This window comes from Pleurodeles waltl, chromosome 11, assembly GCF_031143425.1.
Source record: "Pleurodeles waltl isolate 20211129_DDA chromosome 11, aPleWal1.hap1.20221129, whole genome shotgun sequence".
NCBI lineage: Eukaryota > Metazoa > Chordata > Amphibia > Caudata > Salamandridae > Pleurodeles > Pleurodeles waltl.
The window spans coordinates 810243294-810387472 of NC_090450.1; positions in this window are offsets into that span (position 1 = coordinate 810243294).

A 144179-nucleotide genomic window follows, 5' to 3' on the forward strand; every position below is an offset into this window, starting at 1 on the left:
TAGATCCCATAGGAAATAATGGGATTTGTATTTCACCGTATGTGATGTACGTTACCATTGTGATGGAGTAACACATCTGCCGAAATCTAAATCAGGCTAAAAGTCTTCTTTACAAGACTACTGTAGTCTTCCCAACATGTGGTTGCAAACTGAGCCAACAATCTGTTTTACAAGTTTTTTCTATTCTCTATCTCTGTTTTGTACATGGGAAAGGGGTGCAGGGGCTTGAGGGTCAGCCATATAGGTAGTGATCAAGTTATGTGAGACAGCGATAAAATTAATTGGAATGGAAGTGTAAACTGATGAAAGTGACTCTTTATTGGGTCGGGAATAGATTTTGTGAATTATCCAGATTCGATGGGTGTAGGCTCAGAATATTATGTGAATAGCTAAATTAGTCAATTTGACTGTTCTGGATCTATGGTATAAATGAAATGGGGGGAAATTATGCTTCAGTGTCTTAATGTAAGTTAATTGGGATGTTTGAAAAAATCTTGAAAAAGTCCCCTTATGGATCTGTTCAGCTGCAACAAGACCCAACACAGGCTGAGTGGTGAGTGGATTTAGATCACATTAAGTGTGAGACCATACCTGGGTGGATAAGTTACATTTCCATGTTTTGGAATTGAATCTCATCCAGCAATGGCTCTCTCATTACAGCATCTGTGGAAAGATAAACCTAGTGGGGCACACTGAGTGGAAACTCTTGAATGGATGATCTTTCAAACCTGCAGTAGTTTGAAGTAGGCAAAGAATGAGATGGTGCCTGATTAGTTACATCTTCATTAAATCATTGTTGTGGCTTTGCCCTAGTCTGTTGCATGTTTTAAAAAATAAAGTATTCAGTATGCAGCGTTTCTTCAATGTAGACAGGTCTTTTGTGAACTTCAAACCCCAATTGTGGGGACTTAAAAACCTTCACATTCACATGGTGAGATCATAGCATCACTCTGGCATTTAGTCAACTAGTATTGTAGCTCTATGCTCACTTTGTAGCCACCAAATAGTGCCCCAAAGCTGGGTTCTGGCTACTGAGCAACACTTCTACCCAGCCGTCTTTCCAGGATCATGCAATAGCATCCTTTCCTGATGACTCAGAAGGAGGTGGTTGCCTCGGTTCGAGCTGAAGGGCTTCCAGGGTACAGCACATGGTTCACAGAGACAGAGATCATCAAACTCCTGCGGGGTTTACACGTATTCTTCCACAGTCCTGGCAGAGGTGGCACCAATACTCTTTTATAGCTAAGCAAAAGAGTGTCACTATCCTACAATTAGAAGTGACACAAATGCAGCTGTAAATAGTTAATTTTGGCAAACTGACTGTTTGGGATTTCAAGCCTAAATGTGACCAATGGTGTGCTCTACTCCCTTTCACAACAGCGTGACAACGTCCACATCTCAGGTCATTTTCTTTCTATCCTGAATGGCATCTGTGAACTTTGCTGAGGATAACCTCTCAGTCTGTCAGCAAGACCGAAGGGTCTTTGTAAGAGGAAGGCTATCCTACACCTTCTCATCTTACTCTTGTATGGCCAATGAGCGACCAGTAGTTTATGTAATCACAAGAGCATTTCTTTGCGGCTTAGTAACCCTACTTCTCACCCACACAAAAGCGAGAGATGTACCCTTATGAAGAAATCAGTTTCATATCACAAAAAACTCCCCTCCCCCTGAAAATTGAGGTGCCCCTTACCGTCAGGCAGTCATACAGTAATACAGGTTTCACGCTGATTGGGATCTCCTATAGAAGGGCTCACTTATGCTGGAGGAGCTGTGTTATTTGGTTTTTAAAAATTATTTTATAAGGGGAAGCATTAGAGGTTTGCTGGACCTTTTGACTGTGCTTAGAGTGATTCCCACCATAAATCTCAAATACAACGCAGTTACATCGGAAACATCAATAAACAACCTCAAATACCTTTAGAGTCAGAAATCTTCACACACCATGACCCATTTGGTCACCAATAACCACACCTTCGTGTACAAGTTAGAATGTTTATTTCCCTATATTAACAATGCTAATATCATGTAAATTAGACTAAACAACCAACTGGTAAGCATACAAGAACAACACTGGTTGATCGAATCTTCTAAAGAATCTCAATTTAACTAGTGCATTGACTACAAAGCATTCAAGAGTCACAGTACAAATCAGTAGCAAGAATAACTGCGCAATAAAAATAGCATACATCTAGGTTCAACAAGTGAGCAACATCAATTTTCTGTTAGTAGCAACCTGTTAACATTTCAGGGTCTTCTAACTAACCTTCTGATTAGAATAGCATGTTTGGGCTTCACGCAAAACAATTTAGTTAAAGCTAATTTGGAAAACATCTAGCTATGGCTCTATCAAAATAGCGGTTGGTACCTAGGGCTCAAGAACATATCTTACAACAAGAACACTAGCATTTTGTTATACCTCTCCTTTTATGGATCAGCAAGCTGCAATTATCTTTGTCAGTTGGACATCAGTTCGGTCAGCATCAGCATCAGTAACGGGCCATGAAAGGAAATGGTTCAGAAAATGGGGACTGTAAGCTATCCTGAACCATTTAAGAAGCAATATCTAAGATATCAGCACTCAGCATTAAAGTTTAAGCAATAAAGTTAAAGAAATAAATCATCAGGAACTGTTCAGCTCCCCAAACAGAATAAAATAATCCTCTACGGAGGAAATCAAAGTAGGAAAAGGCACGCCCCTCTCTGTGCAGTCGGGCTAAGTTAGATTCACCTAAATAACTTCCCACATTGCCATTGGTCAAAGAATCACACGTTCAGCATTAGTTCAATAAGGATTTAACCTCAAATCTAAGATATAACTAAACTCTCTTTCACATGTATATGATTGGCTGCTCTTCTCCTGTTCCCACCGTCTGGCTCGTCGGGTAAAATTTTTGTATCCATCCGTACTCCAGTCAGTGCATCCATTGTTAGCTCCTGGGAACATCGCTGTCTCATGCATCAAACACTTTTCAGTGTTTACTAATTCAAGATATTCTAGCAGGCAGTTCTCATGAGAAAGTTAAAGACATCTGCTAACGTTTGGTCAACGCGGTGAGAATAATACATGAATTAATTTCCCTAGACATACATTCCCACAATTACAGCTACATCACTTTTAGATCCATTATGTGAGTCACGATAAAGTTGGGGGTTGGGGTCTTGGGGGAGCACCACAGGTTAGACATGTTGACCATTAGATCATCCATGGGTCAAAACCCCATGATTATACACATTATATTTTTGACGCGTCTATAGACATAAGAACACCATACACAGTTTATAAAATGTGGATCCACTGCTAGCATGTATAGTCAAAGTACTAAAGTGCTTAATTGTCTTCAATTTAGCTCGCATGCAGGAGGGAACATGCATAAGTCAATGTAAGTGCAACTGTATGGAAGCTATAGTCACAGGGTTGTATGGCGAGTTGGTCTAATTCGCAGGAGGTTCCTTTTTGCAGAATGTGTTTCCCATTTTGATACAACCATACAGAGAATACAGTTTTGCAGGTCTATAAGGGGTTGTATGCTCAGTATACTTTTAATGGAAGCAGAGAGACTATCACTCATGAATGTGGGTATAAATAGTACATTTTGTTCATGGATGTAGGACGTTGGCCCTGTATATACAATCTCAAAGTGGGAGATAGTGTGCACAGAGTCCAAGGGTTCCCCTTAGAGGTTGATAGTGGCAAAATTAGATAATACAAATGCTCTATTTTGTGGTAGTGTGGTTGAGCAGTAGGCTTATCAGAGGGTAGTGTTAAGCATTTGTTGTACACACACAGGCAATAAATGAGAACACACACTCAAAGACTTAACTCCAGGCCAATAGGGTTTTATATAGAAAAATATTATTTTCTTAATTTATTTTAGAACCACAAGATTCAGAGTTTAGGTAAGTACATCAATTGCAAGGTACTTCACACAGGTGAGTATGAAACTTTAAATTTAAACAGTAATGTACAGTTTTGGTAAAATAGTAATAAGCTATTTTAAAAGTGGACACAGTGCAAAAATCAGCAGTTCCTGGGAGAGGTAAGTATTGGTTAGTTTCTCAAGTAAGTAAAGCAGTTACAAGTTCAGTCTCCTGGGCGTAGGCAGCCCACCGTTGGGGGTTCAAGTCAACCCTAAACACCCAGTACCAGCAACAGGGCCGGTCAGGTGCAGAGGTCAAATAGGGCCCAAATAGCATAGATGCCTATGGAGAACAGGGGTGCTCCGGTTCCAATCTGCTAACAGGTAAGTACTTGCGTCCTTGGTGAGCAGACCAGAGGGGTTTTGTAGAGCACTGGGGGGGGTCCCAAACAGGCACACAAAATACACCCTCAGCAGCAAAGTGTCGGCCGGGTGAAGTGTTCAAAGTAGGAGTCGGGTTGTAGATAGGAATCAATGGAGAGACCCGGGGGTCACTCTGGCGATGCAGGCAGGGCACAGGGGGGCTTCTCGGGCCAGCCACCGACTGGGCTAGGATGAGGGCTGCCTGCTGGTCACTCTTGCACCGGTATTTGGTTCCTCTCGGACCTGGGGGCTGCGGGTGCAGTGCTTCTTCCAGGCATCGGGTTCCTTTGTTACCGGGCAGTCGCGGTCAGGGGGAGCCTCTGGATCCTCTCTGCAGGCGTCACTGCGGGGGTACAGGGAGGTCGACTCAGGGTGTCCATGTTGTTGGATTCACCTGGGGGTCCTCTCTGCGGTGTTGGTTATCCTGGACACGAGCCGGAGGCGTCAGGTGCAGAGTGTGAAGACTCATACTTGCGAAATGAGGGGGAGTCTCTTTAAAGATGGTTTCTTTGTTGCAGTTTTGGACAAAGCTGCTGTCCACAGGAGTTTCTTGGTCCTTTAGGTGCAGGTCAGTCCTCTGAGTCCTCAGAGGTCACTGGTACTGCTGGATGCGTCGCTGTGCAGGTGCTCTGAGTCTGGAGACAGGCCGGTTGGGCTGGGGACAAGTCAGTTGTTGTCTCTTTCGTCTCTGCAGGGCTTTCAGGTCAGCAGTCCTTCTTCTTGTTTCAGGTTGCAGGAATCTGTCTTCCTTGGTTCACGGTCGCCCCTAAGTACTCAATTTAAGAGTGTATTTAGGTCTGGGGGGAAGTAGCCAATGGGTACTGTCCTGGAGGGTGGCTACACCCTCTTTGTACCTCCTCCTGTGGGGAAGGGGGCACATCCCTAATCCTATTGGGGAATCCTCCAAAACAAGATGGAGGATTTCTTAAGGCAGGGGTCACTTCAGCTCACATCACCTTAGGGGCTGTCCTCACTGGTGGATGACTCCTTGTTTTTTTCATTATCTCCTCCGGACTTGCTGCCAAAAGTGGGGGCTGTGGCAGGAGGGGCAGGCATCTCCACTAGCTGGAGTGCCCTGGGGTGCTGTAACACCAGGCTTGAGACTTTGAGGCTCACCACCAGGTGTTACAGTTCCTGCAGGGGGAGGTGAGAAGCACCTCCACCCATTACAGGCTTTGCTCTGGCCACAGAGTGACAAAGGCACTCACTCCATGTGGCCAGAAACCCGTCTGGATGTGGCAGGCTGGCAGAAACTGGTATGCAGGGGGCATCTCTAAGATGCCCTCTGTGTGCATTTTTCAATAAATCCCACACTAGCATCAGTGTGGATTTATTGTGCTGAGAAGTTTGATACCGAACTTCCCAGTATTCAGTGTAGCCATTATGGAACTGTGGAGTTCGTGTTTGACAGACTCCCAGACCATATACTATTTATGGCTACCCTGCACTTACAATGTCTAAGATTTGGCTTAGACACTCTAGGGGCATAGTGCTCATGCAACTATGCCCTCGCCTGTGGTATAGTGCACCCTGCCTTAGGGCTGTAAGGCCTGCTAGAGGGGTGACTTACCTATGCCACAGGCAGTGGGTTGTGGCCATGGCACTCTGACGGGAGTGCAAAGTCGACTTAGTCATTTTCTCCCCACCTGCACACACAAGCTGTGGGGCACTGTGCATGTGCTGAGTGAGGGGTCTCCAGGGTGGCATAATAAATGCTGCAGCCCTTAGAGACCTTCCCTGGCCACAGGACCCTTGGTAGCGGGGGTATCCTTTACAAGGGACTTATCTGTGTGCCAGGGCTGAGCCAATTGTGGAGACACAGGTACAGTTTAGGGAAAGAATACTGGTGCTGGGACCTGGTTAGCAGGTTCCCAGCACACTTTCAATCATAACTAGCATCAACAAAAGGCAAAAAGTTAGGGGGTAACCATGCCATGAGAGGCATTTTCCTACAATGGGGGTCGTGCGCCATTATTGGCTTCTAGTTTACTAAGGAATGTGTTCCATATTTCGCTACACCCTATTGGTAATCTCTTACATAACAGTGTTTTTAGTACTTCTGCCTCATGCTAGCTGTAGCAAAGAATGCAACCATCTGGCGATGTCTAGGGACGGTGGCACCTTCCAGCACATGGCAATGAGGCGTTTAAAGGTAGTAGATGCTATCTCTATAAATCTGTGGAGGTATTTATCGCTGCGCTTCCTGTTTCGTAGCCCCAGTAAACAGGATTGAGGTGTGGTTGTCAACGCGTGCTCTGCTATGTCAGCTGTAGCCTATGACACCTGACACCAGGACGACTGTAGCTGTGGGCATTCCCATACCATGTGGAAGAAGTTAGCCACGTTCAGGCCACATGTCGGGCAGTTAGGAGTAGAAATCGGGCACATATGTTTATTGCGAGCAGGGGACAGGTAAGCTTAGTGTAAGTAATTGAATTAGGTGAATCGAAGCCTGGTATTGCGTGATAGTCCTTTAATCCCAGCCATGACAGCCTCCCATGAGCCCTGGGGCAGAGGTTGGGGAAGTACCTCGTCCCATCAGGCGCAAGCGTTGTCCATCCCCGTACAATGTGTGATGTTGAGGGCAGTGTACAATATAGAGATTGCTTTACTGATCCCTGGGTCAGATAGTATCATTGTGAGTGCTTGCGATGCTAATGGTTCCAAGTCACCAATCCTCCATGTGTTTTGTATAAGTCTCCTGATCGCACTATATGATAAAAATAATCCTGTGTGGAGCTCATTAAATCCTCTAAGTTCATTGAATGTCTGTAGTGTACAAAAAAGTCACCTACTTTTATAAGCTTACCAGTTGTCCATGGGGCCATGTCCCGATGTCTCAACAGATCCCGAGCTGCAGGTAGTTGCGCTATAGGTATTAATGGGGAATATGTTATATTTATTGAGGGGGTGTGTAAATGTCTTTGCCAGCAGGTTCTGGCTGTATTCAATAATAAAGTTCCACGCATGGGAGGGCATGTCTTGTCCGTCAACTTAGTATACACTGGGGGTCACACCTAGAAAATCAATTACATATGTTTTATCTGGTTTCTGGGACTAAGTCAGCCACTGCAACAGCCATTGCAGCTGTGCTGCAGCTTAGTAAAGCTCAAGATTAGGGATTCCAAAGCCTCCTTTGTCTATGGGACGTTGTGCCGTCATCAGGGCCACCTATCGTCTACCTTTCCCCCAAATTAGTTCTGTTAGTAAATTATTTAATGTCCGAAAGAGGGACTTCGGGAGAACAATTGGTATTGCAGCAAAATAGTACAACAGTCTAGGGAGAACAAGCATATTGGCTATTGCCACTCTTCCCATCGGTGAAAGCGGAAGCGAGAACCAAAAGGAAAGCGAGCCAAGAATACTTCCCACTGCCCGATCCAAACTGCCCTCTCTCAAGTCTTGCGTGGAGTGATATATCTGCACTCCAAGATATTTAAATGTGGTGTGACACCAACTTAAACGATAGTGGGTGAGAGCCAGCTGGGCATCTGGGGGAATATGAAGGGAAAATGCAGGATGTTGACCAATTGACTTTCTGTCCTGATATTGTTCCAAAGGTGTCTAAAAGGGACATTACTTCGGGACAGACGTTACATGGTCTTGTAGGTAGATTAAGGCGTCATCTGCATAAAGTGATACGATGTGATAACTTTGGGACTCCCGAATCCCCCAATGTTCCGCTTTCTGTCTCAGATGAGCTGCTAACGGTTCCATCGACAAAGCAAGCAACAATGGTGAAAGCGGGCAGCCTTGTTGTGTACCCCTATGGATAGGGAAGCTGTCTGATTTAATGTTGCTTGTTTTGACACGAGCTGTCGGGTCAGAGTACAGGACCCTTACCCATCTCAAGAATGCAGTCCCAAATCCCATGCAACCTAGGGTTGTAAATAAGTGATCCCAACTGAGTGTATCAAACGCTTTTTCAATATAAAGCGAGATAGCCAGCCTCCCGCCGTCATTGTGGGTCCTATTGTGAAGAAGTCAAAGCAGCCTTCTAATATTTGAGAATGTATTATGCCCAGGAATAAAGCCTGATTGATCCTCGTGTATCAAATCCGGCATTAATGGGAGGAGTCTGTTGGCCAGGAGTTTCCCTAGGATTTTACAATCCTAATTTAGTAGGGAAAGAGGTCTGAAGGATCTCACGTCGAGGAGGTCTCGGCTGGATTTTGTTAAGACTACAATGAGGGCCTCACGTAGGGTCTGTGGTAGTTTACCCGCTGTATACACCCTTGTGAACATCTCGAACATAGCAGATGGGGTACGTATGCCGAATAATACTCAACGGCATGCCGTTGGTTCCAGGGGCCTTATTATGGGCTATTTGGGTTATGGCAGTATGAATTTCCTCCATCCTGATTGGTGCATCTAGTTTCTCTTTATGGGATGTGTTTATTTAGGGTAGGGAGATAGGATAAAAAAAAGTGGATACCTGTGCTGATGGCAGTGGCTCAGCCACTGCATATACTGATAAATAGTCATTCTTGAATGCTTGTGTAGTAAGCACGTCCCCACTTTCTAGCCAAATTGGCCCAGTGGGAATATGCTGAGGTGTCTCCTTTACTAGCCACGTCAGTAATCGGCCCGATCTATCACCTTTGGCGTATTGTCGCGTCAGATAGTGTTGATAGTCACATTTGCACAGTCTCGCATCGGCCACCTTATTCTGTTCGCGTAAGCCCGGGAGGAGGTCCAGGTTGGCCATCTGATTAGCCACAGCTATCTCAGCTGTACAGAGTTTAAACTTTAATGCGGCTATGTCTCGATGTAGTTCCCAGGGGACCCCTGTGGATGCAGCAAGGCATTGCCCACATACCACCACCTTGTGTGCATCCCATTCGGTAGCCCGAAGAGATGTGGACTTATGGTTTGGTGTGAAATATGTGGAAAATTCTTTGTGAAATTGAGGATCCGTCAATATCTGTACCTGCAATTGTCAAGTCGGGACCTGTGCAAGCGGTCTGTCCCATTGTAGATTCATTCTCAACGGGCAATGATCAGATAAGGTGTGAGCTAAATATTCGGATCACGATGTCCTCTGAAGTAACGCCATAGGCCCTAAGAATAAATCTATTTTGGTATGAAGGTCATGGATGGAGGAGTAGAAAGAGTACTCACTGCTCAGTGGGTGGCCTACTTGTCACACGTCATGGAGTCCCCTTTCTGCACGCCAATTTTTGAATACTTGGAAGGTCCTTCTGCATATTACCTCCTGCAGTGGAGGGAGCAACCTGTCCACGTTTATGTCAGGGACACAATTAAAATCCCCTCCCCAAAGGTCAATCCCCGATGGATCTCGGAACATGCCAGGTGTGATCCTACCCAGAAATTTCCCATGGTTGGAACTGGGAATGTATACACCCACCAGGGTCAGCGGCGTGCCGTCTAGTAGGCCATCAGTGATCACGTACCTACCATCGGAGCCTTTTTCAATGCGTTCTGGCACATACGGAACGCCTGGTGCCACCCATATTAGCACCCCCCTGGCAAATACAGATACAGTGGTGCCATATGCCTGCCCTCTCCAGTAGCTATTAAGCTTAGAGAGTCCGGTCTCTGTTAGGTGTGTTTTAAACCTCGCTAACTTAAGCACTATAATTAATAAAGCAAATACATAGTGCAAATCATTAATACAACACACTACTACATTTTCTTAATGTTAGGACTTCAATCAATATTAATAAGCATTTAATAATGACACTTCGTGATTAATGACGGCCACTCAAGTGGGCACATTTTCAAAATCGTACATTATTTTCAATATTAGTCAAATTCTATGCAAGTTCATAATCCAAAAATCATAAAAATTAATTAGTAGTAAATTCAACGTTCACAGCTGCAGATACCTATTTACTTACCATCAAGGAATAACAAAATGAAAGTTGTACATTGTCCCAGAGTTGTCAGCAGTCAATTACAGGCATTTTGTATAAGCCACAGAGCAATACACACTAAACCTGCGTAAAAATCCTACTTTAAAAAAAAAAAACATAAAACAGTTTTTAGAGATTTTTAAACGTGCAGATATGTGTTTATCTATGTGGGAAAAAGTATGGTATAATAGACAAATGGCTCGAACAGCAAGTCCTAATGTTGTTAAAAATGTATTAAATAAACAAAAAGGAGGTAGCCACAGAATTCCCCTCAACAATTAGATTTAGTTCTTCATTCTTAAGGTATAAGGTGACAGCTGCAGTAACTAAAACGTAAAAGGTGTGCTTAATACCAGTCTGTCTGTGCTGCGTCACAGTGAGTGGGTAGCCAAGCTGCCATTGAGAGTTAGAAATCATCATCATTGGAAAGAGATATATCGATAAGTTCCAGATCCATCTTTCTCCCCACCATAACAAGGGCACAATAGTAAATGCAAGACCTGATTTTAAAAATGTGGTTTTATTTGAGAGATTGTACGAGCAAAAAGACTTGTATTTGGCCTTCTAACCTCTCTCACTTGTTTTCACTGACTGAGTGCTCCCATCCAATGAAATTCACCTTCAGGATCAGAAAAACCAAATATACAGAGGAGTGGCTGTTACTTTTAAAAATGGATTGACAACAGCAGGTGTTGGAAGCTATGGACATTTTGAAAACTAACCTTCATTTTATTCTCACATTTCACAATGCCAGTTTGTCATTTCCCATTGTCTATCTTCACAGGAAGTGATAACACTGGATTTCCCAACATCCATCTGCACTGCACAGGAAGTGACATCACTGAATTTACTATCCTCCATCTGCAAAGAAAGTGCCATTAATTGTTTCTCAATAAAACCATCTTTAAAAGAGGCAGCCAAGCAAAAGGACTTAATTTCCAATCATCTTCACAGGAAGTGCTATATCTGCATTTCCGACCATCCATCTGCACAGGAAGTGACATCACAGGATTTCCCATCATCCATCCATACAGGAAGTGACATAAATGGTTTACCTCTAAAACTATAGTGAAAAGAAGAAGACAAGCAAGAGGAGTTACTTTCCCACCACTGACCTTCACAAGTAGTGACACCACTAGATTTCCCATCATCCATCTGCACAGGAAGTGGCATCATTGCATTTCCTATCATCTGTCTCCAAAGGAAGTGGCATCACTGGTTTCCTAACAAAACTGCCTTTAAAAGAAGAAGCCAAATAGGAGGACTTAGGCCCATATTTATACTTTTTTAGCACCGCATTTGCGCCGCTTTTTTACGCAAAAGCGGCGCAAACTTACAAAATACAATTGGATTTTGTAAGTTTGCGCCGCTTTTGTGTCAAAAAACAGCGCAAATGCAGTGCTAAAAAAGTATAAATAAGGGCCTCAATTTCCCATTGCCCATCTTAATAGGAAATGACACCACTGCATTTCCCATCATTCATCTGCACAGGAAGTGACATTACTGGATTCCCCATCATCCATCTTCCCAGGAAATGACATCACTTGTTTCTCACCAAAACTATCTTTAAAAGTAGAAGCCAAGCAAGAGGATTCATTTCTCATCATCTGTCTTCACAGGAAGTGAAACCACTCCATTCCCCGTCACCCACAGAACGTGACATCAGTTTCTGTCTTCTCCCTACTTCAGTTAACTCTTTATGGCATCCAATGCACCAGGCATTCCCAACAAAGTGTGGGCATCACAGACATGGGTGTTAGGGTCTGTTTAGGCCAGATAAGGCCTTTGGCCACAAAACATGTTCCAGTGAAATGTACGGGGTAAGATAAAACCATGTACATCATCCAGAATCTCATTCTGCCAGTCCCCATAATCACACCCAGATGAAGACAACCAAGACACTCAAATTACAGTCACACATAGACTCAACCTAGTAGACCGCCTTAACTACCACACACCCTCAAACCACAGAACACACGCTACACGATCATTAACGCTCACTCTGCAGTACTCCATGCCCCAGACATTGCTGATCTGGTTATATATCACAAGTCTGATACCCTGTTCATCACAGAAACATGGTTCACACCCCCATCTTTACACATCCTAGACTACCTTCTTCCCATAGGCTACAAACTCTATCATGTGAACTGTTTACACAAAAAGGGAGGAGGCCTTGCTTTGATTCATCCGTAGTTGACTGATCAAGCACATTAGGTATAAATTACAGGTGGTTTTTATTACAATCACAGAATGCTGTTACAACAGTGATAGCACCAAATGTCATTACAGTCTTCACAATCAATCAGTTCAATTTTATTTATTATTTATGTTTTGGAACTCAGCTGAGATCCACATAAAGAATCCTGAAATACATCCTTAAAACAGTCATCATTAGAACGTGATAAAAATATTTCCAGAAAGAGCAAATTTACAGAAAATAGATATGATTACAGTAATGAAATATACTATTTCGTCCACTCAGTATTAAGTTACAAGAATGCAAATACATGTCCCTCAAGTACTTAATTAATTGAATAACAAGTATAGTGTAATACACTCCATAATAAAATACTGAACCTTACTATTTGCAAATATGCAAAAACAGTACAAAATACAGTGCATTATATAGTAAAGTGCTGAAAGCCTAAAAAGTGCAAATAGGCAAAGCAAACTAATCGAGGCAGATCAAATGCTACAAACACATGGGACTGCAGAAAAGGGATATAATTCAGTCTACTCAAATAATGAAGTACACTAGTACACATATATGTACCAAACACCCAACACAGATCACAGCATATATGGTGCTAATTGAATATACAACTGCATAATCAAGTTTGTGATTCCCTGCAAATCACATAAAAGTGCAACGTGTCACTGTACATATACATAGAAAATGTAAAAACATTTTAAAAATGTTTAAAAAGTTGAGCCATTTCGGTGGGGTGGGGGCAAATAAACATTGGCGAACCTCAACTGCTGAAGTTATATTATGTTTCATAAAGATCGGTCTAAAAAAGTGCCGACGTGCAGCATGGAGATATGGACATACAAAAATCACATGATTTAAGGCTTGGACATGATTGAAGTAAAGATCACAGAACATCTCATCCTTTGGAATACTTTCACATGTTCCTGTGATTACTCATAGAGGAAGCAAGCTTGACCTTAATGACAAGATTATTCTCTGTACATCACGTGAGAGATTCCAAAGAAGAAAGGGTTGGGGATTTTTACAAATACTACTTTATATTATGATCTCATCCCTCGCATGCTGTGAACTAAGTAAAATATCCCTTTTCCTGCTCACTATGTACAATGAGTTTTTAACACAATTTTTTAGAAAAGCTTTTGGAAAGGTAAATCACCAATCTGAAGAGTCTCAAACATTTTCAGTGCTTTTGAGTAAGAGGAGTAAAGTGGACTTCTTTCTTTCATACTATGGAAAATGTCATGCTTTAATGCGGCTCGGATAGAACCCATTTCGCTTTCCATTGAACTGTTCCTCCACCTCAAAACATCTGCCTTAACGAGTAGAACTGTAGCGGGTAACCCAAATTCAAGTAGAAGAGCAGATGGGGAAGCCAAAGAATTCAAATGATAAATTTGATGCCAGAGACTCCCACTACTATCTCAAAGAAGGACCAATGCTTCATGTCCATCATTTCACAGGTCTAACTCAGTGTGGGTGGAATATTTGCCTTATAAACCGATAGGACATGCACAAAGAGCATTTTCCCACAACACTTACACAGTGTATGGAAAGCGGAGGTCTCAGACAATGCCTTACTTTTACAGTCGTTTATATGATCATTATTTAAACAATTACTTGAAAAAATCCTGCCTAGGTAAGAATAAAATTGCACTACTTCCATCTTAGCACTCCCCAAAAACCAGTTAAAGTTTTCTGACTGTAACCCCCTTCTTTCTGAAGATCATAACTTTACTCTTGGCAGTTGTTGGATTTGGATTCTGGCATTAGAATCGTAACGGGTTCTGAGAATGTTATATTTAGAGAGGGAATGGAATTAGACCGGCAGTTGGAGCTGTTTCTCTGCCTGGTTGGTCATGTTTGATGAACTTACTTGTCCTAAAAAGAAATAAACGACTTGACAATGTACCTGGTGTTCGTCGTACACTTCTTCACAGTGGCGATGAGTGGGAGCCCTGCGTTCATGACCAACTGAGGCATGTTAGAAATGGAGTCTTTGGTTGACAGTCAGGTTACCCCTGTTCAAGCAAGGATCCTCACTCTACTCAGGGTAAAAGAGAATCACCCTCAGCTAACCCCTGCTTACCACCTTGGTAGCTTGGCAGAGCAGTAGGCTTAATTTCAGAGTGCTAGGTGTAAAGTATTTGTACCAACACACACAGTAACTTAATGAAAACACTACAAAATTACACAACACCAGTTTAGAAAAATAGGAAATATTTATCTAAACAAATCAAGACAAAAACGTCAAAAATCCGACATACACAAATCAAGTTATGAATTTTTAAAGATTAAACTCAAAAATAGCGCTTAGAAACACTAAATGCTTCGATGAGGTGTTAACACGTCGTCGTGACGGAGTCGTTCCCAACAAGCCTGCAGCTGGTCCCCGCCAGTCTTTTCATGAAACCACTGATGGAGAAGGGGGTTGTAACCCCCATGACAGTGCTGCAAGCGGAGCTGCCCTGGCAGATTAGGACCGCCACAACCGCCAGGATCTCTGATCCTCCTGGCAGTGCTGGTGGTCCGACCACAGCCCAACCGTCGTGGTCATAATCTGGCGCTCGGACCGCCACATTGGCGGCGGTCAATCTGCCACCACTAGTCAGCTGGTCAAGTGACCGCCAGTCTCGTAATGACCCCCTATGTGTAGTGTTTGCAGAGATCAGCAGTTTTCAGCAGTCCAGGATATTGTCCTGCCTGGAGCACGGAAGAGTCTGTACAGCAGGGATAGCCTCATCATCGTTGCAGGCACCGCTGTGACCTGATCCAGGGGTATTGACTTAGTCGGAGTCAAGCCTGATTTTGGGAGCGTAGGCTCCAGCACACAAGGGTGTGTGCGTCCACATCATGTGACCTGCACATGACATGTCTCCAGCGCATTGGAGTTTCCCTGACGACCATGATGCTTACGCAACTCTCGGCACCGCAGCGGATCGCTATGATCCGCACACCATTTAACCATAATTTTCTAATTTACTACTTTTGCAGCTTTCTTCATTATAGACACATTTGTATACCCATCTGCGAATCATGGTGATTTGCACACATCGTGGCTGGTGAAGCTGTGTGGTATTATTTATAAATATGCATTCCTAACTCATAAGGATTATTACAACATAAACATTTATTAGTGGACAAATACACACATATATGTATAGTCATTTTTACTTCACTGGAGTATTAATTTGCTGTAAGGTGGTATTTCACGCAATATGCAGCAGAACATTGTTCCTCCTCCTGCCTTTTTGTCGTCAACCCCAGAGGCTCCCCAAATTGAATGGGAATAGTGGAAAGAGTGTTGTGAGACCTATTTGGAGGCCAAACAAGGTGATATTTTTGTGCAAAAGAGGAAGTATGCCATTTTAAGGTATTCCTTGGGCTCTGAAGGCAGGAACGTGTTAAAACGTCTTCCTAGTGTCAGTGTAATGGGGGAAAAGGTGAAGTTTTGGATGAACATGCAACAACCACCAAGACCTCAGATGCCTGGTTTAAGAAGCATATTATAGTAGAAAGGTATACATTTATGCCAGACAACAGCTGTCTGATGAATCCATCAAATCTTATATTGGACGTTGGCTGCTATCCGCAGCTATGAAGTGTTTGAGGAAGAGATGATCAGGGAGCAAATTGTGAAAAAAACAACAACAAAAATATTCAGGAAAAGTTGTTGATCACAGATGCCCTAACCCTGGACAAAGCTATTGAGATCGTTAGTAGCATAAAAACAGCTACGATTTACATGGAACAAATGTCGTTGAGCTCTCATGTACATGCTATTCAGGACTATATGAAACATAAGGAAATGAAAATGGAAACAAAAAAAGGGGCATGGAATGTTTCAGGTGCGAAAATATAAATCATTTAGGCAACTCTGCTGTTTGTCTGGAGATCAGGAAGGAACTAAAAAATCTGTGGGATCATGGTATCATCAAGGTCATTGAGAGTTCTGAGTGCTTATCCCGAATTGTACTAGCAAGGAAGGCTAATGGGTCCTCAACAAAAGAATTTGGGTGGACAGGCATTCCTGCCAAATAGAACCAGATGTAGGGCTCCCTAAAGGGTGCCAATGTATTCACAACTCTTAGACATCACAGCCGCCTACCACCAAATTTCATTTAACCATGAGTTGAGGCAATTAACTTTGTTTATCACAGGGGAAGATGCATTCCAATTTAAACACATACCATTCGGTTTCGGCGTCGGCCTCCGCTGTTTTTCAGAGAGTGTTGGAGGGACTGTATAAGGTCATACCTAACGTTTGGTGTTTTTCATCAAGGTATATCCTCCCACGGCACTTCTTTAAAGATGGTATCATCAGTTTCGAGAGAGAAAGGTATGATGGTGAGAGTAGACAGGCACAAATTCCCAGACGAATGTGCAGACTATTTGGGCCACAACATTTTTGAAAAAGGGATTGACCCAAAGGAAAGTCTAATGAGGGCAATATCTGAATTTCTGACTTCAAATCAACAAGAATCAGGTTCAGTCATTTTTCGGTATGTGGGAATTCTATTCTCGTTTTATTCACAAATGTGCTGAGAGAACCTGCAATCTAATGAAATTGCTCAAGAAGAATGAGACGTTTCTGTGGTGTAATGAGGCAGAAAGTGAATTTGCGGTAATGAAAAAGGAAGTGGCGAGTGCTATTGCTTTACAGCCATTTGACACACAGGATTCTACGCTCATAGTCACTGAAAGCACGCCATATGGGTTAGGGGGTGTATTGTTGCAAAGGTGTGCTGGGAAGGATGAAGTGGTTGCTTTTGCATCTCGCGCCTGTAAGGGGGCTGAATTTACATACTCTGTTACTGATTGTGAGACCCTGGCCTGTAGGTGGGTGGGAGGGGGGTTAACCATTTTATGAACTACCTATGGGGAATGAACCTCATAATCAGAGTGGACCAGAAGACATTAATTAATCTTTTTACCACCACAGGCATTCTAATGCCATGCCACACATTGCAAAATGGCAGTTAAGGCTTTCAGAGTTTCAGTACTGGTGGAGTGCATTCTGGGTGTGAAGAACATTTCTGCAGACTGTCTGCCCCGTTTACCCTTAAGTAATGATAACGAAGCTGTCAATACTGATGCTGATGATTTTGGTATGGGAGGTGCAATATCTAGTATTACTGACTGGTGCATTACAAAAATGGAACGGAGGTCTGCTTAGAGGTTGACAAAGATTTGCTGGATATCAGAAGTCTCATTGGCAAAAACTGGCCCAAGGACAAGTCTTTTGTATGTGTTAACGCTCAAAAGCATATATTTTCTGAGTTAAATGTTGTGGATGGGGATGTGTAATAAGGGCATTATTTGATTGTACCCAGTGGATTTTGTGGCAAAAGTTTAGAACTAGCGCATGAGGGCCATGTAGGAATGACAGCCATGAAAAGGAGAATACAGGACAGGTTTTGGTGGCCAGGTTTAGACAAGGAAATTGAGTATTTTGTGAGAGAATGTGTGGTATGCGTGATTAGTGACAAATCTCATGTCACTGTTCGTAGTCAGGTGGAGGCAGTGCCTTTTCCTGATAGACCAAGGTCTAATTTTGGTATTGACATAATTGGACCCCTCACTGTGGTGAAGGAAAGCTGCAGGCATGGTATTGTACTGATTGATTACTTTTCAAAGTGGTCTGAGGTGGAATTTATAAGTTCAGCTGATTCTTTTGAGATATTTGGATTTCTGCATGCAATATTCATGAGAGAAGGTGCACTCGATGAGGTTGTGATGGATAATGGTTTTCAATTTATGTCTCATGCGTTTGAACAATTTTAGCCCCATTGGGGTGTGAAATACACTAAAACGTATTTGTACCATCCCTGCAGTGCTGGCCTGGTTGAGGTGTGTAATAGGGTCATTAAGGACAGCATTCAGTTGTCTATCACCAATGGATTGGATTGGGGCAAGGAAATAAATAAATAAAGGATTTACTGTGGGCAAGTGGTACCACTCTGAATGCTGCAACTGGGGTTTCTCCTTTCACCCTTCTCAAGGGCTGTAAACCTGCAACTAAGTTGGATGGTCCATGGATGGGGGTTTTATGAAGGAGAGAGACCTAGCATCTGTAAAACTGAGACATAAGATATGACAAAAGAAGTATGCTAGTGTGGTAAGACTGGAAGGGGCTCATACCTTGCCCATTAAACTGGGAGATTTGGTCAGGGTTCGGCTTACTGGTATTGGGGTAAAAGGTCAACCCAGATTTTCTCAGCCTAAGAAAGTCATGAAAGTTAAATACCATATGGTCATGTTGGGGGATAACCAGTGGTGGAACAAACTGAGGCTTTCACCTCAGTGTGGTGACAATTTGCAGGCGAAGTGCGATGAGGGTGATGTTGTGTGTGCTGTGAATAGGCCTCCTACAAGATTCCAGGACTATGCGAAACCTGCATTTAATGAACTAATGATGGTGTGTCATTGTCAATTTATTGATTCATTCATTTTTGTTTTTTCTTTTCTTTCTTTTTCTTGTTTATCATTCATTGTATAATAGTTTGTAAGGAGAAAGTTGTGTTGGGTTTGGATTCTGGGATCAGGATCCTAACGGGTCCTGAGAATGTTATGTTTGGAGTGGGACTGGAATTAGACTGGCAGTTGGAGCTGCTTCTCTGCCGGGTCGGACATGTTTCTTGAACCTGTCTACCATGAAAAGAAATAAACAACTTGATAACGTACCTGGAATTCATCATATACTACTCAACAGAAGTGTTTATTTTTAAATAGTGTTCCACAGCATAAATTCCAGACCACAAAGACACCTTTGGAGGTCTATTTGAGTTAAGTCCAGCAGAATAAGATCTTCAGCGTAAAGAAGACAACCAACGTTCATTAGACAAAATTTGGAACGATAACCCTTTACAAGACGAACTCTGTGAGGCAAATCATGAGTGTAGAGCGAGAAGAGAAGCAGTGCCAGCAAGAACACCTGCTTTAAACCATTCTGTGTCACCACTCTTCTCAACAGACCCTGATTCCCTCCCATAAAAACCTGAATCCAGGTGGAAGAGCAAAGAGAAATTATTGACCTCAGAAGGTGAGCAGGAATTCCTAGTCCTGACAATTTCCTCCACATCGTTCCCCGGTCAACTCTGTATAACGCTGTGGACTAATCAATGAAGTACAAGTTACTTACCTTCGGTAATGAAATATCTGGTAGAGACACATTCTAGTTGCAAATTCCTTACCTTAGAATTTTCCCCCAGGAGTCAGACTGGATCCAGAGATTTTTTATGCTTGCGCGTCAGTAGGTGGCGTTGGTCGACTCCGCGGGTGTCGGCATCGTAGTCGCTGTGATGACGTCGGGAATAGTACATAGATGCCGCCTCAGTGCAGTGACGTCAGTTTCTTTTAATGACTTTCCACGCCAAAGTGCAGAGCACCTAAGACCACTAAGATTGGTGCGACAGAGCTAAGGACCTGAAGGGGGGGAATCACTTTCACTAGAAATCAGTTTGCAAGCAGGGAGGATGGGTGGGTCGGTAAGGAATCTGCAATTAGAATATGTCTTTACAGATATTTCATTATTGAAGGTAAGTAATTTCTACATCTGATAGAGACTTCTAGTGGCGGATTCCATACCTTAAAATAGATACCCAAGCAATGCCATCCTCGGAGGTGGGCTGCGAACCAAGATCATACTAGAAAGTCCTGCAGGACCAAACGACTACAGTAGCCGTCCCGATGGATCTGCCTGTCCAGGAGTAGTATTTAGCAAACGTGTGCAGGGATGCCCATGTAGCTGCCTGGCAGATATCCAGGACAGGAACTCTGCATGCTAAAGCAGTGGAAGCAGCTGTCTCACTGGTGGAATGAGGGCACAACCCCTCAGGAGGTTGCTTCCTGGCCAAAGCATAGCACATCTTGATTCAAAGACGTACCTGTCGAGAAATGGTATGTTTTTGCACTGCCTTCCCTTTCTTCACTCCCACATACCCTACAAAGAGTTGATTGTTCACCCAGAAATCTTTAGTACACTTAAGATAGAACGCCAACCCTCTTTTTGGGTCCAAACAGTAGAGTCTCTCATCCTTATGGGAAGGATGTGGGAGTGCGTACAACATAGGCAAGGTGATGGACTGGCCTTTCAAGAAAAGGCGTAACAAACTTGGGAAGGAAGGAAGCCTTAGTGCTCAACACCACTTTGTCAGGGTTCACAGACAAGAATTGAGGATTGGAAGAAAGGGCTTGAAGCTCACTCACTCTGAAAGTGAGGAGACGTAAAGGGCAATTGTGCATCGGCTCAGAGGGAGTACACAATAATTAAGTAAGGAAAAGGTTGGGGTCCCACTGAGGCATGATAAATGGAGTGGGAGGAAATAAATGGTGGGACTTTTAAGGAATCTATTCACAATAGGCGATTTAAAGACTAAGGACTGATCAGGTAGCCTAAGAAAGGCTGAAATGGCAGATAAATACACTTTAAGGGTGCCCAAAGCCGAGCCCTGCTGGGCCACAGAAAAAATGAACAAAAGAACCTCAGATATATACGGGCAGAGAGGGGATCATTAGATTTGTTGGTACACCATCCCACAAATTTATGCCAACGACAGGCGTATACCGTTTTGGTGGAAGGATGCCTGGCTGCCAAGATAACATCACAGACTTCAGAAGATCAAAAGTCGTCAACTGTCGACGCTCAATCTCCATGCATGAAGGCAGAGATTGGACAGGTTTGGGTGGAGAACCATCCCCTGTTGCTGCGACAGAAGACCCGCCCGAAGAGGCAGTCTGAGAGGAGGATCGGTGGCCATGCTCAATAGCTCTGGATACCATACTCTCCGTGCCCAGTCCAGAGCCACCAAGATGACTTGGGCCCAGTCGTTCCTGATCTTCTTGAGAACTCTGAGCAGAAGTGGTATAGGCGTAAAGGCATAAAGGAGGCCGGAGTTCCACTCGAGACGAAAAGCGTCTCTGAGTGAGTGCCGCCTTGCAAACTCCAACGCACAAAACAGCTGATATTGTGCGTTTTCTGCGGAGGCGAGCAGATCTAACCAAGGCTCTCCCCACTGCTGAAAGAGACCTTGCGCCACCTCCAGATGGAGACAGCTGAGTTCGTCCATTCTGGTGTTGAGAGAACCTGGCAGATGTTAAACCACCAGGGTAATGCCCTGATGTTCCAGCCATGTTCAGAGGCGTAGTGCCTCCTCACAAAGGATCCAGGACCCTACTCCGCCCTGGTTTGTTGCAGTACCACATGGCAGAAGTATTGTCTGTGAACACCTGCACTACTTTCCCTTTGAGAGAGGGAAGAAATGCTTTCAACGCAAGCTTGATTGCCCGGGGTTCCAGAAGATTGATATGGAGCCCAGACTCCACTGGAGACCAGAGGCCTCTGATCTCCACCTCTCCCATGTGGCCGCCCCAACCCAGAAGCGACGCATCTGTCAGTATGGATAGATCAGGCTGGGGAAGGAAGAGGGATCTGCCGTGGACCTAATGCAGATTCCAAAGCCATCACTGCAGGTCTTTCGCAGTCCCCTCTGAGATCTGGACCATGTCAGAGAGATTGCCCTGATGCTGCGCCCACTGAAACTTCAAGTCCCACTGCAGAGCTCGCATATGCCATCTGGTATGTCTCCCTAGCCATATGCAGGACGCTATGAGGCCCAGCAGCCTCAAAGGCAGTCTCACCGAAACTCAAGACAGAGGCTGAAAGATCGGAATCATAGCCTGAATATCTTGGACTTGCTTTTCGGGAGGATAAGCCTGAAACTGCACTGTGTCCAGAACAGCTCTGATGAAAGGGAGCATCTGAGAGGGAGTCAGGTGTGACTTTGGCACGTTGATAGTGAACCCCAGCATATGCAGGAGACTCACCTTAGTCTGAAGGTGGGAGACAACTTTCTGGGGTGAGTCCACCTTCAACAGCCAGTCGTCAAGGTAGGGAAAGACTGAGACCCCCAACCTGTGCAGATGAGCTGCAACCACGGCCATCACTTTCATGAACACCTGAGAGGCGCTGGTAAGGCCGAAGGGGAGCACGGTAAACTGATAGTGCTCGTGACCTACCACAAATTGCAGGTAATGTCTGTGGGCAGGCAGGATGGGAATGTGGAAATAAGCATCCAGCAGGTCAAATGCTACCATCCAGTCTTCTGGGTCTAAGGCAAACAGAACCTGAGCCAGGGTGAGCATTTTGAATTTCTCCTTCTTGAGGAGGTAGTTGAGGTCCCGAAGGCCTAGGATAAGATGTAAGCCCTTGTCCTTTTTGCGGCACCAGAAAGTAGCGGGAATAACGACCTACTTCTGGCACAGGGACCTTCTCTATGGCTCCTTTGACCAAGAGAGAGCCGTGACTTCCTCGCGGAGAAATGCCAAATGATCCTCTGGGAGTTGGCTGATTGATGGAGGCATGGCTGGAGGGGCAGATTTGAAAGGGAGGGAATAGCCCTTTCTAACTATCTGCAAAACCCACCTGTTCATATTGATGGATTCCGAGTGGGGCAGGTGATGGCGAATCCTGCCGCTGACTAGATCGGAGTGAGGGGACAGACTAGGAGGGTTTGGAGGCTGCAGCGGGGGCAGGGGTGGACTGGGGCGACCTCTGGTTCCCTCTCCCACATGGGATTCCGCATCATCAGCCACAAAGTGGCTGAACAGTATGGGTGGCACGGTGGCTGGGTGAGGGATGCGACAGCGAGCCCCTTCTGTGGCCACGAAAGGGGTGAAAGGTGGACTGTTGGGGGCGAGGGGCAGCGCAAAGGCCAAGGGACCGAGCCATAGCCCGGGAGTCCTTGAATCTTTCAGAGGCTGAGTCCGCCTTGTCTCCAAAGAGACGGAAGCTATCGAAGGGTGTAGAGAGAACCAGGCCTGACGTCTCAAGGCCACCGTCGTAGCAACCAATCTGCCCATAGAGTTGGTCGTGTCCAGCCCACATCGGATCGTGAACTTTGCTGCATCTCTCCCATCGTTGGCAGCTTGGGAGACGATAGCACAGGCCTCCTCTGGTATCGGCGACAGAACTTGCCCAACCGTATCCCACAGAGAGTGTGTATAGCGACCCAAAAGGCGCGAGACTGGAGGAAGAAAACATCTTCTTCCCAAATTGTTCCAGCCTTTTTGATTCCCTATCCGGGGGTGCGGAAGGGAATGCGCCTGAGGAAGAGGAAGCCTGGATGACAAGATTCTCAGGCGTGGGGCGTTGGGACAGGAATTTAGGGTCGTTCGGTGCGGGCTGATGGCGGCGTGCAATAGTCCTGTTCACAGGAGCCCCTGTGTTGGGTTTGGACCAAGTACCCAAAAGGACTTCGGTAAGGGTTTCATTGAATGGCAAAAGGGGCTCTGAAATGTGGAAACCCCTGGCTGAAGCACCTCCGTCAGGAGATCGGACCTGACCTCTACAGTAGGTAGCTCTAGGCCAAGGACCTCAGCCGCTCTATTGACCTACGTCATAGAGAAAATTTTATGGACCCTAAATCAGTGAAGGATGATAATAAAAGATTAGCTTGTGTCACTACTTTTAGTCCAGCTAGCACAGATATCAAGAAAATCATCAGACGCCATTGGGGGGGGGTAGTAAAAGATCACCTCTCCGTACAAGATCTTCCACTTTTTTCATTTAAGAGAGGAAGAAATGTAAAAGATACATTAGTGAGGGCTGCTTTACCTCAAAAACCCAAAGGGGGATGTAATACACTTTGGGGTCTCCCCATGGTACAGGGGCATTACAAATGTGGATGTTGCACAGCATGCAAACACAGTCTTAATACAATGAAGTTTTGTTATGGTGACATTGTTTACAATTTGACTTCTTATAAATTGTTATTTTGTAGCAGGAATATTCTATTTAAAGACATATTTCAAGTAAAATACAAAACCTTTTCCCTTTTTATTAGAATGAGGCAATATGCTCGTGTTTAAATGTACAAATAAAATGATTAATTAATTTGTGGAAACAATAGAGGAAGTTGAAAGTTAAATATGGAGTCTTATTCAGTTTTGTTGCAGAGTACTTCAAAAAAGGATACTAGGGCACCTATGATTCTGCGCCATGACAAGTGGACATTTACATGACTAGATTTTTTATTCAACATGGTGAAAATCATGTGAGTAAGAGATATTATAGATAATTTAATATATTAAGTTATTAGTCATTAGATGACAAAAAAGACTAATTAAATAATTTGGGTTAAAAAAAAGATTTAAATTGCATATTAGTTGAAAGTAGGATGAGATATAATTTTATTATATTATTATATTTTTAGAAATATTTCATTGCCTTGAAGAAATCATTGGAATTAAAGAGAAAAACCTTATAAATATAGGTGAGTGATGTCTTTGACTAGTAAAAAGTAAAAAGAACAGTTTATATCAAAGGAGAAAATGTTGAAAACAATTCTATCTATGTTTTTTACCTAGGTGCTATTGCTAAAAAACCTTTAGTCCTGAAGATGACCCTTTAATTAATTCTTGAGAGGGTCGAAACGTTGACTATTAAATGTGGTTTAGCATATAACGTGACTTCAAGACACCTGGAATGAAGAGGTCCTTTTGAAGCTCACTGTTTTGTTTTTGTTTTTAACCACATTATTGTAAATATTGTATCAATCACTTTTTTACTTAAATTATCACTACTATCACTGCACTGCGTCATTACGATTTGTGAGCACCTTAGCTTTATGATATAGATATGAAATATTTTTTTACAATTGAAAAATGTTTTTGTCAAGGATGATAAAAATAAAAAGTAAGGTATATTGATTTAACGATGGTATGTTTGGTTATAAATAATTTCCTAACAGAAAGTTAAAAGGTGCTGTGGAAGTGTAGGCTTATACTTCTCCCTGAGGACCGAAGAATTTTGATATTTGATCTACTGACCACGACAGCATAAGTCGCTCCCTCCGCCGTAGCCACAGTAGTAGGAGACAGCATGCCAGCATCTGCTAAAGTGTCCAGTCCACTGATCTCACCCAATTCCTGTGCCCAGTCCAAAGATAGGTCATCCTGGTATTCATAAGGATCCATGGACCCCTCCAATCCTTCCCCGAATTCATACCTATAAGGAAAAGGGTCCAAATCAGACCTGGGGTGAGTAGGCCTCATCGAAGATAGACGCGGCATTGGGCGCTCTGACTCAGAGTCGTCAGGGGTAAGAATAGGGTTGACGTCAATGGTAGGCACTACTGACGTCGGGAGTGTCGACAATCGAACTGGTGCCTGGGAAGGTCTCAATGGTACCACCGCCATCGGCGAGCAGATCTGGAGGGGCCCTCAGTGGCCGAAGCCGCCAGGCGGAACCCAAAGGCCCTAAGTCCCAACCCCTTGGGCCTGAAGATACTATATTAGGGTCGGTATGCCCAAAAATGAGGCGAATGGCCTCATAAAACTCCTTTAATTGGGCAGGGAATGCTCTGGCTCCCAGAAATTTGGGGAATCACGGAGCAGACCCAGAAGCAGGCTCCGAAGACGGTTCTTACCTGTGGCCAAAGACATGGAGGAAGAAGAATGGTGGTGGATCCGCAAATGGTCTCGAGACCTTCCTCTCGAGCAAGACTTGGACCTATGTGGAGTCGAGCGTCGGGCCGCCATGAGCTTGAGGGACCGCTCCCTCAAGGCCTCTGGGTGCATGGCCCGGCACTCGGAGCACAACTTCAGGTTGTGGTCACACACCAAGCACCACAAGAAGACCCAATGTGGATCTGTCACTGACATCATGCGGTGACAGTCCTCGCATGGCTTGAAACTGGTCTTCGGTGACATCTCAACGCAACGAAAACTCACCAAAAAACTCGTCAAAACGGTCAAAGTCGGTCAAAAAGAGACCACGGTAGCTCTTTCCTGATCATCGCGCAGAACAGAAAGAAAGGAACTGATGTCACTGCACTGAGGCGGCGTCTATGTACTACTCCTGACGTCATCACGATGATTACGACGCCAATGACGCCTGCAGAGTCGACCGACGCCACCTACTAACGCGCAAGGGTATTGCTCAAAGAAAAAATCTTCGGATGCAGTCTGACGCCTGGGGGAAAATTTTAAGGTAAGGAATCTGTAACTAGAAGTCTCTGTCAGATAGTGGAATACATGGGCATGCCCCTGGACCGAGGGTACTTCTCTATAAGGATTTGTAGGGTTGCAATCTGAACAAGAGTATCCCTGTTCTGACAAAAACGCTAATTTGTGGAGATTAAATAAAAAGCTTTTGGCAAATAATTTGCCAGTCCCATTCAGAAGGGTAATTTGTCTGTAGCTGGCAGGAGAAGTCTTTGGTCCTTTTTTCTATAGAGGAACAATAATACTTCCCTTCCAGGAGGATGGGATATCACCAGACACGTAGCAGTGCTGAAACAGAGAAAATAAAATGATAGCCCATAAAAACCTATGAATTATTGGAGGTAGCGGCTTCCTTCAAATAATCCAATTCCTATCTTCCACCTTTCTATGTTCTGCCACTTTCAGTCTTGTTCTCCTACGCTTAAGACAACTGATTTCCCCGCCATGAGATCGTAAAAATTGCTTCCTGAAGAGGGAATTAATTTAATTGGTTACTGTTTTTACAACCCTAGAGGTCTTATTGGGAGATGTAGATCTTTTACCTCTATCTTTACATCCAAAACCACAGAAGGAGGTCAACTGCCTTTTATACCAGGAGATGGGATGGGCCTAATCATGCTATTTTAAGACATTGGCCCAAAGCCTTTATAGAGTTACATGATTGGGAAAGTGCACCCATTAATTTATTATAAACAACATTATCCTTCTTGGAATTCCAGAAGTCAAGAGCCTTAAGCTCTATGTCAACAGACACAGAAAGAATACTATGATCACTTAAATCAGTCCCCAAGATCTCCAACTGTAAGCAAGCACTAAACTTTTGATGGGACACAACCAAATAATCAAAGATCGACCACGAGGGGGATGAAAAGTATAAGAAGCAGGAGAATCTTTGGGGAATCTGCCATTCAGAAAAACTAATTTGTCCATTGTCAAACTTTCCAGGAAACATATGCCCCGCCTATCTGATCTAACTTTTTCCGGTAGAACCACAATAGGAATACACCATACCTCATCTATTTTGGCATTATAAAAAGTCATACATGCTGAATTTGATACTTTAGTATGAAAGTCCCCTACGATTATAACCAACTGACATTCCTCCAGTCTTCACAAAATGTGCTTGGCAATGTAAAAAGAATGCATTAGTACAAATTGAAGATTTCCTTTACAGAGACACAGAAAGTACAATAAGGGGAAGCTTAAACAAATTGAAGGCTTCTTAGAGAGAGACACACAGCCAAGATATTTGCCCAAGTGGAAGGTGTCCTCTAGAGCCCCATAATTGATTCAGTAAGAAGGTGTTTGCACAAGCTGAAGACTTCTTACATAGAGAGACATCCAAACTTGCTTTGTCAAAAGTGGCTTTTTCAAGGCTGGATTATTTTGAGCTGAGGGCAGACGGGGGTAGTTGGAGTATAAAAATAAATATTGTGTGGTAAAGGTTCACATGTAAGGAAAAAAACGTATTTCCGTGCAGTAAGGTTTCTTTTGCAAGTAAAAAGAGAGCTGAGGCAGACTTGTAGTCACAAGATCACATCCTTGCTTTTTCCCAGCCAGAAGAGAGAGTGCCTCGCTCACAACCGTGGGAACAAGATTTTTTCATTACGTGTGAATCTTTACTACACAATATTTATTTGTATACTCCAACTCATTTATACTTATTGTAGTTGGTCACTCAACTTGGGTGGTGTGCTCGTGTCCATTTTTAATACTGTATTGGGTGTGATATTTGACAACTTCCTGTTGTGTATTCCCTGGGTAGCAAGGATATGGTCCAATGCAGCACCCACCTATTGATACTTTTGCATTACAAAACAATGTATTTTTTGCTCTACTGTTTTACTAGTCATTGGATGTGTGGTTAATATACTCCACTGCTACTAAACGTAAAGTTGTTCATCCATACATCCTTCCTATCCTGCACATAGGCTAGCAAGGAAGACTCAACTCAATGGAGCTGCTGACATGCCATTTCCCACTGTCTGAACCTCAGACCTCCAATTTTCATTTCGTCTACAGGCTTCCAGGGCAGGACAAGGACGTCCTCCTAGAGAACACATGTTGAAAAAAGAACAAAAGACAGCCTCTTCAGTGTTATGGATACACTCAATCTGGTACAGCATGTCACACAACCCACACACTCCACAGGCCACATCCTCAAACTTATCTTCTCAACATCACTAACAATTCAATGCAAACTCAAATACGACTTGACCAACCCCTTTGCCATCCTTATCTCCCTGCTCAGCATCCTTCCAATAAAGCAAGGGCAATGCAAAAGAGAAAAACACATTTTTAGATCCTTCAAAAACTTCTTTATAGACAACCTAAAGTTTGAATTAATCTCTCACCCTATCAACTCCGAAACCAATGCCAACACACTACTAAACAACTTCAACAATTTTCTTAACAGCTATATGAACATTCACACTCCAGTTAAACACAGGAGCAAAAGCCAAAAGACCTCCCTGACAACAACTGATCAATCTGCAGACAGGAAAGAAAATGGACCTCTTGATACTGACGTTTCATTATGTGTTTAAGTCCTTTATTCTGTTTCAAGCTCAAAAGGTTCAAGTGTACTTATTCACCTTTTAGATATATGTTTCTGAATAAGGTCTAAGTCCTGCTGTGATAGCGGATACCATGACTTAAGGTGTCCCACTCCTATATTTCCTTCTCCATCCTGCATAAATATCCTGTTTACTCTATGTTAATTTTGGACATGACCATCCTGATTTTATCGAAAACATTTAAATTCTATTCTACTTTATTGTTTGAACTTTTTAGTTGTATCCTGCTCAAGTGATGCATCCAAAAGTATTCCCTGCATACTGGTATCTTTTCCATGTCTCATCCTTTGGCAGGCTTTTTCCCTGTTTCTAGAGTCTGGAACCTTATTTGATTAGGATTGTGTTTCTTTGATCCAATGTGCCGTGGGCCATCACTTGTGCTTAAACGTTAACCTTCGTATGTTAACTATGTTTTGACTTTCCTAGATGTTTCACCAATGAATGTTATCAGATGTATCACACTAATTGAATCACGTGTGGCATCATGTTTTAAACTTATCTTTTTTCCTGAGGTGGGGTGTTTGTGCAATGTGTACAATTTAAACATAGATACATTTCCTTTAGCTGATTACTTGGTAAAGCGTTTTATTTTTGCTGAGGATTTGTGTCCATGCTTGTGATGATGAACTTGATATTTTCATTTCATCTACTTGCCATCATTGTCTTTTATCTGGAAACAGTAAACTGAGTTCTAGGACCATTTCAATCAGATTCCAGTGTTTCCTTGTGATTATAGCAATTGATGGAATTTGTTTATAGTATTGTGTGCCAACTGTGTCTTTCTTCTTCGGTCATTTTTTGGTTTTGAGAAGGGTAGAAAAGCTATGTTTCATAGCCCTGTCACTTGCAGCTGTTAGTGGTGTGTCTGTGTAAACATTCTGACAAAATTTGTTTAGGAGTTCTTCCTCATGGCTGAAGTATGATTTTTATTATTCTCAGCAACTGTGAATATAATAGATGCTCTTTAAAACACTAGACATAGAAACTAGTGGCATGTAAAAGATTGTTTCTATCAGAGTTATTCCACATCAAGTGTTGTAGACCTTTTTTATCTTTTTCTGTAAATTTTACATTCATAAACTGTACAGATTGTATAGGTGTAAGTAACTAGGTAAATCTCAAACCTACTTTCAAGGCTTGCTGTCTCTGTGGTTATTGAATATGTGTGATTTCTTATGAACATTTTTTCATACAAAGGTGTTGCCAGTGAACCCATGGCTGTTCTTGTTGTGTGGAGCTACCACATGCCCAGAGTTCTGCAGTAGTTGCAATGCAGTATATAATGTGCTGATTCCACTAAAGAACCTCATTGGCTTCTGAATTCTCTGCTTCTTAATAGATATAATTCCATGGTGTCTAGACCCCTTTCTGTATTATTGAGGTATAAAAAGATGGAACTTCCATTGTACGAAACCATGTACTTTCCATGCCCATACCCTTCACCTCTTAAAGCATGTTTAAGAATTATTTTGTATACTGCATTAAGCCTTAGCTTGGTCAGTTGTCTTTTGTAAGAAGGTGCCCACATATTTATTAAGTGGCTCTAACAAAGATCCTATGGCAGAAATAATATGTCTGCCTCATGGACTTCTTAGATCGTTGTGTTGCTTCAGTAACTGTTAGGAAGTGGTTTGTGTTTTCTGTAAGGCAAGGTCTTTTCTAAGATTTTAAGGTGCCCAATGGTCAATTTGTTTGTTGGACCTTGTTCAAGGGAAATGTAAAAACGAATGTTATACAAATGAACGTACATTTACATTTCATAGTAATTTGCATACAACAGTATTACTAATACACTTTCCCCAGCTATTTTGATAGTAACATCATTCAGCTTGGCTAGGTTGTGTAGATATGTCAATTCTTTCTCTGTTAGGTTGCTATGCCTTTTTTGATCTTTGAATGATGACTCCTTTAAGCCCTTCCTTACTAAACAGTATTGTGATGTAGATTTAGGTTTGAACTCCTTATACAGAAATTTAGTTTTCTTTTTGTGTATTGCTTGTAGTTGGACAAACAAAACCTTTAGTCTCCATTTTCACATAAATCTGTAAAGATCAATTTCTGTAACTTGTTATGTCATGTCATATACATTAGAGGTACAAAGGACATTACATTATATAAAGCTTGTTCCTCTAGTTTACTCAATGTATTTTGATCAGCTCACCACAAACTTCTCATTTTTGGATGTCAGCTGACTTTCCCTTTTCTCGCTTGATGGGTATCATTAACTTATTGTTCAATATAAAAAATCTGCTGGCACTCCTGCATTTCTTGTGTTTGGTTGTTTTGTGCATTCATCTATAAAATCCTTTCTTTGTTGGCTTTTTTCACCATGTTCTGTTTCAGTGGGTGTTATTTTTCAGTTCATTGTGATGTATGTGGTTAAGTGTTGAGTCGTGTACTTTAAACAGGAAGTCCCATAGGATACAGAGAAGCCAGGACAGGATATTCATTTTCATTCTTTCCATGTGTCTGAGCCACAAAATTTCTACCTTCTCCCATCTTTAGAGATCTTTGAATAATATTTGCAAAACCAGGGGGATATTAGCCCTATATTGACTGACTGATTTCTATGGCAGAGATATTGCGAGGCATTTGAGAGGGTGTTAGAACCATGTGTAGCCATTTAGGTCTAACACTGTGTGGATCTCCTGGTGTTGTCCGGCTACACTCATTCCCACAGGTTTTATGTTTATCTTAAAGCCCGATATGGCCAAGAAAGCTTCCAGTTCTTCTTTGGGGGTGAGTAAGGAGGTCCCGGGGGTCTGTCAAGAAACAGAAGATATCATCCACATAGAGGGTTAATTTAAGCATATGACTACCAACTGTTAAGCTTTTTATTGCTTAGTTGCTGTGTATCCTATGTGTGAGAGGTTCCATTGAGAGGGCAAACATGGATGGAGATAGTGGACATACCTGTGGCCTGCCTCTAGTCAACTGAAGTGGCAGAAACAGTGCCCCAAGTATCTTTATCTTGGTCTTGGGGGATTTATAATTGGTCATAATCCATTTGGTCATATTTGGGCCTAGTAGTGTTCTCTGAAGAAACTTGGACATGAATGACTAATGGCTTTCTCCGCCTCAAGACTTGAGGTTTGCAAGTCTAGTGTTATCTCTTGCATGTCAAGACTATAGGAACCTGCTCTGTTGTTGTGAGATACATTTGGGCCAGATCTCAGGAAGTCTAGACACTATGACTGTCATAAAGATAATCACACGGCTCCCCCCAGGTTTGACAATCCTGGGAGGCGATTTCAATGCTGTATTTGACCCAGAGGCTGAGGCCACGGGAGCACCTACTGCGTGCAGGATGACCCGAGCCAAGCAACTACACAACTGGACAGAGGGGTTGAGTCTTTGTGACGTATGGCAGATCTGGCACCCCAGGGTGCGACAATACACGCATACGTCAGCAGCACACCACATGCACGCGCAAATAGACTTACTCTTCATGCCAGCTTTCGATGTCCTCCAGGTCGACACCGTGGAGATCCTACCCAGGGAAATCTCAGATCATGCGCCAGTCCTTATGCAGATGAGGGACCCTGGCATGACCCAGAGCCCTATGTGTCAGCTCAATGCCTGGCACCTTCAAGACGAGGCTTATGTCCGGCCCATACAGTCAGAAATCACGCAATAGTTCAAGCACAATGCTGGCTCTGTGCAGTCAGTAGGGGTACTCTGGGCCGCTGGCAAGGCCACCCGTCAGGGGCATGCTAGGCGGCTTCTCCAAGAACGAGAGAGGGCGAGGAACCAGAGGGTGGCGGACCTTGAGGTATGGGCGCTGCACTTGGAAAGGCAGCTCTTGTCTCCTAACCCTGCAGTCACCACTAGGCACTTGCGACTGATACAAGAAGAAATCTGTCATCTTACCCTTGAATCCGCTAAACATATATGGCATGCCTCAGTGGCACGCATAAGAATGGTAAGCTGCTGCACTGGCTGGCATCTGGGCCTCTGCCGGGTAGAATTATGCCCGAGATTATTAACAACTCTGGAGACCACTGCCGGACTCACTGCGATATAGCACAGGGATTTCATAATATTACGCAGAACTTTATGCAGATAGACCACAGCCCCAGACTGAACGGGAATACCTCTTGTTGAGGGACATATCCCTTCCTAGCCTCACAACTGCGTGGAGAGAGGAACTAGATGAGCCTATAACGCTTGAGGACATTGGTAAGGCGATATCGGCCCTGGCCCCAGGCAAAACCCCAGGCCCGGATGGATTCCCGGCAGAATTTTAATGCAAGTGTGGAGACCTCCTTGCCCCCCACTTGTTGAGCCTATATGCTGAGGCTGGATCTGGACCTGGATCAGGCCACAATCGTGGTGATCCCAAAATCCCACCCACCCTCTACCTCCAGTGCGGCCTACCACCCTATTTCACTCCTCAACACCGAAGTCAAAATTCGATCTACACTATTGGCTAGTAGGCTTAAAAGACTAATGTCCTCCCTGGTCCATTCAGGCCAATGTGGTTTCATGCCAGACAGAAGCACGCGCCACTGCTTTAGATGGCTCCATGCAGCACTTGCACACCGCCACTCTTTACCCCCTCCCCTGGCGCTACTTCTCATAGACTTTGAGAAAGCGTTTGACACGGTGGACTGGTCGTACCTTGCTCAAGTGCTCACAAAGGCAGGGATGGGACCCCGGTTTAGAGGACTGGTGTGACTTTTCTACTCTGGCCCAACACCTCGAGTGCAGGTCAATGAGGTGGTCTCAACCCCCTTTCCCATCCACCGGGGAGCCCGCCAGGGATGTCCGCTTTCCCCGCTTCTCTTCGCCCTTGCAATCAAGCCCTTAGCGAAGGTCATAAGGGAGGACCCATTACTCAATGGGTGGGCCTGGTCCCAGGGACGGGAAGATCGCACTGCTTTGTATGCAGACAATATCCTTCCCTCCCTATCTGCCCCATCCAACAGCGGACCCCGGTGCCTGCAGCTGTTGGAGCTCTTCTCCAAGGCCTCGGGCCGGACCGTTAATCCAGGCAAATCTGTGCTGGTTCTGCTGCACTCCACCAGAGAATGCTATGACTGGCAAGACACTATCCCGATTAGGCGTAATAGCTTCCGATACCTGGGAATTAATGTAGCCCTCCTGCCCGAATTGGCATGGGCGCTCAACATCACACCACTCACACAAAAGACCAGAGAGGATCTTAAAAAATGGCAGACGCTGCCCCTTAATGTCCTGGGCAGAATCGCACTGGATAAAATGATGATTCTGCCCCACTTTCTTTACCTTCTACAGAACTACCCCTACATTCTCCCCAGGGGGTGGTTTAGAGAAATGGATGCAATAGCGCGACAATTTTTATGGCATAACTCCCGCTCCATACTCGCCCTACGCTCTTGCCAGAGGGATGTGCAGGAGGGAGGGCTTGGACTGTCCAATCTATAGCTCTATTACTTGGCCATGCAACTACTGGTAATTAATGACTGGATGACAGGCGGGTAGTCCGACCCAGCATACCAGCTCAAACTACTGACCATGGGCTTCCCCCAACTGGTAGGTGTACTATATGGTGCCCCCATCCCGCGTGAAGTCCATGAACTGACGAAAGTGGTATTTGTAGGCTGGAGGGCGGCACAGAAGGAGACGGGGTTGTGTGATGAAGTTCAATCAGCAAACCCCACCGTGGTGGGGTGTATGGTTGCAGGAGGTCTCTGGGCTGGAAGGGTTATGCAGGTGGGACACCATAGGCATTTCTATGTTGGGGGACGTCTGGAGGGGATCCCAGATGATGTCCTTCCAGGAACTGCAGGAACAGTACTCACTGTCTAAGACTCAATTTCATAAATACTTGCAGCTGTGGCACGCCTTGGGGACCCATGTCCGGGCCGGTCCTCTCTGAGTTTAGCCCGGCAGAGGCAAAAGTCATGATGGGTGATTTGGGCAGGGGTGGAGTGTCACAGATTTATCGCTCTCTGGTCACCAACACAGCAGTGCCACTGGCAAGCCTCAGGGAGCGCTGGGAGGGCTGGCTTGGTCCACTGGAAGAGGAAGAGGAAGACTGGTGCGATGCTTTGATGGCTCCCAGGATGTTGACAATGAGAACCCACCTCCGACTTGTGCAGATATACTGCCTACACACTGCATACCTTACCCCTCACAGGATGCACCAAGTGAGACTCCGACCGCATACTGACTGCCCGCAGTGCCCATGTCCTAACGCAGACTTCTATCATATGGTGTGAGCCTCTCCGCGCATAGCGGCATACTGCCACGCGGTGATCAGAGAGCTCTCTGGGGTATTGGCAATAGAGGAAGAGATGACCCCGCTGCAGATCCTTTTGGGAGTCCTTGAGGGAGTAGGTAACAGCAGGGCAGACTGAGTTTTTCGTGGGGATAGCATGCCTGGTGGCCAAGCGAGACATAGCAGTGGCATGGAACACCGAAGCAGTACCAACGCTCACCCGATGGAGGCCGGGGGTCGATTGGTGTGCCCAACAGGAGAAACTAGTATATGAAGCGAAAGTTTGCCCGTGTATATATCACAAAGTATGGGAGAAATGGACAGGAACAATGTAATATGTCTTATGGAACCATTTGTCTTATGATTATACCAAGCGAGCGTAGCTGTAGACGACCCAAAGTACTAGCGAAATGCCTGTTAGAGGACCATGGGGTTGAATGTAACTGTCGCTGTATAACGTAGGGACTCTGGGGTGCAGACGTGACCTGCTGTTATCATGTTGTTGTGAAAATAAAAATAAATAAAATGGTTTATCCAAAAAAAAAAATACCCCAGCCAACTGTGTCACAAGTGATCCAGACAATGTTTTGTTGAAGGATGCCGGGAAGCCTTCCGGACCCAGAGCTTTCTGGCAAGGGAATCATTTTACTGCATTTAGGACCTCTTCCTCTGAAATGTACTCCTCCAGTTCAAGACAATTGTGTCTCAACAGCGGTACTCTAAGGCTCTCCAGGTAAGTATCCTGGATATCTGGGCTGAGGCCCGGTTCTGGTAGTATTCCAGAAAAACCGGGAGGATATCACAGTCATAGACCCTGACAGTCTTGAGATTGTGCTTCTAATTCAAATGCTAGCCTTCTGTGAAAAAGAATGGTCACCTCTCTTGACTTTGTTTTATAAGCAGAGTTAAATTAGGTTGGGATCCATTAGGATTCTAAGTCAATGTGGGTCATTTTGCAGAAAGTGTGTTTCCTGTAGCATCACTACATCTATGTATTTGGCCTTTAGCCTCTGAAACAGAGCCCTTCTTTTAAGGGGAGTTGAGACACTGATTATTTAGTGTGAGCACCGTCAAAGAAGGGATTGATTTGAGATAAGGGACAATGTGATGAGATTCCTTGGTCTAGTATGAAGTGGATTTATAAATGTGGAGGGTCCTAATAAAGATGGGGGATAATCAAGGGCCGTATGCCTTCCAATCATGAGGTTGTATAAACTGCGAGAATGGATTCCTAGACTTGTACAGAAGTATAACTGTCAGGATCAAACAAAACTGTGACCATAACTTTTTTACGGTCATCTCGTGGGACATAACAACTTTCAAAACAGAAATACGAATAACAAAGGGAAAAAGGAAAGAGGCTTGAATAAAGATACCAAAGTGCATCAGAGTTGGCTGCTGTGAGGGCTAGCTATGCTAAGGATACCTGAGCCCCAACAATTTTGGTGATTTTCTCTGTCTGTCTTCCCCATAAGAGGCACCCTGGGACCTATCCTGGGCTTGAAATGTTTTTCAACTGCATTGTGTTCCCCATATCGGGGGTCAGATGAACATCATCGGGGCAGCTAGCCAAGCAAGCCTCACCCTAGGCCCAAGGGGCCCATCGTTCTCCCGGAGAGGCATGCCTTCTCCCAGTCTCAGTCCTCAAAAAGGTGAGGGGAAACGCTAATCTCTTATCCCTTTGGCATTCAGACTACACCATTCTGAAAGGGATCTGTTGGTTCCTGGGGTAAGCCTTGCCCCCTCAGTGCGGACTGTAGCTTGGGAGCTGGTAGGGGAGCGTTAATTTGAACCGACTGAAAGGCCCAATAAGTCTTTCATTCCTGGTATTCTCTCACCCTGTGCAAGGTTCTTTTGCATGTTAAGCTGGGGTGGAGGGGATGTCGTCGGCGGCATGGGATTTCCTATTTTTTCAAATGGTCTGTAACGTCTTTAATTTGCCTCCCTCGCGCCAACGTCTATGCGGAGAGATCTTGAAAAAGTGAGAGGGCGCTGAGTACCACTAGTTTCTGCCGATGGGCTGTCGCCATTATGGACTGCTTACATGTACCCTGTTTTCAAACAGAATTTTCATGTAGTTCAACATGTATTTTGCAACCTTTCTGCGATTCTTCATAAGTATGTATGTGGTTACCTGTAAATAAATAAAGTTTGTTATTTATTAATTTAGGCAGCTGATTCTGTTATTTAGAGGCAGGGTGTATACCTCCGCTTGAGGGCAGTTCAGCCAACAGTACCCTTTATAAACCTCCAGTAATAATATATAGGACCTAGAAAGCATCTCACATACTTCCGTGGCACGGGAGAGTTTAAAACACTGTACATTGGCCTTGAGATGCTAGATCTTCCCAATGCCAACTTGGTGACTGTGGCAGATCACATATCACTGACCAAAATGTCACTAACCTACCTTGATATTGAGGCGAACCTTATGCAGTGACTAAAACACCTTCTTGTTGCGAGTAATGTACTCCATGCATTTGTCACTAACAACAGCTGTGTCATATAGCTAAGTATTACTGAAGAAATATGCTTTATTTTAGTACTTGCATGTCCCCTCATCTTGCCTAAATCTTGAGGGAAACTTCATGATGTTGAAATGTGGTCTCAGCACCCACTTGTTCTATTCTCCTTGACAACCACTCAGTTTTTCCTATATATAATGCTTAACTGTTAAGGCAGGTATTGGTATTTTCTTCCAAATGTAGCTTGAGGGATACCAGTGATCCTTCAATGTCAAGGGTTTTCCCGCATTCCTAACTCCTGTACAAAACTAAAGATCAGCCCGGCCAATCAAATCTCAATGAAGTCACAGTAGAAAATTTGCACTACTGGACTGTCACTTGCACTCCTCCACATCATGTGGCCTTCTCAGTCATTCAAAAGCAGCGTCCAAAGCTCTTAAAACACCATAATTACAAGTACATGAATTGCTCCTGGACCAAATGTGTCAATAGAGTTCACAGAAAAGAAACTATTTTTATGTTATTCGAGAGAAACTGTATATCACCCTGCATTAAATGTGAATGTTTCATACAACAAGTTCATTAAGCAATTTGTTAGTTTGTCTTTCCAGAACTTAATTTCTGAAATAATGGCAGTGAATTTGGCTGTCAATGAGCGCCACACTGAACGCCCAGGGATTGTGGAGGGCACTGAGAATGGTGATGAGTGGAATTGTTGTGATGACTGTAATGCCCTCACATCATGGTGCGAACCGCACTTCACCAAGAATAGCCGAGGGAAATTCTGATCCTTTCTTTAAGTTGAGTGCCAGAAATGTTCCCAGCAACGACAATATGTGATTGGCTCAGTGCATCCGGAGAGCCTCTGATCAAATACCAGTAAGCTCAGAGAGGGGGGGGGAGCACAAGAAGACAGTAATTTAAGCAGGCCATGCAGAAGCACATTGAACACAACAGATGGTACTGACCCATTGGGGCGAGCGTCATGCATCAGTGGGCCAACACCTGCAAATGTTTCGGGATATTTCGCTACTCTTGTTGACCTGTGACTATTTACATATTTGGGTGTGCATTTACTTACACTGTACCTTTGCCGTGTCTCTAGAATGTTCAAACATGGTGTACTTTCTATTAGGTAATATTCATTTGTGTAAGATGCATTTTGACTGCCATTTGTACTAAATACGTGCATGTATAAAAAAAAATGTGTTGAAAGACATGTAGAAGGGGCGTAAAACATAATACGTCTCTATAGGCTGGCGGAAAGAAAAGCAGCAAAGACTAGCATGGTAAGTCTAAAGGTAACAGGCCCGGAAGAGCCAGATACCGCAGGTCTGAGGCAAAGTGTAGAGAAGCCAGCGTTGTGCTCTCATGTAGCCGAAAGGATGACGGGACCATGAGTGGACCAGCCAAAAAGTATGTGTAAGAGCGAGAGAACTCTTGATGGAGATTATAGTGCAAAGCACAGACAAGGCACCAGATGCGGGCACAAACAGCAGGTGAAGTCAGGGCTGACACCCCCACCATGAGAAATGAAAGCAGCTGCCATGTTGCAGCAGGGTGGCAGATGAATGAGAGGACAGAATGGGCCCAAGCGCATCTGCCAAAAGAAGCAGTGCAGCACAAAGACATAAGGGGGTGGGGCAACAAGTAAATGGGAGTTCCCTGTGGAAAGGCTGGAAGGGAATTCACAAATGTGGTGATTGCATTGGTCTAGGCATATGAAGAGGAAATGGTGACAATGGCATGGGACAAGGAGGCAGTGAAAAGTGGGGTGGGTGTACAAAAGGTTTCTGGCTCTGCGGCAGATTTTAGGGATAATGTTGATTTTCCTAGTTTATGACGGAAAGTCTTAATTTTATTAAAGACACGGAGGCGAGTATTATGCGTTTCTTTTCTCGCTTTATTAACACAGCTGCAGTCAAGAAGAAACTACAAATCCCATAAGGCTAACACAGACAGCCACTGGGATTAAAACAGTGGAATAAGAATATCTCAACCAATAGGAATGTCCCTATGCCATTGTGATGTCACTTGACTGCAAGCAGCCCTCTTTTCTTGCGAATAAAGTCAATCATTGAAGAATAACGGGAATAGAGAACAAAGGATAAACAATGAAATAAGAAAAGCAAAAACGTCAGAACAAAAGTCCAGTATCCTGCAAAGGAAGGAATGTTCCAATAAATCCGAGGGATACGATTCTGAACTTGAAGTAAGTGAAGAATCCACATGATGCCAGGAGGTCCAATTAGGACGCTGGTTGCGTGGCCGAAACTGGCGCTGGAAGAAAGGGAGGGAGACAAAAAACAAAGTTTAAACCAGAGGTGGGATAATACTCGCCTCCGTGTCTTTAATAAAATTAAGACTTTCCGTCATAAACTAGGAAAATCTACATTTTATGACAAGACCGGAGGCTCCTATTATGCGAGTTTAAAGCATATTGATTACATTCAACAAAACATTATCAACAGGTTTGCAATAAAAAACTCTAAATGTATTATCATTGGACCAGTCTGCAGATTTGAGAATATCCTCCAATCGAGAACCTGCCCAGAAGGCCTTGGAAGCCATAGCCCCTCTGGCAGAGTGAGCTCCAAATCTGGAAATATCTATGGCCGCTAAAGACATGATCCATCTAACGCAACGCGCTAAAGTAGCAGTTGAAACCGGGTTATGCGGTTTCCTGAAAGAGATAAGAAGTTGGGAAGAGGATGTTCTCAAATCTGCAGTTTTTTGCTCATAAACTTTGAGACATTGGCCTACACATAATTTTGGATGTTGTGGGAAATAAGGATAGAAAACTGACGATACGTTGGTCTTGGTACGTCGAACAACCTAGAACAATACCCCGAAGGAGTGAATTGGCGGTTGGCGACGTCCAATGCTTTAACATCCGATAGACGTTTAATAGAAATTAAACATAATAACATTGTTAATTTGGCAGATAACATTTTTAGTGATAAAATTGGGTTGTCTGGCAAAGAGTTCAAATATTTTAGAACAACGTTAACATCCCACAATTTATTGTACTTCGGTAGAGGAGGTTTGGAAAATTTTACTCCCTTTAGTAATCGGCAAACCAGCGGATGTTCGCCTACCGGTTTTCCATTGACATGTGTATGATTAGAAGAAATAGCTGACCTGTAAAGGTTGATAGTACGGAATGCTTTACCTTGGCTGGCTTCTGCGGCCAAGAAATTGACTATAAAAATTACATTTGCTGAAAAGGGATCAATGTGCCTTCCCAAACACCAGCCGTCCCATAAAGACCAGGCTGCCTTGTAGGCTTTCGTGGTGCCAGGGGCCCAGGAATTTGCGATGTATTGGGAAGCTTCTAACAAAATGAGAGGGAAAGATTGGGAATTTCCAGGCGGATAGAGTGAGGATATTGTCCATAATGAGGGGGTGAGGACGATGAAGAGGGTCTAGAAGTAAGTCTGGGAAGGACAGAATTAGCAGGGGAAAATCCACAGAGAGGCCTGTTGACGTCTGGCTTGTGCTGACTCTGTTGATCATGATAAAAGGGGAAAAGGCGTAATTGGGAGAATGAGACCAATCTTTTAAGAAAGCATCTGATGCTAAGGCTAAGGGATCTGGACTCCAACTGTAAAATCGAGGAAGTTGTGTGTTCAGTCGGTATGCAAATAGGTCTATGGAGAGCGGACCCCATAATGATTGTATCCTGTGGAAAATTGAAGGATGAAGTTTCCAATCGCTGGAATCTCGAAGATGACGAGAATGCCAGTCTGCCACTGAATTGAGGACTCTGGGAAGGTATTCTGCATGAACCGAAAGATGGTTTGAAAGGCAAAATTCCCAAAAGCTCTTGGCTAGATCTGCCAGAGGTTTGGACTTTGTACCTCCAAGATGATTTATGTATCTGACTGCGGAGATATTGTCCATTCTGAGAAGAATTGCACAATCTACCTTGTGTTTTGCCAGGCTTCTGATTGCAAAGGAGCCGGCAAGCATCTCGAAACAATTGATGTGCAATTTGGACTCCTTGATAGACCATGTACTTCCAGTCGAGATGGGACCACACCGGACCCCCCAGCCTAGATGACTTGCATCGGATTCTAACACAAGATCTGGGGCTGACGGAAATATACTTTTTCCATTCCAAGCGTCTAAATGGTCTATCCACCACTGAAGCTCTGTGCGAGATTCGACATCTAAGGGAACGAGGTCGGATAGGATAGTCCTTTCCTCAAATGTTGGATCTTTAATCTTTGAAGTGAGCGGTAATGAAGGGGACCTGGAAAGTTTGCTTGGATGGAAGAGGAAAGCAGACCTACTATTCGAGCTAATGTTCTGAGAGAGATGAGAGAGGTGTGAAGAATCTGTAAAATTTCCGACTTTATGGATTTTATTTTCGTCGTAGGAAGAAGAAGAGTAGCCGAAATGGAATTGATCAGGAATCCCAAGAATTCTAGGATTTGAGAGGGAGTTAGGAGAGATTTTTCTCTGTTTATTATGAAACCTAGGTCTTCTAAGAGAGAACAAGCCGTCTGCAAGTGGAGTAGCAGAGTTTGAGGAGACTGATTCAAAATGAGGATGTCGTCTAAGTAAATTGAGAGTCTTATACCCTGAGCCCTTAGATAAGCAACTACGGGCTTGAGAAGCTTGGTGATACACCAAGGGGCAGATGACAGACCGTAGGGTAGAGAGGTAAAGTGATACGTTTGGTCTAACCATAGGAACTGAAGGAATTTTCTGGACTTCGGATGTACAGGAACCACTAAATAAGCGTCCTGAAGATCCAGTCTGACCATCCAGTCGTTTTGGAGAAGTATATCTCTGAGATGAAGAATTGTCTCCATTTTGAAATGTTGGTATATCACAAACCGATTGAAATGTTTTAGGTTGATGACCGGACGCCTCTTTTTGTTTTTCTTTTGAACTAGGAAAATTGGGCTGGTAAAAGCCAAGGGATGCGGACGAGTGATTGAAATCACTTGTTTTTGTAAGAGAGAGTTTACCTCTACAGATAATAGATGGTTCATTTCTGCAGAAAAATGGGGAAGGGGAGTGAAAAATGTTTGCACCGGAGTAGAGTAAAGCTCTATTTTGTAACCCTGTACAGTGTTTAGAACCCACACATCTGTGGTAATTGTTAACCAATTTGAAAGAAAATGGAAGATACGACCCCCTTTCGGAAAGAAACCAACTTGAGGGCTTACCTGAAGGGTTGGAGGCTCTAGGATGTCTGAAGGACCTGGCACGGTAACCTCTGCCACGCTGGGGGTAGAATTGAGGTCTGAAGTCTTGTTGATAGGAATTGTAGTAAGCTCTGGAGCCTTGATTGGAAGAACCACGGCCGGTAAAGCGACCCCTGCCTCTACCGGCCCTGGCAAAAACCCGTTGGTTGAACATCTTCCTCATGGATTGTTGTGCTTTATCCAAGGAGGTAAATGTGGCTACATATTTGCTGAGGTCCTTTATGAAAGACTCCCCAAACAGTTGTCCCTCAGTATGGATCCGAGGTTGTACAGTCGCCAGATTAATTAGTGTAGGGTCCAATTTGAGAAGGAGGCCTTTACGTCTCTCGTGAATAAAAGAGGAATTAGCATTCCCTAAAAGGCAAAAACAGCGTTGGACCCACAAGGAAAGTTCCCCCGGGTCTAAAAAGGTACCATCCAGCCTGGCCGTCTCCACCATATCAAAGATTCTTGTAAGAGGGCCAATTACGTCGAGTAACTTGTCCTGGCAAGACGACCACGCTTTATCAACCCCTTTGCAAGGGTCCTTGCCCTGTTTGGTAAAAAAGGTTAACATCTGCTGGTCAACGGCTGGAGTAGTAGTTGCCTTATGTGGAAACACTGGACGTGGACATTCTGACTTCAGCTTGGCTCTGGTTTGTTTATCAAGGGGGAAGAATAACTTTTGAGCCACATAACGGCCAACATGTTCAGCTGGGAACCATTCTGTAGAATTGGAATGTAGTATGTGGGAGGGATCGAACATAGGAAATCCTTCTGCATCAAAAAGGGGGGGGGGAACAGAGGGAACCTTAGGTTTCTTTGGAGGGGGAGCCTTAAAAGAATCATCATAATCTTTATCAGAAACGTAGTAGTCTGAATCAGCGTCTGGCATGTCCTCATCAGTATCTGGAGCAGAGGCCGTGGGAATAGAAGGGGATATATTATGTTGTTTAGATTTTCTTTTTAGAGAGGGTCTAGGAGCCATATTGTTATACTCCTTGGCAGGAGCTTATGAGGAACCACGTCCTCTGGCATATGTGAGTTAAACTCACTCTCCTTTTGAGTCAAGTCCATGGGATTGACTGGCAGGCGTTGACTGCATTCCCCCGCAGTCTGGGCCGGAGATTTAGATAATAGGTTAGAAAAATGTGTTTCCAAATTTTTTGATAATTTTTGAATTGATGACACCATTGCCTGCTGAACAGAACTTTTAATAAAATTCCGAAGTTCATTTCTTATATCCTCTACACTGGGAACACTCTGTTCCATTGGAGAGGTATTAGGTTCCATATTAAAGAAAATATTTTTAATTCAAGGGAAAAATTCCCAAGCAATAAGCAGGAAAAAATTGCTAAATAAACAATAGGGTTAAAAACCCAGGCAACTGAGGGTTAACTGTGAGGAAATAAACAAACTTGAAGAAAAACTCCTCCTCCCCCTGGGCGGGGCTGAGGAACGAGTTATCGGGACTGAGGCAGAAGCCAAGCAGCAAGCGTCGATAGCAGAAGCAGAGCGAAGGTAGGAGGAGTGCAATGCTGAAAAGCGTGTTCCTCACGTCAGGAAAAACCGAATGACGGTTATTTCCGAAACGCGAGGGAAACGTGGTAAGAATGCTGCGCGTGAGGCACGCACAAGGCTGTTCGAATTCTCGGCCCAGGAGCAACCGGCGTTGTTACATGGGACCCGAGAGAAGAACGCGAGCGTGAGTAAAGCGCACAATTAAGTCAATTCGGCAACTTGCCGACAACAGAGTATGAAATAAGAACACAATTAAGTAAAATAATTTGTGAACAAACAGTTGAAATAAAAAGCGACATGAGAGGAATTTGTTTTAAACTTATCTTGACTGCAGCAGCAAGAAAAGAGGGCTGCTTGCAGTCAAGTGACATCTCAATGGCATGGGGACATTCCTACTGGTTGAGATATTCTTATTCCACTGTTTTAATCCCATTGGCTGTCTGTGTTAGCTTTATGGGATTTGTAGTTTCTTCTTGACTGCTGCTGTGTTAATAAAGCGAGAAAAGAAGCGCATAATAGGAGCCTCCGGTCTTGTCATAAAATAAGGAAGAGGAGGACGGGAACTCCACGACCATATGGAGTTTGCAAGACAGTTAAATGAAGACAATGAAAGATAAAGCAGTGTCCCACAGAGGAGAGAAACCGGGTCTAACTAGGATAAAACCCTCGAAAATGTGGCCCATTAGTCGATCAGAGAGAATGAGGATGGAGGTGACATGGTATTTAATTACTGAGAGGAACAGGCAATGGGCAGTGAGCACAAGCCCCTGGTTCGAGGGCTCAGCCATGAAGAGATAAAAGGTAACTGTCAATGGGTCATGAGGATACCAAGCATTTATTGAGACAAACTTGCCAAGTGTGTCAAGAGGTCACAGAAGAGGTTAGAGGCTACAAAAAACGAGTCTAAAATGGCTTACTGGAAGGTGTGGGACAGAGATGAGGAGACATACAGGAAAATGAGCCCAGATAACAAAGGGTACTGTGGAAACAACAACTATTTTCGGAGCCTTCAAAAAGGCTTCGATACCTAACAGGGCTGAAGGAGACTCAGAAAAGGAAGGGGCTACTTACAGTGCAGGACTTACAAAAACACTGACAGCGATTGTCAGAGCCACAGACTAGCCTAGGGATGATAGTGGGGAAAACAAGGGGGGTGGTTAGAACAAATACTAGTATTTGGGGAGAATTGAGGGAAGGGGCAGTGGTCGAGAGCAAGTAAGCAGAGAAGATCACAATAATGAGCATACGAAATAACCATGTAAAGTCAATATTATGCCACCTAGAGCCCATTTAATACATCGCACCAACAAGAAGATGTGGGCAGGGGAATATAAGGATAGTTCAAATGCCTACACAAGGAGACATGCTGTAAAGAAGAGTCAAAGAAAGAAGAGAGGGAGCTACGCAGAAGGCCAAGGGTGCCAATTATCCAACAATATACCATGATGCTACTATATATTTTTAGATATTTGTTCTTAACTTTGTAAAGCAAGTATGTGTCTTTATTTATATATGTGGTAGAAAATCTCTGGAATACTTCACTGTGCAGCAAGAGTGTCATTATTTGAAATTTAAAAAAATCCTACATTTGCAATCAGAGAATGGATCAATAACCACATGTTCAAAGAATTAGCAGCACATTGTTAAACAGAGTTGCCTGTACTTGAGCGCACAGTAAGTGCTCCAAGACTAACAAACAATGGGCTTTTTTATTGTTAATTCTCCAACTGAACTCCATCAAGGATATCCAGGGGTACTACAGCACCCCAGCACCCCTACTTCCAGTGCCACTAGGTACATATCAATCAATAAATAAATTCAGCTATGAGGCAAAGTAAGAGAGAGGTTTATGGACTTTCTGAATGCTCTTAATGAGTTAAATAATGATTGGTCATTATTTATTACTGCAGAGCTGACGGCAAACAAACAGCTTGACACCCTTAGTGTCAGATGGGTGCCCTATAATTTGATAACAAGAGATCTCTATGCATCATTTGATACCATTAAGCACAATAGTCTTCTCATCAGACTCAAAGCGGTTGGTCTAAATAATTGAACCGTGGATTGATTTGACTCTTTTCTGTCAGGTCGTTAGTCGCGTGGTTGTGGCATCTGTCCTTGCTCGTCTTCATATTTTGCTAAAGTGCGTTTCATGCTGCTAGGCTCTCCTGTCGAGACTCGTAAGGGCCATTTGGACTTTTGTAGCTAACGAGTCTACACATTTCAGACTAGTACTAAGTACTGTGGTGTTTCTTCATCATTCTCTGCTTTCTGGGCATACGCATATGTTTGACCTGATTAAGAGCAATACATTTCACATTGCAGTATAATATTTACATATATTGCTGATGCCATTATGTGGGGATCCATATGAATGGTTTGATCATGTATACACTGTGTTTTGTGAATGTTATGTTTTGTCATTCGTCAGATTCAGTCCAGAACATAAGATGGTCATATGTTCCGCATGACTAATTTCCACATACACAAGTGTATATTGGTCTGCATGTTGCAGATTTATAATCAACCAAATTTTGTGTGCATGTAACACTTCTGAAAAAAATATATATATGATTTAATGTTATTTCTTCAAGCACAGTAGTTTAAATTTCTTACATATGATTTATTGCAGATATGATTTGAATGATGCCTTGTAAATTGCATCTTGGCAGAAAGTGTTGTGGTTTGTTGTTTTTCTCTTACAGGTCTCCTTCCCTGTAAACTTCGCACTTGTATAGCACACTACTCACTAGTTAGGGTCTCAAGGCGCTGTATGCCTACTGCTGCAGAACCCCTCATGGCTTTTCCCTGTGAGGCACCCACTCCTGGGCAGCCCCAGAGTGAAGCCAGGTATCCAAGTGCTGGGAGGGCTATTGTGGAGATTAAGCAAGCTATTGCCCAGAATTACAGAGTGGGACCCATTAATTAGATTAGGTACTGAGGTGAGAATTATCAGGTCAAAGGGAACTGAGCCCATGACCCACTGAGGTGGGAATTGAACCGTGGTCCCGGGCCAGAGCTCTACATCAGGGTCTGCCACTCTAACCATTGTGCCACACTTTTCCACATACTCCACTTCCCTGGTGTACCCACCCAAATTCCCTTCCCCCCATTAGTCCACTATGCTCATATCATTGTCAGAGACCGAGCTGCCGAAAGGTGGGCTTCTTTGGGGAGAGGGGTTTGGGTGTGGGAGACGATCCTTCCCGCTGACAGTTCTGCAGGCAGTACCTAATATGAGCCAGATGGGTCCACCAGCACTCATGTTTGGAGATCAGCACTTATTTTTCTGCATCAGATATTTCCCAAAGCAAGAAGAAGAAAAATATACAAACAGAATCACAGAGTAGAAGAAAAACAGAAAAACCTTCACAAAGGGAGACAGCAGCAGCCTGCAGGAATGAGATAAGGGGGTAGGGAGTGTCTGGTAGTAAATTAAAGAGGCATGAGCTGAATTTAAGACTACCCAGCCTTGGTATTCAGTGCACTAACATTTATTTGCACCGGCTGTTGGCTTCTGAACAAAGCGTTGGACACCGGCATTCATTCTTTTACAAAAATAGCACTGCCTGCGGTGTTCAATATTGTCTCCTTTGTTATTTAGCTTGTACATGGCTCTTTAGTGTCTACCCTACACAAGAGAGTTGTTTATTGTTATATGCATGTTGATGACACCCAAATCTTGTCCAAACTCTTAACATGCACTCAGGAAATACAGGGATTAATAACAATTTTCAGGATGCTTTGATTTTTGTCAGCTTTTTGATGGCACATAACTTAATGAAATTAAACCCCTTAAAGTCTGAGGCTTTTGTCACTCGGTCTGCCTCTGAGAAATGGAGCTCTGTGTACTGGCCTATTTCAGTGGGCTCCTCACCTTAACTGGTTAACCAAGTAAAACATGGGGTGCGGGTCATACTTGGTATCAATTTGGTTTTGGATCCCCAGATCTCAAAATTTGTCTCAAAGTGCTTCTGGTTTCTGAAGATTTTTAACAAGTTTTTTTCTTTCATCCCCAATGAGTCTCACAAGCAAGTTGTCACTTCCTTGGACCTATCTCGTTTGCACTATGGCAATGCTAACTACCTGACCATACCAAAGAGGCTTTTAAAGCCCCTGCAATTAGCACTAAATGTGTCGGCACGTCTCATAACCAACTATTCCAGAAAGGCCGATATTACTCCCATTTTATCTGATTTGTACTGGCAGCACTGGCTGCCAATGGCCTAAATATAGTTAAAGCCTCATGATAATTCATTAGGCTATCCATAACTCCGCCCCTCTTTTCTTGGCTCAGACGTTTTCTATGTATTTACCCACTCGTAAGATTCGTTTTTTGATAAGTTCTAACTTGTAACATCTATGATCTATATGTCATCGTATAGAGGCAGAGCCTTCTCCTGTGCTGGCAATGGAACTTGATTTCTTTTGTTTTACATTCCCAGACTTCCCTTCTGGAATGCGAAAAAGATTGTAAAACTTTTTTTTAATGAAAACAGCATTTGAGCTTTAGCAGATCTAGTGTTCTTGTTAATTGTAACTTCTAGCGCTGTTAATCCTTAGTGAACGTGTGAGTAAGGAAAATAAAACACATAACATACCATAACAGAACATTACATAATGTGGCTGAAAAGGGTTTCATGTATAGGAAAAATAACCTGCACAGTCTTACTATTCAATAAAATCTTATATACTTGGATGTGTGGGGGGAATAGTGCAGAGTCATGATAAGGCACTGCAAGAACACCCAGTAAACTATCACCCTATATCTTTGATATATGTCTAGGCTAAAGTGCCAGGGAAACTGCAATTGGCATGCTTGGAAAATTGGACAGAGGACAGTGGTTTTTATTTCACACCTGTAAGCAGGTTTCCTGAAGTGTATAATGACAATATACAAAGAATGTTGGGTACAACTAATCATAAAGAGTTTTTTTTAAAAACATTTAATTAATTGTGTTGTTGTTTTAAAGACATTCTAATGTGATGCACCTAAACAAGAAGGAGAGCCAGTGCCTGTATTATTATTCAGATATTTTATTGTTTAGGATGCCAACTGGTTTCAAGGGGATTGTGGATAAATGTACTGTCCTCAACTGTTCACTGTCGTAAAACCTGAGAAAATTACATTGATGCTATTAAATACTGAGAAATCAGTCACTCACCATGTACAATGTAATGGTATGAACTTAAAGAAAGTTGCCACATATGATCTGGGCCTCAAGTATAACAGTACAAGGTAATTTGAAAGGCTAGTTGTGGAAATCAGAAACTACACAGGGACATAAATGAGGGATATTATTGTAATTTAGTAGGAATGCAGGAAATAAAGCAATGAACCCTTGTAGAATTGTTTTCTAAATGTGTTTGGGTGAAAAATTATTTTTGAATACTAATGATTTTTATAATGAATATAGTCGTAATTGATGAATTATTAATGCTGCACTTAAAACAATTTTTATTAGGTATTTAGAACTATGTTTAATAATATAGTTTAGCTCTGCCACATTTTTGCAAAGCCACCATTTTATTAATACAGATGCTGTTTTGGTTTTCTGTTCATGTTGCTCCTGCTCATTACCCCTCACAATCAATGACGTCCTACGTGTCTTCTCTCCCCACAGTCTTCGCAGAACACGGTACGTGGTGACGTAGCTGGTTATTTTTCTTAGAGAGCATGTAATGCAAATGAAACTTTCTTCATCTACTGAATGTTTCAATCCCAAGGATACTTCCTCAAGAAGTTCTGATGTGGGCTTGCTAGCATACACTAGTCTCTGGGTCCCTGTTTGAAAAATGTTTCATGTTGCATTGTGCATCTCCGAACAGCAACAGCCTCGAAGCTGGTAGGATTTTTTTTTCCTTAAAAGTGGGTTAGCATTATGTGTCTATTTGTGACAATCTAAATCTGGTTTGCTCAATATGTGTTATCACCAGTCATGTCACGCTGAATTTGCAGCTTTTGCTTATTACCCATTCATAAAATGTGTATACAAATCCCTTGTTTTTGGGAGTGAGCCAGAGCCTTTCCTTTTTTCCACAGAGATGCTGTTGGTGTTCCTTGTAAATCTGACGGTTAGAATTTAGAGACTTCCCCTGTTCCTCTAGGGATGTTGTACATGTCTCTTATGATTTTTGCTGCTTATTTGGACTTAGAATAAATCTGATCTCTGCTTATGTGCTCTGTATCTGAGCTTTAATGGCATATGTTATGCATGTCTCTGTATTGCTTAATTTGAGATTTTTGTAAAAAAAAATCTGTAACTTTTCCATGATCTAGAACTCAGTTCTTGAGCGGTCCCAGTCACTATTTTATTACTCTGCTAAACTACTGCTGGGTTTGATGTTGAGAAAGGTGTTCTTTCATGATATATCAGTGCCATGCGGAGAAATATCTCTGAGACTTTGGAGTTCTTCTCCCATAAATAAAAAGGTAGTAGTGGATGGATCAGAAAGAACACCTCCTCTGTTGTAGGTTGTCCCTCAAACGACTTTCTCTATATTTCCCAGTCCTTAATATCTAGTCCCAGGAGGTCTTGAAACTCTGCCAAAAGTTTCAATGCTGGAGACTCACAAGAAGTGATTTGCTGTGCGTTTCAGAATGACTTTGGGTGTAATAGGGTGAACTCATGTGTGTATAGTGTATGTAGTTGTGATGTATGTTGAGTATGTAGTTGAGAGATGGATTTCTGTTTCAGGTGCAAGTTATTTGGATATGCAATGATGATTGTGGGCTCAACTGGCGCATTGATTATTGTTGTATTAGTGTGTTTATCAAAATCCAAGATCTTGAAATATATTGTTTTACTTGTCTGTATAAAGTGGTGTGTAGAGCGAGCTGCCACATACATATTGATAGGGATTCTAAACTAACATGTTTTTTTTCTATGTTGTGTGTTTAATTTGTGTTGGTGATTGTTGGAAATGACCCTTTCTGAAGGGTTATCCCGAAACTTTTTGGCTTTCTCCTCATACTTTTCGGACCCTCTTTATGTTGGCCTTAGGACTCGGGACAATTTACCACTGCTAATCAGTGCTAAAGTGCATGTGCTCTACAACTTGGTATGTTTGGCTATTTAATTTACCTGTAAGTCCCTTGTAAAGGGGGGTAACATATACACAGGGCCTGTAAATTATATGCTACTAGTAGGCCAGCAGTGCAGATTGCGCCACCCACAGAAGTAACCTTTCAAACCTGTCTTAGGTCTGCCACTGCAGGGCCTGCGTGTGCAGTTTTCTGCCACACTGACTTGGCAAATCAAAATACTTGCCAAGGACTAAACACCCCTTTTACTACACCTAAATCACCCCTAAGGTAGGACCTAGCTAGCCCTATGGGCAGGGTGTTGTGTATATAAAAGGTAGGACATATGTTTTTATTTACTACATGTCCTATTAGTGACAAACATCCTATTTAGTTCTCCCTACTGTGAGTGCTGCTCCTCTCATAGGAGTGCATTGAAATGCCCTGACATATGTCTAAATGGTATCTTCTGATCTATGAGGAATAGAGTGGGCATGTTTAGTATGTTTGGAATGGTAGTGAGAAAGCCTGCTTATTGGTGTAGGTGGATTTTCTATTACCATGATAGAAATGACACTTTTAGAAAGTGGGCATTTCTCTGTGCTTATAATTTTAGTGCTTTTGCAGCCTGACTCCAATCCACGTCTGGGGCAGAGTGACAGCTCCACTCAATGCATACTTTCCAGACAGCCCTAATACAGGAAGGGCTAGGTGTGACAGAAGAGGCATCTGCATATTGATAGTCTTCCTGGGCTGAGGAGAGGGAGGGTCATTCACACCTTACAAGTGAATAGGCTGTGTCTTGTCCTCACACAATGGCCTGATTACCCCCTACTGATGTCTGGAGACAGGGCTCGGTTGAAAGGGTATTGTGCTTGACTTGAAAGGACTTCTTTGAATCTGTCCCCCCGAACCAGGGCATTTTTTAGCATAAGTAGAAGGGGCTTGCACTCTGATTTTCAGAGCACTGGGACCAGGGACTGAACCTCTGTCAGAAAGACTGTTGTACTGCACCAACTGCTATTCTGCTGTTGCCCTGCTACCTGCTGCTGCTGTGTGGCATACAGGACTCACGGGATGGCTTTTCTGCTTATTGCCCAGCTGCCTGCTGCTCCTTAACTGCGAGGTCACTAGGCCCTATTGGACTGTCAGGAGGAACCATCAATTGAACCCCTTGCTTGATGTGCGCTGACCTGCCTTCCTATTAGGCTGCTGGAGTGACTGCCATCCTGCAAGAAGGACTCTTGTGCTGGCCTGACTGCCTCACGTGTTCCCCTCCCCCAAGTGTTCTCTACAGAGCCCAGCACGTGGTGAGTGCTGTCTAGGTCTCCTGACCACTTTGAAACTAGCACGTGGAGTGCACTTCACCTTTGCCCTTTGCCTGGGACACTGGTGCATGAGGCTCACTTCTCTTTGCTTATAGCATGTGAAAGCTCTCCACTTTGGCCTGTCTGTGAGCGTGTGGAAAGCATTCTACATTGTGCCCAGCGCCCTTTTATTGCCCAGCGCCCCTTTATTCTCCTCAAGTTGGGTTGTTTTGGCTGCTACGAGCAGCCTCTGGCCCAAGGCTGCCATCTGAACAGCGGGGCAGGAGATTCCAAGAACCAAAAATCAGTAATTCAAAGCAATCCTTAACAGCCAGAGTCTTAGGCACAGGTCGTAGTTGGCTTAACCACCTATATGGAGTCCAGAGAGCACTTAATAATCTGCCTAGAAGGTCCCTGGGGGGTCGTACTTAATATGAGTGCCTGTTCGGAACTCAAATGTATGTTCCGGATCTTGATGGTCGTGGCGTGGGGGCAGCAGAAACACCTTTTGACATAAATGAACGTGTCACTGTCTTACAGGAATTACAACAGTTCTGTGATGATAATTCTTCCATCAGTGCTGCCTCCACATGAATCAAGGATGTGCCAGTAACATCTACCAGCTGGATTCCCAAAATTGGGGATCTTGTATGTGAAAAAGTCACTGTAAAAAAGGAATTTGGCCCTTCATATCGAGCACCAGTCCCATTACTAGGGATACATGGTACCAGAACAATTATTCTACCACCGTTGGCAGGTGCCCAAAAAATTTTTTTGTCTCCATCGACAATGTCAAATTACACTATGTGGCCAATCCTGCACAGCAGACCAAGAGGAACACCCAGTAGCTCCAGAATCCCTCTCACTACTGGAGAAGAAGTTTCTCTACAAGTCGTTTATACTAACACCGACACCTCTCCGAGCTTGGGGGGGGGTGGAAGATGATCTAGCATTGGTTCCACTAACATCAAACAGTTTAGAAACGTTTGACCGAGATGACTCAACTCCAACACAGCCGGATGGTGCAATTTACAGTGTGCCACCAAGGGAAACACCAACTCCACCACTGACCATGGCTCCACCATTTGCAAAAACTGCTTCTAGATATTTTGCCAACTTCAATGACGACTTCTCAAATTCATTCGCCTCTTCAACACCTGACGTGTCACGAGCACGTAAGCTAAAAAACTGGCTTAAAGAAACATATTTCTTTTTTCCATGAACTATCTATGGCTCTCCTTGACTGTCCTAGATTTCCTACTATGGATTGGTTTTGTCATTACTTTTTTTTTATTAATACATGGTCATTTTTTACCTGAAAAATCAACAGTTGAATTGGTGGAAGAGGTCTTAAAACCACATTTTTCATCACATAAGTTCCGAAGAGACTTATCATTTGTGAACATTTCCGCAGTACCAATTCCTGATGGGATTGTTTAGTAATATTTGATATATATGGTCCCAAGGAAGTAATTCAACTACCATATGTGTTCAAATTATCAATGAACTATATTGTAATCCCAGGCATTGTTTCTGATGATTGGGATGTGAAAACAGTTGATTCTATGATGACTGAATTACAGTATTATACTGTCTTTAAAATACGAAGATGTTTATCAATCTAAAGAGAATTCTGGTGATATGTTTTGCTACAATTATTATGGGCGCCATTTCATACACAGAGCGAGCAGCCCCCAAACTGTTTTTAATTATACACAATGGGAACATTGTCCGACTCCACCACAGGGGAGTTCTAAAACATATTCTGAAAAGTTTACATATTTTTCTGGGCACAATGTAAAAAATGACAAATGATCTTTCAACAAACCAGTTGTTTAGGCTTAGCAAAATCGAAGGAAATAAACACGCCCAGTATACCTGCCCCTGCAAAATTTTATAACGGCAAAAATATACAAATGAAACTGAAGATCAGCTCGACAAATGGGTCCTGAATGGTACAGTTAATGTTTAACTGACACGTCCTGGCGGGTGTTTCTTGTGGGCAGTAGATACCAATGGGTGTCACCAGCATTTTATCAACTCCTCGTTTTTTTTTTTAACTAATAGGTCGGACCCTCGCTATATATCATCTGAACATGCGGGTATAGTCACGACAGATAGTGTAGGGAAACTATGTCAGCAATGGCTAAGAACTTCCTCACTAGATGCGGTTAGAGAACACCTCAGTCTCCTCTCCAATAACACTGACTTGCAGGACTTCCTGTTAGGCCCCAGAAAACACCGTTGGAAGCGTTTCTTATATGAAGTATATAATGAAATTTGGAAGCTTTTCCAACAAGAAGCAGCTGCCCGATTAAGGCAAATAGACCAGGAAAATTTAAAAAAGGCATTAGCTGTTGTGGCCAATGGGATTAATACCTTGTCCGACAGGATATATATTTTAAATAATATTGTCTCTTCTGCTATAGACATTATACAAACAGATATGTCTTCTTTACACCATGGACAGAGTCAGCTAAGGCCCATTATGCTGCTGGGTTGGACACATCAAACATTGAAGGCAGCTTGCGTTCCCTGGCAGCATGTCAGTGCGAGGGAGATATTTTCTTCCTTTAATTTGACGCAACAACAACAACTGATGGCTAAGAAGGAAGCGACGTATGTCATGCTTAACATCGAGAAATTAGAAAAGTTGCCTTTTACTGTACCTGAAATACCACCTTCTGAGTGGCTAATACACGGGATCATTAATCTGGCTATTTCTACACTCCAATTCACCTCCTTTTTAAAACACATTCCGGTAGGCAGATATGAAAGGCTGGGAGATAGTTACATTCATGAGGTGTGGGAGCTTCCCTTCTCGTACAAATGTTTCACTGGCATAAAAGAAGTCTTTCTTAGCGGTAGTAAATGCGAGACTTCAGTCAGCCACTCCATGGTTTGTAAACAGCTGTCCTTGCATGGTGTAACGCCTCTGCTGCGAACTTGGCTTGTTTTCTGAAGGGAGCTCCAGTCCCCTTGATTAGACCTAAGTTCCGGGTGCTTTCAAACAGCAGCTACGTCCTCCTTAATGGTGAAGACTCCTGTGGCATGCGAGCCGGAATAGTTTACGTTGTTTCGGTCTCTAAGGTCGTTACATGCTGCGTGAACGTACTCTTTCCCCCAACTAAAATTAAAGAGGTAGCTGACATTAGGCCTCAGTTTGTCACTTCAAATGTGAATTTTGACAAGTTGAGCAGACTCAAGGCTTTACTGTTTCTAAAGCATGTGGCCCTTACATCTGCGCGCGAGACCTACGCACTTCAGATGGCAAGGTCGTCGGCAGAGATACAGTCCCTATTAAATACAAACTTTCCGAGACACTTTAGTGAGCTCGTGGGACGAATATTTACTACGTCCAGTACAACTGGAATCGCAATTTTTTTCAAAGCTGTTGGTTCTGGTTTCATTCACACCTTCTCCTCCGTATTCAGTTTGATACCATCAGCAATCCACTCAGTTTTCTCTAGTATTTTCGGGGGATTTGTGATAGCTTTGGCTTTATTAGCTGGCATCTTGCTGTTGCTATTTTTTATGCGCCATGGCTTTCCCGCCACAACGAGGAGGAATGACGGTGCTCCCATCAGCACAGCTGTGTCGTGAACGCATAATGCAGTATTTTGGAGCAACACTTCTGGAGCAATTGGAGTGTGGCTGGTCTTTGTCATTCAGACCGGTCTTACATTGTGTGTAGTCAGTGTTTCGGTGCCTCTGGTGCTCTTTTGAACATGCACTGGAAGTTTGTCTTTCGATGCAGCGCTTGCCTCCATTGGACACTGATCTGTTGATGTTCTCGCTGAGGGTTCATTACCGGACATGCGCATTGAGGTTGCGTTTGCTACGAGAAGCTACTTATGAGTTACCCTTCTTGGAGAATGTAGCTCACGACTCATCACTGGGCACACCACGGAATGCCACCTTAGCTGAGGCTGAGGCTACGGAACACATCTGCTCCTTGATCCTTCTTGGCGATGACTTTGTGACCTTAACATTATCCGAAGTGGAAGATCTCCTATTATCCATGACTCAGGAATCAATTGGAACCTTTCAAAATTGACTTGCCCTTTTGAATTAGGTCTTATGCCACATGCTCAGGTTTTAAATTGTCACGTTGGATGCTCATGTGTCCCTTCGACTTGTCATCATTGACATTGCTTTTATATATATCTTAGGTTGGGCTTTTTAGCAATAAATTTATATATCTTTGGCTTTGAACCACTTTCAACCGACAAGGGGAGGATGTTGTGTAGCCATTTTAGTTATAGCTCCATGCACGTTATTTTAACACAATAGGCCACTGTGCACTTTAACCTAGCTATATTTTATTCAGCTTCGTGTTATTATTGTTACAATAACCACTTTTACGGTCTTATTTTATTTCCGTCTATCTAACTGTTTTTACCTAGGCCAGCACTCTGTTCTCAATCAAGACATTCTTGATCACTCTGGCCCGAGGTACCGCTGTGCTGAAGACCGCCAGTGCAGGCGGTTTTCCGCACAGCGTATCATGACTGCTGGCAGACCTCCGCCCTTTTCCGGATGGAGAGCCGCCAGCAGCCATACTGGCGGTCAGCGGTGAAGTGGAGGCTGCTCCACCTCCACCGCCACGTCATCAGAACACCGTCCACGGAATCACACCCCAGGATTCGGTGTGGCGGTGTTATGGTGACGGCGAGCTGGCGGCGGAGCCGCCCCCATGGATCCCGCTCCCTCCCGGAGGATCACCGGACCAGGTAAGGTGATCGTCCGTTAGGAGAGGGGGCTGGGGGGTGTTGTGTGTTGGGTGCGTGCATGGGGGTGTGCGTGTGAGTGTGTAGAGGGGGGTGTGAGTGTGTGTATGCATGCAGGGGGTGTTGTGTGTATGGGAAATGTGTGCGCTTATGTCTGTGTGTATGTCTGTGTGTATGTGTGCGTGTATGTGACCGTGTATGTGTAGTAGTTGTGTGAGTGTGCGTGTAGGGGGTGGGGGTGTGTGTGTCAATGTGGTGGGGGTTGGGGAGTGGGATCCTGCCACCTTTAGAGGGTGTTAGGGGGGTTGTGGGTTTGGGGGGAGGATTCTGGGGAGGGATAGAGGGGCGGGGAGACCCCTATCAGTGCCAGGGAACAAATTCCCTGGCACTGATAGTGCCTACCGCCATGGATTGCATGGCGGTACAGAACCCCACAAAATCCATGGCGGTATGGGGGGTCTAGTAACGGCCGCCGGGCTGGAGACTGAAGTCTCCAGCCCAGCGGTCATTACCACCCTGGCGGTCGGAGTGTAGAAGTGGCAGTTTGGCAGGGCGATAACCGCCATGCTTGTAATGTCATTTTTTTTACCGCCGCCCTGTTTGCGGTATTACTGCCACTTCTACGCCGACCGCCAGGGTTGTAATGAGGGCCTCTGTGCTTTTTCCAAGGCTACAGCATGGTACATTGCCAGTGAACGTGGTAGGAGTTTAGTCTCCAACATTCGTAGAAAATACACATCTTCACGTAGGGACACTTTCTCAGAATATCAGCTGTGTTATTATAAAAAAACTTCCTTGTCCCTTACACGTTAGAGGGAGATTCCAGCCAGGGAACCACGACTGTATGCTGATTGACGAATGCTTCGCTACAGATGCTAACGCAGTCCGCAGGCCTCTGCTCAGGTATGGGGGTTGATGTCTTCCCAGGGGAACCTGAAGGGCAGACTTAGAGCTTAAAATGCGCTGCAAATCTCCCTGCCTGCTAGTAGCCGGAGCAACGATACAGAGGGGAGTCCAGCTTCATCGCCGCAGCGGGCCTTGGACACTGTATGGACGAGAGGAGCACCAAGACCACTGGGGGAGTCCCTCTGCAGTGCCTCCTGGACCCTGCGTGGCCCTGAGAGGAGCACTGAGACCACCAGGGAAAGGAACACTGCCCTGGAGGTCGGGCGGTAACTCTACTCTGCGACCATCCCTGACCAGGATCGAGCCAGCGGAGGAGGAAGATTCAGATTGGCTGCAACTGCTCTGTGCGCTCGCTGGCCACTGCACCAGTCCAGGGTGTGTAGGAGACAGACCGAGGTCTCCCTGCATGGCCTCTAATTACAACTTGATCTGCAGGCGGGGAGGTCTTGTGAGGCCTCAGTGGGTGCCTCCCACCCCACTCCACTCCATGTGGAATATACCTCTGGGGCACCTATTACTTGTTTGGTATTATGGGGGAAGTCCTCCCCCGAGGCCCCCCGCCCCACCCAGGACTGGCCACATATGGGAAATTACCATTGTATGTGTGGGAGGCATGCAGGTGTCTCTGGGCCTATGCTCCTGACTGATTACTGTTACCCATTGTATAGGAGGATAGAGGTGATATGCCCCATAATTTTGGTGTGAATTATGTACTTATAACGGTCAGTAGTAGTTGTGCTTTGCTCATTGTCATTTGCATTCCATTCCCTAAAGGTTATTGGATTCAGTTTCTGTCAGAGTAATAGGGATTAATCAGCCATGGCCTAACGTGCACAGATATCAGGCTGCATGTGTGTATTTCGCAGCAGAAGGAGAAGGCCTGATCTGATATTCACTAATAATGTGTGGAACGTACTTATGACTATGCTATTACTCAGAATAACAGATATCCTCTTTTAGTTATTGTCATATTTGCACAGTACTTATGACCCATGCTGTTTCTGGTATGATATATCTATTCATGAATTAAGAAGCATATTTTTATATAATCCTGTGTGGGGTCTCTTTTGTGGTGTATTTATTGTGTTACTGGTGTGTGTGTGTTCTGCAAAAACTTGACACTTAACCTCTGAGAATAAGCCTGACTGCTCTGTGCCAAGCTACCGGGTGTGAGCACAGGTTATCTTTGTTATGTAGCTTACTTACCCTGACTAGAGTGGTGGGTTCTGCCTGGCTGAGGTGCCTACCCTAGCCAACCAGAAACCCATTTCTAACAGTGATTCTTGCTCTTAAGTGCATGAGAGCAAGCACACTGACTAGGGTGGATTACTGCTGGATGGGAGTCTGCCTAGTATGAAGTATAGCTATGGGGAAAGGCCCTGTAAATCACTACTGAATTCCTGGTCATGATTTTGCATTTTGTACATCTTTCTGAAGTTCTATGGTATACAATCAAATTGTCCTACTTGAGTTACTGATTTTTCTTACTATCTAGGTTTTGTTTAGTTAATTGGTTTAAAAGAGATTTTACAATTGCTTTCATTGATAAATAGTGCTGTGATTTGTTAAGCAGCCAAGGAGCTGGGCTGGGATTTGTGAGACATCATCACAAAGTTGTGATCTGATTGGTTGGTTACTGACAAAGCTGCCATGTGGTTAGTTGTTGTTCACTAGTTTATTTGTTGTGATTTTGAGGGGGGGTTAGTTTGTTTTGAGTAGAAATAATGGGAAATGTGCTGCAAAAGTCTAAAGTTTCAGTTGTGCCTGCTACAGAGAATCAGAACGTACCAGTAGAGGGTACACCTGCACTGGAAATGATGAGGGACATTGGCCCTCATTACAACTTTGGCGGTAACTGCCGCCTACTGCCAGGGTGACGGCCGCCAACATACTGTCGCCATGGCTACCAGCCGGCCACCCGCATTATGACCGTCGACGGAATTCCGCCAGAAGGCTGGCGGAATACTGCTGACGGTCATGGCGGCGGACAGCGATAAGGTGGCGCTGATGTCAGCAGCAGCACCACGCCAGCAAAACACCGCCTGGCGGTGTTTTGCTGACGGACGATGCTGCTGACAGCAGCGCCGCATCCCGTCTCCTGCCAGAGGTAAGTCAGGTTCTCTGACAGGAGAGGGGGTGGGGGGTGTTGTGTATGTGTGTGTGTCTGTTTTTGGATGCGTGCATGCGGGTGTGTGTCGCGTTGAATGCGTGCGTGAATGATTGAATGTACGTGTATGTTGTGTGTTGTGAATTTGTACATGCTACAAAGCATGTTGGTGTGTGTTTCGGTGTGTGAGTATGTATGTGTGCATGCGTGGGTGGATGTGGGTATGCGTGTGTGTATGAGTGTGTATGTGCGTGCATGTGGGTGTGTAAATGAGGAGGGGGAGGACACTGGGATGGGGAGGGGGCGGGTGAGACCCCTATCAGTGCCAGGGAAGTAATTCCCTGGCACTGATAATGCCTACAGCCATGGTTTTCGTGGCGGTATGCTTGCCATGAAAAACCATGGTGGTAGGCGGGGTTATAATCCCGAGGGTGGGACTGTGTCGACCGTCTGGCTGGAGACTGAAGTCTCCAGCCCAGCGGCTGTTACTGCCCTGGCGGAAGGAGTGGTACATTGGCGGTTTGGCTTCAGCCAAACCGCCAATGTCATAATTGGGAAAAGGTACCGCCAGCCTGTTAGCAGTACCTTTCCCCAAATTACCACCGACAGCCAGGGTTGTAATGAGGGCCATTGTGTTTTAAACATATATTTCAATCTTGGTTGAATATGCATCTTCTGATAAAGACAGTTTCCTTTACAAGGTACTTTTAACACTAGAAAGTTAGATTTTCTTTGATGGACTTTGTACGATAAAAAGCGGATAACCAGACCTACACAATTTGAGGCTGTAAATTAGTGGGGTAAAATGGTGAGAGAAAGAAGGGCTCATTTAGACAGTGGCTTGAGAACAAGCAGAACAAACAAGAAAAATGTTGGAGGGAGGATATGATTGAATGTGTAAAAGTGTTTCCTCCTATAGATAAGGAAACAAATGATACAGACAAGACAAACCAAAAAGAAAAGTAGAATGATGATTCTGACGAGGTGGATAATTTCTGATGAGGCGGATCATTTAAAAAAAATGAGCTTTTGAATTCTGTACCTCCACCATACACAGCAAGACCAGCAGGGGCAATTGAGACTAGCTGAGGACCTGATGCGGGTGCTGGGGGGGGTGGTACTGTTGTGCAGACTCCTACTACTACTGTAGTGGTACCAAATGCACCAATAGAGTCAGTGATGGCTGCCCTGCCTCGCACAAGTGGAGAAGTATAGTTGGGATTACAGAATCATGCTGCTGCGCCTGTAAAGACAGTGGTAGTTGAAGAGGTTCTTAAATAAATTAATATTGGCATTTTAAAAATTGAATTTTGTGAAATGCTACAGAGAAATATTGAGTCAAATAGGATGTTGACTTACATTTCTGATGTGATCAGATATTTGATTAAAGAAGCAGCCAGATGTACAAGTGAAGCACACAACACATTGGAAGAACTAGCTGATGAATTAGAGGTTGACATTAGCAAGATAAACAATGTGAAACACAATATAAATTGGACTTGACACATGATGATATTAAAGAGATGGGTTTATTCATGATTGAGCACATATTAAAGATTCCATTGAGGAAACAAGAGATTGGAGTAATTTGTAGAAATATTGGGAAAGATGAAAGAAAGAGACAGCAAAAAAAAAGAGAATGAAAGGGACTGAAGGTAAGTTGAGAGGTGTCACAAAGTGATTCAGAAACTGGGACAGGAGCAGTTTTAGAGTTTCCTTTGAAAGAAGTTCATGGAGGGAATTTTGTGTATGTGCTATGGAGGCGAGCAGATTTGTGTGCATTTACTAATACTTTTTCAAAGTTGAGAGGGGATCCAGGAAAATGGTATGAAGGGATACAGATATTGACTGATAGTTCACAGATGTTGTGGGCTAATTGAATATGTTGTTTGAGATTGTGGTTCCTAGTGATTTACAGTTTGAGTGTAAGGCTGTTGTGGAATGGCTTACACAAGAACCGGCTAGGATTAACCTAGTGGTTCACCTTTTAAAGAGGTAGCTACCAAACACATAATCTGATTGAGCATTAGGGCAAATGAGATCCTGAGAAGGATAAACATTTGAAGACAATTTTGAAAACTTCACAAGAGGTGTATGCAAATTTTCTAGAGACATAGTGGAGTCGAAGACCCCTAAAGAGATGGTACCAGTGGATTTGTGTCTACTACTGTAATGGTTTTGAAGCCAGATATTAGTAATCACATTCAGCAGAATGAAATGGGTTTGGATGAGTACAGATGAGACGGCCAAGCATAGTAGTGGATATCTTTAAATGAAGCAGAAAAATAATCAAGGAGAGGTTGATGATTGCCCAATCAAAGCATTTGGAAAAAGGATTTCAGGATCAAATGGGTTCAAATATGAATTTTATTCAGCATGGTATGAATGGCAGGTATCAAATGCAGATGCAAGGTGGTGGAAGGGGTGATGGTATGAATATGAATGTTTAAATGATCAAAAAGAATGCAGGGTGTCACCTCTGTGGGAAGATTGGGCACTGGAAGAGGGAGTATCATCAGAATCCTAGTAGGATTCAGGTGATTGTGGAATAACTTTCATAGATGCAGAAAAATATTGTGATAGTCCCGAATATGCAGAATTGTGAACAGAATGTGCAGAGTCCAAAATAATTTCAAACGTCATTCTGTTTAGTCCCAGTAATGCAGCAAAACATGAGGAACAAGGTGCCCTATAGTGCAGGGGACAGTAGAATCCATTGATTCTGATTGAAGAGTTGGCTGGGAACATTTCACAATGACAGTAGCTGAGGGAGGAGGAGGACTGCTTACTTGGAACGGTCCTACAGGCAGACCAAAGTGGCTTATATATTGACAGAGAAGTCAATGGCAATCCTGTTTCATTTTTGTTTTATACGGGGCTCTACAGTTAATTCTGTGGAAGTTCCAAACCTAAACCTCTCAGGAACATAGGTTAAAGTTGTACGGATTAGTAATAAACAAATTGTTAATCAGATTACTACAGATGTTCCAGGTAAAATCAGTCAGATGGAGAAGAAGCCCCAATTTATTTTGTGTGATTCAAGTCCTGAGAACGTATTGGGAAGGGACTTGCCCTGTAAAATGAATTACTGCATATAGGATCGTGTTGCGACAGAAATACAAGATGAAGATTCAGTGTTTAAAATAAAATCATGTGATTAGAGAGTTGGAGAATTAAGTTATTCCCAGTTTTAATCCAAGAAGACCTTACTCTGAATTTAAGACAGACTGTCAACGATGAGATATGGGATTTTACTGGAAAAGAAATTGGATTTATTAAATGTGCAAAGCCAGTAATAATAAAAGTGAAACCACACACAATATTACCTAGAACTAGGCAATACAGACTTACAGAAGAGGCAGAAGAGGGAATAAAACGACTGATTGAAAAGATGACTGAACAAGGAAATCTTCAGGAGGTACTAAGTAGCCCTTGTAAGCTCTCCTGTGATGCAGAATAAAAAGGTAAATGGCTAGTGGAGAGCCATACAAGATCTCTGCAAGATTATTAAAATTGTTGGTCCAGGTTGTTCAGTGGTACACAAATCCAGCAGTCATTTTGTTGCAGATTCCATCAGAAGCAGAATGGTTTACAGTCATCCATTTATGCCAAGCATTCTTCTCAATTCCTTTGCATTAGGAATCACAATTCCTTTTTCTGTTTAAAATTTTGAATAAAGTTCTTGTGTAGTGTAGAATCCCTCAAGGGTATGCAGAAAGTTCTTAGATTTTTAGTCAAATCATGATGTAAGATCTAGAGAGTTTGAAGTTGTCATGCAAGTCAGACTTAGTGCAGTATATTGATGACTTACTGGTCGCTTCTAAGATAAAAGAAGACTTTACACTTGATTTGATTGCTTTATGAAATCATCTAGCTCAATATAGACATAATATATCCCCATGTACAATGCAGTATTGTAGGAGAGAAGTAATTTATCTTGTCTTGGACACCATATTGAAAATGGTATCAGAAAAGTATAAAAATAAAGTATTTCTGCAATTCTGAAAATGAGTCAGCAGACCACTCAGAGGGACTTTCGGATGTTTCTTGGAATTGTTGGGTACTGTCGTCACTAGATTCCAAACAGGTTCAGGATACCTGATTACTATTTTAATTTTTTTCTGATCTGTCATGAGAGAAATGTATGTGTAGTTTTGATTCTTACAGAGAAACATGGAGGTTTAATGCACCTGGTGGCTTATCTTTCTCCTGTGTTTTGGTTACAGTACCTGCAAGTCTTCCAGGTTGTTTAAAATCAGTTGCAGCTGTTTGCATTGCCATTGAGCAAAGTGAAGGGATTGTTATGGGCCATATTGTAATTGTGTATGTCCCAAATTCAGTTAAAATTATTTTGATCATAACAAGAACACAATACATAACCAACAGCAGACTGATTCATTTTGAGCAGATCACACTTGCAGCAAAGAACATATTAGGAGGTGCAATGTTTTAAATACTGTGACACTGCTTCCTATTTCAGACAAGAGTTGTGAAGACATGAAAAATTATGAGACTGATGGTGAACCAGATCATAAATGTACAGAAGCAACTGGGTTATGTACAAAACCAAGTCCAGACATTAAAGAGATACCTTTGGAAAAAGCTGATCTAACATCGTTTGTTGATCATTGTTAGATATGGGGTCTCTGTTTGGCAGTCAGTTTGCACTCTGTCCAAGCAGGGACCCTTACTCTAGTCAGGGCAATGGAGATACACACTTGGATAACCCCTGCTCACCCTCTTGGTAGCTTGGCACAAGCAGTCAGGCTTATCTCAAAGGCAATGTGTAAATTATTTGTACCAACACACAGTAACACAGTGAAAACACCACGAAATGGACACCACACCGGTTTAGAAAAATAGGTAATATTTATCTAAATCAAACAAGACCAAAACAACAAAAATCTAACATACACAAGTCAAGATATGAATTTTCAAAGTAAAAAGAGTCTTACTCCACAGAAAACAATGGAAATGTTGATTTTACACAAAACCCTGGTCTGCCTCAAAAATAAAACCGCACGGGCAAGTGTGCATTGGAAAACTCAGTGATGTGTTGATTCCTTACTTGCAAGTGAGGCCATGTGTTGTTTCTTCTCTGGTCGGGTAAGCAATGTGTCATTTTCCTCCCCCCAAAAGAGACCGATGCGTCAATTTCTGGACAGGGCACCTCGGATCCGCGCAGGGTCACGATGACTTTGACTCCCAGCGATGATGCATGAGAAATCACATGCTGCATGGGGTTTGCACCATTATCAACAGCTGCAAGCTGGTATTGCGTTGTTTCTCCAGCCTTGATGCGTCGATTTCAGCCACGAAGCAGGTGGTGCTTCGTTCTTCAGCTGCATTGCACGTGGTGCGTCAAACTTTTTCCCACACGGCTTCCTGTGCCTGGATTACCATCCTTTTTATACCAGCTTCCCTTTTCAAGGGCCCAGGGACTGGATGGGGCACCACTTGGTAGGGCAGGAGTCTCTGAAGAGAGTCCATGTGCTGGCAGAGGAAGTCTTTGATAGCCCTGAGACTTCAAAATAGGAGGCAAGCTCAGTCCAAGCCCTTGGAGAGTCTTCTCAAGCAGGTATACACCACAAAGTCCAGTCTTTGTCCCCTTTCACAGGCAGAAGCAACTACAGCATATCCCAACAAACCACAGTCACAGGCAGGGGCGGCACTTTTCCTCAGCTCTTCAGCTCTTCTCTTTGGCAGAGGTTCCTCTTGGTTCCAAAAGCAAATCTTAAAGTCTGGGGCTTTGGGTCCACTACTTATACCCTTTTCTGCCTTTGAATTAGACAAACCTCAGTGAAAGTCTTTGTTGTTTACAAGATCCTGCCTTGCCCAGGCCTGGCCCCAGACACACACCAGGGGGTTGGAGAATGCATTGTGTGAGGGCAGGCACAGCCCATTCAGGTGTAGGTGACCACTCCTCCCTCCACTCTAGCCCAGATGGCTCATCAGGCTATGCAGGCTACACCCCAGCTCCCTTTGTGTCACTGTCTAGAGGGGATTCAGAAACAGCCCAACCGTCAGTCTGACCCAGACAGGGAATACACAAGCAGGCAGAGTCATAGAATGGTTTAAGCAAAAAAATGCCCATTGTCTAAAAGTCGCATTTTCAAACAGACAATTTAGGAACCAACTTTACCAAAAGGTGTATTTTTAAATTGTGAGTTCAGAGACCCCAAACTCCTTATCTTTATCTGCTCTCAAGGGGAAACTTCACTTAAAAGTTATTTAAAAGCATCCCCCATGTTAACCTATGAGAGAATAGGCCTTGCAACACGGAAAACTGAAAACTAAATTTGGCAGCATTTCACAGTTAGGACATGTAAAACACATCAGTACATGTCCCACCTTTAACATACAATGCACCATGCCCATGGGGCTACCTAGGGCCTAACTTAGGTGAGTACACTTGCCAGGTTGAATTGGCAGTTTAAAACTGCACAAACAGATACTGCAGTGGCAGGTCTGAACCATGTTTACAGGGCTACTCATGTGGGTGGCACAACCAGTGCTGCAGGCCCACTAGTAGTATTTGATTTACAGGCCTTGGGCACCTCTAGTGCAGTTTACTAGGGACTTACTAGTAGATCAAATATGCCAATAATGGATAAACCAATCACCAATACAATTTACACAGAGAGCATATGCACCGTAACATTGGTTAGCAGTGGTAAAGTGCCCAGAGTCCTAATGCCAATGAAAACCGGTCAGATAAAAAATAGGAAGAAGGGGGCAAAAAGTTTGGGGATGACCCTGCAAAAAGGGCCATGTCCAACAATGGTTCTTGCTTAAGGGACCAATATGGAGTCCTGAGAGCTGCCTATATATTGTGTGTTCCATTTCTGAGACTTTAGAAGCATCTTCTCTGGCAAGTGTAACTTCAGCACAAGTGGCAGAATTGGCTGGAATGACTAGAGCTTGCTGCTTATCAGAGAATTTAGAAGTGACAATTTATACAGACAGTCAGTATGGTTTGGAGTTCACCATGTCTATGGTCAACTATGGTCACAAAGGTTTTTTATGAGATCTTCAGGAGCTCCTATTAAAATAGTGTTTACATAATGGATTTGTTCAAAACCCTACAAAAGCCTGATGAAATTGCAGTTGTACAATGTATTGCCCATAAAGCTGGGAAAGGCATGCTTAGAATTAAAATGTGGACCAAGTTGGAAAAGGGAGTGAAAGTGGAGAATTGAGAACTAATTCACTACAAAATGCAGAAAATGTAAATTGTGTATTTGTGGATTTAATGCATACATCTTTGAATTGATAGACGGATTTAGAGGAGGAGGTCCCAGAAGATAAGAAAAGAAAATGGGAGAGACTAGTCTTAAAGAAAAATTATCATGATTTGTATGTGAATTTTTCACATAAATCTGTGTTGCCTGACTCAATGTTATAGCCAATGTGTAACTATTTGCATAACAGGTCCATGAAGATAGGGATAGTCTATTTAGATAATTCAAAAGTACTGGGAAAATACATGGTTTTTGAAATGTAGCTGAAGATGTTTGCAGTCGATGTGTGACATGTCATTTGAATAGTCAAGGTAAAAGAACAGTTACAGTAATGAATCATATTGGCAAATTAGAATGCCCATTTACAAGATTTTTTTGAGATGCCAAATTTTAATGGTGTAAAGTACGTCTTGGTAATTATCTGCTTGTTTTCTAAATGGGTAAAGGCATATCCCACCAGAAGACCATATAGCCTTACTGTTGCCTAATTGCTGTTAAGAGAGTTAATTCTGAGATTTGGACTTCCTGCCTCCATTGAGACTGATCATGGAACTCATTTTATATATAAGATTTTGCAAATAATCTGCACATTGTTTGGGATAAATCAAATGTTCTGTTGCTCAAATGTGAATTTTACTTAAAAAAACAGAAGACAAGAGGCATTTGGCAAAACAGGAATGGTTCATTTAATTAAACATTACGGCAGTAAGAGCAGTTACAGTACCGGGGTCTGAGGGCTGTCTCTCAGTGTTCAACTGATTTGAGTGGTGCTTTATATATTTCTTTGGATACAATAAAACATTTACAACATTCCATTCGGGGTAAAGAATGTGACCAGTTAGCTTGGAGTTATAAACAAAGTTGAGATAATATATGCAGGTGGACGTCGACCTTCGCATGCACACATTGAGGGCCAGTAAGTAATGTGTCCAGATATCCAGCCTGAGGGGCACGCAATCACTACGTGTTGCTGTGCGTGCTGTGTTCTGACAGGCTAAGTTTTCCTAATTGCATGTGGCATCTAACCTTATGAAGTTTTGAGAATGCACACACCCCTCTGCCATGTGTGTTTTATTGAGGCCAATCTCTGGGTACCATTGTGGTGTCACTGCCTATCTGTGGGATTGGTATAAGTTTCTTGTTTGCATGTTTGTTTCTTGGCTGCGTGCTGCCCCACCTGTGACCTGTCAGTCAGTAACCCCAGGTCTAGGACTCAAAGCCTTCTTGATCACGTACTGTAGGATTGGTGTTGGTAGGGGGTTTATGACGGGGGTGATCAACAATAGTGATGTAATGTTTTTACTATGTCCAAACGTATCATGGTGTACAATGACATTGATTCTTTCAATATTAACGGTTTAATTGTAGTTAGAAACCACAATCTTCAGTAATTGGTGAGACAGCAGATGGCACCCTCAAGAACAAACTGGTAAAAGTCTTTGCTTCAAATGTCCTGCATCTTGTTTTGATGCGCATGAGAAGTACTCCTGACAGGAAAAACTGGTTTATCGCCCTATGAGATTATCATGGGTAGAGCAATGAGGCTTGCATATGTTCCATCAGCTGCACTCGTTTTGAAAAGTGATGACATTGTGCTAGATTATTGCAAAGGTTTTGCTGATATGGTGAAATATGTCTCTCATCAGGTGAATGTGGCAACAGAACAGAATCTAAATATATTGCCTGCCATAACCTTAACCCTGGTGATTGGATTGCAATCCAAAAGCATGTTAGGAAGTGCTGCTTGGAGGAGCACTGGAAAGGACATATTGACAAGGAACACTGCTGTAAAGTGCACTGGGTGTGCCACAGTGGATCCACGCTGCTCACACAAAGAGAGTGGGAGAAGCTGAAGCAATGGATTGATCAGGTGGTCCACAGTCAAACACACAGAGTCAAGTGCAAAGTCAACCCAAAGCCAAGCTCAGGTTTGCAGTCTGAATCCAGATAGGGTGAACATTTTGAAACATTTGAAAATGGTGAAGATAACAAACACAAGCAAACTGAAGAGGTGAGGTTTCAGGTTTGTGAAAGCTCTGACAAAGAACCTGAAATTCCTAAAGTCCAGTTTCAAGACAGAGACCAGAATGAAGAGCTGTTACAGTGCAAAACACAAGGGCTTGAGTGGCAGCAAGAAGTAGTCATCTCTGATCCAAGTGTTGAAAAGTTGCAGCTGAAGATCAAAGTTACAAAGCCCTCCAAAGGAAAGAAGACGTTCACAGTGAATAGAGCAGACAAAGACAGAGCTGATCAAAGTTCAAGTTTGAGTCAAAGTTTCTTGGAGAGTAAAGAAACTATGACAAAGACTGTTGCTGAGAGAAAAAAAGTTGAGGAAGACAGTCCGAGGAACAGAACTTGCAAAAGAAAACACTGTGAACCAGAAGAAAACCCTGAGAGACGAACAGATTTTGAAACTTGTAGAAGTGAATCACCAGTGACTAAGAGATAAATGAGAAAGGGAGTTCCAAATCAAAAATACACCTCGTCTGAATGGCTGTATCTAGCTACAGTTTCAGAAAAAGAAGATGATACTGTGTTAGATGATTATACATTTGTGAATCAATGCTAATACAGGGTTGAGAGTGAATCAAAAACTGAGTTTTAAACAGATGAAGAACCATCTGTATTTGAATAAAGAGATTTTTTGAGATAACATTTTTTAGACTACTGTTGAACAAAACGACTTAAAAATTAAATTGAAATGGACTTTTAAAAAGAAACTGAGAAGAGTATTTAGAATTTTTGCTTTGGTTATTATTTTAATAAAATATGAAGAATCATACTTTTGTATTAAAGAAAATGTTGTTGATTTTTGGATTTTTACCACAATGGCCCTCATTATGACATTGGCGGTAATTTCGAATACCGCCGCGGTGACTGCCGCCAACATACCACCGCGGAGGCGAACATCCCTCTGCCAGAATATGACGCACACACACAAAAGCAACAGAATACGTCCACAACCACAAATCTGCCAGACCCACTGAACGTGATAAACTAACGGAACTACCACCCATACCCTTACGCCACCAATATTACACCCTCCAAATAATGGCCCACGAATCACCACAGCAGACATTCAATGATGCTAAACAAGACAACATTGGCCAGAACAAAAAACCCACACCTGACACAAATACACACACCCCACATACCCACAAACAGCACTATAAAACACCCACCCGCACTCACCACAGTTCTTTGCAAAAACAACACCGCTAAACTTCGCCACGCCAATCCCAGAGACAACTTCACACACACACACACCACAACTACCCATTCATCCGTCACGCACCACACACCCCACCACATTACTCAACACCCTCTGCACAACGCACACACCACACAACACCCATGTCCCCACAAACGCACCCCCATTTCACTGATGAGGAGTTGCAGGTCATGGTTGAGGAAATAGTCAGGGTAGAGCCACAGCTTGTTGGAACACAGATCCAGCAGATATCCATTGCCAGGAAGATGGAGCTATGGTGGAGGATCGTGGACAGGGTTAACGCTGTGGGAAAACATCCACGAACAAGGGACAACATCAGGAAGAGGTGGAACGACCTACGGGGGAAGGTGCGTTCCGTACCAGTAAGGCACCAGCACGCTATCCAGAGGACTGGCGGTGGACCCCTACCTCCTCCCTCACAGCTGACAGCATGGGAGGAGCAAGTCTTGGCAATCCTGCATTCTGAGGGACTCACTGGAGTTGCCAGAGAACTGGACACTGGTGAGTCAACATTTACCACCTATCACCCCCCGTACCTGCATGCCACCACCACCACCACCCCTCACCCGTGACACCCCTCACCCCACTCCATCCCACACAGTGCACCACCACAATTAACAAACTAAATGCCAAGCCTTGCATGGCATACCCACTGCTTACGCATCCCTTCCAGCCCTGCATGTACAACCACCACTAATGCATGCACAGCATGGAGAATTAACAATCCCACAATCCATCACCATACACAAACAAAGGTGGCAGGGCAACAGCAATAATATAGGGGAAACTAGGGATGCAGAATATGTCACAGACATGTAATACACTACTTACATCCCCCCAGGTGCCCCAGCCAATCTCAGCGGGGAGGAGGTACCACTGCTACCCAGTCCCCCACCAGAAGATGCCCCCAGTGATGACAGCAACTCTAGAGTTCTGGATGAACTCCCTAGCCCAATAGGGACCACTGGTCAGCCGGCTACCCCAGCCCACACCCAGTCCACCACACAGCCTCCCCCCTCAGTATCCAACACCACAGCAGCCACCCAACGTCCCCAGACCTCTGTCCCCAAGACACGTCAATCTGCAGTGTGCCCACCTGTACAGGGACCTCACAGGCAAGACAGTGAGCGTCCTGGGGTCAGTGGCAGTGGGCACACCATTCAGGGAACACAGGCACTGGAGGCCCAGGACGTTCGGAGGACAGCTGTGCGCCAGGGGGAGGACAGGCCCAGGGAACTGGCTGCCTGGGGGCTTATCAACAATCCCAGGACAAGATGGGTCAGGTGATAAACATCATGCAGGAGAACCAGCAGCTGCAGGAGGAACACCACCAGGAGATCAAGAAAGAATTGCAGGCCCTGAACACCTTCATGGTCTCCATTGTAGGGGTGCTGGATGATATGGCTGACATCATGAGGGATTGCACATCACACCAGCGGGCCCCTTCCAGTTAGCCAGTCTACTGACCAGCCCTCCACATCTGCTGCAGCTAGTGGACAGGAGGTCCTGCCACAGGACCCACAGGCCACCAGCACCCCTCCCCCTGCAGAAGGTGAACCACCCCGCAAACGGTCCCTGCGACCCAGACAGGCACCAGAGACACTTGCCAAGACAATGACCACTGCCAGGAAATAAGGCCCTACTGAATGTCCTCCTTGTGTTCCACTGTGTCACCTTGTCCACTTTGAACTGCCATTGTTCCCCTTCCTATGGCCCCTTGGACACTGAACCTGTACTACAGACAGACTGGCCAACTACACTGGACTATTCCCACCCATCACCCCACTCCATTCCACTTCCCATTGCATACCATTTTTCAATAAACACCCTTGGACACAGCTTGAGTAATAGTGCTTTATCTACAGGTAATGCACAACGTATTGAACTGTAATGAACTGCATGATCCTGTGTAAATGTCCAGTAACATGTTGATCTATCCAACAAATGTGTCTCAGCAGTCTGTAAACATCACAGCAGTACATTGTTGGAAACAACACCAACATCTGCAATAAGGGAAGGCATAGGTGAGAGTCAGGTGGGATGCAAAGGTTATGACTTGCATTATGCTGTAGTCATGCAGAACAACACTAAATGCGGAAATGTTTAGTTCAACTGTCTTACCTGTCATTGGAAGTACTGCAGGATCAAATGTGACCTGTTGTCCACATCCTTCTCCCCTTCCTCCTCATCACTGTCCTCAGTGTCCACTGCTGCCACAGCTGCATTGTCACCCCTCTCCTCCTGCAGATAGGTACATGCCGTCTGAGTGCCAAATTGTGCAACATGCAGCACACAACAACGATTCTGCAGACCTTCTCATGGGACTACCATAGGGATCCACCTGTCAGATGGAGGCTCCTGAACCTAGCCTTAAGGAGCGCGAAGGTCCTTTCTACAACCCTCCTGGTACGCCCATGAGCATCATAGTACCTATTTGCAACCCCTGTTCTTGGATTTCTAACAGGGGTCATGAGTCAGGACAGGTTTGGGTAGCCGGAATCACCTGCAAGAAGTAAGGGACACACATTAGCCCTGCACACTGGCATGGGCTATGACTCATGAAGGCATCAGGTGGGGACTCAGGCTCACCTATTAGCCACACTCTGTGCCTCTGCAGTTGTGCCATCAGCTATGGGACACTGCTATTCCTCAGGACAAAGGCATCATGCACCGACCCTGGATACTTGGCAGTGACGTGGGAGATGTACTGGTCAGCAAGGCACACCATCTGGACACTGAATGAGTGGAAACTCTTCCGATTCCTGTACACTTGTTCATTGGCCCTGGGGAGGACTAAGGCAATATGGGTCCTGTTGATGGCCCCAATAACATGTGGCATATGTCCCATTGTATGGAATCCAGCTTTCACAGTGAGTAAGTCATCTACCTGGGGGAATGTGATGTAGCTGCACATGTTTGAGCAAGGCTGCCAAAACCCTTTTAAGCACAATAGAGAACATTGGCTGTGACATCCCTGCAGCCAAGCCCACCGTCACCTGGAAAGAGCCAGCTGCCAGGAAATGGAGCACTAAGAGTACCTGCACAAGAGGAGGGATTGCTGTGGTGGTACGGATAGAAGGTACCAGATCAGGTTCCAATTGTTCACACAGCTCTGTGATTGGGGCCCAGTTCAGACAATAAGTGAGTATGATGTGCCGTTCCTCCAGTGTAGCCAAGTCCACAAGGGGTCTGTACACGGGTATTTGCTTCCTCCTATTCCTCCGCAGTGGTTGGTACGTAAGGGACCCAAATGTAAGAAAGGAGTGACAACAGGAACCATGAACACACTACAGCACTGTACACAGAGCATGGTTGTCTGTTGGACACTGGAGTTGTGTAGGTGAGTACATTTGACTACAATGATGCACTTATTAATCTGTATATGTGTACTAGCATTAGAAAATGGCAACCGCCTGTCCTGTATGCAGAGACAGGTGGAAGTGACCTCACTCCGCTGGTGTTTGCGTCATGGCGGAAGGCGGTCTGCACTGCGGTGCAATTCCTCATTGGCTAACATGGCCCTCTATGGAGAATGGGAACCAATGATGATCAACGCCGGCGGTGACGGTGTTCACCGTCGCGGACGTGACAGACATTTCCTTTCTACCACTACACTTGATTCCTGACTTTCCACAAGACAAAATCTCTGCTGCATGCTCTGCTTTGACCAGTGTCTGGAACCTGCCATGCTCGTGCAACAGGGGAAAGGGCCCCATCCTTTATGTCGGAGGAGTTGGAGAGCCTCGTGGATGGGGTACTACCCCAGTGTGGGCAGTTGTATGGGCCTCCAGACCAACAGGTGAGTACAGCATAGGTACGTTGCATGCGACATGGCTACATGGAGATTTGTGTGTGTGTGCTGGCAGTATGTCAAATGGAAGGGTATGGTTGGTGGCAGTGCTAATGCAGGGGTATGGGTCATGTGTATGCCTGATGAGGGCATAATGCTTTTTGTGAGCCATATGTATGACAGGCTGGATTGTCTTGTCATGGTGTCCCACTTTCTGTGTTTCCTCTGCAGGTCAGTGCCCATCAGAAGAAGGGGTTGTGGCGTGCCATCGCCAAGGACGTGCAAACCCTGGGGGTCTATAGCAGGCGGACCACCCACTGCAGGAAACGGTGGGAGGACCTGAGACGCTGGGCCCGGAAGACCGCGGAGGACCATCTGGGGAGGGCCTCCCAACCGGGGGAGGGATGCCCGCTGGAACCTGACCTCCCCCCGATGGCCCGCATACATGCAGTGGCCTACCCAGAGCTGGATGGGCACTTGAGGACATCACAGCAGCCACAAGGGGGACAGTACAGTGTGTTTGAAAGCCATCTCTGTTGCCTGGCATGGGATCTGGGTGCAGGATACTAGTCAGTGGATGCCCCAATATGCCGGTTTAGACATTGCTGCGTGGTCCAGCTTAGGGTACTAGGGTGAAATGCATGTTTTTGATAGCTAGGTAGCTGGCTTTCCATGTCAGACAGGGCTTAGCTGGTCCCAGTTGATGTGTAGGTGGCAGTGTTTGGCTCCTACCTGCTGTGGTACTTAGCCAATGGTATGCCAGTGTGGTCCATACTGCCCATTCTCAGTCTCAGTGTGTGACAGTGATGTGTATGCTATTTGTGCTCTTGGTGCAGTGATTGACCCTGTGCTCCCTTTTTTTCTCCCCCCACCTCTCCTTTTGTCATCCTGTCCATGTGTGCATTAGCATCATCTGGCGAAGGGGCAAGGGCACCGGCGAGTGAGAGAACTGCAGCCCACGGGACCCAGGAGTCCACCAATGCCGAGGGAACCAGTGGGACGGAGGTCCCTGGTACGGGGTGGCAGTAGAACCTGTAGCTGGGGTGGTCCCAGAGGGGTCCTCCACCACCAGGGAGCACCATGGCGGGGACAGGAGGTGATACCACTGACTCTGATTCCTCCTCCGATCTGAGCTCCTTGGTGGTGGAGGACCCCTCTGGGACCACCCCAGCTACAGGTTCTACTGCCACCCCGTACCAGCACCACCCTCCCAGTAGCCCACCACTGAGTTGCCCGTGCCGGCTCATACAGGAGGGTGGGTATCTCCTTCACTCCAGGCACCTCAGGTCTTGCCCCAGTCAGCCCTGCTGCCCTCAGTGAGGAGGCCATTGACCTCCCGAGATCCATCTCTGTAGGGCAGTCAACCATAGTGAATGCCATCCAGGGGATGGTATCCCAGATGCAGAAATGCAATGCATTCACAGTGGATTGGCAGCCCTACAGAGATCGTTTCAGGCTCTGGCCTCTTCACTGACGGCAGCAGGTGTCACCTATTTCATTCGTCCCTCCTCCAACTACCACTTCCCAGTCCCAGTCTCCTCACCCCCAACCCATCCCATGCACACATTTTGACAAGCATGCACCCAAAACAACAGACAAGACTCTCACAGACAAACACAGGCAGCACACTTCAGTCCACAAGCACTCAAACAGCCAACACGCAGATGCACACACAACATCATCCACTGCCTCCACTGTCTCCCCTCCTCCTCCTCTCTCATAGTCATTTCCTCACTCACAACTGTATGCACTGCATCAACAGTCCCAGAACCTGCCATCTGCACAGCCTTGACCACAGTCACCACCACAGCAGACCCGCAGACATGCACCCCACACACCACATGCGCAGTCACCACCACCATCACCAGATCATGCAGCACACCCACCTTACTTGCAGACACCACCACAACATCCATCCACACGTCCTGTTTGTTCTCCCCCACTCTGGCTGCTCCCCCTCCAGAGACAAACACACGCTCGCACTCAGACCCCCAGCAGCCATCCACCTCACACATGCACACTGTTCCTGCACCCAAGTTCAGCACACCTCCTCCTCCTCCTCCTCCTACAACCACTCTCTCTACCGCCACTCTCATCCCTCCTCCCACATCCCGCCCCATTGGCCTTAAGAAGCTCTTCCTTGCCCGCTTTGACCTCTTCCCCTGTCCGGCCGGTAAGCCGAGTACCTCAAGCACCCATTCCAGTACCTCAAGCACCCAGTCTGACACAGCTCCACCACCAAAGTCTCCAGCTGCCACTAAGGGACACATGAGTGCAACGCCAGCCTCCCCCACCAAAGACACTCCTCCCCCCTCAAAACAGAGGGCTAAAGTGCTGCCCCCTCCCAAACAGACTGGCAAAACCATGGGGCCCCACCCAAATCCCAGAGCAAGGAGGCCCCAACCAAATCCACACCCCTTACCGCCAGCCTTACCTTACCGCACAGGGCGGTGCGAGCAGCGCGGCCACACAGTGTGCTGACCTTGATTGGGGGGCACTGACATCAGGTGGACGTTGTGTTTAGCAATAACGTACGAAACGTGCAATTTGAAAGCCCCTGCTGCACTTTATTACAGTAGCACTGTTATTTTGTTGCTTCAAAGATAGATGGTGTGTATTATTGTGCTAGGGCTGATGGAATACATATGGTGTACAGATGGTGAAATGTACAAGAGAAGGGTCTGATTTAGAATGTGGAATTTAGAACAAGAGGGCTTGGAAGATGTAATAGATTGTGTTCAGGCTTTGCTGCAACAGGTTGTTTGCATTGCTCCAATATACTTTTATCTTGTAATAAATAAGGTGGTGAAACCACCTACTCCGGTTTGACTGTGTTTTCCATCCGTTCCTCAGTAAATACCTCCTGTTCTGAGTTCTTGAATGTATAGCGCTCCAGGGCAGTATGACTTTGTTCCCCTATCTGATCAACAACTATGTAACAGTGTAACCAAACACATTTAAGTTAGCAGCATTCTCTAGGACATAACTTTAACAGTCTAAATCGTTCCCCCCTAGGCAGTTCCTAAAGAACTATATGGGGTCATCTGGTTGCGGAGGGCCAACATGTAGCTGACCACATCCTGAGGGGGTGCCTTTGGAGCTTTCTCCAACCCCTCCTTGACAATGCTTAAGGGTCACCTGACAGGGTACCCATAGAGAAGCTCAAAGGGACTGAACCCTACCCCCTTCTGGGGTACCTCTCTGTAAGCAAAGAGAAGGCATGGTAAGAGGATGTCCCACTTACGCCTCAGGGCCTCAGGGAGGCCACCAATCATGCCTTTCAAGATCTTGATGAATCTCTCCACAAGACCATTAGATTGGGGGTGGTGAACTTGTAGGTTACACCACACGCATCCCACATAGACTTCATGTATGCAGACATGAAGTTAGTGCCTCTGTCAGACACTATCTCCTTTGGGAATCCCACACGGGTAAATATCCCCATCAGAGTTCTGGTCACCAGCGGTGCAGTTACGGTCCTCAGAGGGATTGCCTCTGGGTAACGGGTGGCATGGTCCACCAAAACCAGGATGAATCTGTTGCCTAGGGCAGTTTTGGGGTCCAATGGACCAACAATGTCGATGCCCACCCTTTCAAAGGGGGTGCCAATGACAGGAAGTAGAATCAGGGGGGCCTTAACCCTTTTTCCTGTTTTACAACTGGCCTGGCAGGTAGGACAAGATCTACAGAACGTATCTGAGTTTGTCCTTATTCTGGGCCAATAAAAGTGGGTGACAAGCCTGTCAAAGGTCTTGTCTTGCCCCAAATGTCCTGCCAGGGGAATGTCGTGAGCCAGACCCAGTAGAAAGGTTCGATAACACTGGGGGACCACCAGCGCATGCGCCGCCCCAATGGCCGGAACCGTAGGCTCACTGTAGAGGAGATCATTCTTCCAATATATGTGGTGATCGCCAGAGGCTTCACCTGCTGCCTGGGCTGAGGCTTGCTTCCTCATACCCTCTAGAGTGGGACATTCTTTCTGCGCCTTGCAGAATTCCTCCCTGGTGGGTCCACCCTCAACTTGCCAGCCAGCAAGCTCAGGTAGATCGCCTAGGGTGGCAATGTCTTCCCCAGTTGGCTTGGGGGCCTCCTCCTCAGGAACCCCGTCAACCACTGCGGGAACTTCTGGGACCGGTTTCCCATGCCCCTTGCCCCTCTTTCTTGGCAGTTGTCTGGGCCCTTTTTCCAGGCTCCAGACGCCCTTGACTTCCCTCTCGGTCAGCCATGGACCGTGTGGTCATGCAGACCTACTCAGGCAATCCTAACATTTCCAAGTGTGACCTTAGCTCTACCTCTTTCCAGGTAGTGTGCTCAAGGTCATTGCCTAGCAGACAATCTACAGGCATGGAAGGACTCACAGCTACTTTCAGAGTACCAGAGACCCCCCCCCACTCAAAGGGAACCAGAGCTACCGGTAGGTGGCTCTCACGATTGTCAGCGACTATGACCTGGTGAAATGTATTGGGGATGACCTGCTCTTCTGACACCAGCTGACCTTTCACAGTAGTCATGCTGGCTCCTGTGTCACGCAGAGCCTCCACCCTTTGCCCATTGATGGTGACCCACTGTATATACTTGGAAGTATTGGCAGGCATGTGGGCTTTTGGCACCATCTCTGCATCCCCCAGGGACACAAGGGTTACCTCTGTCTGCACCCCAAAACTGTCTAGGACCATCTCCTCCCCGAGCGCTACACTAGCCAACCCAGGTGTCTGCCCTCCTTGGGGGGAGCTGTGCCCACTTGGGACACTTGGAGTCGCCCGCAGAGTGCCCATACTTATTGCACTCTGAACAGTGGTGTACATACCTCCCTGTCTTATTGTCAGTGAAACCTTTCTTTTGAGAATCAGACCAGGACTGGTTACCATTACTCCCTTGGGAACTATTTTGGGGGCCTTTTGAGAACTCCTTGTTTTTAAGTTTTTCTCCCCCCTAGGTGTCCCCCCAGATACCTTTTTGGACACTCTGGTACTAGTCCAGAGCTCCGCCTCCTCAGCAAGCTTCCTGGGATCAGTCAGCTTACTGTCAACTAGGTGCTGGCGCAACTCTGTAAAACAAATATTGAGCGTATGTTCTCTCAGAATCAGATTATACAATCCTGTGTAATCATCTACTTTGCAGCCCTGCATCCATCCATTCAGTGCCTTACTGGAAAAGTCAAAGAAATCTACCCATGTTTGTGTGGATAGTTTGGTGCTGTCCCTAAACCTCTGACGGTATTTCTCAGGGGTCAGCCCAAACTTGGCAAGTAAAATGGCTTTCTGAAGTGGGTATGTGTTTTGATCCGGTTTGTCCAATGTGAGAAGTGTGTCCCTCCCCAAAGGTGGCACATAACTCCACATAGCTGTACCCCATTGCCCTTCAGGAACCTCGTGAGCCCACAGTGCAACTTCATAAGCAGCTAACCATTTATCTATGTCATCTCCCACCACAAAACTGGGCACCACATTTTTGGGTATACAAACCTTCTTTTCTCCAGCAGGTCCTGCCTGTATGCTGCCACCATTACTGCTGGATTCAGACTGCTTTGCCTTGAGATCCAGCTCCTTGAGACTCAGTTCATGAGCCAACAAAAGTTTCTTTTCAGCCATGGCTTTCTCAGCTTGCTTGGCTTCTCTCTCTGCCCTTCTTTCCTCCTGTTGAGCCTCAATTTTCAGTTTTGCCATTTGCAATTGAAACTCCCTTTCTTCTCTCCTTTCCTCTGCGGTCAGGCTTTGCACAGAGACACTGCTCCCTGGTCTGGCAGGGGGCACAATTGCAGTGGTATCCTCATCCACTGATAGCAAGAAATCCTCTGAGGGGCCATTTTCTGGCTCCTCTTCCTCATCATCCTACTCTAAATGGGCTTCTGCCCAGGCCCTCAGCGCCACTTGAAAGTCCTCCTTTTTGGAGGCCCCTTGGGTGGGTACTCTCATCACCCTCTTAGCTGTTTGACAGTATATGTATCCAACAGGGCTAGGTCAAAGTCTTCTACTTGAGACCCAGCCAGAGACATGTTGAGTGAGGATTTAGTTTTTGAAAATTGTCAGGAAAAACGAATTTGCAAAAAAGAGATAAAATCAACTGTGACCTTCAACTGTGGGTAGGTAGTGAAATACTTAGCTACTGTATGTCAATGCACAAATACAAGTCCTATCCTCACCGCTGATCACCAATGTCAGAAATGTGGTTTTTGGTTGGCAGTCAGGTTACCCTCTGTCCCAGCAAGAACCCTCAATCTAGTCAGGGCAAGTCACACACAATCCAAATTATCCTGTGCCCACCCTCTGGTAGCTTGGACGAGCAGTCAGGCTTAACTTAGAAGGCAATGTGTACAGTATTTGTGCAATAAATCATACAATAACACAATATAGCACCACAAAAATACACCACAGTGTTTAGAAAAATATATAATATTTATCTGGGTATTTGCAGGTCAAAACGATAAAAGATGCAATATGAAATTGTAGAGATATCACTGAAAGTGATATAAAGTGTCTTAAGTCTTTAAAAAGTAAACAAAGGGGGTCATTCTGAGTCTGGCGGGCGGCAGAGGCCGCCCGCCAGACTTCCCCCCTCCAAAATACCGCTCCGCGGTCGAAAGACCGTTGAGGGTATTTTGGCTTTTGCACTGGGCTGGCGGGCAACCGCCAAAAGGCCGCCCGCCAGCCCAGTGCAAAAGACCCTTCCCACGAGGACGCCGGCTCAGAATTGAGCCGGCGGAGTGGGAAGGTGCGACGGGTGCAGTGGCACCTGTCGCGTATTTCAGTGTCTGCAATGCAGACACTGAAATACAAAGTGGGGCCCTCTTACGGGGGCCCCTGCAGTGCCCATGCCATTGGCATGGGCACTGCAGGGGCCCCCAGGGGCCCCACGACAACCCATACCGCCATCCTGTTCCTGGCGGGAGAACCGCCAGGAACAGGATGGCGGTATGGGCTGTCAGAATCCCCATGGCGGCGCAGCGAGCTGCGCCGCCATGGAGGATTCTTAAGGGCAGCGGAAAACCGGCGGGAGACCGCCGGTTTTCCGCATCTGACCGCGGCCAAACCGCCGCGGTCAGAATGCCCTGCGGGGCACCGCCAGCCTGTTGGCGGTGCTCCCGCCGACCCTGGCCCCGGCGGCCCATGCAGTGAATTTCTCACCGCGGAGCAAGCTTTGCGTCAAATTTTTCGTTGCACAAGGCGTCCAGTTGAAAAAGAGAAGTCTTTTTGGTCCTGAGACTTCAGGGAACAGGAGGCAAGCTCTATCCGAGCCCTTGGAGAGCACTTCAGCAGCAAGGCAAGAGTTCAGCAAGGCAGAAGGGCAACAGCAAGGCAGCAGTCCTTTGTAGAAAGCAGTCAGGTGAGTCCTTTAGGCAGGATGCAGGTTCTGGTTCAGGTTTCTTCTCCAGCAAGTGTCTGATGAGGTAGGGCAGAGGCCCTGTTTTATACCCAAATGTGCCTTTGAAGTGGTGAAGACTTCAAAGAGTGGCTAAGAAGTGCACCAGGTCCCCTTTCAGTTCAATCCTGTCTGCCAGGGTCCCAGTAGGGGGTGTGGCAGTCCTTTGTGTGAGAGCAGGCCCTCCACCCTCCCAGCCCAGGAAGACCCATTGAAACTGCAGATGTATGCAAGTGAGGCTGAGTACCCTGTGTTTGGGGTGTGTCTGAGTGAATGCACAAGGAGCTGTCAACTAAGCCCAGCCAGACGTGGATTGTAAGGCACAGAAAGATTTAAGTGCAAAGAAATGCTCACTTTCTAAAAGTGGCATTTCTAGAATAGTAATATTAAATCCAACTTCACCAGTCAGCAGGATTTGGTATTACCATTCTGGCCATACTAAAAATGACCTTCCTACTCCTTTCAGATCAACAGCTACCACTTCAATACTGTATGAGGGCAGCCCCAATGTTAGCCTATGAAGGTATCAGGCCTCATAGTAGTGCAAAAACGAATTTAGGAGTTTTACACTACCAGGACATGTAAACTACACAGGTACATGTCCTGCCTTTCACCCACACAGCACCTTGCTCTAGGGGTTACCTAGGGCACACATTAGAGGTGACTTATATGTGGAGAAAGGGGAGGTTTAGGCTTGGCAAGTACTTTTAAATGCCAAGTCGAGGTGACAGTGAAACTGCACACACAGGCCTTGCAATGGCAGGCCTGAAACAAGGTAAAGTGGCTACTTAAGTGGGTGGCACAACCAGTGCTGCAGGCCCACTAGTAGCATTTAATCTCCTATAGTGCACATTACTAGGGACTTATAAGTAAATTAAATAGTCCAATCAGGTATGATCCAAGGTTACCATGTTTAAAGGGAGAGAGCATATGCACTTTAGCACTGGTTAGCAGTGATAAAGTGCGCAGAGTCTAAAAGCCAGCAAAAACAGTGTCCAAAAAGTGGAGGGAGGCAGGCAAAAAGTTAGGGGTGACCACCCTAAGGCTGTCAGGTCTAACAACGCACACACCAGCCTAGCGGTGAATCTTATAGATATGAACATTATAATGTTGTTTGACAGCCTCCTGCCCTGAACCCAGCCAGTCACATGGAGAGGCTTCACATCCCACCTTAGCCACTTTTCAGGAGATTTCGTTATCACAGTCACGACAAGCCATTCTTTTGTGCAAATCTGGCTTTCCCTGAGGTCCCTGCCCTTCAGCCATTTTACATAAGGCCATTGACACTGTGAATCCAGTTATCAACCAGTTGTTAAATACTTCTCTTTCTGTGGCCGAAGTCCCTAAATCTTGGAAAGTGATGGTGGTTAAACCACTGCTAAAAAGACACTTGGCGGACCCTTCAATTCAGGCTAATTTCAGGTCTATCTCACTGCTTCAAGCGTTGGGGAGATCTTGGAGAAAATAGTGAACAGCCAACTGACTTTCTATGTTGAAATCTGACTTCAGACCTAGACATTCACCAGAGTCTGCCTTGTTCAAAGTCTTTGGAACCATTAAGATGACGCAGGATTCTTGTGATTATGCTGTCCTATCAAATTCTTCAGCAGCGTTTGATACCATTTCTCATTCGATTCTCCTTCAGCGTCTTCTTGAGATTGGCGTATCACACCAGACCTTGGCCTGGTTCAGATCTTTCTTGAAAGATAGAAAACAACTGGTAGCTATTAGACAATACTCCTCGACTGAGAGATCAGTGGTGTTTGGTGTCCCGCAAGACTCATCACTTAGCCCGGCATTATTTATTATCTATTTGACCCTTTTGCTTTCCTTGATAACCTTCTATGGAACTGTAACCACTTCATATGCAGACAACACAAATTGATCCTATCTCTTGCTAAGGATTCTTTTGGGTCTGAATTTAATTTTGAGAACTGTTTTGATTACATCATCCGTTGAATGGAAAAAAAAAACAATTAAAATGCAACACTAATAAAACCAACATCCTCCTGCTTGGAAAGGCAAATGTTACCCCCAACAATATGGTGGCTAAACTCTGTACCCCCTTGTCCTGCCACAACAGGAGTGGAAAAAAAATCTGGGAGTTAAATTTGATAACACTACCCTCACGTTCTACCAGTGGCTGGTATGTATTTTTCGATGATTAAATCGTTACAATAAATTGACGTCCTCCCCTTAGCTGCAGCGAAAACAGTTCCTTTTGCCTTAATAACATCAAGGATTGATTATTGTTGTCGAAGGACTCTCGTCATGGGGACAAGACTGCTGGATTGTGGCAGCAGCACCACCGTTTGTGGATGCCTGAGTCAATTCCACACCGTTTGGTAGCTGTCGGCCTAACTCTTTCAGCTAGCTAGTAGCATCTCACCCAAACCAAGAAAGTAATGGTGATTTTTTGGCAGCCTGACACAACACACCCTGTGACTTCTCAGGAAAGTCATGGTCAGCAGATCTTACCCCTTTCTCTTGTTAGCATAAGTCTCACACACATGTAAGCAGACAAAAGAGATGCAGGACAGTTTTCAATGCTTTTATTGAAAAGACTGCAATCTACAATAAAATATATGGGCTGCAATTATTAGGAAGATGAGACATAACACAATCAGGATTGTTAGTCAGTGAACAGAAAATAAACAACCCCAGCATATCGGAATAAACATGTGCATAGGAATCCTACTTAAACGCCTAGCTTCTAAGCGAGAGCATAGCGGAGATAGCCCAAATCTGCCTGTACTTATTCCAGGGAAGGAGCACCCACTCCCTTTACCTAAAAATAGGGGTGTGCTCGCTGTCACCTTGGTTGATTGCAAAGACAGGGCTGAGGTTAGCAAAGTGGCAGTGAAATGGAATACAGCATGGATGGATCTCCTGGCTGGAATGACCTCTCTAACCTTCTCCAGCCTGTATGATGTTTTTATAATAAAATCTGTTTGTGTTCTGTGAAACAGGCCTGACGTGATCATGTCTGTAAGTGTTCGGCTCTATGCGCACTCTTGTGGCGTGAATACCAGATAGATGATCATATACTGTGCTGGGCAGCCTTGGGCAGAGATATGTGGTGAAATGTTGTGCACAGAAAATAATAGCAACGCTTTCGCAGAATAACAGCTGGTTAGGGAAAATAAAACAACCCCCCTGAAAACAGGGTGTACTAAAATAAATAAAAATGAATACACAAAAATAGAGCATGTATCCTGGTAAAAGGGCACAGGCCACAGACCTCTGCTAAAATACATGTGCCCAAGCAAAGCTCTGAAATAAACCCACAACACCCTCCCAATTGCCGGGGCAGGAGTGCAAAGTTCAAAATCTAGATACTAAAGGCATATTAAAAATGTACATGTAAGACATAATGGCCCTCATTACAACCCTGACGGTCCAAGACCGCCAGGGCTGTTCTGGAGGAAGCACCGCCAACAGGCTGGCGGTGCTTCCCAGGGCATTACGACCGCGGCGGAAGCGCTGCGGTCGCACAGGTTGTAATTCACCAGGGCAGCGCTGCTTGCAGCGCTGCCCAGGGGTTTACGAGTCCCCCTACCGCCAGACTTTTGCTGGCGGTTTGAACTGCCAGGAAAAGGCGTGTGGTGTGGGGAGTCGCGGGCCCCTGGGGGCCCCTGCACTGCCCATTCCACTGGCATGGGCAGTGCAGGGGCCCCCTGACAGGGCCCTGTGCAGCTTTTCACTGTCTTCTATGCAGACAGTGAAAAGCGCGACGGGCGCAACTGCACCCGTCGCACGGCCACAACACCGCCGGCTCCATTTGGAGCCAGCTCACGTGTTGCGGCCGAGATCTCCGCTGGGCCGGCGGGCATCTCCAAATGGCCGCGGTGGGGGTGCGGCCGCATTGGCGGCCGCCAGCCGCCCGCCAAGGTCGTAATGAGGGCCAAAATGTTGAAGTTGACAAGAAATGCAGGCCAATATACAGACCAAATTAAAAGCACAATTTAGAATCTGAAATCAAAAATGCCAAAGGTCAAATTCAGCAATAATCATGGTCCGGTATTGCAGGAAATCTCCGTAGTCGTCAATGGAGAAAGAAGCCAGGAAGGACTCCACTGTGGCAGGTGATAAGTTGACCAGTGCATTAGTAGAAAGATCCATGGACCACATGTGTGCAGATACTTCAGCCATAGGACCGGCCAGTAGGGCAGCATTCTTCACAGTGCCAGATGCAGAGGAAGCCAGAATATCCACAAGGGGCGGCTCAAAAGATGCCTCACGTAACAACTGCAGTTTCAATGGGCATGTCTATGAATGAACCCTCATCGAGAACATCAACAGATCCTTGTCCAAAGACAGCACAGGCTGCACAGCAGTGCCCACTCGAAGAAGCACCACAAGCAATGGAAAATCGTCTGCACACAAGTGAGGATCGGTCAGAATGACAGTGACCAATTCAGCTTTAGTTCCTCCAGCAGTGAAGCTCTGAAATACTGCACCATGCGGTTGCAACACAGGTGGGTGGGTGGCAGCTCCACCACGCGCTTTGCTGAGATGGGACAGCTATTGCGTACAGAGAATAGCAACAGCAGGATACCACCAATTAATGCCAAAGTCATTGGGAATCCACCAAAGACTCTTGAAAAAAGTGAATGGGTGGCTGAAGGTAGAACTCCAAATACAGGCTGGAATGTGCTAACGAATCCAGAACCAGCAGCCTTAAAAAAGAGTACAATTCCTTCAGTATTGGATGCATTAAAAATCCTTCTCACCAATTTGCCAATGTGGTTGGGAAAGTTGGTTTTTAATACAGACTGTATCTCTGCAGATAACCTTGCTACTTGAAGGTCCTAGCTCTCTCTGGCTGCTGTCAGAGCCACATGTTTTTGAAACAATAGTGTCTTTAGTTTACTCAGCATGTCAAAATGTACATTTGAAGCAGCAATGTGCAGCCACATTCCTGTTACTTTTATCTCCTGTGTGGGGGGAAATAACACATGGCCACAGTAAGTAACAGTTTGGAAAACGGAAATCACGTAGGAACTTCCAGGCTCCATTCCGCAACAGCCTTTATCACTCAGCATCACATACCTTCTATTCAAATGTATCTAAAATACTGGGCGAATCAAAGAAACAGGAGTAGCCTTCAGACAGCAAGCCAAGTTTGCCATGATCGCAATGAAAGTGCCAGGCAAGGACACCAAGTTACAAATCATAGAATGACTAGTAGAAGTCTCGCGTTCGCTTCGGCTAGGAAAGACCCCCGTCTCACTGTTCAAACATTTGTGATCGAAAGGCAACTCCCACACTTTGTGGATGTAACTGTCCCCTAAACGCTCAAATCTGCCTACAGCAAAATGTATTAAACACTTGGTGAACTGAAATGTTGAAATGGACAGATGAATCACCCCATGGATTAACCATTCCACCGATGGAATTCTGCTACAGTTAAAGCAACTTTTCCAACTTTTCGATGTTAAGCATGATGTAACAGACTTCTTTTTTTAGGCATTATCTGTTGCTGTTTTGCCAAATTAAATGCAGTATATAACTCTGTGAAGTTAACATGCTGCCAGTGCATGTGGCCACCTTTGAGAACCTGCAACGTCAAACCCAACTGCATAATGGACCTAAGCTGACTCTGTCCATGGTGTAAAAGTGACATGTCAGTTTGAATGATATCTATTGTAGGTGACACAATGTTATTTAGTGTGTAAATGCAGTTGGACAATGTGTCCATACCATTATCAACAATGGTTAGAGCCTTTCCATCTTTTCTTTATCAACTGCCTTAAATGTACACCAGCTTCCATTTGTGAAAGCTTCCATGTCTCATTATATATGGCATATAAAAACATTTTAAGCGTGACTTTCTAGGACTTAACAAGAAATCTTGTAAGTCAACATTTTCTGAAAGTAGACTAAGGTGTTCTTTTACAGCTGCTAAGATGGAAGAACATAATCACTGTTGGCCAGTTTACCCACACTATGGGGGTCATTACAACCGCCAAGCTGTAAACACCGTGCGGCCGCCAATGCGGCCGCACCCCCGCGGTGCCCATTTGGACATCCCCGCTGGACCGGCGGGCGGAAACCAAGTTTCCGCCCACCGGCCCAGCGGGGATGTGGGCCGCAACATGGGAGCCGGCTCCAAATGGAGCCGGGGTTGTTGCGGCCGTGCGACGGGTGCAGTTGCACCGTCGCGCTTTTCAGTGAAAAGCCGCATGGGGCCCTGTCAGGGGGCCCCTCAGTGCAGGGGCCCCCAGGGGCCCCACGACTCCCCGTACCGCCAGCCTTTTCCTGGCGGTTCAGACCGCCAGAAAAAGGCTGGCGGTCGGGGACTTGTAATCCCCTGGGCAGCGCTGCTATCAGCGCTGCCCTGGCGGATTACAACCGCCGGGGCCATTGTGGTGGAAAACCGCCGGCCCCGGCGGTGCGACCGCGTCGTAATATGCCAGTAAGCACCGCCAGTCTGTTGGCGGTGCTTCCGTCGAAACAGCCCTGGCGGTCTTGGACTGCCAGGGTTGTAATGACCCCCTATATGTTGTAATGATACCTTAGTGTTGAGCTGTGATGTAACGAGGGACCAGTTGGCTCATTCTAAAACCCTGTGTGGAATTTCCAAAACTTGCATGACAACCATTTGTGTCCACTGGCCACAATAACCACTTGTCAGGACTTGAAAGTGATGAATTAAAAGTACCATTCTGAACCCAACTATTGAGCTGTTCTTTGGTGATATTTAAAAATTAGCTGGTGCGCGGGATACTGGCCGCATTCAGCTTTTTTATTTTTGCTAACCCAAGGCAAGTTGTTTGCTTACTGATGTCATTTAAAAATATCATTTGAAAGGGAATAAGTCATGCTCTAAATAAAGCTTCCCTATCCTGTATTTGCCAATCTCGTGTTCCCTCATATCCTCAATGGCCAGCTGGGAAACAAAGGAATCTGAGTAAATCAATTTGGTATCAGTTAGCAATATTTTTCTCGTTTTAGAGGCAGGTAATTTGAAATAGCATAACTCTGCATTCTATGCATCATGCCCAGTACAATCTGCAAACTTGTCTAGATAAGTTTTGCAACTTTCCATTGGGGGAGTTGGCCATGTTCCCACTGAGTGTGATTATACATTAATCTCGGGGTACTACCTTGGTGCAGAAAGTAATGTCCATAATGATGTTAACAAAACATTTCCCCATAATTTGCTGTGTTCATATATACATCTTCACTCTCAAATACAGTATAATTTTCAGGCTCAGAAAGCACGTAATCAACTATTTTCATATTTTAATAGCCCAGTCATCAGATTCAACCCCAGGTGTAATGATATAATTCACAGAAACTTAGAAGACATATGGAATTTGAATGACCTCATTTGGTCCATATGCTACTTTATCCCAAACAAACCCATCAGGAGTCGGAACAGCTGAAATGGTCAAAAGGGACATGTCTCTTCAAACCTTATGAGAAGACAGGTAAGATGTTAAAACTTCATCCACCAGTTCAACATCTGAGCATTCAGGAAGATAGTGACCATTTATCAGTAAAAAGAAAACAATGAAAAAACCAGTCCAAAGCAGGAAGGCAAGCAGTGTCAGTATTATCCACAGATAGTACCATGGACAAACCATGGACAAACCAAATAATTGTTTTTAAGCCGAGTGTAAATGTAGGAAAGTACCATCTTGCCTGGCATGTTACCCCCATTTTTCACTGTATATATGTTGTTTTAGTTGTATTTGTCACTGGGACCCTGGTAACCCAGGGCCCCAGTGCTCATAAGTGTGCCTGAATGTGTTACCTTTGTAGTGACTAACTGTCTCGCTGAGGCTCTGCTAATCAGAACCTCAGTGGTTATGCTCTCTCATTTCTTTCCAAATTGTCACTAACAGGCTAGTGACCATTTTTACCAATTTACATTGGCTTACTGGAACACCCTTATAATTCCCTAGTATATGGTACTGAGGTACCCAGGGTATTGGGGTTCCAGGAGATCCCTATGGGCTGCAGCATTTCTTTTGCCACCCATAGGGAGCTCTGACAATTCTTACACAGGCCTGCCACTGCAGCCTGAGTGAAATAACGTCCACGTTATTTCACAGCCATTTTACACTGCACTTAAGTAACTTATAAGTCACCTATATGTCTAACCTTTACCTGGTAAAGGTTAGGTGCAAAGTTACTTAGTGTGAGGGCACCCTGGCACTAGCCAATGTGCCCCCACATTGTTCAGAGCCAATTCCCTGAACTTTGTGAGTGCGGGGACACCATTACACGCGTGCACTACATATAGGTCACTACCTATATGTAGCTTCACAATGGTAACTCCGAATATGGCCATGTAACATGTCTATGATCATGGAATTGCCCCCTCTATGCCATCCTGGCATAGTTGGCACAATCCCATGATCCCAGTGGTCTGTAGCACAGACCCTGGTACTGCCAAACTGCCCTTCCTGGGGTTTCACTGCAGCTGCTGCTGCTGCTGCTGCCAACCCCTCAGACAGGCATCTGCCCTCCTGGGGTCCAGCCAGGCCTGGCCCAGGATGGCAGAACAAAGAACTTCCTCTGAGAGAGGGTGTGACACCCTCTCCCTTTGGAAAATGGTGTGAAGGCAGGGGAGGAGTAGCCTCCCCCAGCCTCTGGAAATGCTTTCTTGGGCACAGATGTGCCCAATTCTGCATAAGCCAGTCTACACCGGTTCAGGGGACCCCTTAGCCCTGCTCTGGCGCGAAACTGGACAAAGGAAAGGGGAGTGACCACTCCCCTGACCTGCACCTCCCCTGGGAGGTGTCCAGAGCTCCTCCAGTGTGCTCCAGACCTCTGCCATCTTGGAAACAGAGGTGCTGCTGGCACACTGGACTGCTCTGAGTGGCCAGTGCCACCAGGTGACGTCAGAGACTCCTGCTGATAGGCTCCTTCAGGTGTTAGTAGCCTATCCTCTCTCCTAGGTAGCCAAACCCTCTTTTCTGGCTATTTAGGGTCTCTGTCTCTGGGGAAACTTTAGATAACGAATGCAAGAGCTCATCCGAGTTCCTCTGCATCTCTCTCTTCACCTTCTGCCAAGGAATCGACTGCTGACCGCGCTGGAAGCCTGCAAACCTGCAACATAGTAGCAAAGACGACTACTGCAACTCTGTAACGCTGATCCTGCCGCCTTCTCGACTGTTTTCCTGCTTGTGCATGCTGTGGGGGTAGTCTGCCTCCTCTCTGCACCAGAAGCTCCGAAGAAATCTCCCGTGGGTCGACGGAATCTTCCCCCTGCAACCGCAGGCACAAAAAAGCTGCATTACCGGTCCCTTGGGTCTCCTCTGAGCATGACGAGCGAGGTCCCTCGAATCCAGCGACTCTGTCCAAGTGACCCCCACAGTCCAGTGACTCTTCAGTCCAAGTTTGGTGGAGGTAAGTCCTTGCCTCACCTCGCTGGGCTGCATTGCTGGGAACCGCGACTTTTGCAGCTACTCCGGCCCCTGTGCACTTCCGGTGGAAATCCTTTGTGCACAGCCAAGCCTGGGTCCACGGCACTCTAACCTGCATTGCACGACGTTCTAAGTTGGTCTCCGGCGACTCCTTTGTGCGACTTCGGGTGAGCACCGTTTCACGCATCCTCGTAGTGCCTGTTTCTGGCACTTCTCCGGGTGCTACCTGCTGCTGAGAGGGCTCCTTGTCTTGCTTGACGTCCCCTCTCTCTCCTGGTCCAATTTGCGACCTCCTGGTCCCTCCAGGGCCACAGCAGCGTCCAAAAACGCTAACCGCACAATTTGCAGCTAGCAAGGCTTGTTGGCGTTCTTTTGGCAGGAAAACACTTCTGCATGACTCTCCATGGCGAGAGGGATCCGTCCACCAAAGGGGAAGTCTCTAGCCCTTTTCGTTCCTGCAGAAACCTCAGCTTCTTCTGTCCAGTAGAAGCTTCTTTGCACCCGCAGCTGGCATTTCCTGGGCATCTGCCCATCTCCGACTTGCTTGTGACTTTTGGACTTGGTCCCCTTGTTCCACAGGTACCCTAGATTGGAAATCCACAGTTGTTGCATTGTTGGTTTGTGTCTTTCCTGCATTATTCCTCTAACACGACTTCTTTGTCCTTAGGGGAACTTTAGTGCACTTTGCACTCACTTTTCAGGGTCTTGGGGAGGGTTATTTTTCTAACTCTCACTATTTTCTAATAGTCCCAGCGACCCTCTACAAGGTCACATAGGTTTGGGGTCCATTCGTGGTTCGCATTCCACTTTTGGAGTATATGGTTTGTGTTGCCCCTATCCCTATGTTTCCCCATTGCATCCTATTGTAACTATACATTGTTTGCACTGTTTTCTAAGACTATACTGCATATTTTTGCTATTGTGTATACAGTATATATCTTGTGTATATTTCCTATCCTCTCACTGAGGGTACACTCTAAGATACTTTGGCATATTGTCATAAAAATAAAGTACCTTTATTTTTAGTATAACTGTGTATTGTGTTTTCTTATGATATTGTGCATATGACACTAAGTGGTACTGTAGTAGCTTCACACGTCTCCTAGTTCAGCCTAAGCTGCTCTGCTAAGCTACCATTATCTATCAGCCTAAGCTGCTAGACACCCTATACACTAATAAGGGATAACTGGGCCTGGTGCAAGGTGCAAGTACCCCTTGGTACTCACTACAAGCCAGTCCAGCCTCCTACATTGGTTGTGCAGCGGTGGGATAAGTGCTTTGAGACTACTTACCACTCTTGTCATTGTACTTTTCATAAGAGAAAAATATACAAAACAAGATCAGTGTATATACACATAGCCAAAAAGTTTTGCATTTCCTCTTTTCACTCTTTTCTGAGTGCTGAAAAGTACTTCTAAACTTTCAAAAAGTTCTTAAAAGTTTAAAAAGTTTTTTTTTCTGTCTTTCTAAAAAGTTCTGAAAACTTTTTTCTCTTTTTCTATCACTTTTAACTCTCTCTAAAAATGTCTGGCACAGGCCAAAATGTTGATCTGTCCAAACTTGCATATGATCATCTTAGCTGGAAAGGAGCAAGGAGTCTCTGTGTAGAGAGAGGTTTGAGTGTAGGGAAGAATCCTTCCTTGGAATTGTTACTTAACATGCTTAGAGAACAAGATAAGGCAAGAAGTGCCCCATCTGTTGAAAAGGTAGCTAATGGTTCCCAATCTGATCCAGGGACTCCCCCAGGAAAAGATTCAGGAAAGAAACTTCCTAGCCTGCCCATTACTAGACAGTCTAGCATAGTTGGTAATGATGATGAGCCACACCATAAAAATAGTGTTGTCTCACATCATAGCAAAAGCATTTATTCTCACCATACTGGTAGTAATGTTTCTGTTAGCCAAGCTGTTAGGGTGGCTTCTGTAAGGGACAGGTCTCCTTCTGTTCATTCCCATCATACCTCTGTATCTAGGAATGTCCCTCCCACCAACCCTGATGACAGAATGTTAGAGAGGGAACTCAATAAGTTGAGGGTGGAACAAACCAGACTGAAGCTTAAAAAGCAACAGCTGGATTTGGATAGACAGTCTTTTGAACTAGAGAAGGAAAGACAGAAGTTGGGTTTAGAACCCCATGGTGGCAGCAGCAGTATTCCCCATAGTCATCCTGCAAAAGAGCATGATTCAAGGAATCTGCACAAGATAGTTCCCCCTTATAAGGAGGGGGATGACATTAACAAGTGGTTTGCTGCACTTGAGAGGGCCTGTGTTGTACAGGATGTCCCTCAAAGGCAGTGGGCTGCTATCCTCTGGCTATCATTTAGTGGAAAAGGTAGGGATAGGCTCCTTACTGTGAAAGAAAATGATGCTAATAATTTCCAAGTTCTTAAGAATGCACTCCTGGATGGTTATGGCTTAACCACTGAACAATACAGGATAAAGTTCAGAGAGACCAAAAAGGAGTCTTCACAAGACTGGATTGATTTCATTGACCATTCAGTGAAGGCCTTGGAGGGGTGGTTACATGGCAGTAAAGTTACTGATTATGACAGCCTGTATAACTTGATCCTGAGAGAGCATATTCTTAATAATTGTGTGTCTGATTTGTTGCACCAGTACTTGGTGGACTCTGATCTGACCTCTCCCCAAGAATTGGGAAAGAAGGCAGACAAATGGGTCAGAACAAGGGTGAACAGAAAAGTTCATACAGGGGGTGACAAAGATGGCAACAAAAAGAAGGATGGTAAGTCTTCTGACAAGGGTGGGGACAAATCTAAAAATGAGTCTTCATCAGGCCCACAAAAACACTCTGGTGGGGGTGGTGGGCCCAAATCCTCTTTTAATCAGAACAAGGAAAAGAAACCATGGTGCTATTTATGTAAAATAAAAGGCCATTGGACAACAGATCCCAGTTGTCCAAAGAAAAGCACTAATGCTCCTACCACTACAACCCCTACTGCTACCCCTAGTGTCCCTACTAATAGCAGTGGTGGTGGGAGCAAACCTACTAATAGCCAATCCAAGGGAGTAGCTGGGCTCACTATTGGTAACTTAGTTGGGGTTGGCCTTGTTAGGGAGGCCACAGAGGCTGTGTTAGTCTCTGAGGGGGCTATTGATTTAGCCACCTTAGTTGCTTGTCCCCTTAATATGGATAAGTACAAGCAGCTACCCCTAATAAATGGTGTTGAGGTTCAGGCCTACAGGGACACTGGAGCCAGTGTGACTATGGTCATAGAGAATCTGGTCCACCCTGAACAACACCTACTTGGTCACCAGTACCAAGTAACCGATTGTCACAACAACACACTTAGCCACCCCATGGCTGTTGTTAATCTCAACTGGGGGGGGGTTACTGGTCCAAAGAAAGTTGTGGTAGCTTCAGATTTACCTGTAGACTGTCTATTAGGGAATGATTTGGAGACATCAGCTTGGTCAGATGTGGAGTTGGAGGCCCATGCAGCAATGCTGGGCATCCCAGGGCATATTTTTGCTTTGACAAGGGCTCAGGCCAAAAAGCAAAAAGGACAGGGAAGCTTGGATCCTGGAACAATGGACCAAGTGCTCCCTAAAGCTAGGGCTAGTAGAAGCAAACCACTTCCTACTATCCCTCCCTCTACGGTGGATTCATCTTCAGAGGAAGAAGAATTCCCTCCCTGTGCAGAACCTATACCAGAGGAGCTGGAAGCAGACACTGCTGAGCTTTTGGGTGAAGGGGGGCCTGCCAGAGAGGAGCTGAGTGTGGCACATCAAACCTGTCCCACATTAGAGGGTCTCAGACAGCAAGCTGTCAAACAGGCTAATGGGGATGTCAGTGACTCTCACAGAGTTTACTGGGAGGACAACCTCTTGTACACTGAGCATAGGGATCCTAAACCTGGAGCTGCCAGGAGATTAGTGATTCCTCAGGAGTACAGAAAGTTCCTCCTAACCCTGGCACATGACATTCCCCTAGCTGGGCACCTGGGTCAAATGAAAACTTGGGACAGACTGGTTCCATTGTTTCATTGGCCTAGGATGTCTGAGGACACAAAGGAATTTTGTAAGTCCTGTGAAACCTGTCAAGCCAGTGGCAAGACAGGTGGCACCCCAAAGGCACCCCTTATTCCACTGCCTGTGGTTGGGGTTCCCTTTGAAAGGGTAGGGGTTGACATAGTTGGCCCCCTTGACCCTCCTACTGCTTCAGGCAATAGATTTATCTTGGTGGTAGTGGACCATGCCACAAGATATCCTGAAGCTATTCCTTTAAGGACCACTACAGCTCCTGCAGTGGCAAAGGCCCTCCTGGGAATATTTTCCAGGGTGGGCTTCCCAAAGGAAGTGGTATCAGACAGGGGAAGCAATTTCATGTCTGCATACTTAAAGGCCATGTGGAAGGAGTGTGGTGTAACGTACAAGTTCACAACACCCTATCATCCACAAACAAATGGACTGGTAGAGAGATTTAATAAAACTCTCAAAGGCATGATTATGGGTCTCCCTGAAAAACTCCGCAGGAGATGGGATATCCTTCTACCATGCCTCCTTTTTGCCTACAGGGAGGTACCCCAGAAAGTAGTGGGCTTCAGCCCCTTTGAACTTCTTTTTGGACACCCTGTTAGGGGTCCACTCACACTTGTAAAGGAGGGTTGGGAACAACCTTTAAAAGCTCCTAAGCAGGATGTTGTGGATTATGTACTTTGCCTCAGATCAAGGATGGCTGAGTACATGAAAAAGGCCAGTAAAAACCTTAAGGCCAGCCAAGAGCTCCAGAAGCAATGGCATGATCAGAAGGCTGTTTTGGTTCAGTACCAACCAGGGCAGAAAGTGTGGGTCTTGGAGCCTGTGGCCCCAAGAGCACTCCAAGATAAATGGAGTGGACCCCACACAATTGTTGAAAAGAAGGGAGAAGTCACCTATTTAGTTGACTTAGGCACTGCCAGGAGTCCCCTTAGGGTGCTCCATGTCAACCGCCTGAAACCCTACTATGACAGGGCTGATCTCACCCTGCTCATGGCAACAGATGAGGGACAGGAAGAAGACAGTGATCCTCTACCTGATCTCTTCTCTTCCACAGAACAAGATGCTCTGGTGGAAGGTGTAGTTTTGGCTGATTGTCTTACTGCTGAGCAGAAAGACAATTGCATAAACCTCCTAGATCAATTCTCTGAACTCTTCTCTACTGTGCCAGGTACCACTTCTTGGTGTGAGCACACTATAGATACTGGAGACAGCTTGCCTGTCAAAAGTAAGATCTATAGGCAGCCTCACCATGTCAGGGACTGCATAAAGCAAGAGGTCCAGAAAATGTTAGAACTAGGAGTGGTTGAGCACTCTGACAGTCCATGGGCTTCTCCTGTGGTACTGGTACCAAAACCCCATTCCAAAGATGGAAAGAAGGAAATGCGGTTTTGTGTAGACTATAGAGGTCTCAACTTGGTAACCAAAACTGATGCTCACCCTATACCCAGGGCAGATGAGCTCATAGATACACTGGCATCTGCCAAGTATCTAAGCACTTTTGACTTGACTGCGGGGTATTGGCAGATCAAATTGTCAGAAGATGCTAAACCTAAGACTGCATTTTCAACCAATGGAGGACATTACCAGTTTACTGTAATGCCTTTTGGTTTGAAAAATGCACCTGCCACTTTTCAGAGGTTGGTGAACACAGTCCTGCAAGGGCTGGAAGCTTTCAGTGCAGCATATTTGGACGATATAGCTGTCTTTAGCTCCAGCTGGGATGATCACCTGGTCCACCTATGGAAAGTTCTGGAGGCCCTGCAAAAGGCAGGCCTCACTATCAAGGCTTCAAATTGCCAGATAGGGCAGGGTAAGGTGGTTTATCTGGGACACCTTGTTGGTGGGGAACAGATTGCACCACTTCAGGGGAAAATCCAAACAATTATTGATTGGGTTCCCCCTACCACTCAGACTCAGGTGAGAGCCTTCCTAGGCCTCACTGGGTATTACAGGAGGTTCATTAAGAACTATGGCTCCATTGCAGCCCCTCTTAATGACCTCACTTCCAAAAAGATGCCTAAAAAGGTATTATGGACAGCAAACTGTCAGAAAGCTTTTGAGGAGCTGAAGCAGGCCATGTGCTCTGCACCTGTCCTGAAAAGCCCTTGTTACTCTAAAACATTCTATGTCCAAACTGATGCATCTGAATTAGGAGTAGGGGCAGTCCTATCACAACTTAATTCTGAGGGCCAGGATCAACCTGTTGCTTTTATTAGTAGGAGGTTGACCCCTGGAGAAAAGCGTTGGTCTGCCATAGAGAGGGAGGCCTTTGCTGTGGTCTGGGCTCTGAAGAAGTTGAGGCCATACCTGTTTGGCACTCACTTCATTGTTCAGACAGACCACAAACCTCTACTTTGGCTAAAACAAATGAAAGGTGAAAATCCTAAATTGTTGAGGTGGTCCATATCCCTACAGGGAATGGACTATACAGTGGAACATAGACCTGGGAGTAGCCACTCCAATGCAGATGGACTCTCCAGATATTTCCACTTAGACAATGAAGACTCATCAGGTCATGGCTAGTCTTATTCTCCTTCGTTTGGGGGGGGGTTGTGTAGGAAAGTACCATCTTGCCTGGCATGTTACCCCCATTTTTCACTGTATATATGTTGTTTTAGTTGTATGTGTCACTGGGACCCTGGTAACCCAGGGCCCCAGTGCTCATAAGTGTGCCTGAATGTGTTACCTGTGTAGTGACTAACTGTCTCACTGAGGCTCTGCTAATCAGAACCTCAGTGGTTATGCTCTCTCATTTCTTTCCAAATTGTCACTAACAGGCTAGTGACCATTTTTACCAATTTACATTGGCTTACTGGAACACCCTTATAATTCCCTAGTATATGGTACTGAGGTACCCAGGGTATTGGGGTTCCAGGAGATCCCTATGGGCTGCAGCATTTCTTTTGCCACCCATAGGGAGCTCTGACAATTCTTACACAGGCCTGCCACTGCAGCCTGAGTGAAATAACGTCCACATTATTTCACAGCCATTTTACACTGCACTTAAGTAACTTATAAGTCATCTATATGTCTAACCTTTACCTGGTAAAGGTTAGGTGCAAAGTTACTTAGTGTGAGGGCACCCTGGCACTAGCCAAGGTGCCCCCACATTGTTCAGAGCCAATTCCCTGAACTTTGTGAGTGCGGGGACACCATTACACGCGTGCACTACATATAGGTCACTACCTATATGTAGCTTCACAATGGTAACTCCGAATATGGCCATGTAACATGTCTATGATCATGGAATTGCCCCCTCTAAGCCATCCTGGCATAGTTGGCACAATCCCATGATCCCAGTGGTCTGTAGCACAGACCCTGGTACTGCCAAACTGGCCTTCCTGGAGTTTCACTGCAGCTGCTGCTGCTGCCAACCCCTCAGACAGGCATCTGCCCTCCTGGGGTCCAGCCAGGCCTGGCCCAGGATGGCAGAACAAAGAACTTCCTCTGAGAGAGGGTGTGACACCCTCTCCCTTTGGAAAATGGTGTGAAGGCAGGGGAGGAGTAGCCTCCGCCAGCCTCTGGAAATGCTTTCTTGGGCACAGATGTGCCCAATTCTGCATAAGCCAGTCTACACCGGTTCAGGGGACCCCTTAGTCCTGCTCTGGCACGAAACTGGACGAAGGAAAGGGGAGTGACCACTCCCCTGACCTGCACCTCCCCTGGGAGGTGTCCAGAGCTCCTCCAGTGTGCTCCAGACCTCTGCCATCTTGGAAACAGAGGTGCTGCTGGCACACTGGACTGCTCTGAGTGGCCAGTGCCACCAGGTGACATCAGAGACTCCTTCTGATAGGCTCCTTCAGGTGTTAGTAGCCTATCCTCTCTCCTAGGTAGCCAAACCCTCTTTTCTGGCTATTTAGGGTCTCTGTCTCTGGGGAAACTTTAGATAACGAATGCAAGAGCTCATCCGAGTTCCTCTGCATCTCTCTCTTCACCTTCTGCCAAGGAATCGACTGCTGACCGCGCTGGAAGCCTGCAAACCTGCAACATAGTAGCAAAGACGACTACTGCAACTCTGTAACGCTGATCCTGCCGCCTTCTCGACTGTTTTCCTGCTTGTGCATGCTGTGGGGGTAGTCTGCCTCCTCTCTGCACCAGAAGCTCCGAAGAAATCTCCCGTGGGTCGACGGAATCTTCCCCCTGCAACCGCAGGCACCAAAAAGCTGCATTACCGGTCCCTTGGGTCTCCTCTCAGCACGACGAGCGAGGTCCCTCGAATCCAGCGACTCTGTCCAAGTGACCCCCACAGTCCAGTGACTCTTCAGTCCAAGTTTGGTGGAGGTAAGTCCTTGCCTCAGCTCGCTGGGCTGCATTGCTGGGAACCGCGACTTTTGCAGCTACTCCGGCCCCTGTGCACTTCCGGCGGAAATCCTTTGTGTTACAGCCAAGCCTGGGTCCACGGCACTCTAACCTGCATTGCACGACGTTCTAAGTTGGTCTCCGGCGACGTGGGACTCCTTTGTGCAACTTCGGGTGAGCACCGTTTCACGCATCCTCGTAGTGCCTGTTTCTGGCACTTCTCCGGGTGCTACCTGCTGCTGACGTCCCCTCTCTCTCCTGGTCCAATTTGCGACCTCCTGGTCCCTCCAGGGCCACAGCAGCGTCCAAAAACGCTAACCGCACGATTTGCAGCTAGCAAGGCTTGTTGGCGTTCTTTCGGCGGGAAAACACTTCTGCACGACTCTCCACCGCGAGAGGGATCCCTCCACCAAAGGGGAAGTCTCTAGCCCTTTTCGTTCCTGCAGAAACCTCAGCTTCTTCTGTCCAGTAGAAGCTTCTTTGCACCCGCAGCTGGCATTTCCTGGGCATCTGCCCATCTCCGACTTGCTTGTGACTTTTGGACTTGGTCCCCTTGTTCCACAGGTACCCTAGATTGGAAATCCACAGTTGTTGCATTGTTGGTTTGTGTCTTTCCTGCATTATTCCTCTAACACGACTTTTTTGTCCTTAGGGGAACTTTAGTGCACTTTGCACTCACTTTTCAGGGTCTTGGGGAGGGTTATTTTTCTAACTCTCACTATTTTCTAATAGTCCCAGCGACCCTCTACAAGGTCACATAGGTTTGGGGTCCATTCGTGGTTCGCATTCCACTTTTGGAGTATATGGTTTGTGTTGCCCCTATCCCTATGTTTCCCCATTGCATCCTATTGTAACTATACATTGTTTGCACTGTTTTCTAAGACTATACTGCATATTTTTGCTATTGTGTATACAGTATATATCTTGTGTATATTTCCTATCCTCTCACTGAGGGTACACTCTAAGATACTTTGGCATATTGTCATAAAAATAAAGTACCTTTATTTTTAGTATAACTGTGTATTGTGTTTTCTTATGATATTGTGCATATGACACTAAGTGGTACTGTAGTAGCTTCACACGTCTCCTAGTTCAGCCTAAGCTGCTCTGCTAAGCTACCATTATCTATCAGCCTAAGCTGCTAGACACCCTATACACTAATAAGGGATAACTGGGCCTGGTGCAAGGTGCAAGTACCCCTTGGTACTCACTACAAGCCAGTCCAGCCTCCTACAGTAAAGCTTACATGCTCTTGATAAAGGTGTAGTTGCAGATACAGAAAATTTTGAAGAAAAGTGATTAGTGTCTGCAAAGTAACCAGAAGCGGTCTGTGGAAAAACAAGAGCCCGTGCAGAAATGGTAGATGTACCTAAAGTCAATGGTTCATAATAAACAATGTCATCTGTTTGTGTTGAATTGGAATAGTAGAGATCTGCATTTTGGACATTATTTGTTGATGAAGTAGTGACAGGAATGAACAAAGGTTCTGGAATGCAACTACATATGTCCTGATGAAGACTTGCAAATCTTTATTAACAGTTCGAGCGTCATCTGATCATTCTGGCCATACCCATAGGAATAGAACATGAGTCACCAGTGACTAAGATGTATTTGTATGCACCATCAGGTTGTAAGGGACCACAATGGTCCAGGTATACACATGTAGTCATTTGTTGGACTCTAAGAGGGGTGTCTGTAGTGGCCACTTTATGGTGGACTCTTTCATTTGTTGGGAGATGTCACAACAAAGGACATACTGTTTGGTCTATTTGTATAGACCTGGCCACAAATAGCATTTTTGCAATAGGAAAATGGTAGCGGCCATACCAGCAAGAGCAGAAGCAACACCCTCAGCGCTGCTTTAATGAGATCTAATCTCTGTGGTTGGGGATCACATGATCACCCATCCCTGGAATGAATGCAAATGCAATATTTTAGACACTTAGGTGATAGGAATATTTTGCAGGGTATGCTTTTGGTAAAGGCTTGCTGTTAGCTGAAGCTTTCACAGCAGCCAGTGTCTCATCATCGAGTCTCGTACGGGAACGAGTAATCACAGCAACAGAAGCCGTAGCTACTGCAGATTTAGCAGCTTCATCTGCAAAAGTGTTTCCTACAACATGTATTCATACACGTTGATGGCCCAAAGTATGAACTACGTGGGCTTTTGGTAGTCTGTCAAGATCGGCTCCCCTCCCTTACAAGTGCTTATGTTTGATGCTGTTCCTTTTGGAGTATCTGAACACATTTAGGGCCTGATTACAACTTTGGCAAAGGGGGTTAATCTGTCCCAAATGTGACGGATATCCCACCTGCCGTATTACGAGCCCATTATATCCTATGGAACTCATAATACAGTGGGTGGGATATCCGTCACATTTGGGATGGATTAACCCCCTCCGCCAAAGTTGTAATCAGGCCCCTAGTCTCCAATGATGTAAGTAATTATTGTAGGACTGGACACAGTAGTACGAATCGCACACAATCAAGGTAGAAAGTTCAGGAGCTGTGTGTTCCAGTGGCAAAATTAGAGCCTTGAGCTCTGCAAGTTGTGTTGTGCAGTTCCCTAGGGTCTGCATATAGGTATGTTCAGGGTGGAATGTACCATCCCTCATTACCCCACTAATGACTGCGCAAGCAGCAGAGTATTGGTTTAGTACCTACAGCTGGCTGTGCTGAACCATCAGTGTGAAGGATGATTCGGTACTGGTCAAGACGCAAGATGTTAGTGGGTGTTGGGTGCTCAAGTTCATATTGAAGGAATTCTTGGGTCTGAAGTTTTGGGTGAAAAACGTAATCGATGTCAGTGGTCGTCAGAGACTTTGTACATTTAATCCAACGTGGCTGTAATGCTTTTGTGTTCGGGATGCTGGCTTTGGTGACAGCCTCAAGGGCTGGTACTGGGGTGACAACAATTATGCATTTCCCTTGGACAAGTGGCCTCTCCTTAATGACAGCCATCTGTATGGCAGGTAGTATTTTTTCTGTTGGTGTAAACTGTTGTTCTGCATTGGAGAACAAATGTGATTTGTATTCCATGGGTACTATGTCACCTTCGTTGAATGTGACATAGGTGAACCCGATGGCACCAGGATTTATTCTGATGACCAAATTTGTTTTGTTGTCACATGTGTGTAAATGTTTTGCTTCTAGTATGTCCTGTTGTAATTATTTGAGAATGCTTGTGTGTTCAGGTGTCCAATGCCTGTTTGAGAAATCTGTATGAATTAGATCATAAATATGTTTTATGCGTTGAGTATATTCGGAAATGTACGTTCTGCCAAAATAGAACAAACCCAGCAATGACTATAGTTTCTTGATGGTGTTTGGAGGTCATAGTTGAGCACGTTTCTAGAAAGTGTGGGGCTAGGCACTTGCCCTCATCAGATAATTTGTATCCTAGAAATAGGACACTAAGAAAGGCAATTTTTGTTTGTTTTCTTAAAATTTACTTTAAAGCCTTGGGTGGTGAATCCTAAAATGATGTGATCCACCAGGGCTAAATGTGTGTTGAGGTCATCAACTGTGAGATAGATGTCATCCACATGGGACAACGCCTCATAATAAATATCATGTCATATTGATGTTACACAGGTAGAGAACAGTCCAGGACTGTTCTTATACCTTTGAGGTAAATGGCAAAATTTCTGTTGAGAGCAGAGCATTATGAAGGCGCTTAAATCCCGGCTTTCAGGCACTAGATTTTGGCAGAAAAAAACCTGGAAATATCCAAAGGTTGTTTCGTATTTTTTACGCACTAAGTTGTTAATAAGTGCTGTGAGCATTTTGTACTGCAAACGTGTGTGTGACTGTTTAAGTGTCTGTAATCTAAGACTATTCTATATGAATGGTCAGGTTTTGCTTCGGGAAATAAAGGATTATTCATTGCACAGATGCAGGGTTAATAAGTGTTGTGTGCATTTTGTATTGCAAATGTGTGTGTGACTGTTTAAGTGTCTGTAATCTAAGACTATTCTATACGAATGGTCAGGTTTTGCTATGGGAAATAAAGAATTATTCATTGCAGAGACGCAGGGTTCAGTTACTCCCTGGTACTCAAGTTGTGGGAGAATTTCTCTTACTGGTGCTTTAGCTTCATGTTTAATTGGATATTGAGGCTGGATCTCTGGTGTTGATCTAATTGGGATGACATGGTAGGGGGAATCTTTATCTCACCTTACGTGGTTGCGTTACATCGCTGGAGCCTGTGCCACAGCCCAATCTGAAATGTAGTCTTCTTTTACTACATCTGGCATAAGGACTGATAAAGAAGGCAAAATGACATCTTCCCCTTGCAGGAGCACAGACAAATTCAGGTGGCCAATGTTTTTCTGCCAATAATATATCCTAACTTTAGTGTAAATCTTTTCCAGAAGATAACTTTAATAGTGTGCTCCATGTCTCCTACAATCAGAATGTTTAGTTTGTAAACCCTGTCGGGTGAGGAGACAATATATCCACTGTTTTGACTTCAAGGAAGGCGTTAGTTGGTGTCACATCCAGACATATCGTGACCTCTCCCGCACTGTCTAGCAGAGTCACTGCCCACATCCTGTTCTTCAACAACGTTCTCAATACAGGTAGCAACTTTGACCAATATTGCCTCAACCTTTTTCTTTTTAAATTGGGGCTTCTGCTGTTGAAGTTTCTCTTCCTTTTTCGTAAACATTTCTGAAGAACGAGTCTTTTTTTGGCTTCACATAGTCACTTCATTGTTCTGACCACCCTCCTCTGTCACTCAATTTTTCCTATGTGTCCTTGAAGGAACGAGATGGGCGATTGTCAGTATATTGGTATCTATCAGGAGTTTTTAAAGTTTCCCTATTTCTAAGGTTGTATCTTTTCTCTGATGTCTCCGGTTATGGACATTCTCCTTTCTTTATTTTGTTTTTGTTTTTTCAGAATTTCTTAGAGATCTCTTGTGCTTGCTTAGTACTCTTCTTCCCGGAAGTATTTCGTAGTTGTGGTTTAGTTGGTCTGGCCCTCAGACTATCCCAACCTACACTAATGTAAGTTTCGGAAATAATCTTTTGCAGCTTGTGTTCCTGATCTGGTGAGGTATCTCCCAGAGCCACTGGCAAATTGGCCCTTGTTCATTCTGTATCTGTTTTAACACTTCTGGTAGTGTTGGTATGCCATGCGTAGTGGTATATATTGCAGTAAAGACTGTGCCCCAAGTGGCACAGTCCTCTATTGAGGAAACCATTCCAAAAGGCAAGCACATTGTGAGAATTCTATGTTTATCTTGAGGTCCCGTACGGGGAAACTCTGCTTCCAGATGGTTTGTTTTTTGCGTAACCCAGATCAGGATCTTCTCCTGCTCAGTGGGTGCTTTTCCCATTATTGAATGGGCAGTTTGTGCATTTATCCCTGTGACGGCCAATTGATTTATAGCTGGAGCAGCCCTCGCTGGGGCGGTGTTCATGGTCCACATTACGAATTGTATTAATTGTCTATATATTGCTACTCATTGCATAATGTGTGTATTTCAGCTGCTTTCGTAGCTTGTACATTGGGATGTGGTGTATATGTGGCCAATGTTGGCCACGCCAGTTCATCATTACTTAAGGGACCTAATCTAGCAGGTTGTATTACATGTGGGACCCACCAATCCCACCAATCATGGTGCGCTCGATAATTTAGAGGTATTTCTAAATATTGGTATGCTCTGTATTATTGTGGCACATTCGCTATTCTGTATGTGTGAAATGGTTTTGAGTCTGTGTTGACTGCTGGAAAAGTGACTCATAAGTAAAATATTTCAGTTCTGTATGCTTCGTGGGCTTTCACAATGAATTTGAATTCCCCACCACCATTTGTTGGTCCAGTAGCTAAAACAAACTGTGTGACAGGTTGTCTACAGTTTTCTGGGATATTTACTTGTTGTGCCATTTCGAAGGATAGGGATCAGAGTTGGGAACATCAACGGGGGATACTTTTAAGGTTCAAGCTCTTACAACCTGCTGCCTAGATAGGTGCTCCCTATTTAGCTGAGGAGGATTTTCCATAAGACCACGGACGTCTCCGTATAATGGTACTTAGGGTACATTAGCGTGTGTGAGAAAGATATACTCAGGAGACCTGTATAATTAGTGCCTGACCAACGTTGGTGGTGCCATGTCATAGGACTCTCGTCATGATGACAAGACTGCTGGATTCGTGTGGCAGCACACCGGTTGGTAGCCGTCAGCCTACCCTTTCGGCTAGCCAGCAGAATCCTCACCCAACCAAGTAAGCAATGGTGATTTGTGGCAGCCTGACGCATTACACTCTGTGACTCCTCAGGGAAGTTGTGGTCGGCAGATCTTATGCCTTTCTCTCGTTAGCACACGTTCTCACACACACAGGCAGACAAAAGAGATGCAGGACAGTTTTCGATGCATTCATTGAAAAGATTGCAATCTACGACAAAATATATGGCCTGCAATTATAAGGACGATGAAACATAGCACAATCAGGATTGCTACCGTCAGTGAAAAGAAAATAAACAACCCCAGCATATTGGAATAAACATGTGCATAGGAATCCTACCCAAATGTCTAGCTTCTAAGAGAAAGCATAGCGGTGATAACCCACATCTGTCTACTTAGTCCATGGAAGGAGCACCCCAGCCCCATTACCTGAAAACAGGGGTCTGCTCTCCGTCTCCTTGATTGGTTGCAGACAAAGGGCTGAGGTCAGCAAGGTAACAGTGAAAAGGCATCCAGCGTAGGCGGATCCCCTGGCTGAAAAGACCTCTCTAACCTTCTCCGGCCTGGATCATGTTTATCATGTAACGCCCTGGGCAGTCTTGGGCAGAGGTATGCAGTGAAATGTTGTGCACAGAAAATAATAACAACACTTTCGCAGAATAACAGCTGATTAGGGAAAATAAAAGATTCCATCTGAAAGCAGGCTGTGTAAAAATGAATTAAAATGAATAAATGAAAATAGAGCATCTATCTGGGTAAAAGGGCAAAGGCCACAGGCCTAAGCTAAAATAAGTGTGCTCAAGCAAAGCTCTAAAATTAACCCACAACATTGTAATAACTTTTATGCAGAGATTTCAAAGTAGTTGCTCCATAAACTCCAGATGGTCCAACATGTGGTTGCCAGACTGGTGCTTAAACTCCCCAAACAGAGTTCCACTTCTGAAGCACTCAGGAGGTTGCACTGGCTACCACTTCATAAGAGGGTTTTAATTAGCATTCTCGCTCCGGTCTTCAGAGCATTCTTGGCATGTGTCCCAACTATCTTATTGCCCAGTTCTGTCACCAAAGGTCTCAGAGGATGCTGAGATCCCTGAAATGACAATTTTCTAAAACCTGTACCTTCCAGTCTTAAATCCCAGAGTGGCAAGTCTTTTATGGTTTTAGGTTCATAAGCTTGGAACCAACTTCCAGAACCGCATTGGTTCATTGAAAACTAAGCTAGTTTCAAGAAGAGTCTGAAGGCTTGGCTCTGTCTTGCACCAGATGCTCTATTTCTTTTGTTATTATAGCCAGGCGGGATCTTTTATCTAGTCATTTCCTGACTTCCTCTGTTGATGCCTTTCGGCAGTTCCTTTTTTGCACAGATCCATAGATGCAGTTGGTGTTTGAGCTAGCGCCAGCATGCTCTTGTTTGAGTGACCAGGTGTTCTATAAATAGCATATTTATTCATTCATTAAGCACATCAACCCACTTTTGCACAGTTATAAGGGCCAGTCTGCAGAGGGAGGGGTTTTGTATAGCCTGCTCTACCAACTAACAAAAAGGATTAGGCTCTGACATCTTTTTTATGATCCTGGTGCAGATATGACCAAGAAAAACCAAAGCCGTAATCCTCTACTGGTGTGTTAAATAGCCTAATTGTTTAAGTGCCTGCTACAGCGATCTTTTTGTACCCTGCACCAGATCTCTGGCTCAAATACTGGTCAGACAGATAGTCATCCCTGCGAGGCAGATAAAATGAGACCTTTTGAATTGGACAGATACACTGTTGCCTAAGCGGCAACCATAAAGTTCTTAGTTTAAATGCAGGAAATCCCTGATATTCAGCAAACATAACTCATGATGTCTGCCATGTTGTTCTCTTTGATAGCTGTTGGACCTCTCTGCAGGGTCATTCCCAGACATTTTGCCTTCCTCCTCCTAATATTTGCTGAATTCATTTTTTTGGCCTTAGGACTCTGTGCACTTTACCACTGCTCACCTGTGCAAAAGTGCCTGTGCTCCCTCCCTCCCTAAAACATAGTTGAATTGGCTTATACCCAATTGGCATATTTAATTTACTTGTATGTCCCTTGTAGAGTGGTATATCATATACCCAGGGCCTGTAAATCAAATGCTACTAGTGGGCTTGCAGCACTGATTGTGCCACCCACATAAATAGCCCTTTAAACATGTCTCAGGCCTGCCATTGCAGAGACTGTATGTGCAGTTTTAACTTGCTATGTCGAACTGGCAAACAAAGGTTTTGCCAGGCCAAAACCTTTCTTTTTAATATGTTTAATTCACCCCTAAGGTACATCCTAGACAGCCACAAGGACAGGGTGCAGTGCATTTAAAAAGTTGTTACAAAAGTTATTTCAAAAGTGGGAGAACATGAGAATTATGATGGTCTAGTATACCATCTCCCATATAATAGAACAAATTAAATAGAGTAAATTGATCCAATGATGGCTTCAAGGTCATCCTTACCTATCAAGGATTACCTAATCTTCGCTTTGTGGGGGGACACTGGTTGTGTGATGGAACATGGTCCCCACCTTTGTGAACAACACCAAAAAATTGGTAACATCACCAACTTACACTGCTATGTGCGGGTTGACATTTCAATACTAGTGACCTGGTCAAAAAAGAAAGACAAACAATACATACAACAGTTAGACAAATGAAGCACAGGCAGTGCTGATTCTGGATACATTTAAAAACGTGCTTGCATTGGTGATAAGTGAGTTCTCTTAGCACACATGCGCACACAGCAAAGATTAGTTATTAGGTCCTGATGAAATGCCACTTGATCCTACAGGACAGCAGAGGCATGAAACACGTCAACCAAATACTGCAAGTGGTTTAATGTGTCCAGTACCAGAGACTGGTTATTTGTAGTAGAAACTGGAACCATAATTTTTTCCTAGTTTCTCACACTTCTTTTCATCTTGACATAGACCCTTTATCTCCTATTAAACAGACTACAAAGTGTCTATAGTCAATTTTAACTTACTTCATTCCAATCTTCCTACATCAACACTGATCAAAAGATCTCTGGAAAAGTGCCCCCTTGAAGGGTTCATTAGTCACTGTAGGTCCAGTGCAATGAGGAGCAGGCCCGATGATGAAGCATGCAACCTTCGGTGAGTGACTGCTTTTGCTTCTATGAGCATGCGTTTCTAGTGACATTTGGTGTTCAGGGTTCTTAACATATTACCCTGAAGCCATCATTGGAACATTACACCCTACTGAATTTGTTCATTTAAAAAGTTGGACATATACTTTTAAGCTTTACATGTCCTGGTAGTGAGAAAACTCTAACATTCATTTTTCACTACTACAAGGCCTATCTCTCCCATAGGATAACAGTGGAGTTGCCTTATTACATATTTTAAGTATAATTTCCAAATGTGAAGAGAAGAATAGTTCATGTTTGGTGTCTTTGAATTTCAGGTGAAAAGCCCTATTTACTGTTAAAGTCGGGTTTTTGATCACAATTTAAAAAATGACAGTTTTAGGAAGTTGTGATTTTTCTGTCGTTAGCCCTTTTGTACCTATAGCCTGGCCTGAGTCACATGTTTGGGTGTAACTGACAGACTTTGTGAATTCCTCCCAGACAGTCTCACAATAGAAGGATTAGGTTTGCCTGAGTGGGCCATCTGCTGGCAAGCTGGGGAGCAAAGCTGAGCACTGCCCCTCTTACACCTGAATTGCCTGTGCTCTGCCTTCACATAAAGGGCCTGACGACCCTGCATTGTCACTTTAGCCATCTTGGAGAAAGGGCAAAGGGAGGCAGGGCATTCCATGCCTCTCAAAGCCACTGTCTAGATGCATCTCCCACCTTCGAGAGCTAGGGTACCAGTTTATAAAAGAAGGACCTCAGACACCAACTCTTCAGTACATTTCTGGACCTGTGGATACTCTGCCAGGATAAAGGATTGCTGTGCTGCGACAAAGACTGCCGCTCTGCTGGCCTGCTGCTCTACAAGTAACAGGCGCCCTGCTGTGATTACCTGTTGCTTACTGCCCTCTTGCCTGGGAAAGAAGAACTGGACATGCACTTCCATCTTGGACCCAGGAGCCCAGAGCGGCTCAAAGGGCTAGTCTGCAGGCATCCAGATCAGAGCTTTAGGCACATAACAGGCTCCCCAACAGTTCCTGGACCTGTCTTCAGTGAGCTCCTGTCCCCCAAGAGGTGCCCCTCAGGTCCTGGACCTTTGGTGTGGCTCTTGAGCTCTTAAATTCAAGTTTTTGAGCTCTTCCTGAACGGGCCAGTTCACACCGGAATTGTGCCGCTTGCACTGAAAATCAGCATCGGTCACCACAAGCTTGTCTCTTTGCACAGCAGAATCGTCAATCTACAGAGGACTACCAATGCAAAACTCCAGCCTGCCCATCTGCAAAGATCGGCCTGCTCTTTGTGCCATGCTGAATGCCTCCCACAATGCTCTCCTTGCTCCCATAGACCCTCTCCAACGTGAACGGGACTTCTGGGACAAAGCCTGAGGAAGTAAAACTTCAGCGGAGCTAATCTGGGACAGTGTATCTGATCTGTGTTCTATCTCAGTCAGCCTGAACCTTTGACTTTGACCCAGTCCAGTGCAACTAAATAGCCATGATTGGCACTTTATGCTTTTAGGCATTATATTGCAGTTTATTCTTTAAAAAATCATAACTCTGGTTCTACTGATTGGATTTTTTGTCATTTTGATCTTGTTTTATTCATTAAATTAAGCTCTATTTTTCTAATCTGGGGCGGGATACTTTTTGTGTGGTGTTTTCACAGTTTAACTGTTTGCCTATAAGCCTGACTGCCCTGTGCCAATCTACCTGGGGGTTGAGTACAGGTTGATTTGGGGCGTGCTTGTGCCTTATCCTGACAAGAATTGAGGTTGCTGCTTGACCAGGCCTCACACCCCAGCCAACCAGTAACCCAAATTCTTACAGTAGCTCTTTGCCTTTGTTCTGTTGGCAAAAGTGTATATTTTGAGCATGGTGGGTGATGTGGGTTATGGTGTGTGTGTTAAATGTGGTGCTAACCATTACTGGTGACTTTCAGTAGTCTTCTGAATTTCAGCCAGAGCTATAATTATTTTACAGTGAATGTGTAGAAAAAAGGATAAATAATAGCAGAATGTGTATTATGGTATTAGATAGGTATGTGCAAAATAGTTACAGGGCATAGATCATCACTTTTTAAACTTCAAAGTTTTGCAGTATGCTAAGCCACCAAAGTATTCTTTTAAAGTGAAAAGCAGGAAAGGGTTCCTGTGTGGCAGATGGAATGTTTCGACTTTTGCATATGACCATGAGCACGCTGCACTAACTCTGCATCTTAAAATTCTGGCAAGCAGCACCGCTCCCCTCCACCAAAGCCCAAATCTCTGAAGGTGGAATTCTTGCACACGAACTGCGAAGTATGTAGCTCATTGGGGATGGTTACTGTGTTAAAAATGTCTAAATTAAACAAGTCTGAACATCGAAAACATCAGACCACTAAAACGTTATTTGTATTTTTAAATACTGCCGTTCATCTTCATAGCCCATCCATGCTTTCTCATGGCACTCCTAGATCAAAAATCCCGAAGCCGGGCCTGCTGATGAAACATCCTCGCTCAGCCAATCCACCACAACGATAAAATATGCAGGAATGCCAAATCTCTGTGAATGGACAACACACACTCCAATCAAAGTCTGTTAACCGACAGACCCCTGTCCACTCGGTTGTCATCAAGTGGTTCTGCCAGTGGAGGCAGCGCAAACTCCCCTACTGGAAATTATGAATCAGGAGTATAGCAGATGGGACTTCTGTCATGTTTTTGAGTTGGACTCTGTCTACTAATATCTAAACCAGGCCCTTAGTGTTTGAGTTTACCACAACAGCAATTTTTATGATGGCCCTAGCAGATTATGATTAGTATAGTGTAACAGGACTTAGAACATGTTATTGTGTCTATGTTTTGTATGCCAAGTGTACAGTGAAGAGATCACTGATTTTAGACAATATATTAATTAATCATTTTCGTCATTAATGTTATCAGTACATCATATAACATATTTTGTTGAAGAGCAGAATACTTATATATTTGAGCACGTAACATATTCTTTTTTAATATGACCGTCATCATTTTACTATATGTGTGCTATATCCTGGCGAGCGTCTGTGCCTTCAAGAGAGCTACCAGTGCAGAGGCTGCACTGAAGGCAGCAAACTTTGCCAAGAAGATGCCATGTTGATGCACTCGGTTGTACTGAGAAAAATCTAATGTAACTGATGCTCATGTAAAGTGCTCCAATACCTCTGGGTCGAATTTGTGCTATCTACAACTGCAGAAAAACAAAACAAAAAACGTTTAATATGACAGTTTGTTGTCAAAAGACAAAACAACATTGGCACTTTTCTCCCTATACATGTACGCCATTGTGCTTCTCCTCCTCTGGAGGCTGCCATAACTCACATGGGGGTATCAGGTACAAATAAGATGGTGGTCCAGTGACAATGGGATGTTACATTAATAGTTTACACTGTCAGAGACTGCTGCGGTTCCACCTGTACAAATGCAGTATTCATCCCAAACTAAACGCTCCCTCCAAAACTTTATGGCAAGGACTGGGAGAGTTAGAGCGGTAGGGCTGAGTGCAGGGGTGGGCTTAAAAAACTCAGCTTTACATAACTGGGATGTTTTGAGTCCCTCACACTCCGGTTCCCCAATGGGACTTCATCTGCTGTACTAATGACAGCTTTGGCCCTGGGTAGCAAGCTTTCTCCTCTGCCTCTTTCCCCGCCTCCCTACAGTGCCTGATCATCACTCAAATGTTGAAATAGGCTTTCTGTCCTTATTTGATCTTTTTTTAGTTTTATATATCACAAACTCTGCCCTAGGCATTAGAACACTTTACATGAGCACCAGTTGAATCACACATGGTCAGATTTATTTTTTAGGCATTGGGAGATTTAATGATTTGCCCAGAATAACAGGATGATGATGTTCCCCTGGTCCAAAGCCTACAGCGCTCACCAACAGGCCACATTTCTTCCAAGCTCCCACTTGCTGCTCCACTTTTTCCAGCAAAGGTGCCCTCTGCTCTAATGCAAGCAAGGAAATTAGCCCCATACAATTTTGTTTAAGAACAACAGTCATAACTGAGATACCGGGGCCCCTCGCATTGCTAGACAGAGTGCTCCTGCACCTGCTTCACTAATGATAACTACAGGTTTGGAAAGCAGGCTGTCTCCTGTGCTCTTTATTAAAAACATGGGCTCTTATTGTGTATCATTCCCCTCCCTACAATCTCTTTGACACCAAAACTAAGGTGTTTCCTCTACTTCAGTGTTTCCCTACATTGAGCCTTGTTCCATGGCCCAAAGCAACACTGTCACTGCAAGTGTGCACTGGGCTCCAGTGCAAGCACGGAAAGGTAGTAAAAGAGTCATAATTGTGATTTAGTTGCCCCCTCATAGTGCAAGGCCATGGTGTCACAGCACCAGTTGCACCAATAACACCTACAGCCCAGTGAAGCAGGCTGTCTGCTCTAGCCACTTTACTGGACCATCAAAAATACATCTTGTCCCTCTCCCACAGTTTGGGCCCTGTTCCATGCACAGCAAGCATGGCCTCGTCCTAATACTAGAAAATAGGCCTCTGCTGCACGTCATCATAGTAGGGCAGTCATAATTGGAGTACAGTGGCCACTAACACCTCGAACCCAGTGCCACTGTACCTGCTGCACATAAGGTTGTGATGGCCCTTAAAAAACAAAGGTCTCCTTATCACCCCCACACTTCCCTAATAGAAAATTGTCTCTGTCCATTTGTAAACAAAATATAAGCCCCCATATCTTTTTGACCCAATCCATGGATCTGACTCCTTCCTTTCTCCGGGCCACTACTCTGAGGCTCCAGGGGTCTGAAGAATCAGGCCTCTGCATCTGAATGGATCCCTGCTGGCCTCCCCCCACCACCCTCTCAGACTCACCATTTTTACAAAAACAACCATACTTCAAAGCTGACCTTGAAATGCCTCTGCCTGAAAGTAGGGACGGGAAGACTCCTGTGCTGTGAAGCCGAGAGAGGGACAGAGAACTAAATAAGAAACATGCCTTCTAACTATGGTGCCTGCTATCTGAAAGAAATGTAAATGTGTGCAATTGCTTAATCACCAAATATAATGGCTGCTTGGGAGCAAGTACAGGTTTTAACTGATGGAGTCACTTGGGTCTCCACGGTGACAAAAATGTATATTTCTTGAGAGCTAAAGTGAGGGTGTTACCAGCTGAGCTTTGGAGAATGTCCTTTTAATGGGCACTTCTAAAAACATTTCTAGGTATAGGATGATTGCTTATTACCAGGGCCACAGAAAATATGTGACCGGAGAGGACCAAATTATGCATTAGGGTTGACTGAAACTATGTCAAGAAAATGCAAATTATAAAGCTTAATGCAACATATTCTGTAATAGTATTACTTCATTATTTTGGCTTTTTTTTTTTTAACTCATAGTAACACTGTCTGGGCAAAGATTTCATTTCATTAGTACCAGCTTAACAATCAAATACAACATTAAGCAGATGAAAGACGATAACAACTTTTGCAAAGGGCCGTCTACTGCACAGGAACACACTATCGTTTTTAGTGACTTTTTGATCCATTTGGACTAGAAACATACGGCCTGATTATGACCTTGGCAGAGGGGATCACTCCGTCACAAATGTGCCGGATATCCCGTTTGTTGTATTACAAGTTCCATAGCATATAATAGAACTTGTAATACGGCAGGCGGGATATCCGTCACGTTTGTGACGGAGTAATCACCTTCGCCAAAGTCATAATCAGGCCCATAGTTTTTTGTTAGAAATCTGCAGATATTGAATATTATGATGCATTATGTGGCAAATTTGGCGATACATAATTAGGCGGAAAACAATGATGCTGCAGAATTACATATTTCCAGTGGCCCTTCTTATGAATAAAAGATATAAGTATAAATATAATGACTTACACATTTACAGTGCTTTCTGCCACAGGCTGGGACCTTGTAGCACTATAAATACACAAGCCATTATTTTACACTGTGCCAGCTATGATTCAATTATGTGACTCTCTAGTCACACACAGCCATCTGCCCAACAGAAAGGAGTACATTTCCTTCTGATTAATTTAACTTGCTTTTATTTTCAATTTAACTTCTGCAGGGTATTTTCTATTGTGTTACCGGAAAGTGAAAACAAGTAAAATAGTTACAGAATATTTTACTCCTTTGAGCCATTTGTTTGACCTCACCACAACTCTCACTGACCACGAACACGTAGACCAAGGATCACAGCTGACATGCGTTTTTTTCAGGGCTTCAACTGCTGCTCGTAAATGAAGATAGCCTGGAAACGCATCAAATAAACAATGTCATGCTTCCATGCTTATTCATTTACAAATAATTGGGAATGCGGCCACGGGCAACCAGGGGGCATGTTGTAAAGGACGGTTCCGGCACAGAAGTTGTGTTGTTATTAATTTATTTAATAACAAGATACCGATGTGACCTCCACCTCGGCCAGCTTCAAATCACCGTCCTCAGGTGGAATGTCACGGTTCCTAAGAAACCGTTTCTATAACAACCTACAAAGGTTCTATCCATAAAAGAACTACACATTATAACATATCCTCCTCCTTTACATAATAACATACAAACTCCCTTTTGATTTATAACACTACAATAGTAAATGCACATACTACACATAACCAAGGTAGATTGAAGTTTTACTTATGATATGTTTCACTTTAAATATGACTATCCTACATAATCTTGTAAATACAAAGGAGGACGCTTTTGTCTCTGCTCTCTAGCAGGCAAACGTTCCTCCCCAGGACTTTGTACACTTCCTGGAACAATTCGGGAAGGACCAGAACTTTGTTCATTCCCTGGAATAATTCGAGGAGATTCAATCCCTGATGTTTGAGAAGAAGACACACTATCCTCTTCTGAACACCCAGTGGTTGATGTCCCACCCTTCTCTAAATCCTGTGGTGTTTCGCCACTGGATCTATCGACCTCAGCATTAAATGTTAAAGAGCTTGACCCAACCTCTTTAGTAGAACTCCGGCATTCTGAAACCACTCCTTCATCCTCAACCAATGCCGACCCCTCACATTCATTCCTCTGTGTACCAAACCTTGAGTCTTGCGCACCAAATCTAGCTACCCTTCTAAAATTCCATTTCTCACCATTTTCCAACACGACATGCCATCTACCAATATCCTTAACTTGAAACGGCCCTCGAAATTTGTTTAATCCTCTGATGCACCGTCCAGATTTTATTTTTACCCAATCGCCGGGAACTATTTTGTTACTGTGTTTTCTTTCCCTCTCCTGACATTCCTGCTCCACTTCATTTCCTTCCAAAAGAGCTTTAATCCAAAACGGTGTTAGCTTGGTACTAGGCTTCCGACCACGCATTAACTCAAAAGGAGAAGATACCAGTGTGTTGTTCACCGTAGTCCGATAAGCTCACACTAAATCACTCACAACTTTTCCTACACTTAGGGGGTCATTACGACCCTGGCGGCCGGCAGTATGTTGGCGGTAACACCGCCAACAGGCTGGCGGTGTTCCGCCAGCAATTATGACCATGGCGGAAAAGCCACGGTCATACCGCCGGCCCCTCCACTTTCCCACCAGGTTTATGAGTCCACGACCGCCAGCCTGTCCATGGGGGTAAACACCGCCATTGAAAGGCTGGCGGTAAGGAGACTGGGGGTGCCCCTGGGGCCCCTGCACTGCCCATGCACTTAGCATGGGCAGTGCAGGGGCCCCCAGGCATAGCCCCATCGCACATTTCACTGCCCGAATTTCGGGCAGTGAAATGCGCGACGGGTGCTACTGCACCCACTGCACATCAGCATTGCATCAGCATTGCCGCCGGCTCTATTACGAGACGGCTGCAATGTTGATGTGACATTTCTGCTGGGCCAGCGGACGATAACACTGTTACCGTCCGCTGGCCCAGCGGAAATGTCAAAATAGGGAGACAGGAATACCGCTGGCAATGGCGGTATTCTGTCTCCCGCGGCCTCTGCGGTCTTTTTGAAAGACCGCCGAGGTCGTAATGACCCCCTTAGTCTATTCGCCAAAGCTGGTTGAATGGCTCCCTTAACCATCCTATTAGCTCTTTCTACAGCACCATTTCCCTGAGGATTATAAAGAGAAGTGCGTGCATGTTTCACACCACACTCATTTAAGAACTGTTTCATACGGTCTGATGTAAGTTGAGTACCATTATCAGTGACGAGGCAATCAGGATAACCTTCCTCACTAAAAATTTCAGATAAAGTCCTTATTGTAGAGACAGTCGTCACCTCCGCCATAAAATTTACCACTAACCATTTGGTATTTAAATCAACCAAGACAAACGCAAACCTCGGACTGTAACTCACACTTGCGATTGGACCAATAAAATCACCACAAACTGTATGCCATGCTATGCCTGGATCCCGCATGGTCCCACACATGGTTTGCTTACCCACCTTCAACCTTTTCTCACTCTCCATGCATTCAGAACACCTTTCCACCCAGTTTACAACATCATTGTCCATTCCTGGCCACCAAAACTCAGCCCTGAGACGTTTTTTGACATCGTTTGCCCTAAATGTCCTTCATGGGCTATATCAAATAACTTTTTCCTGACACCTACCGGAGGTATCAACCTTTCTCCCCGTACCAAAACTCCATTGCCCAAAATAGACAATTCGTCCAAAACCTTCCCATATGGCCTAAGAGCTGGGGGTAACGTACTTTCTCTCATTCCTCCTCCCACTATCATCTTGACTACTCCTTTCAACACTTCATCATGTGTTATAGCTTGTTCCCACTCTTCTTTACTCACAGCCCCCAAGGTCCAATGAACTATGTCACAAACACTTGCAACTGCACCTTCAGTCTCATACTTCAATACACCTTCTCCATCAACTACCTCCCAACCTAAAGGTAAGCGTCATAAACAGTCTGCCTGCACGTTCTTCCACCCAGGTATGTATTCTAGGACATACATATATTCCTGTAACCTTGCTGCTAGCCGAGCCAGTCTTGCAGAACACTTGCCGGCCCCACCAGAAGACGGAATCTTCAACAAAGGTTTGTGGTCGGAACGTAGAGTCCCTTGCGTTCCCCATACGTAAACTCTGAAGTACTCCATGCCCCAAGCTGCAGCCAAAGCTTCTCTCTCAATAACGGAGTAATTGCGCTCTGAATTTGTTAAGGAAAGCGAAGCAAACGCAACAGTCTTTTCACCTGTTGGGTGTATTTACGCAAGCACCGCTCCTATACCACATGCACTCGCATCCACCGTAATTATAGATCTTTTCCCAGTGTCGAAAGGGGTCAGTATGCCAGCACAGAACACCTCCTCTTTAATGGCCTCAAAACACTCTTGTTGCACTTTGGATCACAAAAATCTTGCCCCCTTCCTCAATAACGCTTTCAGTGACTCAGTCTTAGAGGCAAAGTTCTTCACAAATTTAGAATAATATTCTATCATTCCTAAAAAAGACCTCAATTGATCTTTGTCCTGCGGTGGTGGGGCTAATTTAATAGAATCAAGTAAGTTGTTCTTAGGCTTGATACCTTCCCCCGAGAGGGTATGCCCAAGATATTCTATCTCCCTGACTAAAAACACACATTTCTCCTTCCTCAAAGTCAGCCCAGCATTGGAGATTCTGTCCAGAACCTGCTATAAGGTGAAATTATGATTCTCAACAGTGTCTCCAAAGATTAAGATATCATCCTGGAAAAATAGGACATTTTTTAAATCATGGAATACATCAGTCATTACTCTCTGAAACACACTGGCTGCCGAACATAACCCAAACGGCATTTGTGTAAATTGAAACGTCCCTTCCATGGTTATGAAGGAAGTTAAAGATTTAGAGTCACTGTGCAATCTGACCTGATGATATGCATGTTTCAGATCTAGTTTTGTGAAGAATTGTCCACCCTTCAGTAGAGTCAAAAGTTCATTTATATTGGGGAGTGGAAAATTGTCTGCAACTACACATTGATTCAGGCTCCTCAAATCAATGCAAAATCTCAATTTTCTGTCAGCTTTGCGAGTAATAACAACTGGAGAAATCCACTCTGACGTCTCCACTGGCTCAATTATTCCCCTTTTCAACATTTCACATATTAATTTGTTGACTTCCTCTCTAACCAAAAAAGGTACTCTTCTAACTTTATGTTGGACTGGAATCGCCCCTTGTTTCAATTTAATTTTATGCACGTACCCTTTGAGTTCACCCATTTCCTCACAAAACACATTGGGCCTGATTCTAACTTTGGAGGACGGTGTTAAACCGTCCAAAAAGTGGCGGATATACCACCTACCGTATTACGAGTTCCATAGGATATAATGGACTCGTAATACGGTAGGTGGTATATCCGCCACTTTTGGGACGGTTTAACACCGTCCTCCAAAGTTAGAATCAGGCCCATTGTCTGCACCCCTGATAATGTATTCCAATGTCACCTCCTGAACAACCATAACGGGATTCTGTGCACGTGGATTTATGATAATGTGTAAATCGTATTGATGAGACCACCCGAGAATCGGCGGACCTGCTTCTGCTACATATACTTTCCCCTGAATGATCCTTTCATCGAAGGTGATGTCAGCTACCATATAGCCTATGATATCGATTTTTTCTCCCTGATACCCACCAGGGTTGATGCCTTTCGGCAATAACTTAATGTCTGGCCACTTGGACCTGAATAAACTCTTTGGTATAATGGTATAAAGAGTCCCAGAGTCAACCATTAAATGAATGGCTTCCCCCTTTATAAGAAATTCTGCAGTGGGTCTTTGTTTCCTATTGCTTTCATCCTCAACTATTAATATTCTGTCCGGGCACCCACTCAAAGTATCGTCAGATCCTTCTGATAACACTGCTACTTTTGTCTTTGCAGTCCCTCAACACATCCTGGCAAAATGTCCTTTTTGGTTACACTTCCTACAGTCCTTTCCCTTTGCAAAACAGTTTCTTGCTCCAGTACTGTGATTGTAGCTGCCACAATTATTGTATGCCTTACCAGTTACTCTCATGCTCTGACCACCTTTACTGCTTTTATATGCACTTGCACCACTTTTGCTACTAAAAACTTCACTGTCTGTATGTTGACCAATAACTGACACACCAGCTTTCTCTTCCCTCTTATCCATCACCCTCATGCAGTATTCAGATTCTTCTATTACTTTAGCTATCTCAATGGCGTCTTTTAGAGTAGGATTCTTAGCAGCCCACAACCTTTCTTGTATCTTGCGCCTGTTGCACTGTACTATAAGTTGGTCATGTATCATCTCCTCAGTCATTGGGCCAAACTGACATTTTAGTGATAACTCTCTTAACCTAGTAACGAAGTCATCGATCGACTCCCCTGGACGTTGTGGCTGGGTATAGAATTTGTGTCGCCTAATTACAATATTGCGACCCTTTGCAAACCTAATTTCTAAGCGTTTACGTACGTCAGAATAAACATCTACATCAGGTTGATCTTCCTGAATAGGTAATGCAGGTAGATACTTAAAAATGTGTTGCCCTTCCTTGCCCAATGCTTTTAGTAAAATAGCTTTTTTTCTCCCAAGAGAAAAGTTACGCCCATCTATTGCTTCTAAATAGTTATCAAAGACATCTATCGATTCTTCCCACTCAAGCGATGGCTCACCTGGTTGGGATAAAAACGGTGGTGATGGTGCAATGGCGTGAAAATCCATATTGATATTGAGAACGAAATTAAATAAGTATAACCTCTAAATATATGTCTATAATAGAAGTACTCTACACCGTACTGTACGTTGTACACTGCAATAAAAAAAAATAACCAACAAAAATACAATAACCAAATGTAAGTATGCACAACAACGAATTTCTCTTTCATTCATGACCCCAACCGCTATGAAGACTAAACATGCATGGAACTGTCCGTATCCCTTCCTCTGCACTTAGTATGAGTTCCAATAGTTAAACTGAAGATCTAAACCCCATGGTGACATAATCCTTCATGTTGACATCAATATCCTTTCACTGCACTTCATAAGGTCCTTTACGGTTCCGGCACAGAAGTTGATTTCGTTATTAATTTATTTAGTAACAAGATACCGATGTGACCTCCACCTCGGCCAGCTTCAAATCACCGTCCTCAGGTGGAATGTCACGGTTCCTAAGACACCGTTTCTATAACAACCTACAAAGGTTCTATCCATAACAGAACTACACATTATAACAGGGCACCCCACACAGTTTGAAAACCTCTGATTTGCAAGTAATTGCAGAGGAACTTGCGCACCTCTGGGATTGCAAGGGGGCATCGCCCACAGTTTGAAGACCTCTGTGATATTATACTGTAAAATGTATGAATGGAAGACTTCAATGAATGTCACAGCTGCAGATCGATATTTTGTCCATATTTTCGAAGATTACCACGTTTTGACTTTCAGACTTGTGAGTACTTATTTGGTGGGCAAAGCATTGTTCCACAAGACGTAGATTTATATACGTTTTTATTCTAGATATGTTCAACAAGCTCAACTGCGCGGATTCTGCCATGTCCCTAACTAAAAGAAAACGGAAGCGCTGCATTCCACTGGGACTCCCTGGTTCACTACTCTCACCACAGCTTTCTTGTGAACTAATACCATTTTAAATTCTTTCATATTATGTTCCCTGGGGCTCAAATACAGTGGCATATTTTACCACACTATCACAGGGTTACCACAGTGTTGTTGTAAAATGTTAATCTGAACTGTTTTTTCATTAATGTACCAATGTGATACTTGGATAGCCAAAGCATAGCACAGGCTCTTCAGTTATATTTCTTTTACCCTCTTTTTCCATTTGCCTTATCTGTTTTAGACTAGTGGTTCTTAAACTGTGGACTGGGGTCCCCTGGGGATCGACAAAGCCTCATAAGAAGGGTATTGCATATGAAGTCTGGCCTCTCTCTCTTCTGGAATATTTATATCTCGGACCAGTTAAAACCTGTCCCATTTGGTCCTTTGTAAAATTGATTGGATAGGATTTTCATGAATTTTGGTTACTATCCATTCATTGATAAAAAGTTGAAAAGAATTGGCTCTACAAAACCAGTTGACAGTCCAATTGGAAGGAGCTGTGTAGCTCAGTTCAGACAAGGTGTCTGGCCAGAACAGATTGTGTTACTGCCATAGGATAGCACCGACTTTTTTATACCTTGCTCCTCACTGCTGTGGTGATCTGCTGGACCTTTAAGTGAGGAGGAGAGCAATTCTTGCCAGGGGACAAAGAGCAGAAATCCTCAAGGAACTGAGAAGCCCTAAAGTCACAAAGCACTTGCAAGTCACTGGGCCAAAATCAAACTATACACTATGCTCTGGGTCACTGGGATTATGCAACAGGAAAGTACCAAATTATGCTTCAGGGTTGTCTAAATTATGAGGCAAGAAAATACAAATTATGTGGCGTAATGCAGGACATTTTATGACAGTATTACTGCATTATATTTTCCTTTTACACAGGTTAACAATGTCTGGGCGAAGGTTCCAACTCATTAGTAACAGTTTAACACTCAAATACAGCAATAGGCAATTGAGGGGTGACCAGTCTACTTTTGTAAAGGGTGTTCCACTGCCCAACAAAACGTGTCACCACAATTTTAGTTACTTTTGATCCTTTTGAGTTGGAAATAATTTTTGGGGAGGATCTCAGTGCACATTATGCAGCAGATGATGGTTTATGTGGCAAATGCAGCAAAGCAACACAAAAAGATGATGGACGGAATGCTGAACATTGTCAAATATTCAACACCAGTCAAAGATTCAGGTTCAACCCATCATTTTTTTGCTCACCATGCCAACCCAGTTTGGGCCCAGCCATATGCAAATCAGGCCCCAATAATTGTCTATAAATACAGCGTGGATTGCTGCTTAAGAATAATCTCTGGCCCCTGTCAGGCCAGTGAGTTGTGCAATAGGGCACCTTCTGTCCCCCGGCTTGTTGACCAATGCCAGTAGCCAACCTGCTCCATCTCCCTCCATGTGTTTAATATTGAGATATTCCAGCCAGTTCAGGGAGTGGAGTTTACCCTGTACATCTAAGTGCTTCTCTCCTAGGGCCTGCAAGGCCTGAGTGGGTTGCGCTCTCAGTTTCCAAATGCCAGAGATCAATCAATCAATCAATCAAAAAATGTTTATTAAGCGCACTACTCACCCATTAGGGTCTCAAGACGCTTTGGGGGGGGGAGGGGGAAAAGGATTGCCGTTTACTGCTCAAAAAGCCATGTCTTGAGGTGCTTTCTGAAAGTTAGGAGGTCCTGGGTCTTGCGTCGGTTGGTGGGGAGGGAGTTCCAGGTCTTGGAGGCGAGGTGAGAGAAGGACCTGCCACCGGATGTGGTGCGTTGGATGTGGGGGACTGTGGCGAGGGTGAGGTCAGCGTAGCGGAGAAGTTGAATAGGTGCGTGGAAGTTTACTCGTTCTTTGAGGTAGGCTGGTCAAGTGTTGTGGAGGGATTTGTGAGCGTGGATAAGGACTTTGAAACTGACATAGGCTGATGAACAGTTGGTGCATTGGGAAAACATTTGTTAGATGCAGTAACTCTGATCTGTTCATTATGAAACGTTATGACAACCATGGTAGGCCTGGATTACTCAATTTGAAATACCTGTATTAAAGACAATAGGCTTTTAAAGGTGAATTGCTAGTATAGAGTCTTAAAGCCTGTATATAGATGGCTTGGTAAATAGATTCCCACATCTTATCCTTACTAGGCAAGGGCTTTGGTGTTGGCTACTCCCTCTTGTAGACCTAAGGTGGGGAAGATTTGCACTGTGATTATCCTTGTTAGTTCCTTTTAGGAGGGAATGTATATTGTTTCACCAACTGTCATTTTGTACATAGTTGTACTTTTATGACTATCGCATGATGGCTGCCTCGTGGAAAAGCTAATGCTCCATAAAGTAGGCTTTAGGTGGTTATGCTGACAACGCTAATGATAAAGGCTGTGGGCCTGTTGGTTTACTGGAAAAGGTTATGCTGGAAGCTTCAGGTGAGATCTGTTTAGTATGATTATGACTAAGGAAGTAGAGCTGAGCTGACGGTTACTGTGAAAAGCAAAGGTTAAAGCCAATAGGCATTCAAGATAAAGATGGAATGCTAATAAATTGTGTATTCAGCAAGCAATTCACTCAGTCTTCGCTAGGAGAGAGGCTCTTTCGCAACGGTGATTACCATTTCGCCTCTCTCAAGGAGTTGGGAGAGGGTTGTGGGTGCCGCCTTAGGTTGCTTCAAGGAGCATTTCTCTTTGCTGCCTCACATCTGTGCGGATACATGTTTGCAAGACCTCAAAGGCTATGTAGGCTATTATTCTTTAAGTGTTCTTGCTTGATTTGCTTGTTTGGCATCAGAATTTCGCATGCTGCCTGCTCGGCTGTTGCCCTCTTTGTGCCTGCTGAGTGCTTGTTTTAGCAGTGATGATTGGTATAACAAATTAAGCATTATAGTTTGTGGAACTCCTCACAGAAGGGAAAACCTTTTTTGATGCTAGTAAACACACTTCAGGCATTGTAGGATCCACATGCTCTACTGGGTGGACTGAAGCTACTGTATCCGCTTCTTCTAAGAAGGCCATTGCCAAAGGACTGTTTAAGGGATCACAGCAGAGATGTGCTAATGCCACTAACTCAGGGCTCTTCTAAGCTGGTAGGGCTTCAGAAGGTGGTACGGCTATGCAGGAGGATACGCTAATCCCCTGAGGGATCTCAGGTTGTGGCAGGTGAGAGTCGACAATATCCCCTTTTTATTCCACCAAAGTGTATGGAACACTCTGTTAACACAGCCTGCTGTGCTTAAGAATCCTTTCAGCCTGCCCTGCTAGCCTTTTTGGGTTTGCAGCTACAGACTTCGTCATTGCTGCGGAGAGACTCCAATGTAGATATGGACATTCAGGCTCAGGTCCCTTTGTCGTCTCTGACTGACCATCTTGCGGCTCTTCTGCTGCAGTGGCAGAAGTGAATCCTTTATTGGATCCTTCACTCCAGTCTCTGCTAGAGAATCTCATGTCAGAAGTTAGAAGTTTGAAAATCTCACAAGACCAGGCTCTGGTCCATATTGAAAATAAATTGAACGGAATAGACCAAAAATTACCAACGTGGCTGGCAAGCTCAATGAACTGGAGCAAAGGGTCTCCAATTTGGAAGATCTAAATGGGGCAGTTCACAATCATTTAGGAGACCTGGACAAAAAGCACTTAGAAATAAACAAGAGGACTTGGAAAATCATTCCCAATATTCAAATTTAAAGTAATAGACATTCCAGAGAATTTTGAAAATGACGGCGTCATGGTTCCCTCCATTGTATGCCTTATAGAGAGGCTTATTCTCCTTAACCATACTGTGGATTTCACTATTATGAGAGCCTAGTGGGCCCTTCCCTGATTTGTAACCCTTCTTCTAAGTATCCAAAGAATGTATTGGTTAGTTTTTCTGCTAATCGCATAAAAGAACACATCTTGGCCAAAGCAATTAAACAGAAATGGTTTGGCTCCGCTGAGGAATTCTCCTTCCAGGTTTTCCTAGATATGACTGTTACTGCTGCTAGAAGATTGAAAGAATTCCATGACATGTTGGTCGCTTTTAAAGTTGCTGACGCACAGATCTCTTTGTTTCAGAAGTCCAAACAGAGTTCTTCACTTTTTTTAAACATAATTTATTGGCATTCTAAATGAAATAAAAATAACAGAGGACTAAATGCATCTGTTATACAGCTATTGCCACTTTGGCCATTATATGTTATTTGTTAAAGGAGTTTCACCGTCGAAAACTAGCTAACATTGCTATTGCGTACCCCTTTCCTTGCATCTGCCCCTTAGCATGCGCATACGGTGTCTACTTAAGTGCTATGCTCCAAGGTAATGGCAATTAAGTGTCTGTGTATTGTGATAGTGTCATGGATACTCAGTTCAGGTTCCTTTAAACAGTCAACAAGATGGTCCGAGGCCCTAGCTTTATCTGTAGTATGATGTCCTTTTGCTGCTTCTTGAAATAACATCCATCCCTCTAGTTCTGCCGAAAGCATCAGAGTTTTACTCCATTTGTCTGTGCAAGGGCTCTTGGGGGCCTTCCAATGCATGGTGATTTCCCTTTTGGCTATTATGAGAGCAAGATCTATGAATTTAGTCATTTGTGTAAGTGAGCTGGGGCGCAGAAAAACCCCTAGTAGGCCATTCATAGGAGTGGTCCTTCTATCCATTACTTCAGATATGCAGTGAAACACTTCCAGAAGTCTGTTAATTGTGGGCAGGACCATAGCACATGAAAGAAGTCGGCTTTCTGTTGGAAGCATCGTGGGAAATGTGTGTCTTCGGTGATGAACATCTGGGCTATTCTGCCTGGGGTGAGATTAGCCCTATGCAGAATAAAATAATTTATCAATTTAAAATGGGTATTTCCAGATATTGTATTTGTGTGTAAGGTGATAGTGGTCCATTTGGTATCATCTGTGGGACAGCCAAGATCTTCAGCGTGTCTACTGGGAGTATTGTATCCGCTTGTAGTGCATTATATAACAGCAAGACTGCCTTAACCTTGCCTGTTATGGTACATAGTTTCTGGCAGCCCAAGTGTTGTTGGGGTTCGGTGTGTCCTTTCCCCAAAGCCATCTAACCATGGTGACTAGTGCTCTATACAGTAGGAATTGTCCTTGTGAAGGCCCATAGTCTTCCACCAGGTCCTCAAAGTGCATAAGCAGCCCATCCTTATATATGTCCCCCAGCGTGGTGATGTTATGTTCCGCTTATCCTAATATTCCCCTGGGAGCACGCCTCTCTGGCAGGGTTAAACAGAGTTCTTCATAAGGGCCACCATGTTCATGTTTTCAATGCTGTGGAGGCTGCACAAGACTTTTTAAAGACTCTTCCAAGTAATCAGAATGGCTAGGAAGCTCAGTCTGGCTTTGTATTCACACTATGTTAGTTTAACTTTGGTTAGGGGGGTTGTGCTTACTTAAGAGCTTTCCCTGATTTGGGCTCTCTCCTTCTGCTTCATGTGCTCTTCTCTCTATTGTTTTGTTATCTTTTTGGTTGACTGTCTTGCTCTCTTCCTGCATGGAGACTGCTTGGGTTCAGTGTCATGACACCACTTGTTGGAGGGTGGGTCTCCTACTACCCTAAGAGGGGACAGGCCCCACTTTGGGGGAAGTGATTGGGTGGTGACCGGGGGGGTAGATGGGGAAAATGGTAGGGATATGATGGTTGAGTGGGAGGCACTTAGGTGGAGGATTGTTGGTTGGCTACGAGATGCACATGGGTGGTTAATATAGAAAAACAGTAGTATTTTACAGGTTTCAAGTCTTGTGTTTCATGTTAGCAGGATGGCTAAACCATGGGGGTAGTCAGGGTGGTGTTTTGTAACATCAATGGAGCAAATAATAGGTTCAAATTTAATGCTGCTATGAGTTGGCTAGTCACTCTTAATCCTGATGTAATATTTTTGAAAGAAATCCATTTGAAATCTAATTCTCTTAACAGCTCCATTCTCCCATTACCAAAGTGGAGTTCTCTGGCTCACTTGCTTTCAGCTAGTTTGGCTTGTAGGCTGTTCTTTTTAGACATACATTGAAGGTTGAGATTATTAACTCTGTTAAGGACCATCTGGGGAAATGGCTTTGGGTCATCTTCCTAGTTGGGGTGGACTGGTGTTATTTTGTAAACTACTATGGTCTTATTCCTAACCAAAATGAGGCACTGCAGCAATTGTATTCCCTTGCTGTTTGTTCTATTGGCCCTAATATTATGGGGGTGATTTACATTTTCTTCATAATCCTGAATTATATGCCTTATGGAAGAAGGTAAGGCAATCTAAACCTAAGACAGCAGGCTTTCTTGCTACATTCAAGTGTGACTTTGGTCTATCGATCTGTGGCGCTTTCAATTAACTTTACTCAGACAATACACCCGTTTTACCGTCAAGCATAATGCAGCATCTAGATGAGACTTTTTCTTGATTTCTCAGTCTTTGTGTGGTCTAGAGTCTCAAATTATTACAAATAGATTCCCCAGCCAAGCAGTGATCTCTTTGGATTTTAGGTGGGTCAGGGCCCCTCCTTTAGGAAGAAGGTGGAGTTTCAACAAATGTTTGTTGTCCAATCTCTGAGTTGCAGCAACTCCTCTGTTTGTGACAGAGTTATTTAATTTAATTTGGATTCTGCCCCTCTTTCATCAGTGTGGTATGGTTTTAAGGCTATATTACATAGGCAAGCAATAGCACATTCCACACAACTGGCGAACAATAGAAAGAATCTGATTTTAGCCCTTTAGAAAAAGGATGACCTTGCTTCTTTTTCCCTAGGCTCAGCTTTGTCTCCAAATCTTGAGTCAAATGTGTAGAAGTAGGAAACAGCAAAACAAAAACTTAAGGATGTTTTATGGGAGAGGAACTGTTGTGGAGGCAGAATATAAATCAACATTGTCACAAGGGGAATGAGCACACTGGTAAATTGTTAGCCTGGTCAGTCAAATCCAAGATTAAAGCAAATTTTGTGAATTCTATTGAGGATCCAGTGACTAATCAGCTTGTATCCGATCCTCATTGCATTTGGAGGGTCTTTTTGGATCACTATAGGGTACTTTATCAATCAGCCAATTTTAGGGAATTCAGTCAGATTTTTATTTTTTTACGTACAATTACAGTTTCCAGGATGTCAACAACTCAAGGATTATATCTCTTGGCCCCGATCTCAGTTGAATAAATTAAGTTATATTTGGAGGGTTTTGAGAATGCCTAGGGTGCAGAGAGCAATGGGTTACCGAGAGAGACTCATAAGACCTTTTTTCCTGAACTGCAGGGTATATTGTTTAAATTATTCAATGCAGTCATAGAAGGGGATCAAGTACCCATTTCGGTTACTGAAGCAAATGTTATTAGTATCTTGAAGAAAGCTAAGTCAGCTGTCTACCCCCGGTTCATACTGCCCAATTATCCTTTTAAATTCAGAATCCAAATGTTAATGAAAATCTTAGCGAAGAGGGTCATGTTGGTGGCTATGACTTTGTTTCATCCAAATCAGAATAGGTTTCTGGTAAATAGATCAATTTCAACCAACACTCATTATTTGTTATAGGCTAGCAACAATTTCACTCAGAATAAATTGCAAGCTGCCTTATTGATATTTAACCCTGAAAACACCTTTGACTTGGTTTGTTGGGAAGTACTGTATCTTGGTGTCTTTTTTGTTTCCTTCCTTTCGTTTGTTCTTAAAAATCTTTATGTGAATGCTTCAGCTGCGATTTCAACCAACTCAATTGAATCAGGCAAAACTAGGATGACTCGGGAAACCATACAAGGGTGTCCACTGTCCACAATTATGTTTGTTTGTGGAGGATAACAATATCTCTCCTCCACTCCTTCCTGTCTCCAAATTGAAATTATCTGCAGACAATTTGGTGGTGTATATGAAGGGTGAGAAATACAATATCCAGAATTTACTCAACAAGGTAAAGGAATTCACCTTGGTTGGGGAGTATACAATAAATCGGTAGAAAACACAAATTCTCCTTTCTATTTCTTCTACGTCAATATGCCTCTGGGTTTAGGCCACAGATACAATCCTTTTCATCCAGTCAGGTACCTGGGTATTTATGTTACAGCAGACTGTGAGGATCTGTTTAAGCTGAATTATATGGCCACGTTATCTAAGGTTTGTAACCTACTTTCTAAGTGGATTATGCTTCCAATTTTAATCATTAGGAGAGTAGCTTTAATTAAGATGTCACTTCTGCCTCTCTTTATATTTGTATTTCCAAATGTTCTTATTTAAATGCCTAAATATTTTTGGGGAGGTTGACCTACTTTTTCGTAAGTTTAGTTGGGATAACCAACAGTCCTGGCTGAGTTTTTCTAAGCTGCAACTAGATAAAAAACACAAGGGCCTTGCTCTGCCTAATTTGTGAGTATGCTATCAGGCAGCTCTGTTAAATACTCTTACACATTTGTATGATATGCTATCAGCTCCAATTTTTGATAACTGCCTTATCTTTGCTATGTTGGAAGATATAGAGGCTCCTACACCAGTGTTTTTTAAAATGTTTTCTGTCCCGAAAAGAGTGCATATAAAGTAATCCACTACCTGTTTTTGCACAAAAAGGGCATTTTTAAAATACTAAAAATTCCAGATTTTCATGAATTTCGTTTATTGGAAGATTGTATTGGTTTGGGTCTACATCTTTCCTCTGCAGAAGTACAAATTGCCAATTTTTTAGCACACCACTTTTTGGACGAACTGGAATCAGCCTGGGTTGCCAAATAGCAGTCCAGGCAGGATATTATGATTTAGCTGACTGAAAATTAAACGTTTTTTACAGCCACATTTGGCTTCCTTAGTAGGCCATTCCTTTACTACTTCAAAGATGCTTTATAAACTAAGAGGAAACAGCAGCTGGTGTGAACAAATTCAAGGGGATTCATTTCTCGTCCTCCTTGCCAATAATCTCCAGAAATTAGTTAAAGAGGCATATCTGCCAAGGAGTGAGAAGACCTATGTCAATTTAGTTATAAGTTATTTAGAGCCGCCAGTTTTAGGCATGTGGAGTGTTTTTCTTGGTGGTGGCTCTATTTCACTCCCAAAAGTATGAATAGGTTTTGTCTGTTAGTGAGTAATTGTTATTCCAGGTGCCGTTCGGAGTGAGAGTTAGATTGGCTCCAAGTTATTGCTACCTGTCAGGTTCTACATAAATATTGAATCAACTAGCTATTTTTTTGAGTTCACCAATTAATAAGACTTTGGTGTTAGATCCTTTTACGATTCGGTTTAGGATTATTAGTATTGTGATTCTAAGGAACAGCACTAGGTTCTGAGATTTCTCACTACCTGAACAAATGTTTATACTTATTGGGAGGTCTGTGGCATGTTCCTGGATCCTGCATCAATGGAACTCACTCCTGCGACCCACTCTTGGTTCATTGTCATAACAAAACAGATTCGATTTTTTTAACAGGTCTATGCAAAAAAAACTGATCAACTTAAGAAGTTTAATAGCATATGGCATTGCTTTGCTACTGTTTAATATTGTTCTTTATTAGTAATTATAGTTGGCCGGCATTAATTCTCTGTTTTTCGAACTGCATATCATATCTAGGCTGCTTTTAACTTTACCAGACTGAATTTTTCTGATAAAGTTTGTTGCAAATCTATGTCCTTTCTGTATGCACTTTCATTTTATTATGGTGCTGTAATTTTTATTTATGTTCGTTTAATGTCTTTTGATACTACCAATAAAAATATAATTAAAAAACAGAGTATTGCCAATGTTTGTCACTGATTGGTGTTCTCGTTGAGTACATTTATAAGCGTTATACATTCTATTAAAAAATGCAATGGTTTAACTGAAGAGTTCTACTGGCAAATATAATATGTATATCAGTATAAATTTGAAAGAAAGCAAGTGAGATTTTTTGCATAGGAACTCCAAGATCCAAACAGCAAGGTCATGGCTGCAGCAACAGTGTATCACAATTGCCTAACAAAGACGCCATGAGGAAAGTTATACTCAGATATCCAAGATGGATGCCAAATCTCCAACTACATGAAAGTTTCTGGCCTGTCTGAAAATTTAGTTTGTTGTCAATACAGTGTTTCATAGTGTGTTCACCACACATGTGAAACCTCAGCACCAACTGCAGCAACACTCTGCACGGACTGCAGCCTTGCCTTCTCTGAAAAAGCCTCAGTATGACAGGGTTTGGAATATTGCTTCCCCATTCTCTCCAAGTTCCAAGCAGTAAGCAATAGTTCCAGTCTCACATCCTGTTAAAGATTTAGGACATTATATATTGACATGCAACCGCAGTAATAGGGTAAGTGCTGGGTGGAATGATGAGTATACAGCTCCGAATGTATCGAGTGACAATCAGGTGACATTGTAGAATATTCATGTCCCAGGTATCCAGTAACATGATGCGGACTAAGAGTAATATAGAATATGTAGGTTTCAGTTCTAGATGAAGAAATGAGTCCACAAAGGACTAAGCAATGTGTAGAGTGAGTGTAAGAAACTAGGGTATTAGTATGTATTTGTATTTATTTATTGTTTCAGTGATGAAAACCATAACAATTTTGCCAAATTGCATGATAAAAACATTCTGATAAAAAAAAATAGGATTTTTAATACTGAGAGAGATTAGATGTAAATTGGAAAGTCAATAAGAGGGAAGGAGAACAATTTTACGTTTTAGTGTCCCTGGAATAAAAAAAAGAAGAAATGTCTAGCTTATAATTGGAGATAAATAATATATAGGCCGGTAGCACTTCAGTTTATTACTATCCTGGAGCTCAAGATATGTCATGGGTACTTATGAGTCTTCCAGGGTGTGTGACTGCCCAACCCACTAGAGCTACGAACCTGAACATCGCTTTTTTGCATAACGTATTTCAAGAACTTGACAAACTTACAGTTTAGCTGGGGGTCATGCAGGTTGAAGCAGGCTACTATGGCTCCCTTACAGGTCGTAACAGCTCTGACAGTGAACTTCCTCTTAAGTAGTCTCTTTCGAAGATCTAATAAACCCCGACAGATGCAGATTGTGTGTATTAGATCTTCCTTTTGGCATGCACAGTGCCTACACTGCTGCGAGATAATGTTCTTTCATGACGGAGCATTGGCTAAGGTTGGCAGGTTGTCTAATCGCATTATCATGAGATTATGTTTCAGGTGCGGTGCAAACGTTGTGAAGAGATAGGCAGCCGGTTCAAGTTTGATACAGTACTTTATGGTCATCCACGCATGTGCCTGGGCACTAAATTTGGCTTTATCTTCTATGAACAAAAGCTGTTTAGTGGCCTTAGTAGCCTCTCTAAAGAATGAATTGTGTGTCGGGATTGCCTCCCACAAATCCTTAAGTCGTAGGTGGACAATTGATTATCGAAGGTTCTTGTTGTAGGCTGAGTACTGATAATGTTCTAGTGCCTGCCAGAGAGCCTTGTTCAATTTGTCTTCTGAGTGACTGATTTTGTACCAAGTTTTAACTGCCTCTGCTCTTGCGGCCAAGTCTTGCCGTACGAGTCCGAATTCAAGACGGACCTGTGCCGGTGAGGCGGAGTTTGGTAATTTGAAGACTCATCTGAATACTTTGAGCTGTGTTTTGTCTATCAAGAGCTTGTCCTGACCGTGCATTGCCACACTTGCGTAGGTTAGTGTGTGAAGCAGTTTGGATGAGATGACTGTTAGCAGAGGACAAAGTGGTGGGCTGTGTAGCCCTTTGGCCAGGAGAGAGAAAGAGTAAATTAGTGCTGGGACTCTGCACAATGTATCTCTTCTGTTGATGGAAGGTGCCCTGGGGATCTAAAATTACTCTGAGATATTTATAATACAGTACCACCTCTAATGAAACATTGCTTAAGGCCATCCTTGATCTATGAGTGTTCTTGCAGCTTACACACATTATTTTTTATTTTGGCACATTGATTTCTAACTGGTTGGATTGAACATAATCTGCAAGAATGTTTAGGTATCTTTGTAGCCCGACCTACCTTAGTGCAGCTGAGCAGTACCAGATTGTCCGCATTTAGTAGGTGTGTCAGTGAAAGCCCTCCCAAGCGAGGATGGTGAACGTTTCCAGCATCCAGCGCTGGGGTCAGGTCTGCCATAAATAAGTTGAACAGGTGAGGTGCGATTACACAGCTTTGTTTTAGGCCGAGGGTTGTGGGGATTTTCCTTGAGAGCCTCGTGCCATCACTGATCTTTATGCGTACCCAATTATCTGAGTATAAAGCGATTATTGCATTAAGGAGGGGGACCAGGAGGCCCCATTTCTTCAGCTTGCTCCAAAGCAGGTGTCTATTCACTCGGTCTAAGGTGGCTTTAAAATCGATGAAGCCAAGATTTAGCTTCCTGTGCCGCCGTCTGCTCTGCTCCACCAAAAATGAAGTTATTAAAATGTTTGTCGTAGTACCCACTCCTTATCTGAAGCCTGTTTGGTTAATTGGAACGGTATTATGTTTTTCAGACCATGTTGTTATTTCAGCAAGGATCAGGGAGGCGTAGTTTTTGCCTGGACTTCGGCCTTGTCTTTCCTTATTTGTCTTTTATACTTTTACTTTGAGTTCTTCAGTTGTTCCCAGAGAAGCTGGTTGCCTGGTCGAGCCTCCAGGTGTCTCGCCAGCTTCCTTTGAGCATTTTGAGGAGTTCGGCTTGTTCTGAAAGACAGGCCTGGGTGATTCGACAAATTGGGTGTAATTGGTTGCTAGGAGAATGCTGGTCCAGTATTTTCACTCAAAAGTCTTCCCAGGCATCCATTATATGTTTGTGGTTTTTAAGGCTCTCCAACGTATGCAGTTTTGCAGATAAAGATAAAGCTCCTATTGTGACAGATGACCAGAGTAGTATCTTCAGGCTCGTTAACTCTGTTGAGCCTATTTGTGCCGGGCAGTGTTATGCACAGGCAGGGAGGACCTTAAGGTCAGTATTTGGTAGGAATGGTCAATGGAAGTGGTATATTTTATTTGGAATTGCTGCACCAAGGGGATCAGAGGCAATGTGACTAGGGTGTAATCTAAAAGTGACCATACATTAGGGCTGTGGAAGGTGTAACGTGGCGGTGAGGCTCCAATTAATCTCCTGTTTAGTACCCGTAATTTGAGGTATTCCGGTGACGCCACCAAATGTACTCCCTGTTGATCATGACGAGTAAAGGTCGATGAAGCATGTGTTTGGCAGTTCCAGGAGGAGTTGTTGGCCATTAGTATTTCGTCTTCCTCTTGTGCCTTAATTAAATTTGAGTTGAAGTCACCTGTCAGAATGATGTCCCAATCAGGGTGGGTCTGGCGCGGTAGTACGTAATGATTACTCTTAGCCTTTTTATTGCGGCACGTTTGCGGAAAGAGCCGGGGTGTACATAGGCGTTGACCAACAGAACCGACGGCCTATTGTTGGAGTTCCAGTTGCAAAGTTTGAGCACTTGGCAGTCTTTGTCTTCTTGTGGCAGCTCTTCTATATCCGTTTTTAGGGTTAATGAGAAGTAAGCTGCTAGACCCCCACTTGGCCTTCCACGCTGCTTGTGCTTGACTGCGTTTACTTGAAAGGATGTGAAACCCGACAGCAGAACCTGTTGTGACTAGGTTTCCTGGAGTGCAATTATATCCATGTTGTGCCAGGCTTTAGGTGGGGAGCCTGTTTCCAACAATGATTGATCACCTGCTATTTTCCAGGGTAGAAGCCTTAGATGTTTTTGATCTGGGCATGTCTGTGTTGGTAGTGGTTCTCATGCGAGGCGAGGGGCATTAAGGGCCACCTGCAGCCACTACCATCTGGCTTCGGCAAGTGCTGCTTGGAGTCAGGTTGTTTTTTCGGTTGCCAAGAAGCATGGGGGAAACACCTAGGGCACCCCTCAAGAAGGTTGTGGGTTTTTCATCTTCTACCATGGGAACATTAGAGCTTAAGACCGGATACGGATATCTGTCCCGCTCTGGCCTGGTTATCGAAATCCCCCAGGTGTCAAAGCACGAAGCAAAAGCCAGAATATGATCTACTATTTCTGCTGATTCCCAGGTTGTTAGGGTGGCTTCAAGACAGTTGTTGTCCTTAGCTGGTTGAAATTCTACACCTGCTAGTCCTGCAGAGGACAGGGAGTTACGCTTAGGAACTGCTTTTAGGAGCCTCACAATCTTCCCTCTATTCAGGATGTCATGGTTCCCCTGAGAGGTATAGTGTGGTTGAAATTGCAGCTTAATGGGGAATCCCTTGTGCATTGATGGCAGTGATTGTGAAGGAGATGCATTATGTGCAGGTACCGTACTTGGTATTTTTTGGTGTGGAAGAGGACGTGGACGAGGAGTGGAAACTTCCAAAATGAATGCCCTGTCAGGTTTTGTTGGACTTCGAAATAACAGACTTTGATTCCAGTAGTGGGTGGGTCTTGCCTTTGCGGGTGGCAATTTTTTCCACTATTGAGCGGCCTTGGGTACCTGTGTTTAATAATAGCCTACTGTTAGGACAAAGGATGGCCAGTTACCAGTGGTTGCTATGTTGGTTCTTGGGGGATCTGTGTTGGCAGGTTGATGCTCTTGGGCAGATGTGTAGCCTTTTGACCTGGCATTAGTTTGTTGGTCATGTGTCCTCTCTTGGTAGGGAGGACTATGTGATATTTTTGTGATTGCATCACTTGGCGTCGAACAAGAGACTAGGAGGGAGGTATGGACCTGGAGCGATATTTGTCCCGGCTGCCGTCTATTATCAGTTGAATTCTGTTGGGCCAGTTTGGTCTGAATGAGATTATAAGCTAAATCTTGACCTTTTACGGCGGTTGTTTGTCAATATTATCTTGGTCTCTGATCCTGCAGTTGTGGTTGTACCGTGTGGTTCCGGCGGAGTTGCTCAGGATTGGGGGTGAGCTGTTAATAGTTTTTGATCCTTTTGCAAAACTGTTGCACCCCACACGTGGTGGTGGGCTGATGTCAGCTAATTCTTGATCTTGAGTTGGTTCATTTTGGGGAGAGCAGTGTCATCTGACATTGAGGCTGACAGGGATGAATCTGCCTGGTCAGACGGGCTACTGCAGCCTAGTGTGCTAGTGTCTTTATCAGCCGTTATTGGGGCTGCGTTGGCAGGTTGTTTAAAACAAATTTGATATATCTTTTTACATGTTCCGTCCTTCTAATCGAATTGCTTCTTCCTGGCTTTCCTTAAGTGTATGCATTGTCTTTTTGTTAGTTTTGGGTGGGAGGTTTTGTTGCTGAACCAGATTTGCCCTTCTGGTACAACTTCCTTGCGAGATGACTCAGAGGCAGGGTTGGCCTGAATGGTGGGTATTTGTAAATCACAAATCAGCTCATGCTGGCTGGAGTTCACCTCCAGTTTTTGAGTAGAGCTTGCAGTTGGCGATGTCATTATTACTTCCTGATTCCTGGAGGACTGTAATGACTTTAAAATATTTGACAGAATATCTGAAAGTATTGCTATTTTATCAATGATTGGGCAGCAGGTACATTGTGATTTCACTATTAGAGATGTAAGGATTTCCATTTTTTGGGTTATTCCTGCAATTTGCTCAGCCATTAGGTTCATAATGTCAATCTGTGTGCCCAGCTTGTCCGAGTGGAAATTTAGGACTTCAACTGATGATTGCAGGATTGCAAGTAGGTTGTCCCACCACAACGGAACAGTTGGTATTTGGTTGTCTACTTGATCAAGTGCTTGTGTTTGGTCTTTCACTGTAGTTTGGTTGTGCTTCCGCAAAAGGGAAGAGGTTTGCTGACGGTTTGGTAGGCACGGATCATTGCCGTCCTGCCTAAGTGTGCCCTGCGTTAGGTGGTAAACTGTAGGGATCCTTGTATCAGGGGAAGACTGCGTGTCCCTAGGCAGGAGGGTTTCCAGCATGTGATCCTCTTTGACTAGGTCAGAGAACAATGAAACCATCTATATTTCACATACACTGTGAGATTGGACTCACATTGGACTCAGTTTTTGAGTAATATTACCTGGTGCTGGACTATCCTCAGTGTTGAGGGTTTTAACTTTTAAGTGCCTGTATCAAATTGGCGTTGTTTGAGAGGGAAAGAGAGCAGGACCAAAGTTCGTCTGTATGCGAGCTATGCAAAGGTTGCTTTACTGGGTTTGCCGCTGAAGGGTTGAATGCTGTGGGAGCCTGAGCAGAACCATGCATTGAGGAAAGTAAATAAAAATTGACGTTTGTCGTTGTAAAAGACCGGTGGACTTGAGCTACTGTTTCTAGAGTTTTAGCAGGGCCAAATGTGGCATTATTGGGTAGTATGAAGTCTTGATCTTGTTTGGCTGCTAGTAGATTTCAACTGTGACATTAACATTTGATGTGGGCCACTTACACCACTTGTTTCCAGTGCGGTGCTCCTCTTGATTGGGATAATTGGACTGGGAAGGGCAGAGGGGTAATCTGGGATAGTGTATATTGCAGCCATTGGGTCCTTCAAGAAAAGGAACAGCTTTGATGTCCTGAATCTTGGCAGCGGCCGAGGCTCCAACTTGGTTGCATTGTTCTCAATTGTTTCCTCGTTGAATGCTGGAGGGAGATCCAGGGTGGACTTCTTCTGTGGCTTGGTTGCAATTTGCTGCCGGTTCTTGCCGGATCTCATGTTCCGACTCTTAGGCTGTACTGATGGAATTTCAGAGTAGTTTAAAAGTGGATTGAGGTACACAGGTCAGGGAAGGTCTAAAGAAGTGGAGGTGAGGATCAGAGGGGAGGAGAAACACCCAGCCACAAGCCGCACCAAGGCTTGGCTTGGCCACTTCTGTTGTATGGGGCTCAACCTACTTATAGGGGGGGGGCCTAGTGTCATCCATGCCCTGCAGAGTCACCTCCGGTCACCTCAGCTTTGGCTGCGGCCTGTTGTTACTATTGCTGCTGTTATTGCTGTGCTGCTCAATAGAGTAGTTGGTAAGATGCTTGGTGATTATGCCAAGTATTGTGCCACGTACGCAGGTGCATTTATATATTTGATTGGCTTTCCCGGCTCTTCTCTTTCTGGGCGTCTTCTGTGCATCTTCTGGATTTTCCTAAAGTTAGACCATGGGGTGTTCTGAGCTGCTCCTGCACCACCTCTCCTCCCTAACTACCCCCTTTGCCGGTGAGAGGGGCACGAGCATGCAGGAGCTAGAGCAAGATCAGTAGACCAGTGTAGTCAAACTGAGACAAAGCCAAGGTTCAAGGTTCGATGTTCAACAAAGCCTGTGTCAGGCTAACAAGTAGGAGGGTTAAAATAAAGCTGATTTAAGGTATTTTTTAATTGGTTTTTGAGGAAGGAGGCAGGCGGACAGTGAACATTAGCAGCAGCTGCTGGGGTCAACTTGGATCAGCTGGAGTCTGCTGGGGTAAGCAGCCCAAAGCCTGAGCACCAAACACAAGCACCAGCACTGGCAGCAGCACCAATGCCGGTGCCGGTAGATTTGGGGGGAAATCAAGGGGGCAGTCAGGCTGGGGGTGGACCGGCACGTCACCAGTCTCCTCCCGCTCCCCTGCTCAGTGGACTGCCCGCAGCCACTGTGACTCTCCCATTCGTCCATTTTGTCCTCTTTGTCCTCTCCTCCTTCACCCGTGATTCAGCTGTGTCTCCGGTGCATCCCGGGAAGCGGACGGTGAAAGGTGGAGAGGACGGTGGAGAGGATGCTGAAGGCGGCGGGCTAAAACACTGAATGGCGTAAGGCATGCCGCGAGCCACGCGCAGCTGGTGCCTCCCCCTACGTGCTCCTCCTACATTACGTGCTACGTTCTCCATCCGTCTCAACTGGCGTAAGCTAAACCCGTAGTCCTTTGAAGCGCGCTGCACACAGTGGTCTGTACAATGTTCCTGCGGGTCCTAAGCTGCTTCCCTATGATCCCATCCTCAGGTTCTTAGGCTAAAACGGGGCATTAGTTGAGGGGTGCAAGTACTCACTTTGAGTAATAATCACAGTTGTTTTCAGGGTGAACTACTAGAATCACTAAATAAACCTGAGCTCAACCCCCTGGAAGCTATGGGACAGAGCAGACTGACTTAACTTAGAGACAATGTGTACAGTAGTTATGCAGTACTAAGACAGTAATAAAGGTTAAATGCAAAACAATAAAAGTCACCAAAAATAATTTAGAAAATTAGAGTAAACATTTTAAAATAGTGGCATAAAAATTACAAACATCCAGTAAGGGGTGCCGCACATATAAATTTTTTAATATTTATGTAGAACTAACTGAAAGAAGCACAAAGAGCCCATGATAGTCAATGGTCATGGTAGCCCAGGACCTAGGCGCAATTTGTCGCTGAACGCGATGGAACAGAAGGCGATGCCCAAACAGGTTCGCCTTGGCCAAGATTTTACCTACTGACTTCAGTCCTTTAAGTCTAAATCCACCTCAGGAGTACACTTCTGAAGCCCCCCAGGATCTCAGGGGAGACACTTAGAGACTCAAAGAGCCCGGGAGGCAGAGTCCAGTTGAGGGCAATGTCCAGTTCACACTGAATAGTTGGGCAGTTGCAGGAAAGACCTCTTGGAGCTTGTTGTAGGGTTTTAGCTTGAACAGGAGGTCAACCTTATGACCCTTGCACTTCTTTGTCCTGGGTAAAAGAAAGAGAGCAGGTCCAGTCCCACTGGGTTCTTCTCAGGTTGCAGCCAGCAGGCTCTGATTTTCCTCAGGTCCAGGTGTGTTTCAAAGTGGGTGCTTGGAAATGCCATATTTATGTTAGGCATGAACTAGTGGGCGGGGATGACACCTGGGAACATCCTAACCAATGAGTATACCCACTTTGGGCATTTTCAAGATGGACGAATTCTTCAGCCACAGGAATCTTGGGCTGTGAGGGCTGGGGGGTGTGTGGAGGGTGTACTATGGTAATCAGGGTGTCATCCCACATCTAATACTAAAATCCAGATTTAGGCAGTCCCAGTACCCACAACAACATCAGAGACAGATGTTTGGTATAACAAAGCTGAGCTTTTAGCAACCAGGAAGGGGGTGAACAAATGTTTTTTGTCATTCTGTTCCCTCCTTTGAAGCGTAGCCCAAATGTTTTATATAAACCCAGCAGACCTGTTAAACGGGCTGTAAAACTGTAATGTCAAAAGCGGACCACTATGATGGGGCCTGGTTGGCTGGTTGGCTGGGGAGACAACAGAAGGGTGCATGCCTGGGGGTTAGCTACATCTGCTTGTCACAGAGTAGGCCCCTTTGCAGTTAATCAGGCCCTTGAGTGCAGGCCACATGCCATTCTGTCAAAGGTGCAAAAACAACACCCCACACTCAACGCCTTTTGCCAATGTCCTGGGAATAGGTTCAAATCTCATTCACACCTATTGAAATGCTAATTATTGGCTGGCAGAAACTAAAGGGCAAAGGCTTTGTTGTTTCAGAAGCATGTGGCCCTTACATCTGCTCGAGAGACCTACGCACTTCAGGTGGCAAGGTCATCGGCGGAAATACAGTCCCTGTTAAATACAAACTTTCCAAGCCACTTTGGTGAACTCGTGGGACGTATATTTAATGCTTCCAGCACGGCTGGATTAGCAAATATTTTCAAAGCTGTTGGTATTGGTTTCGTTCACACCTTCTCTTCCATATTCGGTTTAATACCTTCGGCTATTCATTCAATTTTCGGAAGCATTTTTGGGGAATTTCCCATAACTTTGGCTTTATTAGCCGGCATTTTGCTGTTGCTGTTGTTTTTCCGCAATGGCTGTCCCGCCGCAACAAGGACGAATGTGGGCGCTCCCATCAGCACAGCTGTGTCATGAACGCATGATACAGTACTTTGGTGCAACACTCCTGGAATATTTGGAGTGTAACTGGTCTCTGTCATTCAGGCTGGTTTTGGATTGTGTGCAGCCCGTGTTTCGGTGCCGTTGGTGCTCTTTTGAACGTGCACTGGACATTTGTCTCTCACAGCGACGCCCCCCAGTGGTTGATGCTGATCTGTTGATGCTCTCGATGAGGGTTCATTACCAGACATGCGCGCTGCGGCTGCGTTTGCTTTGAGAGGCTGATTACGAGATACCCTTCCTGGAGGAAGTTGATATTAACTCATTTATAGGCACTGCACAGGATGCCGCCTTGGTTGACACTGTGGCTTTGGAACACACCTGCTCCTTGATAGTCTTTGGTGTGGATTTTCCGGTTTTGTCATCTGCCGAAGTGGAGAATTTCCTGCTTTCCATGACCTATGCTTGATTTGGACTTATTCAAAATTGACATTATCGTTTGAATTCTGCTTTGACCGCATGCTCATATTTTAAATTGCCAATTACTATGCTTGTGTGTCCTCTTAACTTGTTGAAATTGAATAGGGTTTTAATTATATTTTAGCTTAGGGCATTTTTAGCTTCGGCTTAAACCACTTTCTACCGACAAGGGGAGGGTGTAGTGTAGCCATTTTTTAATGTAGCTTCATGCGCGTTAGCTTAACATATTAGGCCTCTGTGCACTTTGCCATAGATACATTTTATTCGACCTCGCACTGTTATTTTACAATAACCAGTTTTACGGTCTTGTTTTATTTCATTCTATCACACTTTTTAGCTTAGTTCAGCACTGTGTTCTCAAACAATGCATTCTTGCTCACTCTGTGCTTCAGTCAAGGCTACAGTCTGGTACATTGCCAGTAAACGTGGTAGAAGTTTAGTCTCTAGTGTTCATAGAAAATACACATCCTTATGTAGGGACATTTTCTTGGAACATCTGTGTGTCAGTTATAAAAACACTTTCTACTCCTAGTACACGTCAGAGGGAGACTCCGACCAGGAACCTACAACTAGATGCTGACTGCCCGTTGCAAATGCTGATGCAGAATACAGGCCTTTGCTCAGGTATGAGGGTTGATGTCCTCCCGGGGAAACCTGAAAGGCAGGCTTAGAGCTTTACATGCTGTGCTCAGACTATAACTTAGAGAGAACCTAATCTAGTTGCACTATGATAGCCTTATTCTTGTGCTTCACTCTCATCGTTACTGTTTTAATCCTACTGTGTTGTATAGTTCTGGTTATTGCAGCTCACGCTTTGCTATCTAAAATGCAGTCGTTTTATTAAACCAATCTTTAAAACTTAAACTGCCTTTGTCATTTATATATGAGACCGCACTGTGTATGAGAGAACCGGTTGTGACCTGAGTGACCACGACTTCCCTGGGAAGTATTAAGATGTCATGTGCTCGGCTGCCCAATTGTCTCTTCCCTTTGGGAGAGATGAGGCACTGCTAGTTAGCCAGAGCAAAACCCGGATTTAGAGTAAAAAGGGTCCTTCACCGTGGGTCAGACTTAGTCCCCCACACTGTGAACGATCTTGCCGCTCGAAATCCAGTAGTCTCATTAGGATAATGAGAGCCTACGCGACATGGCTTCCAGGGACTTCTGGCAGGGAAAAGGTGAATTTCTAAAAGTTACTTTTTCTAAATAACTAGTAAATATATGACTTCGCCATTGAATGTGATTTTAATAACAAATAAGATTGTCGGTTAAATAGTTTCTAGCTAGTCCCTTTCTTGAGGTACAGTATCAGTATTTAATATTGCATCCCAGTGCTTTCCTATGAAACAGCCAACTCTGCTACAGTGAAAAGAGCTTTAAGGAGCTAGTCACTGTAAAGAAGTGTGGAATATGTAAGTTTTACATGTCCTACTTTTAAATACCATTCACCCTGCTTTTATGAGCACTAATGCCTGCCTTAAGGGGTGACAAATTGGTATTTAAAAGAAGGGTTTTAGGCCTGTCAGCGGGGTTGATTTTGACAGGACTTGTAGGTAAGGTAAAAGTGCCAATCAGATTTATACCAATGCCATCATGTTTAAAGGGGTAGTACAAGCAATTGGGGTATTGAGTACATAGTTATATGGCCAACAAGACTAGTCAATGCAAACATCTTGGGGAATACCACAAAAAAGATGGTTGTTTCTAACAGTGAGTATGTGAATCCTGGTTCTGAAAAGTCAGAAAAGGGACTGAAGAGCATGGAAAGTTGATTAACTTATTTCTGGAGTGACAGGTTTAGTCTCATTAGGTATGCAAAGTGCTGTAGGGCATTTGCGCTCCAGTATGTAGGTTACAATTCAGAAGTAACAAGGTGAATTGAATACCCACTGAGCAGTATGTGGTGTGTGCAGGTCCCAGGTCCCACTCAACAGGGTGAGTGTGATAGAGGCTGAAGGGCATGTAGAGTTTGCAGATCCCATGTCTTGAATATTAAGTAACTAGGAGAGAGTACCACATGTGGGCCTTAGTTCTGGATTAATAAAGGGTTGTATAATATTAGGAATGAAGAGTGCTCTAGGGTACGTCCAATAAGGACAGGGAAGCCTTTGTGAATATCTGGGACCTATTTCAAGTCTATCCGGTGAGAAAGCTAAGGCCTGAGTAGCATTAAACTGGATGAGTAATACGACTAGAAACAAGATAGAGACAGAGAGAGGAAAGATGTTGATTACAATTATAGTAACATGACGAGAGACTTCTGTGAATCTACTGCCTCAATCTACTCCCAGGTCACAGTCCACCCCATTCAACCACAATCAGAGTGTTGTTTTTGGAGGGGGGAGTTGTCGCTTTTTTTTGTGATTTCTTTAGTCTGTTGACTGTTTTATTTTATTCTCTTTTCATTTTTCCCTTTCTTTTTCACATTTTATTTTTTATCCTTACTCTATATACCTGTTCCTCTTTCTGTCTCCCTTTATGTTCTTACTTTAGGTTTGCTTTTTCCTTTGATCATTTTTTTCTCTTTGTCTGTTTTTTGTGTCTCTGGCTCTTGAACTCTATTTTAGTCTATCTCACTTTCTTTTTCTTCTTTCCAAATTTTCTCAGTCTTTATT